The following is a 141,652-nucleotide window of genomic DNA, read 5'->3' as shown; positions in this document are numbered from 1 at the left end:
CAGATGTGACGTCACAAAAACCTGGGCGAACAGAATCTTTTCTATTTTCTTCGGTTAAAGAATGTCAAGATGAGAGTCAATTGTCGAAGTTAATGTGAAATGTTGAAGGTGAACTGTCGAGGTTTAATTCATGTGAAATTGTGTCGAAATTAATAAGAAATAGAGGTTAATAATTACTGAAGCATGTCAAGACTAGACTATTTTAAATTGTAGAAGTCAATGTGAAATGTTAAAGTTAATGTGAAATGTTAAAGTTAATGTGAAATGTTAAAGTTAATGTGAAATGTTAAAGTTAATGTGAAATGTTAAAGTTAATGTGAAATGTTAAAGTTAATGTGAAATGTTAAAGTTAATGGGAAATGTTAAAGTTAATGGGAAATGTAAAAGTTAATGTGAAATGTTAAAGTTAATATGAAATGTTAAAGTTAATGTGAAATGTTAAAGTTAATGTGAAATGTTAAAGTTAATGTGAAATGTTAAAGTTAATGTGAAATGTTAAAGTTAATGGGAAATGTTAAAGTTAATAAGAAATGTTAAAGTTAATGTGAAATGTTAAAGTTAATGTGAAATGTTAAAGTTAATGTGAAATGTTAAAGTTAATGTGAAATGTTAAAGTTAATGTGAAATGTTAAAGTTAATGTGAAATGTTAAAGTTAATGTGAAATGTTAAAGTTAATGGGAAATGTTAAAGTTAATGGGAAATGTTAAAGTTAATGTGAAATGTTAAAGTTAATGTGAAATGTTAAAGTTAATGTGAAATGTTAAAGTTAATGTGAAATGTTAAAGTTAATGGGAAATGTTAAAGTTAATGTGAAATGTTAAAGTTAATGTGAAATGTTAAAGTTAATGTGAAATGTTAAAGTTAATGTGAAATGTTAAAGTTAATGGGAAATGTTAAAGTTAATGTGAAATGTTATGGTTCATGTGAAATGTTAAAGTTAATGTGAAATGTTAAAGTTAATGTGAAATGTTAAAGTTAATGTGAAATGTTAAAGTTAATGTGAAATGTTAAAGTTAATGTGAAATGTTAAAGTTAATGTGAAATGTTAAAGTTAATGTGAAATGTTAAAGTTAATGTGAAATGTTAAAGTTAATGTGAAATGTTAAAGTTAATGTGAAATGTTAAAGTTAATGTGAAATGTTAAAGTTAATGTGAAATGTTAAAGTTAATGTGAAATGTTAAAGTTAATGTGAAAAGCTGAAGTTAAGACAGTGGCACCGCACCAGGCAACCAATGTGGACAATGACCACAGGTCTCCGAGATACGAGAGACATCAAATCTTTGAAATAGAATTTGGAGACTCACTATGTTTTTTGTTTCTTCTCTTTTTAAAAAGTATTTTTTTTTGGGTTATCCTACTCATCGATAGTGGTTGGTTGTCTCCCGTCATGTACCTTTGGGTTGTCTCCTCTTGTCTCCCGTCATGTACCTTTGGGTTGTCTCCTCTTGTCTCCCGTCATGTACCTTTGGGTTGTCTCCTCTTGTCTCCCGTCATGTACCTTTGGGTTGTCGCCTCTTGTCTCCCGTCATGTACCTTTGGGTTGTCTCCCGTCATGTACCTTTGGGTTGTCTCCTCTTGTCTCCCGTCATGTACCTTTGGGTTGTCTCCTCTTTTCTCCCGTCATGTACCTTTGGGTTGTCTCCTCTTTTCTCCCGTCATGTACCTTTGGGTTGTCTCCTCTTGTCTCCCGTCATGTACCTTTGGGTTGTCTCCTCTTGTCTCCCGTCATGTACCTTTGGGTTGTCTCCTCTTGTCTCCCGTCATGTACCTTTGGGTTGTCTCCTCTTGTCTCCCGTCATGTACCTTTGGGTTGTCTCCTCTTGTCTCCCGTCATGTACCTTTGGGTTGTCTCCTCTTGTCTCCCGTCATGTACCTTTGGGTTGTCTCCTCTTGTCTCCCGTCATGTACCTTTGGGTTGTCTCCTCTTGTCTCCCGTCATGTACCTTTGGGTTGTCTCCTCTTGTCTCCCGTCATGTACCTTTGGGTTGTCTCCTCTTGTCTCCCGTCATGTACCTTTGGGTTGTCTCCTCTTGTCTCCCGTCATGTACCTTTGGGTTGTCTCCTCTTGTCTCCCGTCATGTACCTTTGGGTTGTCTCCTCTTGTCTCCCGTCATGTACCTTTGGGTTGTCTCCCGTCATGTACCTTTGGGTTGTCTCCCGTCATGTACCTTTGGGTTGTCTCCCGTCATGTACCTTTGGGTTGTCTCCTCTTGTCTCCCGTCATGTACCTTTGGGTTGTCTCCCGTCATGTACCTTTGGGTTGTCTCCCGTCATGTACCTTTGGGTTGTCTCCCGTCATGTACCTTTGGGTTGTCTCCTCTTGTCTCCCGTCATGTACCTTTGGGTTGTCTCCCGTCATGTACCTTTGGGTTGTCTCCCGTCATGTACCTTTGGGTTGTCTCCCGTTATGTACCTTTGGGTTGTCTCCCGTCATGTACCTTTGGGTTGTCTCCTCTTGTCTCCCGTCATGTACCTTTGGGTTGTCTCCTCTTGTCTCCCGTTATGTACCTTTGGGTTGTCTCCTCTTGTCTCCCGTCATGTACCTTTGGGTTGTCTCCCGTCATGTACCTTTGGGTTGTCTCCCATCATGTACCTTTGGGTTGTCTCCCGTCATGTACCTTTGGGTTGTCTCCCGTCATGTACCTTTGGGTTGTCTCCTCTTGTCTCCCGTCATGTACCTTTGGGTTGTCTCCCGTCATGTACCTTTGGGTTGTCTCCCGTCATGTACCTTTGGGTTGTCTCCCGTCATGTACCTTTGGGTTGTCTCCTCTTGTCTCCCGTTATGTACCTTTGGGTTGTCTCCTCTTGTCTCCCGTCATGTACCTTTGGGTTGTCTCCCGTCATGTACCTTTGGGTTGTCTCCCGTCATGTACCTTTGGGTTGTCTCCCGTCATGTACCTTTGGGTTGTCTCCTCTTGTCTCCCGTCATGTACCTTTGGGTTGTCTCCTCTTGTCTCCCGTCATGTACCTTTGGGTTGTCTCCCGTCATGTACCTTTGGGTTGTCTCCTCTTGTCTCCCGTCATGTACCTTTGGGTTGTCTCCTCTTGTCTCCCGTCATGTACCTTTGGGTTGTCTCCCGTCATGTACCTTTGGGTTGTCTCCTCTTGTCTCCCGTCATGTACCTTTGGGTTGTCTCCTCTTGTCTCCCGTCATGTACCTTTGGGTTGTCTCCTCTTGTCTCCCGTCATGTACCTTTGGGTTGTCTCCTCTTGTCTCCCGTCATGTACCTTTGGGTTGTCTCCTCTTGTCTCCCGTCATGTACCTTTGGGTTGTCTCCTCTTGTCTCCCGTCATGTACCTTTGGGTTGTCTCCCGTCATGTACCTTTGGGTTGTCTCCCGTCATGTACCTTTGGGTTGTCTCCCGTCATGTACCTTTGGGTTGTCGCCTCTTGTCTCCCGTCATGTACCTTTGGGTTGTCTCCTCTTGTCTCCCGTCATGTACCTTTGGGTTGTCTCCCGTCATGTACCTTTGGGTTGTCTCCCGTCATGTACCTTTGGGTTGTCTCCTCTTGTCTCCCGTCATGTACCTTTGGGTTGTCTCCTCTTGTCTCCCGTCATGTACCTTTGGGTTGTCTCCTCTTGTCTCCCGTCATGTACCTTTGGGTTGTCTCCTCTTGTCTCCCGTCATGTACCTTTGGGTTGTCTCCTCTTGTCTCCCGTCATGTACCTTTGGGTTGTCTCCTCTTGTCTCCCGTCATGTACCTTTGGGTTGTCTCCCGTCATGTACCTTTGGGTTGTCTCCCGTCATGTACCTTTGGGTTGTCTCCCGTCATGTACCTTTGGGTTGTCTCCTCTTGTCTCCCGTCATGTACCTTTGGGTTGTCTCCCGTCATGTACCTTTGGGTTGTCTCCTCTTGTCTCCCGTCATGTACCTTTGGGTTGTCTCCTCTTGTCTCCCGTCATGTACCTTTGGGTTGTCTCCTCTTGTCTCCCGTCATGTACCTTTGGGTTGTCTCCTCTTGTCTCCCGTCATGTACCTTTGGGTTGTCTCCTCTTGTCTCCCGTCATGTACCTTTGGGTTGTCTCCTCTTGTCTCCCGTCATGTACCTTTGGGTTGTCTCCTCTTGTCTCCCGTCATGTACCTTTGGGTTGTCTCCCGTCATGTACCTTTGGGTTGTCTCCCGTCATGTACCTTTGGGTTGTCTCCTCTTGTCTCCCGTCATGTACCTTTGGGTTGTCTCCCGTCATGTACCTTTGGGTTGTCTCCCGTCATGTACCTTTGGGTTGTCTCCCGTCATGTACCTTTGGGTTGTCTCCTCTTGTCTCCCGTCATGTACCTTTGGGTTGTCTCCCGTCATGTACCTTTGGGTTGTCTCCTCTTGTCTCCCGTCATGTACCTTTGGGTTGTCTCCTCTTGTCTCCCGTCATGTACCTTTGGGTTGTCTCCCGTCATGTACCTTTGGGTTGTCTCCCGTCATGTACCTTTGGGTTGTCTCCCGTCATGTACCTTTGGGTTGTCTCCCGTCATGTACCTTTGGGTTGTCTCCCGTCATGTACCTTTGGGTTGTCTCCTCTTGTCTCCCGTCATGTACCTTTGGGTTGTCTCCCGTCATGTACCTTTGGGTTGTCTCCCGTCATGTACCTTTGGGTTGTCTCCCGTTATGTACCTTTGGGTTGTCTCCCGTCATGTACCTTTGGGTTGTCTCCTCTTGTCTCCCGTCATGTACCTTTGGGTTGTCTCCCGTCATGTACCTTTGGGTTGTCTCCCGTCATGTACCTTTGGGTTGTCTCCCGTCATGTACCTTTGGGTTGTCTCCCATCATGTACCTTTGGGTTGTCTCCCGTCATGTACCTTTGGGTTGTCTCCTCTTGTCTCCCGTCATGTACCTTTGGGTTGTCGCCTCTTGTCTCCCGTCATGTACCTTTGGGTTGTCTCCCGTCATGTACCTTTGGGTTGTCTCCTCTTGTCTCCCGTTATGTACCTTTGGGTTGTCTCCTCTTGTCTCCCGTCATGTACCTTTGGGTTGTCTCCCGTCATGTACCTTTGGGTTGTCTCCCATCATGTACCTTTGGGTTGTCTCCCGTCATGTACCTTTGGGTTGTCTCCCGTCATGTACCTTTGGGTTGTCTCCTCTTGTCTCCCGTCATGTACCTTTGGGTTGTCTCCCGTCATGTACCTTTGGGTTGTCTCCCGTCATGTACCTTTGGGTTGTCTCCCGTCATGTACCTTTGGGTTGTCTCCTCTTGTCTCCCGTTATGTACCTTTGGGTTGTCTCCTCTTGTCTCCCGTCATGTACCTTTGGGTTGTCTCCCGTCATGAACCTTTGGGTTGTCTCCCGTCATGTACCTTTGGGTTGTCTCCCGTCATGTACCTTTGGGTTGTCTCCTCTTGTCTCCCGTCATGTACCTTTGGGTTGTCTCCCGTTATGTACCTTTGGGTTGTCTCCCGTCATGTACCTTTGGGTTGTCTCCTCTTGTCTCCCGTCATGTACCTTTGGGTTGTCTCCTCTTGTCTCCCGTCATGTACCTTTGGGTTGTCTCCTCTTGTCTCCCGTCTTGTACCTTTGGGTTGTCTCCTCTTGTCTCCCGTCATGTACCTTTGGGTTGTCTCCTCTTGTCTCCCGTCATGTACCTTTGGGTTGTCTCCTCTTGTCTCCCGTCATGTACCTTTGGGTTGTCTCCCGTTATGTACCTTTGGGTTGTCTCCCGCCATGTACCTTTGGGTTGTCTCCTCTTGTCTCCCGTCATGTACCTTTGGGTTGTCTCCTCTTGTCTCCCGTCATGTACCTTTGGGTTGTCTCCCGTCATGTACCTTTGGGTTGTCTCCTCTTGTCTCCCGTCATGTACCTTTGGGTTGTCTCCCGTCATGTACCTTTGGGTTGTCTCCTCTTGTCTCCCGTCATGTACCTTTGGGTTGTCTCCTCTTGTCTCCCGTCATGTACCTTTGGGTTGTCTCCCGTCATGTACCTTTGGGTTGTCTCCTCTTGTCTCCCGTCATGTACCTTTGGGTTGTCTCCTCTTGTCTCCCGTCATGTACCTTTGGGTTGTCTCCTCTTGTCTCCCGTCATGTACCTTTGGGTTGTCTCCCGTCATGTACCTTTGGGTTGTCTCCTCTTGTCTCCCGTCATGTACCTTTGGGTTGTCTCCTCTTGTCTCCCGTCATGTACCTTTGGGTTGTCTCCCGTCATGTACCTTTGGGTTGTCTCCTCTTGTCTCCCGTCATGTACCTTTGGGTTGTCTCCCGTCATGTACCTTTGGGTTGTCTCCTCTTGTCTCCCGTCATGTACCTTTGGGCTGTCTCCTCTTGTCTCCCGTCATGTACCTTTGGGTTGTCTCCTCTTGTCTCCCGTCATGTACCTTTGGGTTGTCTCCTCTTGTCTCCCGTCATGTACCTTTGGGTTGTCTCCTCTTGTCTCCCGTCATGTACCTTTGGGTTGTCTCCCGTCATGTACCTTTGGGTTGTCTCCTCTTGTCTCCCGCCATGTACCTTTGGGTTGTCTCCCGTCATGTACCTTTGGGTTGTCTCCTCTTGTCTCCCGCCATGTACCTTTGGGTTGTCTCCCGTCATGTACCTTTGGGTTGTCTCCCGTCATGTACCTTTGGGTTGTCTCCCGTTATGTACCTTTGGGTTGTCTCCCGTCATGTACCTTTGGGTTGTCTCCCGTCATGTACCTTTGGGTTGTCTCCTCTTGTCTCCCGTCATGTACCTTTGGGTTGTCTCCTCTTGTCTCCCGTCATGTACCTTTGGGTTGTCTCCTCTTGTCTCCCGTCATGTACCTTTGGGTTGTCTCCCGTCATGTACCTTTGGGTTGTCTCCTCTTGTCTCACGTCATGTACCTTTGGGTTGTCTCCCGTCATGTACCTTTGGGTTGTCTCCCGTCATGTACCTTTGGGTTGTCTCCTCTTGTCTCCCGTCATGTACCTTTGGGTTGTCTCCTCTTGTCTCCCGTCATGTACCTTTGGGTTGTCTCCCGTCATGTACCTTTGGGTTGTCTCCCGTCATGTACCTTTGGGTTGTCTCCCGTCATGTACCTTTGGGTTGTCTCCTCTTGTCTCCCGTCATGTACCTTTGGGTTGTCTCCCGTCATGTACCTTTGGGTTGTCTCCTCTTGTCTCCCGTCATGTACCTTTGGGTTGTCTCCTCTTGTCTCCCGTCATGTACCTTTGGGTTGTCTCCTCTTGTCTCCCGTCATGTACCTTTGGGTTGTCTCCTCTTGTCTCCCGTCATGTACCTTTAGGTTGTCTTCCGTCATGTACCTTTGGGTTGTCTCCCGTCATGTACCTTTGGGTTGTCGCCTCTTGTCTCCCGTCATGTACCTTTGGGTTGTCTCCCGTTATGTACCTTTGGGTTGTCTCCCGTCATGTACCTTTGGGTTGTCTCCTCTTGTCTCCCGTCATGTACCTTTGGGTTGTCTCCTCTTGTCTCCCGTCATGTACCTTTGGGTTGTCTCCCGTCATGTACCTTTGGGTTGTCTCCTCTTGTCTCCCGTCATGTACCTTTGGGTTGTCTCCCGTCATGTACCTTTGGGTTGTCTCCTCTTGTCTCCCGTCATGTACCTTTGGGTTGTCTCCCGTCATGTACCTTTGGGTTGTCTCCCGTCATGTACCTTTGGGTTGTCTCCCGTCATGTACCTTTGGGTTGTCGCCTCTTGTCTCCCGTCATGTACCTTTGGGTTGTCTCCCGTCATGTACCTTTGGGTTGTCTCCTCTTGTCTCCCGTCATGTACCTTTGGGTTGTCTCCCGTCATGTACCTTTGGGTTGTCTCCCGTTATGTACCTTTGGGTTGTCTCCCGTCATGTACCTTTGGGTTGTCTCCCGTCATGTACCTTTGGGTTGTCTCCTCTTGTCTCCCGTCATGTACCTTTGGGTTGTCTCCCGTCATGTACCTTTGGGTTGTCTCCCGTCATGTACCTTTGGGTTGTCTCCCGTCATGTACCTTTGGGTTGTCTCCCGTCATGTACCTTTGGGTTGTCTCCCGTCATGTACCTTTGGGTTGTCGCCTCTTGTCTCCCGTCATGTACCTTTGGGTTGTCTCCCGTCATGTACCTTTGGGTTGTCTCCCGTCATGTACCTTTGGGTTGTCTCCTCTTGTCTCCCGTCATGTACCTTTGGGTTGTCTCCCGTCATGTACCTTTGGGTTGTCTCCCGTTATGTACCTTTGGGTTGTCTCCCGTCATGTACCTTTGGGTTGTCTCCTCTTGTCTCCCGTCATGTACCTTTGGGTTGTCTCCCGTCATGTACCTTTGGGTTGTCTCCCGTCATGTACTTTTGGGTTGTCTCCCGTCATGTACCTTTGGGTTGTCTCCTCTTGTCTCCCGTCATGTACCTTTGGGTTGTCTCCCGTTATGTACCTTTGGGTTGTCTCCCGCCATGTACCTTTGGGTTGTCTCCTCTTGTCTCCCGTCATGTACCTTTGGGTTGTCTCCTCTTGTCTCCCGTCATGTACCTTTGGGTTGTCTCCCGTCATGTACCTTTGGGTTGTCTCCCATCATGTACCTTTGGGTTGTCTCCCGTCATGTACCTTTGGGTTGTCTCCCGTCATGTACCTTTGGGTTGTCTCCTCTTGTCTCCCGTCATGTACCTTTGGGTTGTCTCCCGTCATGTACCTTTGGGTTGTCTCCTCTTGTCTCCCGCCATGTACCTTTGGGTTGTCTCCCGTCATGTACCTTTGGGTTGTCTCCCGTCATGTACCTTTGGGTTGTCTCTCGTTATGTACCTTTGGGTTGTCTCCCGTCATGTACCTTTGGGTTGTCTCCCGTCATGTACCTTTGGGTTGTCTCCTCTTGTCTCCCGTCATGTACCTTTGGGTTGTCTCCTCTTGTCTCCCGTTATGTACCTTTGGGTTGTCTCCCGTCATGTACCTTTGGGTTGTCTCCCGTCATGTACCTTTGGGTTGTCTCCCGTTATGTACCTTTGGGTTGTCTCCCGTCATGTACCTTTGGGTTGTCTCCCGTTATGTACCTTTGGGTTGTCTCCCGTCATGTACCTTTGGGTTGTCGCCTCTTGTCTCCCGTCATGTACCTTTGGGTTGTCTCCTCTTGTCTCCCGTCATGTACCTTTGGGTTGTCTCCTCTTGTCTGCCGTCATGTACCTTTGGGTTGTCTCCTCTTGTCTCCCGTCATGTACCTTTGGGTTGTCTCCCGTCATGTACCTTTGGGTTGTCTCCTCTTGTCTCCCGTCATGTACCTTTGGGTTGTCTCCCGTCATGTACCTTTGGGTTGTCTCCCGTTATGTACCTTTGGGTTGTCTCCCGTCATGTACCTTTGGGTTGTCGCCTCTTGTCTCCCGTCATGTACCTTTGGGTTGTCTCCTCTTGTCTCCCGTCATGTACCTTTGGGTTGTCTCCTCTTGTCTCCCGTCATGTACCTTTGGGTTGTCTCCTCTTGTCTCCCGTCATGTACCTTTGGGTTGTCTCCCGTCATGTACCTTTGGGTTGTCTCCCGTTATGTACCTTTGGGTTGTCTCCCGTCATGTACCTTTGGGTTGTCGCCTCTTGTCTCCCGTCATGTACCTTTGGGTTGTCTCCTCTTGTCTCCCGTCATGTACCTTTGGGTTGTCTCCCGTCATGTACCTTTGGGTTGTCTCCTCTTGTCTCCCGTCATGTACCTTTGGGTTGTCTCCTCTTGTCTCCCGTCATGTACCTTTGGGTTGTCTCCCGTCATGTACCTTTGGGTTGTCTCCTCTTGTCTCCCGTCATGTACCTTTGGGTTGTCTCCCGTCATGTACCTTTGGGTTGTCTCCCGTCATGTACCTTTGGGTTGTCTCCTCTTGTCTCCCGTTATGTACCTTTGGGTTGTCTCCTCTTGTCTCCCGCCATGTACCTTTGGGTTGTCTCCCGTCATGTACCTTTGGGTTGTCTCCCGTTATGTACCTTTGGGTTGTCTCCCGTCATGTACCTTTGGGTTGTCTCCCGTTATGTACCTTTGGGTTGTCTCCCGTCATGTACCTTTGGGTTGTCTCCTCTTGTCTCCCGTCATGTACCTTTGGGTTGTCTCCTCTTGTCTCCCGTCATGTACCTTTGGGTTGTCTCCTCTTGTCTCCCGTCATGTACCTTTGGGTTGTCTCCCGTCATGTACCTTTGGGTTGTCTCCTCTTGTCTCCCGTCATGTACCTTTGGGTTGTCTCCCGTCATGTACCTTTGGGTTGTCTCCCGTTATGTACCTTTGGGTTGTCTCCCGTCATGTACCTTTGGGTTGTCGCCTCTTGTCTCCCGTCATGTACCTTTGGGTTGTCTCCTCTTGTCTCCCGTCATGTACCTTTGGGTTGTCTCCCGTCATGTACCTTTGGGTTGTCTCCTCTTGTCTCCCGTCATGTACCTTTGGGTTGTCTCCTCTTGTCTCCCGTCATGTACCTTTGGGTTGTCTCCTCTTGTCTCCCGTCATGTACCTTTGGGTTGTCTCCTCTTGTCTCCCGTCATGTACCTTTGGGTTGTCTCCTCTTGTCTCCCGTCATGTACCTTTGGGTTGTCTCCCGTCATGTACCTTTGGGTTGTCTCCCGTTATGTACCTTTGGGTTGTCTCCCGTCATGTACCTTTGGGTTGTCGCCTCTTGTCTCCCGTCATGTACCTTTGGGTTGTCTCCTCTTGTCTCCCGTCATGTACCTTTGGGTTGTCTCCTCTTGTCTCCCGTCATGTACCTTTGGGTTGTCTCCCGTCATGTACCTTTGGGTTGTCTCCCGTCATGTACCTTTGGGTTGTCTCCTCTTGTCTCCCGTCATGTACCTTTGGGTTGTCTCCTCTTGTCTCCCGTCATGTACCTTTGGGTTGTCTCCTCTTGTCTCCCGTCATGTACCTTTGGGTTGTCTCCTCTTGTCTCCCGTCATGTACCTTTGGGTTGTCTCCTCTTGTCTCCCGTCATGTACCTTTGGGTTGTCTCCCGTCATGTACCTTTGGGTTGTCTCCCGTTATGTACCTTTGGGTTGTCTCCCGTCATGTACCTTTGGGTTGTCGCCTCTTGTCTCCCGTCATGTACCTTTGGGTTGTCTCCTCTTGTCTCCCGTCATGTACCTTTGGGTTGTCTCCTCTTGTCTCCCGTCATGTACCTTTGGGTTGTCTCCCGTCATGTACCTTTGGGTTGTCTCCCGTCATGTACCTTTGGGTTGTCTCCCGTCATGTACCTTTGGGTTGTCTCCTCTTGTCTCCCGTTATGTACCTTTGGGTTGTCTCCTCTTGTCTCCCGTCATGTACCTTTGGGTTGTCTCCCGTCATGTACCTTTGGGTTGTCTCCCGGCATGTACCTTTGGGTTGTCTCCCGTTATGTACCTTTGGGTTGTCTCCCGTCATGTACCTTTGGGTTGTCGCCTCTTGTCTCCCGTCATGTACCTTTGGGTTGTCTCCCGTCATGTACCTTTGGGTTGTCTCCTCTTGTCTCCCGTCATGTACCTTTGGGTTGTCTCCTCTTGTCTCCCGTCATGTACCTTTGGGTTGTCTCCTCTTGTCTCCCGTCATGTACCTTTGGGTTGTCTCCTCTTGTCTCCCGTCATGTACCTTTGGGTTGTCTCCCGTCATGTACCTTTGGGTTGTCTCCCGTCATGTACCTTTGGGTTGTCTCCTCTTGTCTCCCGTCATGTACCTTTGGGTTGTCTCCCGTCATGTACCTTCGGGTTGTCTCCCGTTATGTACCTTTGGGTTGTCTCCCGTCATGTACCTTTGGGTTGTCGCCTCTTGTCTCCCGTCATGTACCTTTGGGTTGTCTCCTCTTGTCTCCCGTCATGTACCTTTGGGTTGTCTCCTCTTGTCTCCCGTCATGTACCTTTGGGTTGTCTCCCGTCATGTACCTTTGGGTTGTCTCCCGTCATGTACCTTTGGGTTGTCTCCCGTCATGTACCTTTGGGTTGTCTCCCGTCATGTACTTTTGGGTTGTCTCCCGTCATGTACCTTTGGGTTGTCTCCTCTTGTCTCCCGTCATGTACCTTTGGGTTGTCTCCCGTTATGTACCTTTGGGTTGTCTCCCGTCATGTACCTTTGGGTTGTCTCCTCTTGTCTCCCGTCATGTACCTTTGGGTTGTCTCCTCTTGTCTCCCGTCATGTACCTTTGGGTTGTCTCCCGTCATGTACCTTTGGGTTGTCTCCTCTTGTCTCCCGTCATGTACCTTTGGGTTGTCTCCCGTCATGTACCTTTGGGTTGTCTCCTCTTGTCTCCCGTTACGTGCCTTTGGGTTGTCTCCCGTCGTGTACCTTTGGGTTGTCTCCTCTTGTCTCCCGTCATGTACCTTTGGGTTGTCTCCTCTTGTCTCCCGTCATGTACCTTTGGGTTGTCTCCTCTTTTCTCCCGTCATGTACCTTTGGGTTGTCTCCTCTTGTCTCCCGTCATGTACCTTTGGGTTGTCTCCTCTTGTCTCCCGTCATGTACCTTTGGGTTGTCTCCCGTCATGTACCTTTGGGTTGTCTCCTCTTGTCTCCCGTCATGTACCTTTGGGTTGTCTCCCGTCATGTACCTTTGGGTTGTCTCCTCTTGTCTCCCGTCATGTACCTTTGGGTTGTCTCCTCTTGTCTCCCGTCATGTACCTTTGGGTTGTCTCCTCTTGTCTCCCGTCATGTACCTTTGGGTTGTCTCCTCTTGTCTCCCGTCATGTACCTTTAGGTTGTCTTCCGTCATGTACCTTTGGGTTGTCTCCCGTCATGTACCTTTGGGTTGTCTCCTCTTGTCTCCCGTCATGTACCTTTAGGTTGTCTTCCGTCATGTACCTTTGGGTTGTCTCCCGTCATGTACCTTTGGGTTGTCTCCTCTTGTCTCCCGTCATGTACCTTTGGGTTGTCTCCTCTTGTCTCCCGTCATGTACCTTTGGGTTGTCTCCCGTCATGTACCTTTGGGTTGTCTCCCGTCATGTACCTTTGGGTTGTCTCCTCTTGTCTCCCGTCATGTACCTTTGGGTTGTCTCCCGTCATGTACCTTTGGGTTGTCTCCCGTCATGTACCTTTGGGTTGTCGCCTCTTGTCTCCCGTCATGTACCTTTGGGTTGTCTCCCGTCATGTACCTTTGGGTTGTCTCCTCTTGTCTCCCGTCATGTACCTTTGGGTTGTCTCCTCTTGTCTCCCGTCATGTACCTTTGGGTTGTCTCCTTTTGTCTCCCGTCATGTACCTTTGGGTTGTCTCCTCTTGTCTCCCGTCATGTACCTTTGGGTTGTCTCCTCTTGTCTCCCGCCATGTACCTTTGGGTTGTCTCCCGTCATGTACCTTTGGGTTGTCTCCCATCATGTACCTTTGGGTTGTCTCCCATCATGTACCTTTGGGTTGTCTCCCATCATGTACCTTTGGGTTGTCTCCTCTTTTCTCCCGTCATGTACCTTTGGGTTGTCTCCTCTTGTCTCCCGTCATGTACCTTTGGGTTGTCTCCTCTTGTCTCCCGTCATGTACCTTTGGGTTGTCTCCCGTCATGTACCTTTGGGTTGTCTCCCGTCATGTACCTTTGGGTTGTCTCCCGTCATGTACCTTTGGGTTGTCTACCGTCATGTACCTTTGGGTTGTCTCCTCTTGTCTCCCGTTATGTACCTTTGGGTTGTCTCCCGTCATGTACCTTTGGGTTGTCTCCCGTCATGTACCTTTGGGTTGTCTCCCGTCATGTACCTTTGGGTTGTCTCCCGTCATGTACCTTTGGGTTGTCTCCTCTTGTCTCCCGTCATGTACCTTTGGGTTGTCTCCCGTCATGTACCTTTGGGTTGTCTCCCATCATGTACCTTTGGGTTGTCTCCCATCATGTACCTTTGGGTTGTCTCCCATCATGTACCTTTGGGTTGTCTCCTCTTGTCTCCCGTCATGTACCTTTGGGTTGTCTCCTCTTGTCTCCCGTCATGTACCTTTGGGTTGTCTCCCGTCATGTACCTTTGGGTTGTCTCCTCTTGTCTCCCGTTACGTGCCTTTGGGTTGTCTCCCGTCATGTACCTTTGGGTTGTCTCCTCTTGTCTCCCGTCATGTACCTTTGGGTTGTCTCCTCTTGTCTCCCGTCATGTACCTTTGGGTTGTCTCCTCTTTTCTCCCGTCATGTACCTTTGGGTTGTCTCCTCTTGTCTCCCGTCATGTACCTTTGGGTTGTCTCCTCTTGTCTCCCGTTACGTGCCTTTGGGTTGTCTCCCGTCATGTACCTTTGGGTTGTCTCCCGTCATGTACCTTTGGGTTGTCTCCCGTTATGTACCTTTGGGTTGTCTCCCGTCATGTACCTTTGGGTTGTCTCCTCTTGTCTCCCGTCATGTACCTTTGGGTTGTCTCCTCTTGTCTCCCGTCATGTACCTTTGGGTTGTCTCCCGTCATGTACCTTTGGGTTGTCTCCCGTCATGTACCTTTGGGTTGTCTCCCGTCATGTACCTTTGGGTTGTCTCCTCTTGTCTCCCGTCATGTACCTTTGGGTTGTCTCCCGTCATGTACCTTTGGGTTGTCTCCTCTTGTCTCCCGTCATGTACCTTTGGGTTGTCTCCCGTCATGTACCTTTGGGTTGTCTCCTCTTGTCTCCCGTCATGTACCTTTGGGTTGTCTCCTCTTGTCTCCCGTCATGTACCTTTGGGTTGTCTCCCGTCATGTACCTTTGGGTTGTCTCCCGTCATGTACCTTTGGGTTGTCTCCCGTCATGTACCTTTGGGTTGTCTCCTCTTGTCTCCCGTCATGTACCTTTGGGTTGTCTCCTCTTGTCTCCCGTCATGTACCTTTGGGTTGTCTCCCGTCATGTACCTTTGGGTTGTCTCCCGTCATGTACCTTTGGGTTGTCTCCCGTCCAGTGGCGGAACTAGAAAAAACGGGCCACCCCGCACAACATTTTTTAGCCCCCCCCCCCATATGTATATATATATATATATATATATATATATATATATATATATATATATATATATATATATATATATATATATATATATATATATAAAATACACAAAACACAAAATACGAACATTAAATACTCATTGCTGGCCAATTGGGGTTTTTGAAAAAAATGTCAATTAATATATATATTACAACATGATGACGTGTTTAAGTACATTAGTGTGTTTTGTGAAAATCAGTTTTATTTTCTTTGCTAGAAGACATATTAACCTTTAGTCGGTCAAAAGAATATAAACCTTGAAAATTTTGTATAAGTAATGGTGTCTCGAGTTATGTTTATTTTTATGTTTTTTTTTTGTATATATATTATTAATTTTAAATACATTTCCTTTTTGTATAATGTCATTCTTTAGTAAGTATTTTATTAAAAGAAATAGTAGTTAAGAGAAGTAATTGCTTTTTAATTTGTTTAGAACAAATCTATTAAAAGGAGCTTATGGGCACCCATATTTGACTATTTAAAAAGGGAAATAAGTCATGGTAGTGGTTTTGAACGTTTGCTTATCTTGGATAAGTTTGATTGTAGGAGAAAGAGGACTCGGCTTTCACGGTGGTTTAGAAACAAAGGGAAAAAGAATTTACAAGAGCTTGGGTTGGTGTCTATAGAATAAAGATAATCCACCCGCAGCTACCGTAATCTTTTTACAAAACAACCATCGAGTCAAAAATACAAGAAAATTATTTTTTTTTTAACTATAAAAAAATTATGATCGGCCGTGGGCCCCTAAACGGCGTGGCCCCCCCCCCCGCATTGCGGGGTCTGGCGGCACTGTAGTTCCGCCCCTGCTCCCGTCATGTACCTTTGGGTTGTCTCCTCTTGTCTCCCGTCATGTACCTTTGGGTTGTCTCCTCTTGTCTCCCGTCATGTACCTTTGGGTTGTCTCCTCTTGTCTCCCGTCATGTACCTTTGGGTTGTCTCCCGTCTTGTACCTTTGGGTTGTCTCCCGTCATGTACGTTTGGGTTGTCTCCTCTTGTCTCCCGTCATGTACCTTTGGGTTGTCTCCCGTCATGTACCTTTGGGTTGTCTCCTCTTGTCTCCCGTCATGTACCTTTGGGTTGTCTCCTCTTGTCTCCCGTCATGTACCTTTGGGTTGTCTCCCGTCATGTACCTTTGGGTTGTCTCCTCTTGTCTCCCGTCATGTACCTTTGGGTTGTCTCCTCTTGTCTCCCGTCATGTACCTTTGGGTTGTCTCCCGTCATGTACCTTTGGGTTGTCTGATTGACACAACTGTTAGGATCCCACTGACTGACACAACTGTTAGGATCCCACTGACACTGACTGACACAACTGTTAGGATCCCACTGACTGACACAACTGTTAGGATCCCACTGACTGACACAACTGTTAGGATCCCACTGACACTGACTGACACAACTGTTTGGATCCCACTGACACTGACTGACACAACTGTTAGGATCCCACTGACTGACACAACTGTTAGGATCCCACTGACACTGACTGACACAACTGTTAGGATCCCACTGATTGACACAACTGTTAGGATCCCACTGACTGACACAACTGTTAGGATCCCACTGACTGACACAACTGTTAGGATCCCACTGACACTGACTGACACAACTGTTAGGATCCCACTGACTGACACAACTGTTAGGATCCCACTGACTGACACAACTGTTAGGATCCCACTGACTGACACAACTGTTAGGATCCCACTGACACTGACTGACACAACTGTTAGGATCCCACTGACTGACACAACTGTTAGGATCCCACTGACACTGACTGACACAACTGTTAGGATCCCACTGACACTGACTGACACAACTGTTAGGATCCCACTGACTGACACAACTGTTAGGATCCCACTGACTGACACAACTGTTAGGATCCCACTGATTGACACAACTGTTAGGATCCCACTGACTGACACAACTGTTAGGATCCCACTGACACTGACTGACACAACTGTTAGGAACCCACTGACTGACACAACTGTTAGGATCCCACTGACACTGACTGACACAACTGTTAGGATCCCACTGACTGACACAACTGTTAGGATCCCACTGACTGACACAACTGTTAGGATCCCACTGACACTGACTGACACAACTGTTAGGATCCCACTGACTGACACAACTGTTAGGATCCCACTGACACTGACTGACACAACTGTGAGGATCCCACTGACTGACACACTCCTAGGATCCCACTGACTGACACAACTGTTAGGATCCCACTGACTGACACAACTGTTAGGATCCCACTGACACTGACTGACACAACTGTTAGAATCCCACTGACTGACACAACTGTTAGGATCCCACTGACTGACACAACTGTTAGGATCCCACTGACACTGACTGACACAACTGTTAGGATCCCACTGACTGACGCAACTGTTAGGATCCCACTGACTGACACAACTGTTAGGATCCCACTGACTGAAATAACTGTTAGGATCCCACTGACTGACACAACTGTTAGGATCCCACTGACTGACACAACTGTTAGGATCCCACTGACTGACACAACTGTTAGGATCCCACTGACACTGATTGACACAACTGTTAGGATCCCACTGACTGACACAACTGTTAGGATCCCACTGACACTGACTGACACAACTGTTAGGATCCCACTGACTGACACAACTGTTAGGATCCCACTGATTGACACAACTGTTAGGATCCCACTGACACTGACTGACACAACTGTTAGGATCCCACTGATTGACACAACTGTTAGGATCCCACTGACTGACACAACTGTTAGGATCCCACTGACACTGACTGACACAACTGTTAGGATCCCACTGATTGACACAACTGTTAGGATCCCACTGACTGACACAACTGTTAGGATCCCACTGACACTGACTGACACAACTGTTAGGATCCCACTGACTGACACAACTGTTAGGATCCCACTGACTGACACAACTGTTAGGATCCCACTGATTGACACAACTGTTAGGATCCCACTGATTGACACAACTGTTAGGATCCCACTGACTGACACAACTGTTAGGATCCCACTGACTGACACAACTGTTAGGATCCCACTGACTGACACAACTGTTAGGATCCCACTGACTGACAAAACAGTGAGGATCCCACTGACTGACACAACTGTTAGGATCCCACTGATTGACACAACTGTTAGGATCCCACTGATTGACACAACTGTTAGGATCCCACTGATTGACACAACTGTTAGGATCCCACTGACACTGACTGACACAACTGTTAGGATCCCACTGACACTGACTGACACAACTGTGAGGATCCCACTGACTGACACAACTGTTAGGATCCCACTGACACTGACTGACACAACTGTTAGGATCCCACTGACTGACACAACTGTTAGGATCCCACTGACACTGACTGACACAACTGTTAGGATCCCACTGACTGACACAACTGTTAGGATCCCACTGACTGACACAACTGTTAGGATCCCACTGACTGACACAACTGTTAGGATCCCACTGACTGACACAACTGTTAGGATCCCACTGACACTGACTGACACAACTGTTAGGATCCCACTGACACTGACTGACACAACTGTTAGGATCCCACTGACTGACACAACTGTTAGGATCCCACTGACACTGACTGACACAACTGTTAGGATCCCACTGACACTGACTGACACAACTGTTAGGATCCCACTGACTGACACAACTGTTAGGATCCCACTGACTGACACAACTGTTAGGATCCCAGTGACTGACACAACTGTTAGGATCCCACTGACTGACACAACTGTTAGGATCCCACTGACTGACACAACTGTTAGGATCCCACTGACTGACACAACTGTTAGGATCCCACTGACTGACACAACTGTTAGGATCCCACTGACACTGACTGACACAACTGTTAGGATCCCACTGACTGACATTGTATCAGAAATGTCCTAGCAACCAGGAAGTCGACATTTTATACTTGTGGTAAAACACCGGGTAATGACACACATGTCAATTATATTTACGTACATTGTGTCAATTTAATTCAAGCTTTAAAACATTAGGGAGAGCACACGTCAAACTGATTTCATCAACTTTATGTTTCTTTTTCCTAACAAAATCATTCCAGTCCCCCAAATGTCGTCGCGTTGCGTTTCACCTGCGGTATAATTTATTGTACCAAGAAAAACAAGATTTTTTTAAAAATCGTTCTGACGGGAGGTAAGTAGTTTAAAAGAAATAAACAAAAGTTAAAATTAAATGAATTACTTCCCTTACAATACAACATTTTATATACCAGTGAATTGAACTTAAAGTTAACAGACCACGACCAGGGGTGGAACCAGTGGCGTCGCTAGGTCGGGTGTCACCCGGTGCGGCACTTCTTGCGGTACATTTTGCAATTTCTTACCTTGGTGCCACCTGCTAAATGGTGTCACCCGGTGCGGTATGCACCCCCCGCCCCGCCCTCGCTACGCCTCTGGGTGGAACTACAATGTCTGACCCCGCAGTGCAGGGGAGCGGGGGGCAGGGCGTTTATGGGGCCCAAAGCCGACCATAATTTATATTATGTCCTTCACACGACATAAACTCATGACATCATTCAAACAACACATGACATCCAACACATGACATCCTTCACGCATCAAACACATGACATCCTTCACACATCCAACACATGACATCCTTCACACAACACGACATCCAACACATGACATCCAACACACAACACACAACACACAACATCCAACACATGACATCCTTCACACAACACGACATCCAACACATGACATCCTTCACACAACACGACATCCAACACATGACATCCAACACACAACACACAACACAGGACATCCTTCACACAACACACAACATCCAACACAAGACATCCTTCACACAACACGACATCCAACACATGACATCCAACACACAACATCCAACACATGACATCCTTCACACAACACGACATCCAACACATGACATCCAACACATGACATCCAACACACAACATCCAACACATGACATCCAACACACAACATCCAACACATGACATCCTTCACACAACACAACATCCAACACATGACATCCAACACACAACATCCAACACATGACATCCTTCACACAACACGACATCCAACACATGACATCCAACACACAACACACAACACACAACATCCAACACATGACATCCTTCACACAACACGACATCCAACACATGACATCCTTCACACAACACGACATCCAACACATGACATCCAACACACAACACACAACACAGGACATCCTTCACACAATACAACATCCAACACATGACATCCTTCACACAACACGACATCCAACACATGACATCCAACACACAACACGACATCCAACACATGACATCCAACACACAACATCCAACACACAACATCCAACACACAACATCCAACACATGACATCCAACACACAATATCCAACACACAACATCCAACACACAACATCCAACACACAACATCCAACACACAACATCCAACACACAACATCCAACACACAACATCCAACACACAACATCCAACACACAACATCCAACACGTCTTTAAAATCTGATGAAGACATGACGCTGCCGTGAGAGTCGCGCGCTGACACAGCTCAAGGCACTATCGACTGACAGATGAGTCGCCTTCTGTCACACAGGTGAGTCGCCTTCTGTCACACAGGTGAGCAGCACACCGACAGTTTCTCGTCCAGCACCATGTGGGAACCGTCCGTTTTTTTACCGATGTTATCGTAACATGGTAGGTGGTTGATCTTTGTTGATATAGGTGTGGTTGATCTTTGTTGATGTAGGTGTGGTTGATCTTTGTTGATATAGGTGTGGTAGGTGGTTGATCTTTGTTGATGTAGGTGTGGTAGGTGGTTGATCTTTGTTGATGTGTGTGTGGTTGATGTTTGATCTTTGTTGATGTAGGTGTGGTAGGTGGTTGATCTTTGTTGATATAGGTGTGGTAGGTGGTTGATCTTTGTTGATATAGGTGTGGTAGGTGGTTGATCTTTGTTGATATAGGTGTGGTAGGTGGTTGATCTTTGTTGATATAGGTGTGGTAGGTGGTTGATCTTTGTTGATATAGGTGTGGTAGGTGGTTGATCTTGGTTGATGTGTGTGTGGTTGATGTTTGATCTTTTTTTATGTAAGTGTGGTAGGTGTTTGATCTTGGTTGATGTGTGTGTGGTAGGTGGTTGATCTTGGTTGATGTGTGTGTGGTTGATGTTTGATCTTTGTTGATGTAGGTGTGGTAGGTGGTTGATCTTTGTTGATGTAGGTGTGGTAGGTGGTTGATCTTTGTTGATGTGGTGTGGTTGGTGTCTGTTGATGTGGTGTGGTTGGTGTTTGATCTGTGTTGATGTGGTGGGGTTGGTGTCTATTGATGCGGTGTGGTTGGTATCTTTTGATGTGGTGTGGTTGGTTCTGTTGATGTAAAGTGTTTGGTGTCTGTTGATGTGGTGTGGTTGGTTCTGTTGATGTGGTGTGGTTGGAGTCTGTTGTCTATTGATGTGGTGTGGTTGGTGTCTGTTGTCTGTCGATGTGGTGTGGTAGTTGTCTATTGATGTGGTGTGATAGGTGGTTGATCTTTGTTGATGTGGTGTGGTTGGTTCTGTTGATTTCGGTGTGAATGGTGTCTGTTGTCTGTTGGTGTGGTGTGGTAGGTTCTGTTGATGTGGTGTGGTAGGTTCTGTTGTCTGTTGATGTGGTGTGATAGGTTCTGTTGTCTGTTGATGTGGTGTGATAGGTTCTGTTGTCTGTTGATGTGGTGTGGTTGGTTCTGTTGATGTGGTGTGGTTGGTTCTGTTGATGTGGTGTGGTTGGTTCTGTTGATGTGGTGTGGTTGGTTCTGTTGATTTCGGCGTGAATGGTGTCTGTTGATGTATACAACAAAGTAACATTAACCAACTTTCCTGTTTATACTTGTTGTGACATACACTACACTACACACACACACACACACACACAGATACAATGAGATTTCTGCCGCCCCCACCTACACAAATTTTAAAAATCCAATGACCCATATAAAATCCAATGATCCATATAAAATCCAATGACCCATATAAAATCCAATGACCCATATAAAATCCAATGATCCCTATAAAATCCAATGACCCCTATAAAATCCAATGACCCTTATAAAATCCAATGACCCATATAAAATCCAGTTACTCCTGAAATAGCCAGTCTCCTATAAACCAACATGAAAGCACAAGACTCCTTGAAAAGCCAATGACTCCTATAAAAGCCAATGACTCTTATAAAAAAGACAACGACTTTTTCCTCCCCGGAGAGGGGTGGGGGTACTTGAAATTTTCGTGGGCGGGGGTAGAATTTTCTGGGATGGGGCGGACACTGGGAAAAGTATATAATTATATTTTGTTGAATGGGACGGTAGACATGTTTTGGAGTGTGTGTGTGGGAGGGGGGGAGGGGGGCGAAGCCCGCTCCTCCCAAGTAGAGTTGCCTGAAAGAAACTCTAAATGCGACTTTTGTCATAAATGAGATTAGGTGCATGGTTTAGGGATATGCCTATGGCTATATTTTATATAAATTAAAGTACCGAGAAAATAGACAGCACTATCAACCTAGCGCCCGTTGTATCCTTCCTCAACGGGCCATTTTTCTCGTTAATGCTAATAGTTTCGCTGTCTGTGTATGTATCTGTGTATCTATCTGACAAGAACGCTATAGAGAAAACACAAACAAATTAAAAACATGCATAGTTAAATGAAAACGAAATATGACGTCACATTTAGCATATAGTAGAAAATAGTATCAGGCCGGAGAGTGCACACAGTAAATATGACGTCATTGATTCTCGAGTAAACATTGAATAAAAAGGCAATTTTGTCTAATCTAAGTGGTTTGCGTGAAGAGTTTCTTTCATACAATTCTTCGGGTAGAGGCGAAGCCCCACCCCGCGTAAGAACGTCTGAGCCCCCCCCCCCCCCCTCCCCAACTCAAAAGAAATTTCTTCATCGAAACTCTATAATAAAATTACCGCCTAATTAATGTGTCTAATCTAAAAAGTGGTTTGCTTGCAGTTTCTTTTATGCAATTCTTCGGGTAGTGGCTAAGCGCGACACGAGTGTTTCTTTCAGACTTTTTCCTCCCCGGAGCGGGGAACTTTTTCTAATCTAAAAAGTGTTTAGCGTGCACAGTTTTTTTCATGCATCTCTTCCGGTTCTCCCCGCCCAGGTTCTTCCTTTAGTTTGTATGATCTACAAATGCGACCAGTGTTTCTTTCAGACTTTTTCCTCCCCGGCGAGGGGTGGGGGTACCTGAAGTTTTTGGGGGGCGGGGGTAGAATTTTCGGGGAGGGGGCGGACACTGGAAAAAGTATATAATTATATTTCGTTGTATGGGACGGTAGACATGTTTTGGGGTGTGGGGGGGGGGGCGGAGCCCCCTCCTCCCAAGTAGAGTTGCATGAAAGAAACTCTAAATGCGACTTTTGTGATGAGTGAGATTAGGTGCATCGTTTAGGGATATGCCTATGACTATATTTTGTATAAATTTAAGTACCAATTCTGGATAAAAATCCGTTATCAATGTCATTTTTTGTTTACGGTTAAATTGAATTAAGGTGGTGATTTTGGTTTTGGTTTTAGTTTAGAGAAAATAGACAGCACTATCAACCTAGCGCCCGTTGTATCCTTCCTCAACGGGCCATTTTTCTCGTGTCTAATGTTACTACAAGATGAATGTCTAACATGTCTAATTTTACTACAAGATGAATGTCTAACATGTCTAATGTGTCTACAAGATGAATGTCTAACATGTCTAATGTGTCTACAAGATGAATGTCTAACATGTCTAATGTGTCTACAAGATGAATGTCTAACATGTCTAATGTTTTGTGACTACAAGGTGAATGTCTAACATGTCTAATTTTACTACAAGATGAATGTCTAACAAGTCTAAAGTTTTGTGACTACAAGATGAATGTCTAACATGTCTACTTTTACTACAAGATGAATGTCTAACATGTCTAATGTTCTGTGTCTACAAGATGAATGTCTAACAAGTCTAATGTTTTGTGACTACAAGATGAATGTCTAACATGTCTAATTTTACTACAAGATGAATGTCTAACATGTCTAATGTTACTACAAGATGAATGTCTAACATGTCTAATTTTTCTACAAGATGAATGTCTAACATGTCTAATGTTACTACAAGATGAATGTCTAACATGTCTAATGTGTCTACAAGATGAATGTCTAACATGTCTAATGTTCTGTGTCTACAAGATGAATGTCTAACATGTCTAATGTTCTGTGTCTACAAGATGAATGTCTAACATGTCTAATGTTCTGTGTCTACAAGATGAATGTCTAACATGTCTAATGTTCTGTGTCTACAAGATGAATGTCTAACATGTCTAATGTTACTACAAGATGAATGTCTAACAATTCTAATGTTACTACAAGATGAATGTCTAACATGTCTAATGTTACTACAAGATGAATGTCTAACATGTCTAATGCTACTACAAGATGAATGTCTAACTTGTCTAATGTTACTACAAGATGAATGTCTAACTTGTCTAATGTTACTACAAGATGAATGTCTAACATGTCTAATGTTCTGTGTCTACAAGATGAATGTCTAACAAGTCTAATGTTACTACAAGATGAATGTTTAACATTGCAGGCTATCTATAATGGCGAGCTCTCTGGCCGACGTCTCAGGGGGGTCAGGATCAACCCCATCTACCAGGAGAAGGAGTTGTCCAGGGGCGGGGACGGCGACACGCAGTCAGAGGGCGGCGTGCCCGTGGGGGAGATTCAGATCGAAATGTACGATAGCTTGCCCCGGCACGAGTCTGTCCGGCACAGCAGGTCAGTCCCCATCATGCCTCACGGCAATCAGTTGCCCACGCCACACAGCGCGATTGTGGCTCGTAGACTCCCCACTGGGGCGGCGTCTGACAACAGCGCCACCTTCGTGAAGCGCGCCTTGACTCGCAGCTCGGGCCAGCGGGGCGCCCAGATCGAGACTCTAGAGAGGAAGCAGCTGACGCGCCAGCAGAGAGTCGAGAAACATGGCGACCCTGACTCTATACAGGTCTTAGATGTCTCGCCCGCCGCCTCGTCACATGCGTCAACACATGCGTCACCGGCGTCAGTTCGTTCGTCAGCGTCCAGAGCTGCAGAGCTAGAGCGACGTAGACGGTCGCTGAGACAACAACATGAGCTCAGCACCGTCACAGAGCGCAGCAGCGTCGCCGACTCCGACAAGCAGAGCAGCGTCACTGAGTCGGATGTCCAAGAGCAGACGGACGAGAGAGAAGCAGACGACAGTGTGTTTTTAGCAGACGTTGAGCTGGACGTTGCCCTGAGTGACGTGTCTGACGAGCCAGACGTAGCGGGGAACAACTGGATCAACCAGGTCTTGAGGCAGCAGGAGAGACCAGGCCTGGAGCAGGCCAGCAGCTCCACCCAATCACTGGACTACTTAAACAATAACGAGAGCAATGTACCAGACCGCATGTTAATACAAGCGCCCCACGCAGACCCCATGTTACCTCAGGCGCCCCACTCGGGCGACACTTCCAATGGCCGGGCGGGTGTGCCCTGTGAGTGCCTCGGTAGGCCGACGTTAAGGTGTCTGTGTGGTCGACTGGCCCTGCAGAGGTTACTCAAAGACAGATACTTGGGCAAGGATATTAGCACCGACATTTTGGATTCTGCAATAAAAGAATTCTCCAAGAGTTCCTCCATAAAAGACTTCTCCAAGAGTTGGTCGATCCAGTCCGACCAGATGTCGTACACAGCGGAGCAGCAAAACATATCAACGGGCGACTGTTTCCCCAGTAGCTTGAAGACCGCCAGCACACTCAAGCAAAGCGCACAAAACAAACTTTCAACTCAGCAGCTCAAAGCCAGAGTGACCTTTGCCCCGGAAACCAACTTTAACGAGGAGAAGCGAGTTGTGTACATCAAGGAATGTATCAGCCGTTCAGCCCTGCGGCTGCTGGCCATAGCCCCAGGTGATGATGAGTGGGGCTACGACAATATGGCGTACGACGACGTCAGCAGGAAGGAAGTGGACGGCCACAGGCCAACCACAGACCAGGTGGACGGCCACAGGCCAACCACAGACCAGGTGGACGGCCACAGGCCAACCACAGACCAGGTGGACGGCCACAGGACAATCACAGACCAGGTGGACGGCCACAGGCCAACCACAGATCACAAACGACGGCGGAGACGCTCTTCAGCAGCAAGCAGCCTCAGCCATGACGAGGCTTTGCGTCTAAAGGTAAACACGTGACCTAGTTCTCTGCGTCGGTCTTTAACGTTAGGTTGACGTAGGCACTTAACTAAGCCCCTAGGTTGACGTAGGCTCTAACTAAACTAAGGGCTCCCCGAGTAGGAACAGTTTTGCAATCTTGTCCGTATGTCCGTGGGTGTGTATGTGTGTCTGTGTGTGCAAACTCGATAACTTGAGTACCGTTACAGCTAGGTTGGTGAAATTTCATATATAAGTACTGTATCAAAATCGTAGATCCGTTTCAACTTTTGAGCGATTTCCGATAACAGGAAGTGGAACTTTTTCTACTTTGAATTTTTCAAAAGCCTATTACTTGAGTACTATTTCAGATAGATAAATAACATTTCACATGTAAGTAAAAGTTCTAATTCTCTGCCTTCTATCAAATTTTGAGTAATTTCCGTCGATCGGAAATAGTAATTTCCGATTTCTCAAAAAAACGCATGTCTATATATATAATTCTCTGCTGGGATCAGTTAGAAAACCAGCTGCAAGCGCGCCTTTGCAGTCCCCTCTCTTCCTCTCTATCACTATCACTACCACCCCCACCCCACCCCCACATGATCTGGTGAGCGGTGTTCACTCTGTTAACATTTTACAATCACAGAGACGGGTTTGGTGACGGCTATTAGGGGCAGATAATTTAGTTTGAAACGATTTTAAACTTAAAGGAGGTAACTAAGAGGAGGCTGCTTTCACGTGGGGGGGGGGGGGGGGGTAGTGTTTTTAAGCAAATATTTTCAATGGCAGCATTGGTACTGTCGAATTCACAAATTATAAATTACTGAAAAGTAGAAGAAAAAAAACTAAATAGCGGCGTATGATACGCAGCGGGTCGGCTCGTGAATTTATAAAGTACTAATAATATCCCGCACTCAGGGGCGGATTAAGGCTGAGCGGGGCCCCTGGCTGAAATTTTTTCGGGGCCCCATATATACATGTGTGTGTGTGTGTGTGTGTGTGTGTGTGTGTGTGTGTGTGTGTGTGTGTGTGTGTGTGTGTGTGTGTGTGTGTGAAATGTAACGAGAAACAAAAAAACAATAAGTAAACAAATGCTAATGAAATTACGCTAGTATTCCAAGATAGGACAAAAAAAAATCAACTGATGGGGATTTAGCAAAATAATTTATACACGTTAGCCTTTATATTAGGTGGCTCTCTCAGTATTATCTAAGCCACTGAAGCTTGGATATACGCATAAACATGCGAAAAAGAAACAAATCTAAAATCATCGGTCGCGGCGCCGGCGGAACCGTATGATTCAGCTTAGTAAACGTCTATAATACCTCAACTTATCCATAAAATAAACAAAAGGCAGTATTTAAAATATCCGTGTTTTACCTACCACAGTGCATTTTATCAATTATAATATTCTAACAGTACTGTCATCTATCCTCTTGCACGTCCGCAGAATTTGCATTCACATTTTTTTTTTAATTAGCGTGAGTTTTATTTAAAAATTACCTACCCTGGCAAAATTATACACGATTTTAATTAATTAGTTTTTTTACACTATTGTTATTAAATGTATCCAATTTTCCTAGTAATCTAAGCAAAACTATTATTTGACATTGATACGTTTAATATATTTTAGCAATGTGCGTTTATTTAATATTTTATTTACGTTATGCGAAAGAGTAAAAACAGCGGCAACTATAAAATAAATTTAAGTTCTTATATAAACAAACCCTGCTGTATCACTTATAGTAAGACACTGCGGTCAAGTAAAAAGCACGAAATGTGATTTGTTTACTACCTTCAGCCTTATAAAATAGATGTCTGGGTAGGACCTGATGACAGGTGGTATTTATACGTAATTGTGTGCAAGGGTTTGAATTTTGAAAAAAAAATTAAAGCTTGTGATGCAAACATTAAAACTTTAGTTTTTATAGTGAAAACCAACAATAAGGCGGTAAATTAGGGGGCCCACGGGGGGGGGGGGGGGGGGGGGCTAGCTGCAGCCCTCTCAGCACCCCCTTAATTCGCCACTGCCCGCACTATTATGCACATTTTATTTGGCGTTCACTTGGTGTGCAATTCTTTTTTTTTACGAGATTCTATTCTATTATAAAAAGTTTAAGCAATTAAAAATGGATTAAAAATATTGTCTATGTCCCGAGTTGCCATCCACCGTAGTGTTATATTAGAATATTCGAGAAAGTTTAGGGGAGATCACTCCCGGTTTATTTTCAAGAGAATGTATTTGCAATTTGTAAAAAAATAATTCATGTTATTTAATGACGACTAAGTTCAGTAATATTTTAGAAAGAAATCGATGTTTGGAAAAAAAATTAAAACGTTTTAAAATCTTTGCGATCCGGCAATAATAAGAGGTTAAAAGGACTAGAAATTAGAAAATAGACGAGATTGCTTTCTTTGATAAAAGCTTTTTTTTAAAGAAGTAAGCAAGTCTATTTTTTTTCTTGATTTCAGTCCGTTTAAAAGCTTATTATAAAGGTGTTTTTTTTAACTAGTGTCCTCGTCGCACGTCGTTGCGATCTCTAAAGAAATACTGACGCAATATTTTCATCAATGCTTTACCAACCGTGTATCTTTAGACGCAATATTTTCATCAATGCTTTACCAACCGTGTATCTTTAGACGCAATATTTTCATCAATGCTTTACCAATCGTGTATCTTTAGACGCAATATTTTCATCAATGCTTTACCAACCGTGTATCTTTAGACGCAATATTTTCATCAATGCTTTACCAACCGTGTATCATTAGACGCAATATTTTCATCAATGCTTTACCAACCGTGTATCATTAGACGCAATATTTTCATCAATGCTTTACCAACCGTGTATCTTTAGACGCAATATTTTCATCAATGCTTTACCAATCGTGTATCTTTAGACGCAATATTTTCATCAATGATTTACCAATCGTGTATCTTTAGACGCAATATTTTCATCAATGCTTTACCAATCGTGTATCATTAGACGCAATATTTTCATCAATGCTTTACCAATCGTGTATCTTTAGACGCAATATTTTCATCAATGCTTTACCAATCGTGTATCTTTAGACGCGTGACCTTGTTTTCTAAAGCTCTAAAACAGAATTATTTCAATGTAAACAATGAAGACGCTATATTTCTTGCATCCTGTTCTGCGTTTGTGTCCACACTACAGCCCAGACGCCCCAGGGCGTGCTGTATAGAAGCCCTGAGTGGACGTAAATAGAACACAACGGGGTGACTGCCACTATGCTAGCGGCGTCGCAGGGTGCTCTCGGGAGTCACCGGTTACACTCTGCAGGGGTGCCGAGTGTGTCCTCTAGGTGTGTCCTCAGTGTCCCTATTGTAGGGTGCTCTTTAAAACTAATGTAGGCGCCATAGTGCTCACAGGGGAGCCTGGTGTGCTCCTGGTCACTCGACCGTAGGTGCGCCAGCGGACGCGCCTGATTTGATTTAGTCACCGATTATAGAAGCCCAACGCGTGCCTTATGTATGGCATTCAACGACCGTTGTATTAAATAGAAACTTATTGACCCATTTCGCAGAACGCCCAATCAACGGATCCCCAATCGCACCTCCCAAATTCAATTTTTCCCACATAAACCTTCCCAGGAATATTCTCATCAACTTGAAAAGCGTCGGTCACTATATAATTACGTATTGAATATCGTTAGTCAAATTTAAGAAGCGTCTCACGCTTTCCTTTATATTTATTATTCATTTTTTTAAATAATTGTTGTATACTTTTTAGTTTATATATATATATATATATATATATATATATATATATATATATATATATATATATATATATATATATATATGTATATATATATGGTCCTAGGTGCTTTGGCCATAGGTGGTTTGATGATATGGACTTTGATAAATTAATTATGCTACTCTTATAATAAAAAGTTAACTAAATTTCCTTGAATAAAAATGAAGTGATGCTTGCATAATTAACTGTATGGTTGAAGTGGGTTGCTATTCGGGGGTCGGTGTTTGTTATTAAGAGTTGGTGTATATTTGTGTGTGTGGGGGGGGATGTATGTTTGTGGTGGTTGGTGTATGTTTGAAGGCGGGTTGGTGTATGGGGTTGGGGTATGTTTGAAGGTGGGTTTGTGGGGGTTGGTGTGTATTTGTGGGGGTTGGTATATTTGAAGGTTTTTAGTGTATGTTTGTACAGGTTGATGCAAAGGGTTAGTTAGAACTGGGGGGGGGGTGTGAAGCGGGAGAGGTGGGGCTGAAGGGTCGGTGACACTTTCCTGCTGATTTATTGTGTGTCAATGTTGGTCGTGCAACAGGCCAGTGCTAACATCATATGAGAGAAAAAGATTTTTCGTAAGGTCAGACCGTCACTAAATAGCAGACTTGAAACACCGACCTTTGCCAGCAGACAGCAGGCAGTTGCCAGCATGGAGACACCTGGAGAGGATCTAAATTAGCTGTCATTCAACATTTTACCTTGTGCTGGCCTAGATCGAAACGGGAGGTGGCGCCACGGGTGATATCAATAAACACGACAGCACACGACAGCTAGGACGCTAAGCTACATAGAATAATAGATGCTTCTATTCAATAAAAATGCCTTACAAATATTCCGTTGCTAGGCAACAAGATACAACGCAGTTACACCGCCATTAAGAATCGATACCAGCGTTTAAATAGAGTTGGCAGTTTTTGTTCTGACGATTGTCACATTAAGTCCTAGAAAGTCGACTTTAAATAGAGTTGGCAGTTTTGGTTCTACGATTGTTACATTAAGTCTTAGAAAGTGGACTCTCAGAAAAATTAAGTCCTAAAAATCAACTGTCAGTCAGATTTATTCCATAACAAGTCGACTGACAGTCAGATTTTAAACCAACATTCTAGAAAACAAAACAATCAGGTCTTTTTTCAATTTCTTTTATATTATATTAATTCACGCAACAACTCGTTCAAGTAGATCTAGATCTAGTTGTAAAATAAAGAGAAGTCAAACAAAAGTGTAGCACTTTTACAAATGAAACCTTTAAAAAATCACTATTCAATGTAAAGATGTAAGAAAAAAATCGAATAAAACACGTTCTAATAACAAGCTTTTATGTAATTACGCACTAAAAAGGAGAAAATAAAAGATTTTCTTTAAATAAAAAATAATACACTACTATTTAAATTACTGTTAAGAAAAGCGTGGGTCACTATATTATCTATTGGATACCTTTACTAATATTTAGGAAGATATCCACGCTTTTCTTTATAGTAATTTAAATAGTAGTGTATTATTATATATTTATAGAAAATCATTTATTTTTTTCCTTTTAGAGCACAATTACATAACCGCTTCATATTAAAACGTTTTTTATACATTTTTTTCAGTACTTTATTTTTTTTTTACTTACAATAGAGTTGCATAATTAAAAACTAGTGTGCACCTAATGAACATGATAATGTACGTATAATAGTGCGGAAAGAGTAGTACAAGACTGCCTACTAATTTAAGAAAACTTCTAGGCATCCAATTAAGTCAAATTTTATGTCATATTGTATTGTCTTCAAGTCTTGACCTACGTGCCAACTTTGAAACGAATCTGACAGAAGTGCCCGAAATTTCGCTCGCCCGTTTCGATCTATGACGACAGATAGACATACCAAACAAGTTAAAGAAAATATTGTAATAAAGCGGAAGTGGTCGTCCCTAAACTTTTTCATTTAACAGTAGGGTGGATGGCACTTTCAGTGCGGTGGGGCTATAATAAAAATGTTTTTTTTTATAACTTTTACATAAAATTATTAAAAAAAAATAGAATAGAATTGAACAGAAAAAGAATTTCGCACTAAATGAACGTACACAATATTTGCATAATAGACTTGAATAGTCTATGTAATCATACTAAATCTTTTTTTAAATCTTTAAAAAAAAATACGGCAAGCGATAAAATTATAGATACATTTTTAAAAAATTAAAACTGTTTGGTATCATCGATTTCACTCATTTTCATATTTTGTATTGAATGTAAGCCGTTGAAAATCCGTTTAGAACTATTTAATCAATTCAAATATTTTTTTAACACCGCCCTCAACCTCCCCTTGACGTCAACCGAAGTGGCCAGGGAGAGTAAAACAATGAAAGTCACAACAATTGTTTTCAAAGATAAAATACACAACAGCGGTCAATTGGGTAAAGCCTAGTTGTTTATTTATATTAAACGAGTCGACCCGCGGCGTATCATACGCCGCTATTTAGTTGTTTTATTTTCTACTTTTCAGTAATTCATAATTTGTGAATTCGACAGTACCAATGCTGACACTGAAAATATTTGCTTTAAAACACTATCAGATGGTCGTTAAGGACGATAACCCCCTCCTTTTCCCCAACCCCACCCATTGAAAGCAAACTCCTCTTAGTTACCTCCCCTAAGTTTAAAATCGTTTCAAACTACATTATCTGCCCCTAATAGCCGTCACTAAACCCGGCTCTACGATTGTAAACATTTAGCGTGGACCACAGTTCACCAGACCATGTAGGGGTGGTAGGGAGCGCGCATACAGCTTGGTGTTTTCTATCGTCTCCAAGAAGAGAATTATATATATAGATAACTAGCCGTCCCGGCCTGGCCTTGCAGAATTGAACTTTATATATTAGATATAACATTCCCTATCACCTCAACACACTGACTCTACTAATCCAATTGAAAAATAAATGTTTTAGCTAAATTACTGTTATATTTCTAGTAATTATTTGTGTGAATATTTCTAGCCTTAATAAAAACCGGAAGTGATTTTGTAGGCCCACTTATATCACAAATGATATAAAAAATATTCAATTTTGGTTGAAAAATATGCTATCTGGCAACAACCAAGTGGAACCATTTGAGGGGTAAAAAAGTACTTCAAAAACTTTACTAGTCAATTTAGAATTTTCAAAATGTGTTTTAAATCATTTGAATTTTGAGTAAAACGGCGAAAACTGTCAGATTCTCATCTAATTTTAGTACACGATTACTCCGATTACACTAACATCAGTTTCCGCCCCCCCCCCCCCCCCTTGGGCTGTTCTAACGGCGTATTTTGTTTGTCTTGAAGGTATCATCTTTAAACATGTCGGACTACACGCCTGCCTATCTGACCAACTTTCATCAGGACGAGTTGTCTTTCTTCAACAGCGGCAAGCGCGCTAAGCCAGTCAGTATAGAGGCCATTGGAGGTATCACAAGCGACGACCCAGCTTTTGACGTCATAGGTAAAGCAGAGGAGGAGGATTTCGAGGTAATCCACGAGTACAAACACACTTCTCTACAGTACTAACTAAACCTTCTCTCTACAGTACTAACTAAACCTTCTCTCTACTAACTAAACCTTCTCTCTACAGTACTAACTAAACCTTCTCTCTACAGTACTAACTAAACCTTCTCTACTACAGTACTAACTAAACCTTTTCTCTACAGTACTAACTAAACCTTTTCTCTACAGTACTAACTAAACCTTCTCTCTACAGTACTAACTAAACCTTCTCTACTACAGTACTAACTAAACCTTTTCTCTACAGTACTAACTAAACCTTCTCTCTACAGTACTAACTAAACCTTCTCTCTACAGTACTAACTAAACCTTCTCTCTACAGTACTAACTAAACCTCTCTAGTCTACAGTACTAACTTAACCTTCTCTCTACAGTACTAACTAAACCTTCTCTCTACAGTACTAACTAAACCTTCTCTCTACAGTACTAACCAAACCTTCTCTCTACAGTACTAACTAAACCTTCTCTCTACAGTACTAACTAAACCTTCTCTCTACAGTACTAACTAAACCTTCTCTCTACAGTACTAACTAAACCTTCTCTCTACAGTACTAACTAAACCTTCTCTCTACAGTACTAACTAAACCTTCTCTCTACAGTACTAACTAAACCTTCTCTCTACAGTACTAACTAAACCTTCTCTCTACAGTACTAACTAAACCTTCTCTCTACAGTACTAACTAAACCTTCTCTCTACAGTACTAACTAAACCTTCTCTCTACAGTACTAACTAAACCTTCTCTCTACAGTACTAACTAAACCTTCTCTCTACAGTAATAACTAAACCTTCTCTCTACAGTACTAACTAAACCTTCTCTCTAAAGTACTAACTAAACCTTCTCTCTAAAGTAATAACTAAACCGTCTCTCTACAGTAATAACTAAACCGTCTCTCTACAGTACTAACTAAACCTTCTCTCTACAGTACTAACTAAACCTTCTCTCTACAGTACTAACTAAACCTCCTCTCTACAGTACTAACTAAATCTCCTCTCTACAGTACTAACTAAACCTTCTCTCTACAGTACTAACTAAACCTCTCTACAGTACTAACTAAACCTTCTCTCTACAGTACTAACTAAACCTTCTCTCTACAGTACTAACTAAACCTTCTCTCTACAGTACTAACTAAACCTTCTCTCTACAGTACTAACTAAACCTTCTCTCTACAGTACTAACTAAACCTTCTCTCTACAGTACAAATTAAACCTTCTCTCTACAGTACTACAGACGCCGATGGAAGAAGAAGGACGACTCAGTGGACGGCTGGTCTAAGAGCAGACGCCGGTGTCGAAAGATCAAGATTTGTGTCCTGATTGTTGCAGTCCTAGTGGGGGTCATCACGGGTATCGCCTTAGCCATCCACTTTGGTGCACCCTCGTCGCTCGGCGCAAGCAGCTCTACTGACCAAGCGGAAAACACGGGGGGTTTTTCGCGTGTCATTATCTAGAGGGAGCTTTTCTCATGTCAGTATTTTAAAGGGGGCTTTTCTCATATCAGTATTTAAAGGGAGGCTTTTCTCATATCAGTATTTAAAGGGGGGCTTTTCTCATATCAGTATTTAAAGGGGGGCTTTTCTCATATCAGTATTTACAGGGGGGCTTTTCTCATATTATTTCATATATAGAGGGCTATCTCCTGCATTATCATATAGAGAGGCTGCTTTTTTGTCATTTATATAGGGGGCTATGTCTTGTCTTTTCATATAGTGGGGTTATTCTCTTGTCTTTTCATATAGTGGGGTTATTCTCTTGTCTTTTCATATAGTGGGGTTATTCTCTTGTCTTTTCATATAGTGGGGTTATTCTCTTGTCTTTTCATATAGTGGGGTTATTCTCTTGTCTTTTCATATAGTGGGGTTATTCTCTTGTCTTTTCATATAGTGGGGTTATTCTCTTGTCTTTTCATATAGTGGGGTTATTATCTTGTCTTTTCATATAGTGGGGTTATTATCTTGTCTTTTCATAGAGTGGGGTTATTCTCTTGTCTTTTCTTCAACAGCAGCAAGCGCTAAGCCAGTCTCCTTTTATATATAGTGTGGCTGCTCTCCTTTTATATATAGAGGGGCTGCCGCTGCTTTCCTCTTAAATATAGAAGGGCTGCTTTCCTTTTATATATAGATGGGGCTGCTTTCCTTTTAAATATAGACGGGCTGTCGCTGCTCTCCTTTTAAATATAGAGGGACTGCTCTCCTTTTATATATAGAGGGGCTGCCGCTGCTCTCCTTTTAAATATAGAGGGACTGCTCTCCTTTTATATATAGAGGGGCTGCTTTCCTTTTAAATTTAGAGGGGCTGTCGCTGCTCTCCTTTTAAATATAGAGGGACTGCTCTCCTTTTATATATAGAGGGGCTGCTCTCATGTCTTGTCATATATGGAGGGGCTGTACTGTTGTCTTCAGATGTAGATGAGTTTTAATTTAATTTTTCTAATGAACATGTGTTCTCATCATTTTGAAATCAACCACTAGGCCAAATTTTAAAAGCCCAAAACCATTTTTATTTTTATAGTATCTTACAATGAAATATCAAAAACACAATTTAACGTGAAACGCCTTTCATTTTGGGGTCTCAAAACATCCACCACTTACTTATGCCACAATTTTTTATAGTGCATTACCATATTTAAAAAACCTTAATTTTTTTTACATAATTACAAAAGATTATAAAAATTTACAAGCATTTGATATAAAAAAACAGGGCCAGATCTTGTACATACTTAAAACTTGCATGACATCCAAGACCAAGTAGTAGGGACCTCCTCAATGGGCTTTCCTTTTATAAAAAGCTTTAGACATAAGAATTGCCATGCTATATTATTTAGTACTATGAAACTCATATCACTCCATATTATGTAATGAAATATATATATATATATATATATATATATATATATATATATATATATATATATATATATTATTTATAGCTTTCCATAAAAAATGTACCAGGATATATTTATTTTCAATGCAGTTGTACAGTATCAGATATATATATATATATATATATATATATATATATATATATATAGGCCTATATATATATATATATATATATATATATATATATATAGTATATAATCTTTATAATTCTTGTTATATTTATCACATGATATTAAAATTAAATAGATTTTTATAACATAAACCTATTTGATAATTAAATATCAATATCATATTTAATTAATTTTATATTTTACAAATTATTTTTGTAGGCACTTGTTTAGTAGGATCTAATTTTAATTTAATGATGACTATTTTTATATTGAAAATTTAATGAATTTTAGAATATTAACAAGTAGGAAGAGCAAAATACTTTTTTTGTGTGAAAATTGTTAATGTTATTAGATATAGACTTATAGACTCTAATGATTCTAGAATCTAGATCTAGATCTAGTCTATTCATAAATCTTTAATCTAGATTCTATTATAATTATTATTAAAAATGAAATTAATATTTATTTTATAATAACACAATAATAATTACACTAGTCTATTTTCACAACAAGCTATTTTCTAAATTTTCATTTTAAAAAGCAATAAGTGATAAGCAATAATCAAAAAGGTTTAATCTAGATCTAGATCTAGAATCTAGTCTGGAACTTGTCTTTTAAAAGCATTTATGGGCGAAACTTTAAAAAGGCCAGAAGAGAGATAACTCATGTTAACACTTGCCAGATCTTTTTCAGCTAAATTGTAAAATAACAGATCAAACATTTTAGCCGCACTAGTGCGATTTTTCTAAAAACCTAACTAGCCTCGACTTTTGTTATTACTTGTTACTTTCCTTTAATAATAAACTAATACAACTGTGACATTGCATAATTACGTAATTTCTCACATGTATGCGATAATGCGATTACTGAGAATAATAATAATAAACCAAAATTTTGAGCTGTGATATTTATAGACATATTGTAGGTCTAACCGTAGGTAATTTAGATGGAATTGTAACGTGTGAAAGATGGTTTATTTGTATTTGTTTCTTCACAGTTACCGAGACTGTTTATAACTTTATTTATAAAACGTCTATGTTGCTGAAATCAGTAAAGCCACCGAGTTCAAGCTATTGTTGTCCTCATAGGACTGTCTGTTATGTCAACTGAAAAACTGATGGAACATTCTTTAATTCTAACAATATGATATATATATATATATATATATATATATATATATATATATATATATATATATATATATACATATGTTAAAGCACTAATATTTTCATTCACAGAGTTGTTGTTGGCCATTCTAAAAGTGACCTTATGGTAAACTGTGCTATTATTGACAATCTACATCGAGTAAACGTATAAGCCTCTTCATTATTTACACTCGCGTATCCCCCCTCCCCCATACACACACTAACATATGCTAACCAACATCTAACATGTTATTTTAATGTTATCATTAAAAAAAATAACGTTAAAACAAAAAGTCACACACGTGGGGGGGGGGGGGGGAGGGGAGAGTCCAAACAGTAACTTAAAGGAAAATGTGGTCCGCCTTCATAGGGGCCTACGATGTGCTACGTGGGAAATTGGGAGAATTATTACTTCCGTGCATCTTTACACCACAAACAATGAACGTTTACTACTAAAAACACTTCCTATTACATTGTCTAAACATTTTCTTGTTGAACTGTTTTGCACTAAGATGTGATGATTATTGAATATTTTTTTTAAAATTTGTCTCGTGCATATTTTATATTATTATGTGCTTAGTGGTCTAATAATGTTACAACAATGCTCAAAACATTCGTGTTCAAAAGTCTACCATAACGTGATGCATGATGGAAAAAAGAGAAATTATAATTTAATATAGTGGCCTTTTAAAACCCATTCCTCTTTATGTTGATTTTCTACTACATGACACCTGCATTTTGCTCAATGTGTAACATAACCGGTGTCTTGCATGTTGGATGAATGCGTTTTCCATCTCTTCAATTAGTAAATCAATTGTGTCCATACACTACACATTTTTCTCACACCAATTTTTTTCATGGTGTAGAATGCCAAGAAAGATGACGTCAATAAAATTGTTTCATGTGAAATTTCTTTCATTTGTTTGTTTATATATATAGGCCTATATATATATATATATATATATATATATATATATATATATATATATATATATATATATATATATATATATATAGTTTTTAATGCTATAATACTTTTGGGGAGTATACAAAAATGAATCATCTTAGGGATCGTATACCTCCATTCAAAATTATGAATGTTGTAAAACCATTGTTATTTACAAATGTATACTTATAGGCATAGGCCATATCATACACACACATATATATGTATATATATATATATATATATACAGTGGCGCAGGCAAGGGGGTACCCCTATATAATTATATATATATATATATATATATATATATATATATATATATATATATATATATATATATATATATATATATATATATATATATATGATTGTATACCTATGGAAATGTGTTTGAACCCCTCCCATGACAAATTCCTGGCTACGCCACTGTATATATATACATATATATATATATATATATATATATATATATATATATATATATATATATATATACATATATATATGGTGAACGGAAAAAAGTCACATTTTTTGCTAGGAAAAATGTTACAGAAAAAAGTCTCAAAGGAAAAATTTTATCGAAAAAAGTCACAGAAATAAAGTTACAGAAGAAAAGTCACAAAACTCTTTTAAGAAATAATTTGCTTTTATTGTTAATAATTGTAAAATTGTGTGTGTTTATTGGTGTGTGTTGTTTTTGTTTTGGTAGCCTAATATTAATAATATACGTAAAAGCAGTAAGGTTTATAACAATAATACGTAAAAAATAATATGACGTAATTTACACAGCAACCTCAACTTTTGTTACGTGTTTAGTTATATACGCGGTAGAAATATTAATTACAAAATGATAGGCATCGGACATAGAAATCTATTTCTACTTTCTAGATCTACAAATTTTATTTATTTCAATCGTTGCTCTGTTTTATTTTAGAGAGTTTTACTGCCAAACGAAATTTTATTTACGTTTGGCATAAAAGAGTTCAATATGACTTCCTTGTAAAATTTATTGACATAAAATATAAAATGGCTAGTTTCACTGCCGACGTTGAAGAGGGAGAGATTACAGATTCAGATGGTGAAAAGATAAACGAAGTAATGAAAATTTTGGTCATTATATGCTATATATAACGTTTAGATCTAGATCTAGATCAATCTTTGGATACAAACTAAAATTGCTAATAAAATTTAAAAAATGCAGTTGCACGGTAGGTAGGTGGTTGGCTACTCACTACTCTGACTCAAAACTGATTTTTCAAATCAGTCACACATCACAATAGCTAGAAATAGACTCTAGCTAGATCTAGATCTAATGACAATTAATTTTGGGTTTTCTGCATAGTACTAATAATTCTAAGAACGTGGATACCAATTTTAAATTTTATGTCTAGGACAATTAGAAAAAAAGTTATGCACTTACTTAAGAAACAGATTTTTTTTAGTAAAATCGCCCGCGACTTGTAATGTGAAAAACAGGTGACTCCTTAAATTTTAATAATTATTTCACATGTTGATGAGGATTTATGTTTTAAAAAATACAAAAATGTTTCCTTGTTTGTCAAGTTGTTTCATTTATGTAGGCCTACCTGTCCAGTTTTTAAACAATTGAATTAAAACTTTTCAGTAATAAATGAAGACTAGCGATGTTTCCAACAGATGCAACCATGCTCATTTACTATAGCAGCCATCTTGTTTAAGTATTATTTTTATAAACTTATAGAGCTAGATTCAGGGGTAAGCCACTCTATTTTACAAATGGCTGCTGTTTATATAGCAAATCTTGTTCGCAGTTAATTTCTGGCCTATATTGATATATTTAGCCATTGATTTGATTGATTTAGGTTTATTATTCATTTATCTATAATATTTGACACAAACATATCACAATACACATTTATTAAAGCCTTGACAATGAGGTAACATTTTTGTACATTACTAACCGCCGGCGATTTTAATACCCAAAACGATAGATTACCCAAAATCTATAACAGCTATACTATACCCATTCTCTAACTTAATTCCAGTAAAAGAGTAGATCAGTTGATGCCCCTATTTTTTAAAACTTGTATGCAAGTTAAAGATTTACATTTTTTGTCCTAAAAATCATACTACACCATATTTACCAAAAATTTGAAAGGACGAAAAACTCACAAAAATTACCAACTTTCACAAAACCACTAGAATTCTTCTATCTATTGCATGCACAATAATCACTTTTATATCGATTTAAAAGGGAAAATGTAACCTAATTATGTAAATTAAATTGAGTGTTATAAATAATGCAGTTAAATTTCTAGATTTGAGAAAATAAGGTGGGGGTTAAAATTGTATGCCTCAACACGGCTTTGAGTCAGTATTTGACAAAACATTAATAAAATATTACGAATATGTGAAAAAAGTTAGTTATTTGTAACTACATTTAACCTACATTTAAAAAGAAATATTCTCGGTAAAATAATTTAGTGTTAGATAGCTGAAAAACTTTAATAAAAGTACACCATTTCTGAATTAAAATTGGGCCAAGATTAAAAGTAAGGTCCTATTATTAGACTTGTTTTTTTTTTTAGCAAATTACGACCTGTAAATGAAGAAAAAAGAAATACCGGCTGATAAAGTATAAGCCCATAACTGTATAGACTACTCGAATTATATATTTAGCAGATAGTTTGGACATTTTAAATCGGATAATCATTTCTTATTAGTGTTCTTATCGAAATTTTCTGTACTTTTCTCTCAACACGTTACTGGCGAAAAACTAGGTCAGCATGACCTTTACTAAATATATTGAAATTTTACAGATTAACTTTAGTTTTAAATTATAAATACTAAAATATTTTCACATTTTATTGTAGGCCTATTCTCTTTAATATTGAACTGTTTTTATTGTGATATAATGCGTAAGAAAAAATAGATTTCTATTCAAGCACATCAGGGTTCTGATCGGGGCTGGGTTTATATTTTATTGGTAAAAAATTTTGAAATGCGTCGGCGAACGACACATTGTTTTGGTATTGCAGTTTGCCATTTGCACCTTGTTTGATATTGTAAAGATATTTCCGCATTTAAATAGAAAATGGACGATCTTTCTAACCATGCTAGTAGAAAATTTGTATTTTTAGTGCATTTTGGTGAACATTCTACTTTTTGGAGAAAATTTGAGAATTTAGCTGTTGTTACTAAATTAATTTATTGACATTTTATACAAGACTATAGATCATTCAATCCTGCGTACATTAAGCTAGGTTTAGAATTTGTGTGTCACATGCCGCCGAAGCGCAAAGCATCAGAAAGTGATAAGGGTAAAATGGGTCTGTCTTTTAGCCAATAAAAATCGTTGGGGTGAAGTTTTTCAAGCTACAAAAACATGTATTCTTCCTTTACCAATATAAAAACAAACAACACATTAATGTAGAGCTTATTTGGATTTCCTGTGATTGCCTGCCCATGTTTTCTTGTCAATGGGGGGAAAATCCTGACAGGGTATAGGGGTCACTGTGAGTTTGGTTTAGATATCACTATCCCAATTTGATGATGTCATTTTGTTTCTCTCCCCCCCCCCCCCCCCCCCCCCCTCCCCCCCACCAGCAAAAGAAAATTGTGTTTGGGTCATTGTTAATTCACATGAGCTTGTAAGCCAACTACCACGCTTGCGGGATTGTAAGCCAACTACCACGCTTTCGGGATTGTAAGCCAACTACCACGCTTGCGTGATTGTAAGCCAACTACCACGCTTGCGTGATTGTAAGCCAACTACCACACTTGCGGGATTGTAAGCCAACTACCACACTTGCGGGATTGTAAGCCAACTACCACACTTGCGGGATTGTAAGCCAACTACCACACTTGCGGGATTGTAAGCCAACTACCACACTTGCGGGATTGTAAGCCAACTACCACACTTGGGGGATTATCGTTACAGAAACCAGGCTTGGAAGATGTGGCCTTTATTTCTTTTTTTTTTTGGTACTTTTAAAGACAATAAGGCTTTTTTTATTTATTTACGTGTAGCAATCAAATTTACACTGCTTATATTTATATTTCAGTATATATTAAAATTTTTGTCACTACAACTTTTTGATAGAACTACTGGTCAGAATTCTACAAGGTCTGAAAAATCGCACTCTTTCTAGTATGCAAAAACTTAAAAATTTGCTTATTATTTACCATAAACTTTTTTCTATGAAAGCCAATACAATTCCCTCGTGACAAAAGTTTTATTTTTGCTTAAAGAACAACTTCTGAAAATATAGTGGGCATTGTTTCATGAATAAAAAAGTAGAAGGCGTTTTAATGATAAAAAAACTACAGAGATAAACAGCAAAAAGTATCGAAAAGTAGGTCACAAAAATACCATTTCTGTGTAATTTGTAAAGCCGATTGTAAGCTTAGGGTGTTTCCGAGATGATGGAAATTACTATTATCAAATACATGAGAAATCCAGCTTTCCAATGATGCCAAATACAATATGATGATGGATATTAAACTCTTTGTAGGGAGGTTCTAAGGTTGGGGAAAATTATTATTTTTTAATTAATGAGGTGATAAAAATTGTATTTTCAACACATTAAAAATGTTCTCATTAAAGTTTTTATTTTCTTAATACAAAAATGGACAATGTATCCAAAAGTGCAGGGACCCATCATAGGTTGGCAACACAACTGGGTTTAGGTACCATGTTCTAATTCATATAAATTAATTTTTGTAGTGCCATGTAGAGACCAGAACAACGTCATTGACAATGTTTCAAACTTTATTTCAGCCACCACAGCAAATCTATCGCACCAAAATACCCCAAATTGTCATCAACTCAGAGGAGAGTAGTGATAGTGAAGATGACTACCCCAAACTGAAACGAACTCATGCTGGTAATGAAGATTACACCGTGCCTTTTGTCAACCCTTTGCTGGCAGCTAACCCACAGCCCAGTGTGAAGAAAAGAAACAACATCTGGGGCTCTGTGCTGACAGAGCAGGTGCTGGCCCAGGAGGTGAAGTCCTTCTCTGTGGGCAGCACAGTACTGGATGAGAGGGATGTTGAAAGCTACGACTACACCAAAGCCAGGGAAGATGAGAGACCAGCACTAAAGGTGCATGTCGTTGATGATTCCATATTTGCTGATGACACCAAGAGAGAGGACACAAGACAACGCAAAAGAAAACATTGTAAAGATAATGAATATTTTGGTAAAAAAAGGTTGAACAAGCACAGACTGAGAAGTCTGACAGTAACAGCAAACAGCAGCCTGCTGGAGGTGGTAGAGGCCATCACAAAGGGCTTGTCTGAACCCAAGGTTGAGCTCTTCAGTAAGTTGTCACTCTCATCTGACAGTAGGTTGTCACTCACTCTCATCTGACAGTAGGTTGTCACTCTCATCTGACAGTAGGTTGTCACTCACTCTCATCTGACAGTAGGTTTTCACTCTCATCTGACAGTAGGTTGTCACTCTCATCTGACAGTAGGTTGTCACTCTCATCTGACAGTAGGTTGTCACTCTCATCTGACAGTAGGTTGTCACTCACTCTCATCTGACAGTAGGTTGTCACTCTCATCTGACAGTAGGTTGTCACTCTCATCTGACAGTAGGTTGTCACTCTCATCTGACAGTAGGTTGTCACTCACTCTCATCTGACAGTAGGTTGTCACTCTCATCTGACAGTAGGTTGTCACTCTCATCTGACAGTAGGTTGTCACTCTCATCTGACAGTAGGTTGTCACTCTCATCTGACAGTAGGTTGTCACTCACTCTCATCTGACAGTAGGTTGTCACTCTCATCTGACAGTAGGTTGTCACTCTCATCTGACAGTAGGTTGTCACTCTCATCTGACAGTAGGTTGTCACTCACTCTCATCTGACAGTAGGTTGTCACTCTCATCTGACAGTAGGTTCTCACTCTCATCTGACAGTAGGTTGTCACTCTCATCTGACAGTAGGTTGTCACTCTCATCTGACAGTAGGTTGTCACTCTCATCTGACAGTAGGTTGTCACTCTCATCTGACAGTAGGTTGTCACTCTCATCTGACAGTAGGTTGTCACTCTCATCTGACAGTAGGTTGTCACTCATTCTCATCTGACAGTAGGTTGTCACTCTCATCTGACAGTAGGTTGTCACTCTCATCTGACAGTAGGTTGTCATTCTCATCTGACAGTAGGTTGTCACTCTCATCTGACAGTAGGTTCTCACTCTCATCTGACAGTAGGTTGTCACTCACTCTCATCTGACAGTAGGTTGTCACTCACTCTCATCTGACAGTAGGTTGTCACTCTCATCTGACAGTAGGTTGTCACTCTCATCTGACAGTAGGTTGTCACTCTCATCTGACAGTAGGTTGTCACTCTCATCTGACAGTAGGTTGTCACTCTCATCTGACAGTAGGTTGTCACTCTCATCTGACAGTAGGTTGTCACTCACTCTCATCTGACAGTAGGTTGTCACTCTCATCTGACAGTAGGTTGTCACTCACTCTCATCTGACAGTAGGTTGTCACTCTCATCTGACAGTAGGTTGTCACTCTCATCTGACAGTAGGTTGTCACTCACTCTCATCTGACAGTAGGTTGTCACTCACTCTCATCTGACAGTAGGTTGTCACTCACTCTCATCTGTCAGTAGGTTGTCAGTCTCATCTGACAGTAGGTTCATGATTACATGAAGCATGATTACATAAACCATGATTACATGAAGCATGATTACATAAACCATGATTACATGAAGCATGATTACATAAACCATGATTACATGAAGCATGATTACATAAACCATGATTACATGAAGCATGATTACATGAAGCATGATTACATAAACCATGATTACATAAACCATGACTACATAAACCATGATTACATGAAGCATGATTACATAACCCATGATTACATGAAGCATGATTACATGAAGCATGATTACATAAACCATGATTACATGAAGCATGACTACATAAACCATGATTACATGAAGCATGATTACATAAACCATGATTACATGAAGCATGTATTTCTTCAGCCCAGATAGTGCAGGCCGTGGGGCATGAGACAGCCATCAAGTTGTACCAGATGACAGATCAAGTGGAGGCAGCTGGTGGCATGATGACATGTGTAATAGCCCACTCTTACCTTCTCATGTCTTGTGTGTAATAGCCCACTCTTTGGTTTACCCTCTCATGTCTTGTGTGTAATAGCCCACTCTTTGGTTTACCCTCTCATGTCTTGTGTGTAATAGCCCACTCTTTGGTTTACCCTCTCATGTCTTGTGTGTAATAGCCCACTCTTTGGTTTACCCTCTCATGTCTTGTGTGTAATAGTTGCCCTATATGTTGTATGTACCAGTTATATGTTGTATGTACCAGTTATATGTTGTATGTACCAGTTATATGTTGTATGTACCAGTTATATGTTGTATGTACCAGTTATATGTTGTATGTACCAGTTATATGTTGTATGTACCAGTTATATGTTGTATGTACCAGTTATATGTTGTATGCACCAGTTATATGTTGTATGCACCAGTTATATGTTGTATGCACCAGTTATATGTTGTATGTACCAGTTATATGTTGTATGTACAAGTTATATGTTGTATGTACCAGTTATATTTTGTATGTACCAGTTATATGTTGTATGTACCAGTTATATGTTGTATGCACCAGTTATATGTTGTATGCACCAGTTATATGTTGTATGCACCAGTTATATGTTGTATGTACCAGTTATATGTTGTATGTACCAGTTATATGTTGTATGTACCAGTTATATGTTGTATGTACCAGTTATATGTTGTATGTACCAGTTATATGTTGTATGTACCAGTTATATGTTGTATGTACCAGTTATATGTTGTATGTACCAGTTATATGTTGTATGTACCAGTTGTATGTACCAGTTATATGTTGTATGTACCAGTTATATGTTGTATGTACCATATGTTGTAGGATGGGTACAGACGCCGCAGCCCTGGTGGAGTGTACATACAGTTGCTCAAGTCTGACTCCAGTGTCCCCAGTGAAACCATACAAAAGTTGTTTGAGGCAGACCAGCTACAGTGGAAGAAAAACATTCAAGAGAGAAGAAAAATGTAAGAAATTTATTTTCTTTAGAGATCTGTGCCCCTTTTAAAGAGCACTTGAGGGATACATTGGGCCACTACATTTGTTTTAAAGAGCACTTGCCACCAGGGATAATGCATTGATGAAACCCTACTAAAATGTTTAGTCACTCTAGTGTGTAAGACTAGACCGCAGCATCACAAGATTGATATGCTAGTAACACATTTTGTTGTCATTGGGAAAGAGATTTTGATGTATACAATGTGTAGGTGTCAATTTCTCATCTCTTGGCCGCCCATATTTCATTCTGTTGTAGCCTAATAGTCAAGTTGTTTTTTTAGCGCAATTTCCATACTGGACAATTGCGATTATTAACTCGTTCTGGATGGATGTGTGTCCAATGTGTGTCCGCAGCTTTAAGTCGTATCTCCTCCTCAATGAAGCAATATCGAGGACTAGTTCCAAAAGCAAATATGTTAAGCAAGTTCCGAGGATGATTGTGGGCCAAAAAAATTCCCGGAATTCCTTCCTGGATTTCCTGGAAAAGCTAAAAAACCTCGAAAAAATGCAGTTTTTGGCCCATATCTCAGCAACCAGACCACTTAGCGACTTGAAACATTTACCAATCGATTCCTGCCATAATTTAGAACAATATTGCCAAAGAAAGTTTTCAAAAATATCCTTTCATTCGGTCACAAAAAATTAATTAAGGAAATTGCGCTTAAATTGTCACTAGACTTTTTATTAACTTGTTTGTACAGAAAAAAAGCTGCGCGCAGAAAATTTAAAAAGCATAAGAAAAAGATGGAGGTGGACGCCATAGACCAGGTGTTGGCCCCCCCTGAAGACAGCAATGACAACAGTGACTTGCTGGACAGGCCAACCACACCTGAGCCTAAAGATGACTCATCTGATGGCCCCTGGGGGCCGGCCGAGGAAGAGGAGGATGAAGATATTGCTGAAGCCATAGCCAAAGCTAAGGCAGCCCTCATCAAACGCCAGAGGGAGCTAACAATGTGTGCTAGTCAGGGGGACAACCCAAGTAATGATGCTGGTGATATGGAAGAGATGACTTGATATAACGTATGATGTTGGTGATATGGAAGAGATGACTTGATATAACGTATGATGTTGGTGATATGGAAGAGATGACTTGATATAACGTATGATGTTGGTGATATGGAAGAGATGACTTGATATAACGTATGATGTTGGTGATATGGAAGAGATGGCTTGATATATCATTGTTGTATGATGCTGGTGATATGGAAGAGATGACTTGATATATCATTGTTGTATGATGTTGGTGATATGGAAGAGATGACTTGATATAACGTATGATGTTGGTGATATGGAAGAGATGACTTGATATATCGTATGATGTTGGTGATATGGAAGAGATGACTTGATATATCGTATGATGTTGGTGATATGGAAGAGATGACTTGATATATCATTGTTGTATGATGTTGGTGATATGGAAGAGATGACTTGATATAACCTATGATGTTGGTGATATGGAAGAGATGACTTGATATATCATTGTTGTATGATGTTGGTGATATGGAAGAGATGACTTGATATAACGTATGATGTTGGTGATATGGAAGAGATGACTTGATATATCATTGTTGTATGATGTTGGTGATATGGAAGAGATGACTTGATATAACGTATGATGTTGGTGATATGGAAGAGATGACTTGATATATCATTGTTGTATGATGCTGGTGATATGGAAGAGACGACTTGATATATCATTGTTGTATGATGTTGGTGATATGGAAGAGATGGCTTGATATATCATTGTTGTATGATGCTGGTGATATGGAAGAGATGACTTGATATATCATTGTTGTATGATGTTGGTGATATGGAAGAGATGACTTGATATAACGTATGATGTTGGTGATATGGAAGAGATGACTTGATATATCATTGTTGTATGATGTTGGTGATATGGAAGAGATGACTTGATATAACGTATGATGTTGGTGATATGGAAGAGATGACTTGATATATCATTGTTGTATGATGCTGGTGATATGGAAGAGACGACTTGATATATCATTGTTGTATGATGTTGGTGATATGGAAGAGATGGCTTGATATATCATTGTTGTATGATGCTGGTGATATGGAAGAGATGACTTGATATATCATTGTTGTATGATGTTGGTGATATGGAAGAGATGACTTGATATAACGTATGATGTTGGTGATATGGAAGAGATGACTTGATATAACGTATGATGTTGGTGATATGGAAGAGATGACTTGATATATCATTGTTGTATGATGTTGGTGATATGGAAGAGATGACTTGATATAACGTATGATGTTGGTGATATGGAAGAGATGACTTGATATATCATTGTTGTATGATGTTGGTGATATGGAAGAGATGACTTGATATAACGTATGATGTTGGTGATATGGAAGAGATGACTTGATATATCATTGTTGTATGATGTTGGTGATATGGAAGAGATGACTTGATATAACGTATGATGTTGGTGATATGGAAGAGATGACTTGATATATCATTGTTGTATGATGCTGGTGATATGGAAGAGATGACTTGATATATCATTGTTGTATGATGTTGGTGATATGGAAGAGATGACTTGATATATCATTGTTGTATGATGCTGGTGATATGGAAGAGATGACTTGATATATCGTTGTTTTATGATGCTGGTGATATGGAAGAGATGACTTGATATATCGTTGTTTTATGATGTTGGTGATATGGAAGAGATGACTTGATATATCATTGTTGTATGATGCTGGTGATATGGAAGAGATGACTTGATATATCATTGTTGTATGATGTTGGTGATATGGAAGAGATGACTTGATATATCATTGTTGTATGATGCTGGTGATATGGAAGAGATGACTTGATATATCGTTGTTTTATGATGCTGGTGATATGGAAGAGATGACTTGATATATCGTTGTTTTATGATGTTGGTGATATGGAAGAGATGACTTGATATATCATTGTAGTATGATGCTGGTGATATGGAAGAGATGACTTGATATATCATTGTTGTATGATGCTGGTGATATGGAAGAGATGACTTGATATATCATTGTTGTATGATGTTGGTGATATGGAAGAGATGACTTGATATATGATTGTTGTATGATGTTGGTGATATGGAAGAGATGATGATATGATTGTATGAGGTAGGGAATGATGCTGGTTTATGTAAATATAGTTCCTGCTTGTATGAATGCTTTCATATTTTTATAGCAAACAATGTTAGAGAAACATTGATACAAGTTTTTATTTGCTTATGTTTTTGTTACCTTTTTGTAATTAGTTGTGTTATAAAATTTGACTTGAAACTTGAGTTTTGTCAAGATTTGCGTGACTCATCATTCTTATTGTCCTGTCGTATCTAATATCTTGTCAAAAGTTAGTCCTGATATTAGTTTATTTATGTACTCATATAATGGGGGATAGAGTAAGGACATTATTTATGTACTCATATACTGGGGAATAGACTGTAAGGACATTATTTATGTACACATATACTGGGGAATAGACTGTAAGGACATTATTTATGTACTCATATAATGGGGAATAGACTAAGGACATTATTTATGTACTCATATAATGGGGAATAGACTAAGGACATTATTTATGTACACATATACTGGGGAATAGACTAAGGACATTATTTATGTACACATATACTGGGGAATAGACTAAGGACATTATTTATGTACACATATACTGGGGAATAGACTAAGGACATTATTTATGTACTCATATAATGGGGAATAGACTGTAAGGACATTATTTATGTACACATATACTGGGGAATAGACTGTACTGGGTACTGAAATAGGTTCACTTGTGCATGTGTACTGACATTACACACTTAAGTAAATTACATCACATAAAAATAGTCTTTGCAGCACCATTGTTCCCCTCACATTGATATGTTTTTCAGTTGACCTTGACCCTCACATTGATGTGTTTTTCAGTTGACCTTGACCCTCACATTGATGTGGTTTTCAGTTGACCTTGATCGTCAGAATGATGTGTTTTTCGGTTGACCTTGACCCTCACATGATGAGTTTGGGGGTAAATCTGTCAGAAGCAAACCTGGAAATAAATAATTTTTTAATGCCCTCTTTTAACATGGTACAAGACCTTGGGTCGAAACGTCAGTAGTATTTGTAACTGTCTTTAACTTGTGAGTTAACGAACACTATCTTCTCTTAACGTGGTACAAGACTTAATGCCTTACATCCTCTCTGCTGCATGTCCTCTGTCCTACATGACCCCCTCACCACCCTCACCCTACTGACCTCTGCCCTGCATGACCCTCACCCTACATGACCCCTGTCAACCCCTCACCCTACATGACCCCTGTCAACCCCTCACCCTACATGACCCCTGTCAAGCCCTCAGCCTTCCACGCCCCGCCTGTACCTGCGATGCAGGCGGTCATCATGTTGGTCAGCATGCCGCCGTAGAGCGCCGAGACTGCCAGCTGGGAGACGAGGTTGATCTTGCTGGGCAGCACAGAGCGTAGCGCCGCCAGCTGGATGCCCACAGAGCCGAGGTTCGCGTACCCACACAGTGCATAGGTAGCCAGGAGCTCGGACCTCACCTAGACGTCCATAGGCTTGGTCAGGTGGTTGGGGGTGGGGGTCATCTCATGTTTGGGGTGGTTGAGATGTTTGGGGGTGTTTGAGAGTAATTGAGATGTTTGAGGGTCGTTCATGTCATATTTGGGGTGTTTGAAAGTAATTGAGATGTTTGAGGGGCGTTCATGTCATATTTGGGGTGTTTGAAAGTAATTGAGATGTTTGAGGGTCGCTCATGTCATATTTGGGGTGTTTGAAAATAATTGAGATGTTTGAGGGTCGTTCATGTCATATTTGGGGTGTTTGAAAGTAATTGAGATGTTTGAGGGTCGTTCATGTCATATTTGGGGTGTTTGAAAGTAATTGAGATGTTTGGGGGGTGTAGTCCGATGAGAATCTAATGGCAACTTTATCTACCTTTAACTTAGGGCCATCAAGACAATGGGTCCGTGTTTTGATCATCGTGGCCAGTCTCTCGTAAGCCACAAATTCATTGATACAAGTCTTGATGACAAACAGCTGGGCCACAAGAGCGGCGTCTTCCCACTCGACCCCCATCAAGTAGACCAGGGGCTGGAGGAGGGTGCCACAGATCATCTGAAACAAATACATAGGGGAGGCAACCTAGTAGTCTCTACACGGGGAGACAACCTAGTAGTCTCTACACGGGGAGACAACCTAGTAGTCTCAGGGAGACAACCTAGTAGTCTCTACACGGGGAGACAACCTAGTAGTCTCTACACGGGGAGGCAACCTAGTAATCTACACAGGGAGACAACCTAGTAGTCTCTACACGGGGAGACAACCTAGTAGTCTACACGGGGAGTAAACCTAGTAGTCTCAACACAGGGAGACAACCTAGTAGTCTCAGGGAGACAACCTAGTAGTCTCTACACGGGGAGTAAACCTAGTAGTCTCAACACAGGGGAGACAACCTAGTAGTCTCAGGGAGACAACCTAGTAGTCTCAGGGAGACAACCTAGAAGTCTCAGGGAGACAACCTAGTAGTCTCTACACGGGGAGACAACCTAGTAGTCTCTACACGGGGAGTAAACCTAGTAGTCTCAACACAGGGGAGACAACCTAGTAGTCTCAGGGAGACAACCTAGTAGTCTCAGGGAGACAACCTAGAAGTCTCAGGGAGACAACCTAGTAGTCTCTACACGGGGAGACAACCTAGTAGTCTCAGGGAGACAACCTAGAAGTCTCTACACGGGGAGACAACCTAGTAGTCTCTACACGGGGAGACAACCTAGTAGTCTCTACACGGGGAGACAACCTAGTAGTCTCAGGGAGACAACCTAGAAGTCTCTACACGGGGAGACAACCTAGTAGTCTCTACACGGGGAGACAACCTAGTAGTCTCTACACGGGGAGACAACCTAGTAATCTACACAGGGAGACAACCTAGTAGTCTCTACACGGGGAGACAACCTAGTAGTCTCTACACGGGGAGACAACCTAGTAGTCTCAGGGAGACAACCTAGAAGTCTCTACACGGGGAGACAACCTAGTAGTCTCTACACGGGGAGACAACCTAGTAGTCTCTACACGGGGAGACAACCTAGTAATCTACACAGGGAGACAACCTAGTAGTGTCTACACGGGGAGTAAACCTAGTAGTCTCAACACAGGGAGACAACCTAGTAGTCTCAGGGAGACAACCTAGTAGTCTCTACACGGGGAGACAACCTAGTAGTCTCTACACGGGGAGACAACCTAGTAGTCTCTACACGGGGAGACAACCTAGTAGTCTCAGGGAGACAACCTAGTAGTCTCAGGGAGACAACCTAGAAGTCTCTACACGGGGAGACAACCTAGTAGTCTCTACACGGGGAGACAACCTAGTAATCTACACGGGAAGACAACCTAGTAGTCTCTACACAGGGAGACAACCTAGTAGTCTCTTCACAGGGAGACAACCTAGTAGTCTCTACACGGGGAGACAACCTAGTAGTCTCAGGGAGACAACCTAGTAGTCTCAGGGAGACAACCTAGTAGTCTCTACACGGGGAGACAACCTAGTAGTCTCAGGGAGACAACCTAGTAGTCTCAGGGAGACAACCTAGTAGTCTCTACACAGGGAGACAACCTAGTAGTCTCAGGGAGACAACCTAGAAGTCTCTACACAGGGAGACAACCTAGTAGTCTCAGGGAGACAACCTAGAAGTCTCTACACAGGGAGACAACCTAGTAGTCTCTACACAGGGAGACAACCTAGTAGTCTCTACACGGGGAGACAACCTAGTAGTCTCAGGGAGACAACCTAGTAGTCTCTACACGGGGAGACAACCTAGTAGTCTCTACACGGGGAGACAACCTAGTAGTCTCAGGGAGACAACCTAGAAGTCTCTACACAGGGAGACAACCTAGTAGTCTCTACACAGGGAGACAACCTAGTAGTCTCAGGGAGACAACCTAGAAGTCTCTACACAGGGAGACAACCTAGTAGTCTCTACACGGGGAGACAACCTAGTAGTCTCAGGGAGACAACCTAGAAGTCTCTACACAGGGAGACAACCTAGTAGTCTCTACACAGGGAGACAACCTAGTAGTCTCTACACAGGGAGACAACCTAGTAGTCTCAGGGAGACAACCTAGTAGTCTCTACACGGGGAGACAACCTAGTAGTCTCTACACGGGGAGACAACCTAGTAGTCTCTACACGGGGAGACAACCTAGTAGTCTCAGGGAGACAACCTAGAAGTCTCTACACAGGGAGACAACCTAGTAGTCTCTACACAGGGAGACAACCTAGTAGTCTCTACACAGGGAGACAACCTAGTAGTCTCTACACGGGGAGACAACCTAGTAGTCTCAGGGAGACAACCTAGAAGTCTCTACACAGGGAGACAACCTAGTAGTCTCTACACAGGGAGACAACCTAGTAGTCTCTACACGGGGAGACAACCTAGTAGTCTCAGGGAGACAACCTAGTAGTCTCTACACGGGGAGACAACCTAGTAGTCTCTACACGGGGAGACAACCTAGTAGTCTCTACACGGGGAGACAACCTAGTAGTCTCTACACGGGGAGACAACCTAGTAGTCTCTACACGGGGAGACAACCTAGTAGTCTCTACACGGGGAGACAACCTAGTAGTCTCTACACGGGGAGACAACCTAGTAGTCTCTACACAGGGAGACAACCTAGTAGTTTCAGGGAGACAACCTAGTAGTCTCAGGGAGACAACCTAGTAGTCTCTACACGGGGAGACAACCTAGTAGTCTCTACACAGGGAGACAACCTAGTAGTTTCTACACGGGGAGACAACCTAGTAGTCTCTACACAGGGAGACAACCTAGAAGTCTCAGGGAGACAACCTAGTAGTCTCAGGGAGACAACCTAGTAGTCTCTACACGGGGAGACAACCTAGTAGTCTCTACACAGGGAGACAACCTAGTAGTTTCAGGGAGACAACCTAGTAGTCTCAGGGAGACAACCTAGTAGTCTCTACACAGGGAGACAACCTAGTAGTCTCTACACAGGGGAGACAACCTAGTAGTCTCAGGGAGACAACCTAGTAGTCTCAGGGAGACAACCTAGTAGTCTCAGGGAGACAACCTAGAAGTCTCTACACGGGGAGACAACCTAGTAGTCTCAGGGAGACAACCTAGTAGTCTCTACACAGGGAGACAACCTAGTAGTTTCTACACGGGGAGACAACCTAGTAGTCTCTACACGGGAACATTTTTATTGACAAAATAATATTTGACGAAAGTCTTTTTTGACCGATTTAACGCGGTTGATTGGTAATATTCAATATTTACTGTTTTGACGCCACTCACAAATTTTGCTGACAGCCCCCCCCCCCCTCCAAGACTTCAGACAGCCCCACGTCCCCACACACCACTAGTAATGAAATACATCCCAGACCAATTCGGCGTGTAAAAGCGCATTGAGGTCTAGAGATCCCAGTTCAGAGACAGGACTGAGAAAACAAGGGGAACAAACCTCAAAGTCAAGGCCATTGTAACAGACGATGTTCCCCAACCAGGCGATCACGTGATTGATGAAATACAGCACGGAGACCCACGTGATCAGGTGGGCGGTGATGCTGGCAACCAATGAGACAACAGAAGCAGCGCCACCTATGGCAGCTTCCATGATGTTAGTGTAAACCCTGAAACACAACATGCCCTTTAAACATTCACCCAATGAGATGCTGGGGCATAATGGTGGGGCACTATGCTGGGACTGGTGGGGCACTAGGCTGGGACAGGTGGGGCACTATGCTGGGACTGGTGGGGCACTATGCTGGGACTGGTGGGGCACTATGGTGGGACTGGTGGGGCACTATGGTGGGGCACTAGGCTGGTACTGGTGGGGCACTATGGTGGGGCACTATGGTGGTACTGGTGGGGCACTAGGCTGGTACTGGTGGGGCACTAGGCTGGTACTGGTGGGGCACTATGGTGGGGCACTAGGCTGGGACTGGTGGGGCACTATGCTGGGACTGGTGGGGCACTAGGCTGGGACTGGTGGGGCACTAGGCTGGTACTGGTGGGGCACTAGGCTGGGACTGGTGGGGCACTATGGTGGGACTGGTGGGGCACTAGGCTGGTACTGGTGGGGCACTAGGCTGGTACTGGTGGGGCACTATGGTGGGGCACTAGGCTGGGACTGGTGGGGCACTAGGCTGGTACTGGTGGGGCACTAGGCTGGTACTGGTGGGGCACTATGGTGGGGCACTAGGCTGGGACTGGTGGGGCACTATGCTGGGACAGGTGGGGCACTAGGCTGGGACTGGTGGGGCACTAGGCTGGGGCAGGTGGGGCACTATGGTGGGGCACTAGGCTGGTACTGGTGGGGCACTATGGTGGGGCACTTGGCTGGGACTGGTGGGGCACTATGCTGGGACTGGTGGGGCACTAGGCTGGTACTGGTGGGGCACTAGGCTGGTACTGGTGGGGCACTATGGTGGGGCACTAGGCTGGGACTGGTGGGGCACTAGGCTGGTACTGGTGGGGCACTAGGCTGGTACTGGTGGGGCACTATGGTGGGGCACTAGGCTGGGACTGGTGGGGCACTATGCTGGGACAGGTGGGGCACTAGGCTGGGACTGGTGGGGCACTAGGCTGGGACTGGTGGGGCACTAGGCTGGTACTGGTGGGGCACTATGGTGGGGCACTTGGCTGGGACTGGTGGGGCACTATGCTGGGACTGGTGGGGCACTATGGTGGGGCTGGTGGGGCACTATGGTGGGACTGGTGGGGCACTATGCTGGGACTGGTGGGGCACTATGGTGGGGCTGGTGGGGCACTATGGTGGGGCTGGTGGGGCACTATGGTGGGGCACTATGCTGGGACTGGTGGGGCACTATGCTGGGACTGGTGGGGCACTATGGTGGGACTGGTGGGGCAATATGCTGGGACTGGTGGGGCACTATGGTGGGACTGGTGGGGCACTATGGTGGGGCACTATGCTGGGACTGGTGGGGCACTATGCTGGGACTGGTGGGGCACTATGGTGGGGCTGGTGGGGCACTATGGTGGGACTGGTGGGGCACTATGGTGGGGCACTAGGCTGGGACTGGTGGGGCACTATGCTGGGACTGGTGGGGCACTATGGTGGGGCTGGTGGGGCACTATGGTGGGACTGGTGGGGCACTATGCTGGGACTGGTGGGGCACTATGGTGGGACTGGTGGGGCACTATGGTGGGACTGGTGGGGCACTATGCTGGGACTGGTGGGGCACTATGGTGGGACTGGTGGGGCACTATGGTGGGGCACTAGGCTGGGACTGGTGGGGCACTATGCTGGGACTGGTGGGGCACTATGGTGGGGCTGGTGGGGCACTATGGTGGGACTGGTGGGGCACTAGGCTGGTACTGGTGGGGCACTATACTGGGACTGGTGGGGCACTATGGTGGGGCACTAGGCTGGGACTGGTGGGGCACTATACTGGGACTGGTGGGGCACTATGGTGGTACTGGTGGGGCACTATGCTGGTACAGGTGGGGCACTATGGTGGGGCACTAGGATGGTACTGGTGGGGCACTAGGCTGGTACTGGTGGGGCACTATGCTGGTACTGGTGGGGCACTATGGTGGGGCACTAGGCTGGTACTGGTGGGGCACTAGGCTGGTACTGGTGGGGCACTATGCTGGTACTGGTGGGGCACTATGGTGGGGCACTAGGATGGTACTGGTGGGGCACTATGGTGGGGCACTAGGCTGGTACTGGTGAGGCACTATGGTGGGGCACTAGGCTGGTACTGGTGAGGCACTAGGCTGGTACTGGTGGGGCACTAGGCTGGGACAGGTGGGGCACTAGGCTGGTACTGGTGGGGCACTATGGTGGGACTGGTGGGGCACTATGCTGGGACTGGTGGGGCACTATGGTGGGACTGGTGGGGCACTATGGTGGGGCACTATGCTGGGACTGGTGGGGCACTATGCTGGGACTGGTGGGGCACTATGGTGGGGCTGGTGGGGCACTATGGTGGGACTGGTGGGGCACTATGCTGGGACTGGTGGGGCACTATGGTGGGGCTGGTGGGGCACTATGGTGGGACTGGTGGGGCACTATGGTGGGACTGGTGGGGCACTATGGTGGGGCACTATGCTGGGACTGGTGGGGCACTATGCTGGGACTGGTGGGGCACTATGGTGGGACTGGTGGGGCACTATGGTGGGACTGGTGGGGCACTATGGTGGGGCACTATGCTGGGACTGGTGGGGCACTATGCTGGGACTGGTGGGGCACTATGGTGGGGCTGGTGGGGCACTATGGTGGGACTGGTGTGGCACTATGGTGGGGCACTAGGCTGGGACTGGTGGGGCACTATGCTGGGACTGGTGGGGCACTATGGTGGGGCTGGTGGGGCACTATGGTGGGACTGGTGGGGCACTATGCTGGGACTGGTGGGGCACTATGGTGGGACTGGTGGGGCACTATGGGGGGACTGGTGGGGCACTATGCTGGGACTGGTGGGGCACTATGGTGGGACTGGTGGGGCACTATGGTGGGGCACTAGGCTGGGACTGGTGGGGCACTATGCTGGGACTGGTGGGGCACTATGGTGGGGCTGATGGGGCACTATGGTGGGACTGGTGGGGCACTAGGCTGGTACTGGTGGGGCACTATACTGGGACTGGTGGGGCACTATGGTGGGGCACTAGGCTGGGACTGGTGGGGCACTATACTGGGACTGGTGGGGCACTATGGTGGTACTGGTGGGGCACTATGCTGGTACAGGTGGGGCACTATGGTGGGGCACTAGGATGGTACTGGTGGGGCACTAGGCTGGTACTGGTGGGGCACTATGCTGGTACTGGTGGGGCACTATGGTGGGGCACTAGGCTGGTACTGGTGGGGCACTAGGCTGGTACTGGTGGGGCACTATGCTGGTACTGGTGGGGCACTATGGTGGGGCACTAGGATGGTACTGGTGGGGCACTATGGTGGGGCACTAGGCTGGTACTGGTGAGGCACTATGGTGGGGCACTAGGCTGGTACTGGTGAGGCACTAGGCTGGTACTGGTGGGGCACTAGGCTGGGACAGGTGGGGCACTAGGCTGGTACTGGTGGGGCACTATGCTGGTACAGGTGGGGCACTATGGTGGGGCACTAGGATGGTACTGGTGGGGCACTAGGCTGGTACTGGTGGGGCACTATGCTGGTACTGGTGGGGCACTATGGTGGGGCACTAGGCTGGTACTGGTGGGGCACTAGGCTGGTACTGGTGGGGCACTATGCTGGTACTGGTGGGGCACTATGGTGGGGCACTAGGATGGTACTGGTGGGGCACTATGGTGGGGCACTAGGCTTGTACTGGTGAGGCACTATGGTGGGGCACTAGGCTGGTACTGGTGAGGCACTATGGTGGGGCACTAGGATGGTACTGGTGGGGCACTATGGTGGGGCACTAGGCTGGTACTGGTGGGGCACTATGGTGGGGCACTAGGATGGTACTGGTGGGGCACTATGGTGGGACTGGTGGGGCACCATACTGGTACTGGTGGAGCACTAGGCCTGGTACTGGTGGGGCACTAGGCTGGGACAGGTGGGGCACTATGCTGGGACAGGTGGGGCACTATGCTGGTACTGGTGGGGCACTAGGCTGGGACAGGTGGGGCACTATGCTGGTCCTGTGTTGGGACTGGTGGGGCACTATGCTGGTACTGGTGGGGCACTAGGCTGGGACAGGTGGGGCACTAGGCTGGTACTGGTGGGGCACTAGGCTGGTACTGGTGAGGCACTATGGTGGGGCACTAGGATGGTACTGGTGGGGCACTAGGCTGGCACTGGTGGGGCACTATGGTGGGGCACTAGGCTGGTACTGGTGGGGCACTATGGTGGGGCACTAGGATGGTACTGGTGGGGCACTAGGCTGGGACAGGTGGGGCACTATGCTGGGACAGGTGGGGCACTATGCTGGGACTGGTGGGGCACTAGGCTGGTACTGGTGGGGCACTATGCTGGGACTGGTGGGGCACTATGGTGGGGCACTAGGCTGGTACTGGTGGGGCACTATGCTGGGACTGGTGGGGCACTAGGCTGGTACTGGTGGGGCACTAGGCTGGGACTGGTGGGGCACTATGGTGGGGCACTAGGCTGGTACTGGTGGGGCACTATGGTGGGGCACTAGGATGGTACTGGTGGGGCACTAGGCTGGGACAGGTGGGGCACTATGCTGGGACAGGTGGGGCACTATGTTTGGACAGGTGGGGCACTATGCTGGGACAGGTGGGGCACTATGCTGGGACTGGTGGGGCACTATGCTGGGACTGGTAGGGCACTATGGTGGGGCACTAGGCTGGTACTGGTGGGGCACTATGCTGGGACTGGTGGGGCACTATGGTGGGGCACTAGGCTGGGACTGGTGGGGCACTATGCTGGGACTGGTGGGGCACTAGGCTGGTACTGGTGGGGCACTAGGCTGGGACAGGTGGGGCACTAGGCTGGTACTGGTGGGGCACTATGCTGGTACTGGTGGGGCACTATGGTGGGGCACTAGGCTGGTACTGGTGGGGCACTAGGCTGGGACAGGTGGGGCACTAGGCTGGTACTGGTGGGGCACTAGGCTGGGACAGGTGGGGCACTAGGCTGGTACTGGTGGGGCACTAGGCTGGTACTGGTGGGGCACTAGGCTGGGACAGGTGGGGCACTAGGCTGGGACAGGTGGGGCACTAGGCTGGTACTGGTGGGGCACTATGCTGGGACAGGTGGGGCACTAGGCTGGTACTGGTGGGGCACTAGGCTGGTACTGGTGGGGCACTAGGCTGGTACTGGTGGGGCACTATGGTGGGGCACTAGGCTGGGACTGGTGGGGCACTATGCTGGGACAGGTGGGGCACTAGGCTGGGACTGGTGGGGCACTATGCTGGGACTGGTGGGGCACTATGGTGGGGCACTAGGCTGGTACTGGTGGGGCACTATGCTGGGACTGGTGGGGCACTATGGTGGTACTGGTGGGGCACTATGGTGGGGCACTAGGCTGGGACTGGTGGGGCACTATGCTGGGACAGGTGGGGCACTAGGCTGGGACTGGTGGGGCACTATGCTGGGACTGGTGGGGCACTATGGTGGGGCACTAGGCTGGTACTATGCTTATCTTACTGTGTCACTTGAAGTTTTTCTTGTTGCCTGCACACTTTGCTACGCCCAAGCTCTGGATACAAAATCTTTGATACGGCCAGTGAGGCAGGTGCGTTCATCACTGTTGCGGTAATTAGATGGACCGGTGAAATCTGTGTTAATTAGATGAACTGGTGAAATATGTGGTAATTAGATGAACTGGTGAAATATGTGGTAATTAGATGAACCGGTGAAATCTGGTAAATAGATGAACTGGTGAAATCTGTGATAATTAGATGAACAGGTGAAATATGTGGTAATTAGATGAACCGGTGAAATCTGTGGTAAATAGATGAACTGGTGAAATCTGTGATAATTAGATGAACAGGTGAAATATGTGGTAATTAGATGAACCGGTGAAATCTGTGGTAATTAGATGAACTGGTGAAATATGTGGTAATTAGATGAACTGGTGAAATATGTGGTAATTAGATGAACCGGTGAAATCTGTGGTAAATAGATGAACTGGTGAAATCTGTGATAATTAGATGAACAGGTGAAATATGTGGTAATTAGATGAACCGGTGAAATCTGTGGTAATTAGATGAACTTGTACAATAAAAATAGATGAGCAGGTTTACCCCCTGTGTGACGTAGGCCGCCATGACGTCACACGAGATAGTAGCGAAGCCGGTTACCATGACAGCGTGGATCTCAGACTTGGTCATGCTGGCCAAGAAAGACCGGATGTAGATGGGGGCTTCACCCTAAGACAAGATTTGTGGGGTGTATGGGGGCTTCACCCTAAGACAAGATTTGTGAGATGTATGGGGGCTTCACCCTAAGACAAGATTTGTGAGGTGTATGGGGGCTTCACCCTAAGACAAGATTTGTGAGATGTATGGGGGCTTCACCCTAAGACAAGATTTGTGAGATGTATGGGGGCTTCACCCTAAGACAAGATTTGTGGGATGTATGGGGGCTTCACCCTAAGACAAGATTTGTGAGGTGTATGGGGGCTTCACCCTGAGATAAGATTTGTGAGATGTATGGGGGCTTCACCCTAAGACAAGATTTGTGAGATGTATGGGGGGAGGGAGGGGGGCTTCACCCTAAGACAAGATTTGTGAGATGTATGGGGGCTTCACCCTAAGACAAGATTTGTAAGATGTATGGGGGCTTCACCCTGAGATAAGATTTGTGAGATGTATGGGGGCTTCACCCTAAGACAAGATTTGTGAGATGTATGGGGGCTTCACCCTAAGACAAGATTTGTGAGGTGTATGGGGGCTTCACCCTAAGACAAGATTTGTGAGGTGTATGGGGGCTTCACCCTGAGATAAGATTTGTGAGATGTATGGGAGCTTCACCCTAGGACAAGATTTGTGAGATGTATGGGGGGAGGGAGGGGGGCTTCACCCTAAGACAAGATTTGTGAGATGTATGGGGGGAGGGAGGGGGGCTTCACCCTAAGACAAGATTTGTGAGATGTATGGGGGCTTCACCCTAAGACAAGATTTGTGGGATGTATGGGGGGAGGGGGGGGGGGGGCTTCACCCTAAGACAAGATTTGTGAGATGTATGGGGGCTTCACCCTAAGACAAGATTTGTGAGACGTATGGGGGCTTCATCCTAAGACAAGGTTTGTGAGATGTATGGGGGCTTCACCCTAAGACAAGGTTTGTGAGATGTATGGGGGCTTCACCCTAAGACAAGATTTGTGGGATGTATGGGGGGAGGGGGGGGCTTCACCCTAAGACAAGATTTGTGAGATGTATGGGGGGAGGGGGGGGCTTCACCCTAAAACAAGATTTGTGAGATGTATGGGGGCTTCACCCTAAGACAAGATTTGTGAGATGTATGGGGGCTTCACCCTAAGACAAGATTTGTGAGATGTATGGGGGCTTCACCCTAAGACAAGATTTGTGAGACGTATGGGGGCTTCACCCTAAGACAAGATTTGTGAGATGTATGGGGGCTTCACCCTAAGACAAGATTTGTGAGATGTATGGGGGCTTCACCCTAAGACAAGATTTGTGAGATGTATGGGGGGAGGGGGGGGGGGCTTCACCCTAGGACAAGATTTGTGAGATGTATGGGGGGAGGGGGGGGGGCTTCACCCTAGGACAAGATTTGTGAGATGTATGGGGGGAGGGGGGGGGGGCTTCACCCTAGGACAAGATTTGTGAGATGTATGGGGGCTTCACCCTAAGACAAGATTTGTGTGGTGTATGGGGGGAGGGGGGGCTTCACCCTAAGACAAGATTTGTGAGATGTATGGGGGCTTCACCCTAAGACAAGATTTGTGGGATGTATGGGGGGAGGGAGGGGGGCTTCACCCTAAGACAAGATTTGTGAGATGTATGGGGGCTTCACCCTAAGACAAGATTTGTGAGATGTATGGGGGCTTCACCCTAAGACAAGATTTGTAAGATGTATGGGGGCTTCACCCTAAGACAAGATTTGTAAGATGTATGGGGGCTTCACCCTAAGACAAGATTTGTAAGATGTATGGGGGCTTCACCCTAAGACAAGATTTGTGAGATGTATGGGGGCTTCACCCTAAGACAAGATTTGTGAGATGTATGGGGGGAGGGGGGCTTCACCCTAAGACAAGATTTGTGAGATGTATGGGGGCTTCACCCTAAGACAAGATTTGTGAGATGTATGGGGGCTTCACCCTAAGACAAGATTTGTGGGATGTATGGGGGGAGGGAGGGGGGCTTTACCCTAAGACAAGATTTGTGAGATGTATGGGGGCTTCACCCTAAGACAAGATTTGTGAGATGTATGGGGGCTTCACCCTAAGACAAGATTTGTAAGATGTATGGGGGCTTCACCCTAAGACAAGATTTGTAAGATGTATGGGGGCTTCACCCTAAGACAAGATTTGTAAGATGTATGAGGGCTTCACCCTAAGACAAGATTTGTGAGATGTATGGGGGGAGGGGGGCTTCACCCTAAGACAAGATTTGTGAGATGTATGGGGGCTTCACCCTAAGACAAGATTTGTAAGATGTATGGGGGCTTCACCCTAAGACAATATTTGTGTGGTGTATGGGGGGAGGGGGGGGGGGCTTCACCCTACGACAAGATTTGTGAGATGTATGGGGGCTTCACCCTAAGATAAGATTTGTGAGATGTATGGGGGCTTCACCCTAAGACAAGATTTGTGAGACGTATGGGGGCTTCACCCTAAGACAAGATTTGTGAGATGTATGGGGGCTTCACCCTAAGACAAGATTTGTGAGATGTATGGGGGCTTCACCTTAAGATAAGATTTGTGAGATGTATGGGGGCTTCACCCTAAGACAAGATTTGTGAGACGTATGGGGGCTTCACCCTAAGACAAGATTTGTGAGATGTATGGGGGCTTCACCCTAAGACAAGATTTGTGAGATGTATGGGGGCTTCACCCTAAGACAAGATTTGTGAGATGTATGGGGGGAGGGGGGGGGCTTCACCCTAAGACAGGATTTGTGAGCTATTACCAACCAACATAACGTTGCAGCTATTACCTGGCCAACGAACCAACACAATCAATGTTTCAGCTATTAACTGGCCAACCAACACAATCAACGTTGCAGCTATTACCTGGCCAACCAACACAATCAACGTTGCAGCTATAACCTGGCCAACCAACACAATCAACGTTGTAGCTATTACCTGGCCAACCAACACAATCAACGTTAGAGCTATTACCTGGCCAACCAACACAATCAACGTTGCAGCTATTACCTGGCCAACCAACACAATCAAAGTTGCAGCTATTACCTGGCCAACCAACACAATCAACGTTGCAGCTATTACCTGGCCAACCAACACAATCAACGTTGCAGCTATTACCTGGCCAACCAACACAATCAACGTTGCAGCTATTACCTGGCCAACCAACACAATCAACGTTGCAGCTATTACCTGGCCAACCAACACAATCAACGTTGTAGCTATTACCTGGCCAACCAATTTAATCAACGTTGCAGCTATTACCTGGACAACCAACACAATCAACGTTGTAGCTATTACCTGGCCAACCAACACAATCAACGTTGCAGCTATTACCTGGCCAACCAACACAATCAACGTTGCAGCTATTACCTGGCCAACCAACCAACACAATCAACGTTGCAGCTATTACCTGGCCAACCAACCAACACAATCAACGTTGCAGCTATTACCTGGCCAACCAACCAACACAATCAACGTTGCAGCTATTACCTGGCCAACCAACACAATCAACGTTGCAGCTATTACCTGGCCAACCAACACAATCAACGCTGCAGCTATTACCTGGCCAACCAACCAACACAATCAACGTTGCAGCTATTACCTGGCCAACCAACCAACACAATCAACGTTGCAGCTATTACCTGGCCAACCAACCAACACAATCAACGTTGTAGCTATTACCTGGCCAACCAACACAATCAACGTTGTAGCTATTACCTGGCCAACCAACACAATCAACGTTGCAGCTATTACCTGGCCAACCAACCAACACAATCAACGTTGCAGCTATTACCTGGCCAACCAACCAACACAATCAACGTTGCAGCTATTACCTGGCCAACCAACACAATCAACGTTGTAGCTATTACCTGGCCAACCAACACAATCAACGTTGTAGCTATTACCTGGCCAACCAACACAATCAACGTTGCAGCTATTACCTGGCCAACCAACACAATCAACGTTGCAGCTATTACCTGGCCAACCAACACAATCAACGTTGCAGCTATTACCTGGCCAACCAACACAATCAACGTTGTAGCTATTACCTGGCCAACCAACACAATCAACGTTGTAGCTATTACCTGGCCAACCAACACAATCAACGTTGCAGCTATTACCTGGCCAACCAACACAATCAACGTTGTAGCTATTACCTGGCCAACCAACACAATCAACGTTGTAGCTATTACCTGGCCAACCAACACAATCAACGTTGTAGCTATTACCTGGCCAACCAACACAATCAACGTTGCAGCTATTACCTGGCCAACCAACACAATCAACGTTGTAGCTATTACCTGGCCAACCAACACAATCAACGTTGTAGCTATTACCTGGCCAACCAACACAATCAACGTTGCAGCTATTACCTGGCCAACCAACACAATCAACGTGCAGCTATTACCTGGCCAACCAACCAACACAATCAACGTTGCAGCTATTACCTGGACAACCAACACAATCAACGTTGCAGCTATTACCTGGCCGACCAACACAATCAACGTGCAGCTATTACCTGGCCAACCAACCAACACAATCAACGTTGCAGCTATTACCTGGCCAACCAACACAATCAACGTTGCAGCTATTACCTGGCCAACCAACACAATCAACGTTGCAGCTATTACCTGGCCAACCAACACAATCAACGTTGCAGCTATTACCTGGCCAACCAACACAATCAACGTTGCAGCTATTACCTGGCCAACCAACACAATCAACGTTGCAGCTATTACCTGGCCAACCAACACAATCAACGTTGCAGCTATAACCTGGCCAACCAACCAACACAATCAACGCTGCAGCTATTACCTGGACAACCAACACAATCAACGTTGCAGCTATAACCTGGCCAACCAACACAATCAACGTTGCAGCTATAACCTGGCCAACCAACACAATCAACGTTGCAGCTATAACCTGGCCAACCAACCAACACAATCAACGCTGCAGCTATTACCTGGACAACCAACACAATCAACGTTGCAGCTATTACCTGGCCAACCAACACAATCAACGTTGCAGCTATAACCTGGCCAACCAACCAACACAATCAACGCTGCAGCTATTACCTGGACAACCAACACAATCAACGTTGCAGCTATAACCTGGCCAACCAACACAATCAACGTTGCAGCTATAACCTGGCCAACCAACACAATCAACGTTGCAGCTATAACCTGGCCAACCAACCAACACAATCAACGCTGCAGCTATTGCCTGGACAACCAACACAATCAACGCTGCAGCTATTACCTGGCCAACCAACCAACACAATCAACGTTGCAGCTATAACCTGGCCAACCAACACAATCAACGTTGCAGCTATAACCTGGCCAACCAACCAACACAATCAACGCTGCAGCTATTACCTGGACAACCAACACAATCAACGCTGCAGCTATTACCTGGCCAACCAACCAACACAATCAACGTTGCAGCTATAACCTGGCCAACCAACACAATCAACGTTGTAGCTATTACCTGGCCAACCAACACAATCAACGTTAGAGCTATTACCTGGCCAACCAACACAATCAACGTTGTAGCTATTACCTGGCCAACCAACACAATCAACGTTGTAGCTATTACCTGGCCAACCAACACAATCAACGTTGCAGCTATAACCTGGCCAACCAACCAACACAATCAACGCTGCAGCTATTACCTGGACAACCAACACAATCAACGCTGCAGCTATTACCTGGCCAACCAACCAACACAATCAACGTTACAGCTATTACCTGGCCAACGAAGATGTTCCCTGCCGCGCACAAAGCTTCAACTCCCGTGACTCGGAGGGTGAGTTTGATGAGCAGGGCGACTCGTGTGATGACCGCCTCCAGCCATCCCAGGTAGTGCAGCACGTTCAGACAAGTAGAGAAGTAGATAATCACTGGGAGAACCTGGAGTCAGCAAGTAGAGAAGTAGATAATCACTGGGAGAACCTGGCAAGTAGAGGAGTAGATAATCACTGGGAGAACCTAGCAAGTAGAGAAGTAGATAATCATTGGAAGAAACTGTAGTCAGCAAGTAGAGAAGTAGATAATCACTGGGAGAACCTAGCAAGTAGAGAAGTAGATAATCATTGGAAGAAACTCTAGTCAGCAAGTAGAGAAGTAGATAATCACTGGGAGAACATGGAGTCAGCAAGTAGAGAAGTAGATAATCACTGGGAGAACCTGGCAAGTAAAGAAGTAGATAATCACTGGGAGAACCTGGCAAGTAGAGAAGTAGATAATCATTGAAAGAAACTTTAGTCAGCAAGTAGAGAAGTACATAATCACTGGAAGAACCTGGAGTCAGCAAGTAGAGAAGTAGATAATCACTGGGAGAACATGGAGTCAGCAAGTAGAGAAGTAGATAATCATTGGGAGGACTTGGAGTCAGCAAATAGAGAAGTAGATAATCACTGGGAGAACCTGGAGTCAGCAAGTAGAGAAGTAGATAATCACTGGGAGGACCTGGCAAGTAGAGAAGTAGATAATCACTGGGAGAACCTGGAGTCAGTAAGTAGAGAAGTAGATAATCATAGGGAGAACCTGGCAAGTAGAGGAGTAGATAATCACTGGGAGAACCTAGCAAGTAGAGAAGTAGATAATCATTGGAAGAAACTGTAGTCAGCAAGTAGAGAAGTAGATAATCACTGGGAGAACCTGACAAGTAGAGGAGTAGATAATCACTGGGAGAACCTAGCAAGTAGAGAAGTAGATAATCATTGGAAGAAACTCTAGTCAGCAAGTAGAGAAGTACATAATCACTGGAAGAACCTGGAGTCAGCAAGTAGAGAAGTAGATAATCACTGGGAGAACATGGAGTCAGCAAGTAGAGAAGTAGATAATCACTGGGAGAACCTGGCAAGTAAAGAAGTAGATAATCACTGGGAGAACCTGACAAGTAGAGAAGTAGATAATCACTGGGAGAACCTGGCAAGTAGAGAAGTAGATAATCACTGGGAGACACTGGCAAGTAGAGAAGTAGATAATCACTGGGAGAACCTGGCAAGTAGAGAAGTAGATAATCACTGGGAGAACCTGGCAAGTAAAGAAGTAGAGAAGTAGATAATCACTGGGAGAACCTGGAGTCAGCAAGTAGAGAAGTAGATAATCACTGGGAGGACCTGGCAAGTAGAGAAGTAGATAATCACTGGGAGAACATGGAGTCAGCAAGTAGAGAAGTAGATAATCACTGGGAGAACCTGGCAAGTAAAGAAGTAGATAATCACTGGGAGAACCTGACAAGTAGAGAAGTAGATAATCACTGGGAGAACCTGGCAAGTAGAGAAGTAGATAATCACTGGGAGACACTGGCAAGTAGAGAAGTAGATAATCACTGGGAGAACCTGGCAAGTAGAGAAGTAGATAATCACTGGGAGAACCTGGCAAGTAAAGAAGTAGAGAAGTAGATAATCACTGGGAGAACCTGGAGTCAGCAAGTAGAGAAGTAGATAATCACTGGGAGGACCTGGCAAGTAGAGAAGTAGATAATCACTGGGAGAACATGGAGTCAGCAAGTAGAGAAGTAGATAATCACTGGGAGAACCTGGAGTCAGCAAGTAGAGAAGTAGATAATCACTGGGAGAACCTGGAGTCAGCAAGTAGAGAAGTAGATAATCACTGGGAAGACCTGGCAAGTAGAGAAGTAGATAATCACTGGGAGAATCTGGAGTCAGCAAGTAGAGAAGTAGATAATCACTGGGAGGACCTGGCAAGTAGAGAAGTAGATAATCACTGGGAGGACCTGGCAAGTAGAGAAGTAGATAATCACTGGGAGAACCTGGAGTAAGCAAGTAGAGAAGTAGATAATCACTGGGAGGACCTGGCAAGTAGAGAAGTAGATAATCACTGGGAGAACATGGAGTCAGCAAGTAGAGAAGTAGATAATCACTGGAAGAACCTGGAGTCAGCAAGTAGAGAAGTAGATAATCACTGGAAGAACCTGGAGTCAGCAAGTAGAGAAGTAGATAATCACTGGGAGAACCTGGAGTCAGCAAGTAGAGAAGTAGATAATCACTGGGAGAACCTGGAGTCAGCAAGTAGAGAAGTAGATAATCACTGGGAGGACCTGGCAAGTAGAGAAGTAGATAATCACTGGGAGAACCTGGAGTCAGCAAGTAGAGAAGTAGATAATCACTGGGAGGACCTGGCAAGTAGAGAAGTAGATAATCACTGGGAGAACCTGGAGTCAGCAAGTAGAGAAGTAGATAATCACTGGGAGGACCTGGCAAGTAGAGAAGTAGATAATCACTGGGAGAACATGGAGTCAGCAAGTAGAGAAGTAGATAATCACTGGGAGAACCTGGCAAGTAGAGGAGTAGATAATCACTGGGAGAACCTGGAGTCAGCAAGTAGAGAAGTAGATAATCACTGGGAGGACCTGGCAAGTAGAGAAGTAGATAATCACTGGGAGAACATGGAGTCAGCAAGTAGAGAAGTAGATAATCATAGGGAGATCCTGGCAAGTAGAGAAGTAGATAATCACTGGGAGAACCTGGAGTTAGTAAGTAGAGAAGTAGATAATCATAGGGAGAACCTGGCAAGTAGAGAAGTAGATAATCACTGGGAGAACCTGGCAAGTAGAGGAGTAGATAATCACTGGGAGAACCTAGCAAGTAGAGAAGTAGATAATCATTGGAAGAAACTGTAGTCAGCAAGTAGAGAAGTAGATAATCACTGGGAGAACCTGACAAGTAGAGGAGTAGATAATCACTGGGAGAACCTAGCAAGTAGAGAAGTAGATAATCATTGGAAGAAACTCTAGTCAGCAAGTAGAGAAGTACATAATCACTGGAAGAACCTGGAGTCAGCAAGTAGAGAAGTAGATAATCACTGGAAGAACCTGGAGTCAGCAAGTAGAGAAGTAGATAATCACTGGAAGAACCTGGAGTCAGCAAGTAGAGAAGTAGATAATCACTGGGAGAACATGGAGTCAGCAAGTAGAGAAGTAGATAATCACTGGGAGAACCTGGCAAGTAGAGGCGTAGATAATCACTGGGAGAACCTGGAGTCAGCAAGTAGAGAAGTAGATAATCACTGGGAGAACCTGGAGTCAGCAAGTAGAGAAGTAGATAATCACTGGGAGAACCTGGCAAGTAGAGAAGTAGATAATCACTGGGAGAACCTGGCAAGTAGAGAAGTAGATAATCACTGGGAAAACCTGGAGTCAGCAAGTAGAGAAGTAGATAATCACTGGGAGAACCTGGAGTCAGCAAGTAGAGAAGTAGATAATCACTGGGAGGACCTGGCAAGTAGAGAAGTAGATAATCACTGGGAGAACATGGAGTCAGCAAGTAGAGAAGTAGATAATCACTGGGAGGACCTGGCAAGTAGAGAAGTAGATAATCACTGGGAGAACCTGGCAAGTAGAGAAGTAGATAATCACTGGGAAAACCTGGAGTCAGCAAGTAGAGAAGTAGATAATCACTGGGAGAACCTGGAGTCAGCAAGTAGAGAAGTAGATAATCACTGGGAGGACCTGGCAAGTAGAGAAGTAGATAATCACTGGGAGAACATGGAGTCAGCAAGTAGAGAAGTAGATAATCACTGGGAGAACCTGGAGTCAGCAAGTAGAGAAGTAGATAATCACTGGGAGAACCTGGAGTCAGCAAGTAGAGAAGTAGATAATCACTGGGAGGACCTGGCAAGTAGAGAAGTAGATAATCACTGGGAGAACCTGGAGTCAGCAAGTAGAGAAGTAGATAATCACTGGGAGGACCTGGCAAGTAGAGAAGTAGATAATCACTGGGAGGACCTGGCAAGTAGAGAAGTAGATAATCACTGGGAGAACATGGAGTCAGCAAGTAGAGAAGTAGATAATCACTGGGAGGACCTGGCAAGTAGAGAAGTAGATAATCACTGGGAGAACATGGAGTCAGCAAGTAGAGAAGTAGATAATCATAGGGAGAACCTGGCAAGTAGAGAAGTAGATAATCACTGGGAGAACCTGGAGTCAGTAAGTAGAGAAGTAGATAATCACTGGGAGAACCTGGCAAGTAGAGGAGTAGATAATCACTGGGAGAACCTGGCAAGTAGAGAAGTAGATAATCACTGGGAGAACCTGGAGTCAGTAAGTAGAGAAGTAGATAATCACTGGGAGAACCTGGCAAGTAGAGAAGTAGATAATCACTGGGAGAACCTGGCAAGTAGAGAAGTAGATAATCACTGGGAGAACCTGGAGTCAGCAAGTAGAGAAGTAGATAATCACTGGGAGAACCTGGAGTCAGCAAGTAGAGAAGTAGATAATCACTGGGAGGACCTGGCAAGTAGAGAAGTAGATAATCACTGGGAGAACATGGAGTCAGCAAGTAGAGAAGTAGATAATCACTGGGAGAACCTGGAGTCAGCAAGTAGAGAAGTAGATAATCACTGGGAGAACCTGGAGTCAGCAAGTAGAGAAGTAGATAATCACTGGGAGGACCTGGCAAGTAGAGAAGTAGATAATCACTGGGAGAACCTGGAGTCAGCAAGTAGAGAAGTAGATAATCACTGGGAGGACCTGGCAAGTAGAGAAGTAGATAATCACTGGGAGGACCTGGCAAGTAGAGAAGTAGATAATCACTGGGAGAACATGGAGTCAGCAAGTAGAGAAGTAGATAATCACTGGGAGGACCTGGCAAGTAGAGAAGTAGATAATCACTGGGAGAACATGGAGTCAGCAAGTAGAGAAGTAGATAATCACTGGGAGAACCTGGAGTCAGCAAGTAGAGAAGTAGATAATCACTGGGAGAACCTGGAGTCAGCAAGTAGAGAAGTAGATAATCACTGGGAGAACCTGGAGTCAGCAAGTAGAGAAGTAGATAATCATTAAAAGAAACTTTAGTCAGCAAGTAGAGAAGTACATAATCACTGGAAGAACCTGGAGTCAGCAAGTAGAGAAGTAGATAATCACTGGAAGAACATGGAGTCAGCAAGTAGAGAAGTAGATAATCATTGGGAGGACTTGGAGTCAGCAAATAGAGAAGTAGATAATCACTGGGAGAACCTGGAGTCAGCAAGTAGAGAAGTAGATAATCACTGGGAGGACCTGGCAAGTAGAGAAGTAGATAATCACTGGGAGAACCTGGAGTCAGTAAGTAGAGAAGTAGATAATCATAGGGAGAACCTGGCAAGTAGAGGAGTAGATAATCACTGGGAGAACCTAGCAAGTAGAGAAGTAGATAATCATTGGAAGAAACTGTAGTCAGCAAGTAGAGAAGTAGATAATCACTGGGAGAACCTGACAAGTAGAGGAGTAGATAATCACTGGGAGAACCTAGCAAGTAGAGAAGTAGATAATCATTGGAAGAAACTCTAGTCAGCAAGTAGAGAAGTACATAATCACTGGAAGAACCTGGAGTCAGCAAGTAGAGAAGTAGATAATCACTGGGAGAACATGGAGTCAGCAAGTAGAGAAGTAGATAATCACTGGGAGAACCTGGCAAGTAAAGAAGTAGATAATCACTGGGAGAACCTGACAAGTAGAGAAGTAGATAATCACTGGGAGAACCTGGCAAGTAGAGAAGTAGATAATCACTGGGAGACACTGGCAAGTAGAGAAGTAGATAATCACTGGGAGAACCTGGCAAGTAGAGAAGTAGATAATCACTGGGAGAACCTGGCAAGTAAAGAAGTAGAGAAGTAGATAATCACTGGGAGAACCTGGAGTCAGCAAGTAGAGAAGTAGATAATCACTGGGAGGACCTGGCAAGTAGAGAAGTAGATAATCACTGGGAGAACATGGAGTCAGCAAGTAGAGAAGTAGATAATCACTGGGAGAACCTGGCAAGTAAAGAAGTAGATAATCACTGGGAGAACCTGACAAGTAGAGAAGTAGATAATCACTGGGAGAACCTGGCAAGTAGAGAAGTAGATAATCACTGGGAGACACTGGCAAGTAGAGAAGTAGATAATCACTGGGAGAACCTGGCAAGTAGAGAAGTAGATAATCACTGGGAGAACCTGGCAAGTAAAGAAGTAGAGAAGTAGATAATCACTGGGAGAACCTGGAGTCAGCAAGTAGAGAAGTAGATAATCACTGGGAGGACCTGGCAAGTAGAGAAGTAGATAATCACTGGGAGAACATGGAGTCAGCAAGTAGAGAAGTAGATAATCACTGGGAGAACCTGGAGTCAGCAAGTAGAGAAGTAGATAATCACTGGGAGAACCTGGAGTCAGCAAGTAGAGAAGTAGATAATCACTGGGAGGACCTGGCAAGTAGAGAAGTAGATAATCACTGGGAGAATCTGGAGTCAGCAAGTAGAGAAGTAGATAATCACTGGGAGGACCTGGCAAGTAGAGAAGTAGATAATCACTGGGAGGACCTGGCAAGTAGAGAAGTAGATAATCACTGGGAGAACATGGAGTCAGCAAGTAGAGAAGTAGATAATCACTGGAAGAACCTGGAGTCAGCAAGTAGAGAAGTAGATAATCACTGGAAGAACCTGGAGTCAGCAAGTAGAGAAGTAGATAATCACTGGGAGAACCTGGAGTCAGCAAGTAGAGAAGTAGATAATCACTGGGAGAACCTGGAGTCAGCAAGTAGAGAAGTAGATAATCACTGGGAGGACCTGGCAAGTAGAGAAGTAGATAATCACTGGGAGAACCTGGAGTCAGCAAGTAGAGAAGTAGATAATCACTGGGAGGACCTGGCAAGTAGAGAAGTAGATAATCACTGGGAGAACCTGGAGTCAGCAAGTAGAGAAGTAGATAATCACTGGGAGGACCTGGCAAGTAGAGAAGTAGATAATCACTGGGAGAACATGGAGTCAGCAAGTAGAGAAGTAGATAATCACTGGGAGAACCTGGCAAGTAGAGGAGTAGATAATCACTGGGAGGACCTGGCAAGTAGAGAAGTAGATAATCACTGGGAGAACCTGGAGTCAGCAAGTAGAGAAGTAGATAATCACTGGGAGGACCTGGCAAGTAGAGAAGTAGATAATCACTGGGAGAACCTGGAGTCAGCAAGTAGAGAAGTAGATAATCACTGGGAGGACCTGGCAAGTAGAGAAGTAGATAATCACTGGGAGAACATGGAGTCAGCAAGTAGAGAAGTAGATAATCACTGGGAGAACCTGGCAAGTAGAGGAGTAGATAATCACTGGGAGAACCTGGAGTCAGCAAGTAGAGAAGTAGATAATCACTGGGAGGACCTGGCAAGTAGAGAAGTAGATAATCACTGGGAGAACATGGAGTCAGCAAGTAGAGAAGTAGATAATCATAGGGAGATCCTGGCAAGTAGAGAAGTAGATAATCACTGGGAGAACCTGGAGTCAGTAAGTAGAGAAGTAGATAATCATAGGGAGAACCTGGCAAGTAGAGAAGTAGATAATCACTGGGAGAACCTGGCAAGTAGAGGAGTAGATAATCACTGGGAGAACCTAGCAAGTAGAGAAGTAGATAATCATTGGAAGAAACTGTAGTCAGCAAGTAGAGAAGTAGATAATCACTGGGAGAACCTGACAAGTAGAGGAGTAGATAATCACTGGGAGAACCTAGCAAGTAGAGAAGTAGATAATCATTGGAAGAAACTCTAGTCAGCAAGTAGAGAAGTACATAATCACTGGAAGAACCTGGAGTCAGCAAGTAGAGAAGTAGATAATCACTGGAAGAACCTGGAGTCAGCAAGTAGAGAAGTAGATAATCACTGGAAGAACCTGGAGTCAGCAAGTAGAGAAGTAGATAATCACTGGGAGAACATGGAGTCAGCAAGTAGAGAAGTAGATAATCACTGGGAGAACCTGGCAAGTAGAGGCGTAGATAATCACTGGGAGAACCTGGAGTCAGCAAGTAGAGAAGTAGATAATCACTGGGAGAACCTGGAGTCAGCAAGTAGAGAAGTAGATAATCACTGGGAGAACCTGGCAAGTAGAGAAGTAGATAATCACTGGGAGAACCTGGCAAGTAGAGAAGTAGATAATCACTGGGAGAACCTGGCAAGTAGAGAAGTAGATAATCACTGGGAAAACCTGGAGTCAGCAAGTAGAGAAGTAGATAATCACTGGGAGAACCTGGAGTCAGCAAGTAGAGAAGTAGATAATCACTGGGAGGACCTGGCAAGTAGAGAAGTAGATAATCACTGGGAGAACATGGAGTCAGCAAGTAGAGAAGTAGATAATCACTGGGAGAACCTGGAGTCAGCAAGTAGAGAAGTAGATAATCACTGGGAGAACCTGGAGTCAGCAAGTAGAGAAGTAGATAATCACTGGGAGGACCTGGCAAGTAGAGAAGTAGATAATCACTGGGAGAACCTGGAGTCAGCAAGTAGAGAAGTAGATAATCACTGGGAGGACCTGGCAAGTAGAGAAGTAGATAATCACTGGGAGGACCTGGCAAGTAGAGAAGTAGATAATCACTGGGAGAACATGGAGTCAGCAAGTAGAGAAGTAGATAATCACTGGGAGGACCTGGCAAGTAGAGAAGTAGATAATCACTGGGAGAACATGGAGTCAGCAAGTAGAGAAGTAGATAATCATAGGGAGAACCTGGCAAGTAGAGAAGTAGATAATCACTGGGAGAACCTGGAGTCAGTAAGTAGAGAAGTAGATAATCACTGGGAGAACCTGGCAAGTAGAGGAGTAGATAATCACTGGGAGAACCTGGCAAGTAGAGAAGTAGATAATCACTGGGAGAACCTGGAGTCAGTAAGTAGAGAAGTAGATAATCACTGGGAGAACCTGGCAAGTAGAGAAGTAGATAATCACTGGGAGAACCTGGCAAGTAGAGAAGTAGATAATCACTGGGAGAACCTGGAGTCAGCAAGTAGAGAAGTAGATAATCACTGGGAGAACCTGGAGTCAGCAAGTAGAGAAGTAGATAATCACTGGGAGGACCTGGCAAGTAGAGAAGTAGATAATCACTGGGAGAACATGGAGTCAGCAAGTAGAGAAGTAGATAATCACTGGGAGAACCTGGAGTCAGCAAGTAGAGAAGTAGATAATCACTGGGAGAACCTGGAGTCAGCAAGTAGAGAAGTAGATAATCACTGGGAGGACCTGGCAAGTAGAGAAGTAGATAATCACTGGGAGAACATGGAGTCAGCAAGTAGAGAAGTAGATAATCACTGGGAGGACCTGGCAAGTAGAGAAGTAGATAATCACTGGGAGGACCTGGCAAGTAGAGAAGTAGATAATCACTGGGAGAACATGGAGTCAGCAAGTAGAGAAGTAGATAATCACTGGGAGGACCTGGCAAGTAGAGAAGTAGATAATCACTGGGAGGACCTGGCAAGTAGAGAAGTAGATAATCACTGGGAGAACCTGGAGTCAGCAAGTAGAGAAGTAGATAATCACTGGGAGGACCTGGCAAGTAGAGAAGTAGATAATCACTGGGAGAACCTGGCAAGTAGAGAAGTAGATAATCACTGGGAGAACATGGAGTCAGCAAGTAGAGAAGTAGATAATCACTGGGAAGACCTGGCAAGTAGAGAAGTAGATAATCACTGGGAGAACCTGGCAAGTAGAGAAGTAGATAATTACTGGGAGAACCTGGCAAGTAGAGAAGTAGATAATTACTGGGAGAACATGTGCCTAAACATCTAACTTTTGTGTCTAAACATCTCACTTTTGTGCCTAAACTTCTCACTTTTGTGCTTAAACATCTCACTTTTGTGCCTAAACTTCTCACTTTTGTGTCTAAACATCTCACTTTTGTGCCTAAACATCTCACTTTTGTGCCTAAACTTCTCACTTTTGTGCCTAAACTTCTCACTTTTGTGCCTAAACTTCTCACTTTTGTGCCTAAACATCTCACTTTTGTGTCTAAACATCTCACTTTTGTGTCTAAACATCTCACTTTTGTGCCTAAACTTCTCACTTTTGTGCCTAAACTTCTCACTTTTGTGCCTAAACTTCTCACTTTTGTGCCTAAACTTCTCACTTTTGTGCCTAAACTTCTCACTTTTGTGCCTAAACATCTCACTTTTGTGTCTAAACATCTCACTTTTGTGTCTAAACATCTCACTTTTGTGCCTAAACTTCTCACTTTTGTGCCTAAACTTCTCACTTTTGTGCCTAAACTTCTCACTTTTGTGCCTAAACTTCTCACTTTTGTGCCTAAACTTCTCACTTTTGTGCCTAAACATCTCACTTTTGTGTCTAAACATCTCACTTTTGTGTCTAAACATCTCACTTTTGTGCCTAAACTTCTCACTTTTGTGCCTAAACTTCTCACTTTTGTGCCTAAACTTCTCACTTTTGTGCCTAAACTTCTCACTTTTGTGCCTAAACATCTCACTTTTGTGCCTAAACTTCTCACTTTTGTGCCTAAACATCTCACTTTTGTGTCTAAACATCTCACTTTTGTGCCTAAACTTCTCACTTTTGTGCCTAAACTTCTCACTTTTGTGCCTAAACATCTCACTTTTGTGTCTAAACATCTCACTTTTGTGCCTAAACTTCTCACTTTTGTGCCTAAACTTCTCACTTTTGTGCCTAAACTTCTCACTTTTGTGCCTAAACTTCTCACTTTTGTGCCTAAACTTCTCACTTTTGTGCCTAAACATCTCACTTTTGTGCCTAAACATCTCACTTTTGTGTCTAAACATCTCACTTTTGTGCCTAAACTTCTCACTTTTGTGCCTAAACTTCTCACTTTTGTGCCTAAACTTCTAACTTTTGTGCCTAAACTTCTAACTTTTGTGCCTAAACTTCTAACTTTTGTGCCTAAACTTCTAACTTTTGTGTCCTAACATCTCCCGGCTAGCAAGCAGTGTTTCTTCCAGACTTTTTTCCCCAGGAGTGGGGGGGGGGGGGGGGCACTTGAAATTTTCGGGGGGGGGGGGGCGGTAGACTTTCTTTGGGGGAGAGGGGCGAACACTGTTAAAAGTATATATTTTCTATAAAAAATATATAAATTTCATTTCGTTCGGGGGGGGGGGGCAGTAGAATTTTCTTCTCCCACAAGAGATACCTGGAAGAAACTCTGCTAGCAAGAAAAAATTTGTTACAAGAAAGACATTCGTACCTGAAAAGCGAAGCATTGACCCTCCATGTTGTCGAATAGAAATTTCGCTCCAGAATTGCTGAAGTTGAGAAACTGCCTGAAGAAGTGGCCCACGTCGGTCAAGAGTTGGAAGATCGGTGTCAGCTTCAGCACGACAGCGGCGAAATAAAACTGTAGGCCGAACCCACCGACCACATGGCGCCATCTGATCTGTAGCAGTGAGATACAAATTGAATGCCGGACACACCTGATCTGTAGCAGTGAGATACAAATTGAATGCCGGACACACCTGATCTGCAGCAGTGAGATACAAATTGAATGCCGGACCCCTCACAAGAACACGTTCGGATCAAATCACAAAGTAGCGAGATAAAAAAAGTGCGTTGATTTTAAATAGCTTTTATTGAAGTTTACAGGTGGTAGCCAAAACGTAGAGGCTACGACAGTTATGTATAGCAAACAGAAGCTACTCAACTCATTTTGGGAATAGATGCTCATTTTGGGAATAGATGCTTGTTTGGGGAAGTTCGGGAAATGGCAAGGTATTTGAAACACAAATCACTATGGGGGGGGGGGGGGGGGGGGCTGGCTCTTGAGGAGTGGCAAGCTTTACTGGGAGCTTTGGAGGAGACGATCAATTGTGCTACTTACTTTATTCGGAGCTTTGGATGAGAGAATCAATTGTGCTACATACTTTACTGGGAGCTTTGGAGGAGACGATCAATTGTGCTACTTACTTTACTGGGAGCTTTGGATAAGAGAATCAATTGTGCTACTTACTTTAACGGGAGCTTTGGATGAGAGAAACAATTGTGCTACATACTTTACTGGGAGCTTTGGATGAGAGAATCAATTGTGCTACATACTTTACTGGGAGTGTTACGTCCCTTACATGTCCCCTGCTTGTGTGTGTGTGTGTTGTGTGCTGGAACGACAGGTACCCTCCCTTTGGTGTATAGTTGTATCCCTTGGTTGAGTGTGTTTACATGGAGTGAGAGGTGTTCACGTGAGGTGTGTCAGGTGACGGGTGTCAGAGCGTGTGCCAGTGTGTGAATCAGTTAGTTGTAGTGTGGCTGTGGACGTGGAACGTGGAACGTGGTGTTGAGTATTGTATTTATGTTGTAGACCCCTTTTGATCCTTTTATTATTTTAGTACTGTATATATTATTAAATATCTTATTATTATTGTTATTATAGAGTGTTAGTGTTATTGTTGTATACGTCGTATTTGTCTGTTGTTATTTATATACCCCTAGATTCTAGAACCCAACATTTGGGGGCTCGTCCGTTTAGCATGGCTACTACCAGGAGTGCCAGAAGACAGCTAATAAGTGACTTGAAGGAGGATGGAAAGCTAATCGGGCTGACCGATAACAGTTTGGCGGAGTGGGTAAAGGAAGAGTTGAGGAGGGTGGAAGATGAGAAGGTCGAGGTTGTAGCAAAGGTATGTAACCCTGTACCCCGCTTGAGGGACGTGGCGGCGATGACGGTGGACGAAGACCTGGGTGCGTATGTGAGGCATTTTGAGAGTCAAGCAAAGAGACAAGGCATTGACCCCAAGGACTGGTCGCTCCTTCTGACGGACAAGATGAGTGGACAACTGAAGACTTTCCTCGTTGAGACGGGACTGAACTTGCATCATGACTTCGAGTCAGTAAAGGTAAAGTTATTCACGCACGCAGGTTTCAACGAGGAAAAGTATAGGGTCAGATTCCACCAGCTAGTACCAACACACGACGATATGAGAAGCTTCGCAGTCAACACAGAAGCCGCTTTGAGAGCGTGGGTCCAGCAGTCGGAAATAAAGGAAACGTTTGAGGACTTGGTTAACCTTTTGATTGTTGATCGGATAAAATCAGTTGTTACTTGTGATCTGTTGGAGAGGCTGAATGGTGCTGCTAAGGTAAGTGTGGAAGATAATCTTAAAGTTATTGACAACTATAAGAGCACTCGAAACGCTAGAGCGACGAGGCCAGTAAACCAAACCCCTCCGTACGTCGCTGCTAGTTCGACAGCAGAGAGGATACCCTGGCAAAACACGACACCGCGATCTCCAGGACACCACACTTGCCCTGGTGTACAGCCTATGCATGGTGTTAGGAAGGTCAGCCGGAGCAGTAAATGTTTCACATGTGGACGTTATGGACACTATGCCAGGGAGTGTCATAGCAATAGTAATAGCGGCTTTACTTGGAGAAATAGGTCAGATAAAAGAGCTGTTGTGGTGTATGGAAACAACAAAAGACCTTATCGGTGCTACAAGTGCAATGAACAAGGTCATATTGCCAAAGAGTGCAGTATGGATATAGATACAGGCGCCTGTTATAGCTGTAGAAAGCCAGGCCACATACAACGAAACTGTCCCAACGGGACCAGTAGAGCGTGCAACTGGCGTACTGAAAATGTACATCGACGGTCAGATGATCTCAAATGTTATTGCTGCGGTGGTGTTGGTCACATATCACGGGTGTGTCCCACAGCTCAGCGTGATATGTTAGGAAATTTTTCCCTGCTTAAAGACTCTCATATGAGAGTGAGGTAAAGCACGAAATTTGGAGGCGTAGCCTTACAAAGGTAGTGTCCTTGGTAAGTTTTTTGTTAAGATAATTTATTCAATCAATGTTAATTTTTCTTTGTTTTTTTTACAGAAGCTGTGTATGATGATTACGGGCTGGAGATGATTAATGTAGTTAAAACGGCTATTGTGAAGGGAACTCAGTTTGATCGCCTATAAGGAAAGACGACCATCTATGGCGACGTACGCATCTGCCGATGGGCCCTTGCACTACAGGAATTAGCCTGTACTGTGAAACATATCAAGGGAACTGAGAACTTTGTAGCAAACAATCTATCAAGAGTGTTTTACGACAACTAGTGTATATGATATTGAGAAATTTATCATTGTTGTAGATAGTATGATTATGTTAAGGAATTTACTATTGGGGCATTATAATGTGATTATATTGAGAAATGTTTGAGAAAGGTATTACTGATGCAGTATAGAATGATTATGCTGATTAATTTTTTTTATTGTGGCTTCTCACATGTATCATTATAGGTTGAGATAGTCAGACCACGAGCTTAGTGCCCGGCCGGAGAAAACCATAGTCCACACTCAGGACCGAAATGTTCAAGCTGGATGCGAGCCACACTCTGGACCAAACTGTCCAGGCTGGATACACGCCACACTCTGGATCAAACTGTCCAGGCTGGATACACGCCACACTCTGGATCAAACTGTCCAGGCTGGATACAAGCCACACTCTGGATCAAACTGTCCAGGCTGGATACAAGCCACACTCTGGATCAAACTGTCCAGGCTGGATACAAGCCACACTCTGGATCAAACTGTCCAGGCTGGATACAAGCCACACTCTGGACCAAACTGTCCAGGCTGGATACAAGCCACACTCTGGATCAAACTGTCCAGGCTGGATACAAGCCACACTCTGGATCAAACTGTCCAGGCTGGATACAAGCCACACTCTGGATCAAACTGTCCAGGCTGGATACAAGCCACACTCTGGATCAAACTGTCCAGGCTGGATACAAGCCACACTCTGGATCAAACTGTCCAGGCTGGATACAAGCCACACTCTGGATCAAACTGTCCAGGCTGGATACAAGCCACGCTCTGGATCAAACTGTCCAGGCTGGATACAAGCCACACTCTGGACCGAACTGTCCAGGCTGGATACAAGCCACACTCTGGATCAAACTGTCCAGGCTGGATACAAGCCACACTCTGGACCGAACTGTCCAGGCTGGATACACGCCACACTCTGGATCAAACTGTCCAGGCTGGATACAAGCCACACTCTGGATCAAACTGTCCAGGCTGGATACAAGCCACACTCTGGACCAAACTGTCCAGGCTGGATACAAGCCACGCTCTGGATCAAACTGTCCAGGCTGGATACAAGCCACACTCTGGACCAAACTGTCCAGGCTGGATACAAGCCACACTCTGGATCAAACTGTCCAGGCTGGATACAAGCCACACTCTGGATCAAACTGTCCAGGCTGGATACACGCCACACTCTGGATCAAACTGTCCAGGCTGGATACAAGCCACACTCTGGATCAAACTGTCCAGGCTGGATACACGCCACACTCTGGATCAAACTGTCCAGGCTGGATACACGCCACACTCTGGATCAAACTGTCCAGGCTGGATACAAGCCACACTCTGGATCAAACTGTCCAGGCTGGATACACGCCACACTCTGGATCAAACTGTCCAGGCTGGATACAAGCCACACTCTGGATCAAACTGTCCAGGCTGGATACACGCCACACTCTGGATCAAACTGTCCAGGCTGGATACAAGCCACACTCTGGATCAAACTGTCCAGGCTGGATACACGCCACACGGTCAAAACGAGGCTTCCTAAGGACTAAAGAATAAGTAGTCGAGCTCGGGCACCAACAGTGGCTAATGGAACAAGAAATATTTGATCTCTTTGAAGAAAAAGAGATCTGAAGGTGGAGGGGAGGGATGTTACGTCCCTTACATGTCCCCTGCTTGTGTGTGTGTGTGTTGTGTGCTGGAACGACAGGTACCCAGTAGCGTACGCAGGGGGGGAGCAGGGGGAGCGGCCGCTCCCCCTCTGGCCATTTTTAGCAAAGTGGCGCCTTTTTGGAAACTTTTTAAACTCAAAGTTTTAAACATTGATATTTGTTAAAAAATTATCTTTGGTCGGCACATTTGAAATGTAAATCTCTGTGAATATTGTATTTGCAATTACCAGTAAAAGGTGTGTGAGCAATACAGTGATCTAACCCATATTTTCTTATTATGTCAAAAAATTATCTTTAATAAACCCTAAAAAGTCAGTAGCTAATTAAAAAGTGCTTGATCTGAAATGTAAGACCGTTATTTAAGTTAAATGTAAGCTATTATTCCGAAAGTTGTACTCTTATTTGGAAAAGCTGGTTTTTATACCAACTCTGATTTAAAAAAGGTTCATTATGCTGTAATACTTTAGCATTTATGATGACAATATATTTAATTCTGATTGTAGACAAAACATATTTTTACAAACGAATAGTGTTAAGGTACTTTATTAGATTCGAAAGTATTTATTGATTTGTTTTGATATTTATACTAAAATGTGTAGACATATATATATTTAAGTAATATTTATATTAAGATATTGATTATTTCCCCTTTTCTTTAGTCTTAATAGATGTCCCAGGAATTATTATGTAATTTTTTTACAAGGATTACAAAACAGATTATGCCGCGTTCATTGTTTTTGGTTTTAGTGTGTTTATATATATATATATATATATATATATATATATATATATATATATATATATATATATATATATATATAACCTTTTGTTTTTTATTCGTCGGCCTACATTGTGTGTTTTTTTTTATTTCTTCAGAGTGCTAATTTAGATTTATTTTACATCATATCGAAGAAATAACATACAGCTAATATATATATATATATATATATATATATATATATATATATATATATATATATATATATATATATATATATATATATATATATATATAGTTATATAGAAGATATTACAAATTGGGCGCCTTTTTTGCTATTTCCGCTCCCCCTACACCGAAAACCTGGATACGCCTCTGCAGGTACCCTCCCTTTGGTGTATAGTTGTATCCCTTGGTTGAGTGTGTTTACATGGAGTGAGAGGTGTTCACGTGAGGTGTGTCAGGTGGCGGGTGTCAGAGCGTGTGCTAGTGTGTGAATCAGTTAGTTGTAGTGTGGCTGTTGTAACGCTTACCTATCTATCAGCCAGATAGAAGGTGAACGTCCCCGGATTCTTTTTTTTGGGGTTATATGCAAATGCCTTACGGCCTAAATGGATGAACACTAACACAACGACACACTAGGGCTCGAATTCGATGTCTAGGGAAAACTAGTGATACTATTGTAATTAACACTCATCCAATCTGCATACAACCTTTAATAAGCGAACACAGTTGTGGCAGAACACAAGGTTAAACTAGATAAAATATTTAATGTATAAAATATCAAAACCCAACTTACAAAATGTAGGGAAAAACACTATCACAGATTTCAACACTGCCTAATAATAGCCACAGGCCACACAACACTGCTATAGCTTCAAGAATTACTTGGCGATAAGTAATATTATACTAGAAGACTAAATCAACTTAAGAAAGCAAGGCACACACAGGACTTAAGTTCTCTCACGTTCAAATGGTCAGAATCTATTGCCGGACAATATGGACGGCTTGGTCGTAATGGACCGTTTGATCCTGGTAGACTGCCTGATCAAGGTGAAACTGCCACGTGTGGCGAGTGTGCGGGGCAGTTAAAGACTTCTGCCACAGGGGAGGTCATCCTCAACTCATGTAGCCATTGGTTGGGAGGGTCATATGATCAGAATCATTCAATCAGATCTTAATGGAAAATTTCTACGTCTTAGACACCCTTGGTAAGACAGTGGAAAAACCCCAGGAGTTACACAATCATTCCATATAAGGTATTATACAATGTCAAAATAAAAATGGAACCTGACTCGACCTAAGTAGGTCACACTGTGGACGTGGAACGTGGAACGTGGTGTTGAGTATTGTATTTATGTTGTAGACCCCTTTTGATCCTTTTATTATTTTAGTACTGTATATATTATTAAATATCTAATTATTATTGTTATTATAGAGTGTTAGTGTTATTGTTGTATACGTCGTATTTGTCTGTTGTTATTTATATACCCCTAGATTCTAGAACCCAACAGGGAGCTTTAAAGGAGACGATCAATTGTGCTACTTACTTTAGCTTTGGAGGAGAGAATCAATTGTGCTACTTACTTTACTGGGAGCTTTGGATGAGAGAATCAATTGTGCTACTTACTTTACTGGGAGCTTTGGAGGAGACGATCAATTGTGCTACTTACTTTACTGGGAGCTTTGGAGGAGACGACCAATTGTGCTACTTACTTTACTGGGAGCTTTTGATGAGACGATCAATAGGACGAAGAAAAAAACCCATCCTGTGAGCGAGAGGATGTGTAGTGGCTTGTGTAGAGTGGACAGTAGGATGATGGCCAGAGCCCCAGCAACCAGAAACATACACGCCACTTCCCTGGGGAGACACAAAACTTGATATCCTGCTGATATAATCACTCCTTTAACATATATATGTTATTGATATACACAGTTCTACAACATATACATGTTGCTGATATACCCAGTTCTACAACATATACATGTTGCTGATATACCCAGTTCTACAATATATATACATTTTGCTGATATACCCAGTTCTACAATATATATACATTTTGCTGATATACCCAGTTCTACAATATATACATTTTGCTGATATACCCAGTTCTACAATATATACATTTTGCTGATATACCCAGTTCTACAATATATACATTTTGCTGATATACCCAGTTCTACAATATATACATTTTGCTGATATACCCACTTCTACAACAAATATAAATGTACGAGCCGACCCGCAGCGTATCATACGCCGCTATTTAGTGTTTTATTTTCTACTTTTAGTAATTAATGATTTCTGAATTCAACAGTACCAATGCTGCCACTGAAAATATTTGCTTTAAAACGCCCCCCCCCCCTTTCCTCTAACCCCGACCCTACCCCCCCCCCCCCCCCCCCCCCCCCGTGAAAGCAGCCTCCTCTTAGTTATTTCTTAGTTACCTTCTGTAAGTTTAAAATCGAACTAGATTATCTGCCCCTAATAGAAACCCGGCTCTACGGCTCTACGATTTGTAAACATTTAGCTTTGTAAACATTTAGCGTGACCACGGCTCACCAGACAATGTGGGGGTGGGGTGGGGGTGGTAGTGATAGTGATAGAGAGAAAAAGAGGGGACTGCAAGGAGGCGCTTGCAGCTTGTTTTCTAACGGCTCCCAGAAGAGAATTATATATATAGATAGATGCTGAGTTCCGTAATATGTTTCATATATTGTCTCACAACAAACCATTTTGTTCACATAAAAAGTGCCAAAATACGCACTAGTTGATACATTCATTTTCTAGCAGCGGAACTCGGCGCAGCATGGGTAGGCCATCTAAAGCATCGGATTTTACATGAGGTTTACAAAGCATCGGTGGGTAACTATCGTATTTTACATGAGGTTTACAAAGCATCGGTGGGTAACTATCGTATTTTACATGAGGTTTACAAAGCATCGGTGGGTAACTATCGTATTTTACATGAGGTTTACAAAGCATCGGTGGGTAACTATCGGATTTTACATGAGGTTAACAAACAAGAGTAACCGAATGCTTAAATCGGATATTTTATTGTATTGTCTCACCAGGGTAGATTAGCGAATTGTCTCACCAGAAAAAATGGGCGTACTGTTTGAAGAGTCCCAAGTCAAGCGCGCGTGCTATTAGTGCCTGGATGCCCGTGTTGTACCGGCTGTGTATGAAGCCCAAGAGAGCGAAGAGAACAAGCGCGGACGTCAGGTAGACGAGCAGCAGCAGGTCCGTTGCCCTGGAGCAGTAGTTGACGGCGTACAGGACGCAGGCTGACACCAGGAAACACGTGACACCCAGCACACTCAGGGCCGTCACTACCTGAAACACAGACGTCATACACAGGCTTGGTGGATCGTACACACAGGTTTGGTGGATCATACACAGGCTTGGTGGATCATACACACAGGCTTGGTGGATCATACACACAGGCTTGGTGGATCGTACACAGGCTTGGTGGATCATACACAGGCTTGGTGGATCATACACACAGGCTTGGTGGATCATACACAGGCTTGGTGGATCATACACAGGCTTGGTGGATCATACACACAGGCTTGGTGGATCGTACACAGGCTTGGTGGATCATACACACAGGCTTGGTGGATCATACACAGGCTTGGTGGATCATACACAGGCTTGGTGGATCATACACACAGGCTTGGTGGATCATACACACAGGCTTGGTGGATCATACACACAGGCTTGGTGGATCATACACAGGCTGGGTGGATCGTACACACAGGCTTGGTGGATCGTACAAACAGGATTGGTGGATCGTACACAGGCTTGGTGGATCATACACACAGGCTTGGTGGATCATACACAGGCTTGGTGGATCGTACACACAGGCTTGGTGGATCGTACAAACAGGATTGGTGGATCGTACACAGGCTTGGTGGATCGTACACAGGCTTGGTGGATCGTACACTCACCCACACCCCACTCACCCACACCCCACTCACACACAACCCACATTCCGCACACCCCACACCCCGCACACCCCACTCACCCACACCCCACTCACCCACACCCCACTCACCCACACCTCACTCACCCACACCCCACTCATCGACTCCCCACTCACCCACACCCCACTCACCCACACCCAACTCAACCACACCACGCACACCCCACTCACCCACACCCCACTCACCCACACCCCACCCCACACCCCACTCACCCCCCCCCCTTCTCACCCACACCCCACACATCACTCACCCACAACCCACACCCCGCACACCCCACTCACCCACACCCCACTCACCCACACCCACACCCCACTCACCCCCACCCCACTCACCCACACCCCACACCCCACTCACCCCCACCCCACTCACCCACACCCCACTCACCCACACCCCACCCACCCACACCGCACACACCCACACCCCACTCACCCACACCCCACACCTCACTCACCCATTTGATCTTACTACCAAATGTTCTGCTGACAACGTCTATCAGAGAATAGGACTCCTCCTCTTCTAACTCCGGGGCTGGAAAGAAACTACATGGTGAGATAACTCTACATGGTGAGATTACTCTACATGGTGAGATAACTCTACATGGTGAGATAACTCGACATGGTGAGATAACTCTACATGGTGAGATAACTCTACATGGTGAGATTACTCTACATGGTGAGATAACTCTACATGGTGAGATTACTCTACATGGTGAGATAATTCTCCATGGTGAGATAGGTCTACATGGTGAGATAGGTCTACATGGTGAGATAACTCTACATTTTGAGATAGGTCTACATGGTGAGATAACTCTACATGGTGAGATTACTCTACATGGTGAGATAGTTATCCGTGGTGAGATAGGTCTACATGGTGAGATAGGTCTACATGGTGAGATAACTCTACATGTTGAGATATGTCTACATGGTGAGATAGGTCTACATGGTGAGATAGGTCTACATGGTGAGATAGCTCTCCATGGTGAGATAGGTCTACATGGTGAGATAGGTCTACATGGTGAGATAACTCTACATGGTGAGATAGGTCTACATGGTGAGATAGGTCTACATGGTGAGATAGGTCTCCATGGTGAGATAGGTCTACATGGTGAGATAGATCTACATGGTGAGATAGGTCTACATGGTGAGATAGGTCTACATGGTGAGATAGGTCTACATGGTGAGATAGGTCTACATGGTTAGATAACTCTACATGGTGAGATAGGTCTACATGGTGAGATAGCTCTACATGGTGAGATAGGTCTACATGGTGAGATAGGTCTACATGGTAAGATAGGTCTACATGGTGAGATAGCTCTACATGGTGAGATAGGTCTACATGGTGAGATAGGTCTACATGGTGAGATAGGTCTACATGGTGAGATAGGTCTACATGGTGAGATAGCTCTATATGGTGAGATAGGTCTACATGGTGAGATAGGTCTACATGGTGAGTTAGCTCTACATGGTGAGATAAGTCTACATGGTGAGATAGCTTTACATGGTGAGATAGCTCTACTTGGTGAGATAGGTCTACATGGTGAGATAGGTCTACATGGTGAGATAGGTCTCCATGGTGAGATAGGTCTACATGGTGAGATAGATCTACATGGTGAGATAGGTCTACATGGTGAGATAGGTCTACATGGTGAGATAGGTCTACATGGTGAGATAGGTCTACATGGTTAGATAACTCTACATGGTGAGATAGGTCTACATGGTGAGATAGCTCTACATGGTGAGATAGGTCTACATGGTGAGATAGGTCTACATGGTAAGATAGGTCTACATGGTGAGATAGCTCTACATGGTGAGATAGGTCTACATGGTGAGATAGGTCTACATGGTGAGATAGGTCTACATGGTGAGATAGGTCTACATGGTGAGATAGCTCTATATGGTGAGATAGGTCTACATGGTGAGATAGGTCTACATGGTGAGTTAGCTCTACATGGTGAGATAAGTCTACATGGTGAGATAGCTTTACATGGTGAGATAGCGCTACTTGGTGAGATAGGTCTACATGGTGAGATAGGTCTACATGGTGAGATAACTACATGGTGAGATAGGTCTACATCGTGAGATAGCTCTACATGGTGAGATAACTCTACATGGTGAGATAGGTCTACATGGTGAGATAACTCTACATGGTGAGATAGGACTACATGGTGAGATAATTACATGGTGAGATAGGTCTACATCGTGAGATAGCTCTACTTGGTGAGATAGCTTTACATGGTGAGTTAGCTCTACATGGTGACATGAGTCTACATGGTGAGATAGCTTTACATGGTGAGATAGGTCTACTTGGTGAGATAGGTCTACATGGTGAGATAGGTCTACATGGTGAGATAGGTCTACATGGTGAGATAACTCTACTTGGTGAGATAGGTCTACATGGTGAGATAGGTCTACATGGTGAGATAGGTCTACATGGTGAGATAGGTCTACATGGTGAGTTAGCTCTACATGGTGCGATAAGTCTACATGGTGAGATAGCTTTACATGGTGAGATAGCTCTACTTGGTGAGATAGGTCTACATGGTGGGATAGCTCTACTTGGTGAGATAGTTTTACATGGTGAGATAGCTCTACATAATGAGATAGGTCTACATGGTGAGATAGCTTTACATGGTGAGATAGCTTTACATGGTGAGATAAGTACATGGTGAGATAGCTTTACGTAGTGAGATAGCTCTACATAATGAGATAGGTCTACATGGTGAGATCACTCTACATAGAAAGATAACACCACATGACAAGTTGATGCCACATGACAAGTTGATGCCACATGACAAGTTGATGCCACATGACAAGTTGATGCCACACGACAAGTTGATGCCACACAACAAGTTGATGCCACACGACAAGTTGATGCCACATGACAAGTTGATGCCACATGACAAGCTGATGCCACATGACAAGTTGATGCCACATGACAAGTTGATGCCACATGACAAGTTGATGCCATATGACAAGACTGCACGACATGGCTCACCGCTGTCCCCTGTCTCGAGCTTGTCAGTCAGTCCTGGGCTGACCAAATCCGACTGGTCAGGTTGTACAGACTCCTGGCTTGAAACAAATCTGGCCATTGGACGTCAGCACTGACGTCAGCACATTATGTGGTGTCCCAGTGTTCAGACTACAGTTTAGGGAAGACTACGTCACGTACAGCTATAGTTAGACTACGTCACGTACAGCTATAGTTAGACTACGTCACGTACAGCTATAGTTAGACTACGTCACGTACAGCTATAGTTAGACTACGTCACGTACAGCTATAGTCAGACTACGTCATGTATAGCTATAGTTAGACTACGTCACGTACAGCTATAGTTAGACTACGTCACGTACAGCTATAGTTAGACTACGTCACGTACAGCTATAGTTAGACTACGTCACGTACAGCTATAGTTAGACTACGTTACGTACAGCTATAGTCAGACTACGTCATGTATAGCTATAGTCACACAACGTTTTGTACAGCTATAGTTAGACTACTTTTTTTACAGCTATAGCTCGACTACGTGTTGTACAACTATACTTAGACTACGTGTTCTACAGCTATAGTTAGACTACGTTTTGTACGGCTATAGTTAGACTACGTGTTGTACAGCTATAGTTAGACTACGTGTTCTACAGCTATAGTTAGAATACGTCTTATACAAGTGGTATTTACTCCACGTCTCGTACTATTTGCCTTAAAGATGCTGACTGTAGTCTGTGTCTTTTTAAGCTAGATGTCTTTTTTCCCTGTCGCCTATAGACTTCGCATTGAAGTGTTTTAGTTTAGGCTGTGCTCAAGACATGGTAGCCTTACTAAAATAAATCATAATTGGATCATGGGTGCATCGTGGTGCCCTCGTAACTCACTACTGGTGCGCATGTAAGGAAAAGCTAAATGTAGGCCTATATATATATATACTAGCTGCATACCCGTGCTTCTCCACGGTGTGAAACTCCGCACTTTACTTTTTGGATGATAGAAGAGAATTATACTAAACATAAAACAACCGTACTTTTGAAATTCTCGTGATATAAATATTTGTTTCTTAAAATTAGGTATTAAAAAGCTTTAAGAGGAAATAAAGAAATAAATAAAAACCCGTACACCAACCCACACTACACCATGATCCCCAAACCAAACCCCACACCATCCATCCTACCCCGCCCTCCCCCCTACCAACACGACACATCCCTCTTCACCACATAGCGTGACCCAAAGCTCACCCCATTAACCCCACGATCCACACCCAGTCACTCACCCCACACCATTCACGATAACCAAACCACACTCAAGCAAAACGACAACACAGGGAGTAAATCGAAACCCACACCACCTCATACAGAATCACACCATGAACGACCAGAGTTTCTTCCAGGCATCTCTTCGGGGGGGGGGGGGGGCGAAGAAAGTCTACCGCCCCCCCCCCCCGAACGAGATGGATTTTATATAATAAACATACACTTTTACTAGTGTACGCCCCCCCCCCCCGAAAAATGTTGACCGCCCCCCCCCCCCTGAAAATTTCAAGTGCCTGTAATATTTTTCCTAAATAATAGTAAAGGTATCCCATAGAAATTAAAGTGACCCACGCTTTTCTTTATAGTTATTTAAATAGTAGTGTACAATTTATTTGCTACTTTTTAGTGCATTCTTACATAAAAGCTTGTCCTGTTATTAAAACGTTTTTATGAATGTTTTTAGTTCATTAATTTTATTCTTACGCTTAAATTAAATGTAACCATCCCTTGAAATAACACCCAAAAAATAGTGATTATAAGAGATATAAAAATAATAAATGTCGAATTCACAAATTATGAATTAATGAAAAGCAGAAAATAAAACAAATAAATAGCGGCGTATGCTACGCCGCGGGTCGCCTTGTATATTTTAATTATGAGCCTTAATATAATAAAAAAATCAATGCAGTAGGAAGTCTTTAGTGTATAATTATGATTTGTATAAAAGCTTGTACTCGCAGCAAGTTATCATACATGTTCCGCGGGGAAAATGTTTTCATTAGCTTGCTGCGAGTTTGTTTTCCTAAACAGTCTATAGCAGCCTATACATGATACAGACATGTTAAACTTAAAGTATAAACGCGAAAAAATGTACAAATATATTTAGTGCTTCATGTTTAGAAGAGCTCTGATTTACTTAGTAAACGGTGAGCTTGGATACGGCGTCCACGGCCAGTCGATCTAACTACCAAGAACATTGGTTATTACAAATGAACATTATTTTTTTTTATATTAGGTCGAGGTCACTCTAAGTCTACTCACTTCACCTTCATTCAGGTTATAATTATAAGTTATATAATTTATAAAAAATACCTATTAACTAAGACTTGATGAAAGCAGAAATGGACGCGAGAAAGTATTCCAGAGGCCCATTTCATTAATTAAATAATTTTAAAATCATGCACAGCATAGATCTAGATCTAGTTATAATTATAATTTATTAATGGTTATAAAATCCTGTCTTGGTAATCCCTTAGTTTAGCGTCGGTTATTATTCCGGAATCGTATAGCAGTAAAAAACAGTAAAACAATACCAAAGTCTGTCACACACTTCCGGAATTCACCGGAAGTACTGTAAACCATACTTTATTTGGTGTCATCTTTAATTTTATACAGAATGTTTAAAATTTAGATAGATTTATTTTTGTAATCATTTTTACATTTTGTAATCATTTTTACTATTTTCGTAATCTAGATTTTTTTACTTGGCCTAGCAGCTAGATATCTAGCTAGATCTAGATCTAATTAATTAATGGTAGCAAATCCGCTGCAAGCAAAAAACATTAAATTATTAGCCTACATTTGACTTCATTATTTATTATTAATATATGTTTTTTTTAATTTTTAGATCTACTAATTTAAATCTACTATTATATTTATTCTTGTTTCCTTTTTTTGATTAAACTTAAAAAATTAAAACATTAATTTACTACAATCGACTTTCAATTTATTTATATTTCAATGGTCAAATAAACCATGGTTTACCGTAACTCTAGTTACCGAGACTCAACAAACATTACCCGATAATTTCCAACGCTAAACTAAGGGATTACCCCTGTCTTTCTGGGTTTTTTCGGACTTCACTAAAGATTGGATGTATTTGATGTTTTTAATATTTTCGGTAACTAAATAAAAATTTAAAAAAAGCAAAAACAATTTGGTTGTCACGTGTAATGGCGACATAAACAATGGCATCCTGCTATTCAATAGGCTGCTATAAATTTTATTTTACACATTGTAAGCGAAAAAAAAGGAAAACTAGGTCATGGAGTTTAAATGGAGGCGAGCGAGTTGACGAGAATCCTTCCATCATGTTGTTGACATGGTATAAAAACATGCTTTTTTAGATTCAGCAAACAAAGTGACCGTAAAAATAATAAAAAATAAAAACTTAAGCCTAAAATTAATTAAGAAATTTTATAGAAATTGCAAAGTTTTGTAAACAAATACTTATTAATCACGGAGTTCCTGTACAGCCAATCAATATTTGTCTTACGAAAGTGAAACATTCAGTTATAACTTAGGCTTGATTAAAATAAATAAAAATGTAGCCTTAACCGCCTTAACCTCAACAAATTATTTTCAAGTTCTCTGGATTTGCATCGATTCTAAAAATATATAGTTTCTGAATTAATTTTAGGCTTAAGTTTTTATCTTTTATTATTTTTACGGACACTTTGTTTGCTAAATAAAAAAAAACCTGTTTTTATTCAGCTATTAGGGGCAGATAATTTAGTTTTTATACGATTTGAAACTAATGGGAGGTAATAACACGTTCTGCTTGATCTTTTCATTGTCGTCTGTAAACTGTCATCACAGATGACTACTTTCACGGGGGAGGGGGGAGAGGAGTGGAAAGTGAGGGTGTGGATAATTGTCCTTCCCTAGCTACTGATAGTGTTTTAAAGCAAAATATTTTCAGTCGCAGCATTGTAGTGTCGGATTCACAAAATATGAAAAATAGGAAATAAAACAACTAAATATCGGCGTATTCTACGTTGCGGGTCAGCTCGTATATTATAATAGCCTAATACTAATGGACTAGTATTTAGTATCATAGAGTAAAAAATAGGCTTTATTAATTAATAATTATTATATGTACATTATATGTACAGCACTAATCAATCTAATAGTTAATACTAATTAGATGAGGACTGGGTGTAATTAATAATTTTATTATTATTTCTAAGAAGTAATATATACTTTTATTCACTCAGCCTATGAAAAATATTTGAAGGGATAGTGTGTTCAGCACTATGCCAAGCCGCCTTTACTTACCCTAACGTGAGTTCAGTGGCGTGCAGAGCTATGTTGCTGCCCGGGGCAAACCCAAAGTAAGATGCCCCCATAAATTATATATATATATATATATATATATATATATATATATATATATATATATATATATATTACGGTGTTAAAAGCGTTAGTAGCCCTACAATTGACGATAAATTATAACACACATTATGTTATTAATCAGAATACGAATAGAAAAGCATTTTAAAAAATTGACTTAGCTGAACTCTTGAGAAGACTCCATGCATATATATCCAAAAGAATGACTGCCTCATTCGGGGAGGGAGAAAACAGTTTGGGGACATGCCGGATGTTGGGGGGGGGGGGGGGGGAGGGGCTATATGCCAAGCCCAACAAAAGAGTTTACAGTTTCCATTACCCTACCGGGGTCGGGCTGCGGTCACCGTTGAATTAAATTGGAAAAAAACTAAAAGGTCAAAGTTCGCCATTGTTTATTGCTACGACTGAGGCCACGGTTGATGTTAGGCCTAGTGAGTTACCCCCCTCCCCATCTCGAACTTGAACAATGCTGTATTTTTTAGAAACACATTAGTGTCACATCTCGTGTGCAGGGAAGAGAACCACGGTCGCCGGGTGATTGTTTGGTGGCTGGCGATAGGTTGATTGAGTGAGTCCTCCCCCCCCCCTCCGCCCCCTTGTACCTGGTATGTAAATTTGGGATACCCTATTGTATTCTGACCAATGTAGGTGTATTTTTTTTTTATGCCTGTACTAGTTACGGACCTAAAAAATGCTAGTCTTGTCTCGTACGTCGAAGTAGTCGGATACGTAGGAATAAAGCGTCTCATCTTAACTCGATACATTGAGAAAATATCGATTCTAGTCATAGAGCACAGCGATTTCTGCTTGTGCGCATTGTCGATGTTTGATAGAATTTTTGTATCGCTAAACTTGGGGCCCGCACTTAATGGTCGGCTCTAGGCCCCAAGTATTCATATGGAAACCCTGTGTGGGAATTAATCCAGTTACGGCTACCAGGGTCGTTATAACTCCCACAATTCATTAAATCAACGTGGACTCACTTACTTTACAGATGGCTCTACTATTTATAACATCAGTTCTATTTAAGCGCCCATTTACTTTACAGATAACTCTACTTTGCATTAAAATACTTTAACGCAACTTTTAGTATGCCCTACAATTGATAAAAAATAAAATGGGCACAATTGTTTAAAATGATATCACTACAATCACAAATGTATATTAAAAATCTGTTGATGCTTATTCTTGAGGGTGTCCTTACAGTGTCTCAAAAACAATACAGACATTCTTATTGTTTTGTATATTCATATGCATCAAACCGAATAAATTCTCTTGGGTGCCCCTACAAGTTATCTAAAAATAATACGGGCTTACTTCATCTGCAAATGCCCTTTTAATCACAAGCAAAAATAAAATAAATTATTCGAAAATCGCTCTAATGCAATAAAGTGGTTTAAATTGTTCGTTCAATGGCCAGTGGTTAGAATAAAAGTCATGCGTTTAGGTATATTATATAAAGAGACAGTGTTAGTAAGCACACAATTTTAGACAAATTACAATATGAACAAGCATTAAAGTGATTAAAATTAAAACAAATAGGAAAACATTGACAGATTTGGACACTTTATATAGTTAGTTCGAATCGAATTGTGGGAAAAACACCGTTTTCGGCTAGAGAATCCAAGAGAAATGTCTCTCAAATGTAATAAGAACGCTCAGTAGTGTGGGGTTTAGGGGTGGGTGACAGTAGATGCTTTGGGCTTTGGGGTGGGTGAAAGTTGGGGGGGGGGGGAGGTGAAAGATCACGCAGACTGTGCATTTAAATATATGGCTATGGGATGGAACATCCCAAAAAAAAGTCTCCAGACTCGAGTACTACATTACTGGATCTCTGGCCGTGCCAATAGAGCGTCTAGGTATTACATTACCGGTCTTACAATAGAAGGTTTGTGCCTAAAGTGAGGGGGGGGGGGGGAACAAGTGACAGCCAGCTACACCTTATTTATGTGTTTTTGGACAGTACGACCGGGCGGCCGCGAATGCCGGTAATTAAGAAGTGTGAGACTTAAGGACAACTTTAGAATGAAGTTAACTCGGCCCGGCCCAGTGTATCAAAACAGTACGGACTTGAAAGTTTGTATTTAACCGTACACAAAAATCCAAATGGCCATGAATAAAGAATATCATTAGAATAAGAAAAAACCAAGAGGCTGTGTGCTTAATCAGTCTACGAATGCCGTTACGTCCATCAAAATGAATAAGGATGCCCTACAAACATTATGCAATGAATAGAAACATAATAAAGATGCCCGATAAAATATAAAGCGATCAAGGGCATAATTACTGTAGGGATGCCCTTCAGACATTCAATAATGCATATAAGCATAATAAATATCCGATAATATATAAACGAATATGGGCATAATTGCTGTAATTATATAAACACAAACGTGAATACAAGTAAATTACTTTAAAGTTGCCCTGACGATATATAAAATGAATGCGGGCATAATTACTGTTTGGATGCCCTTCAAAAGTATTATGATGAATATAAGCAAATTACATTAAAGATGCCCCTACAGTGTGTAAATTATAATCATGGGCTTTAATACTCTATGGATGACCACAAAGTATAAAATGATTATGGGCGTGTTCTCTAAAAGATGCCCCTACAGTGTGTAAATTATAATCATGGGCTTTAATACTCAATGGATGACCACAAGTGTATCAAATGTTTATGGGCGTGTTCTCTAAAAGATGCCCCTACCATGTGTAAATTATAATCATGGGCTTTAATACTCTATGGATGACCACAAGTGTATCAAATGTTTATGGGCGTGTTCTCTAAAAGATGCCCCTACAGTGTGTAAATTATAATCATGGGCTTTAATACTCTATGGATGACCACAAGTGTATAAAATGATTATGGGCGTGTTCTCTAAAAGATGCCTCTACCTACACAAGTATCAGATACTCTATTAATTGAAAGACTGCATACATTTATTCGGGGAATATCAATGACCACTACACCACTACCCTTCACCGATGCCCCTTTCTCCCTGAAGGTTGTACGACACGGACAGTACGATGACTATATCAGTGCCATGTGTTGATTGTATATACACATTTCGGTGAATTCGGCAAATTGTGATAATTTGATAATTCTGCCTAGGTAGACAAACCTTAGTAGACATTTAGATTTCCTAAAAAAAAAAAAAAAAAAAAAAAAATTAAAAATTTAAAAAAAATAATCATTTTTTTTACCCCCTTTGGATGCCCCTTTGATGTGGCTGCCCGGGGCCTGGGCCCCCTCCGCCCCCCCCTCTGCACGCCACTGCGTGAGTTAGGTACCCATCAGAGCTGGGTGGACTCAGAGACGGTCTACTGACTTGAACCCAAAAAAAACCATTAGCGCCCCCCCTCCCCCTGATCCAAAAAATAGCGTCACATTTCAACCTACCTTTCCCGCCAAATTGCAATTCCATTATTTGAAACAGGAATTTCTTTTTGGAATATTGTTGGAGCTGGATGAACATTTTTGGCCTATTTATTCATCAATTTTTTAATACAATGTATACAACAATGTCTTTAAAATTGCAAAATATAGCATACATTTAAAATACAATAACTGTGATTTAATATTAACATCTATCCCCCCCCCCATTACACAACATATAACAATACATAAGTTAAATTGATAGGACATTTAACTACTTGAGATGCAGCAATGCGTTGTTGTTTACTGTGAAATAGGCCGACATCAAAATGTCACATTTTAAAATCAATATTTTCTTCATGACCTGCCAACAGATTTAGCCTCTTGAAACACCATGCCTGTCTACATCCGCAAGAATGTCTCTTACACACCTTTGTCTCTGGACAAAGTAGAGCCTGAGGATGACCATGACTTTTTACTGGATCCAGATCAGTTGTGGGACACTTTACCCCAACCCTACCGCATGATCAACAAAATTCTCTCTCAGCTCATTGATTCTGCTTGGGATATCATACAAGACAAGGACAGAGGCCGTACGCAGGAGGCCTTCAGAATCAATGCACCAAAATATGATGACCCGGTCAAACTACAGGTTGGACTCTTTTTTGCTCTGTTTTCCTTTGTTCATCACCATGTGCAAACTAGAACTATGACTATCAGGCTTTATTCTACCTTTCAGATCTACCAGTCAGCAAACTAGAACTATGACTATCAGGCTTTATTCTACCTTTCAGATCTACCAGTCAGCAAACTAGAACTATGACTATCAGGCTTTATTCTACCTTTCAGATCTACCAGTCAGCAAACTAGAACTATGACTATCAGGCTTTATTCTACCTTTCAGATCTACCAGTCAGCAAACTAGAACTATGACTATCAGGATTTATTCTACCTTTCAGATCTACCAGTCAGCAAACTAGAACTATGACTATCAGGCTTTATTCTACCTTTCAGATCTACCAGTCAGCAAACTAGAACTATGACTATCAGGCTTTATTCTACCTTTCAGATCTACCAGTCAGCAAACTAGAACTATGACTATCAGGCTTTATTCTACCTTTCAGATCTACCAGTCAGCAAACTAGAACTATGACTATCAGGCTTTATTCTACCTTTCAGATCTACCAGTCAGCAAACTAGAACTATGACTATCAGGCTTTATTCTACCTTTCAGATCTACCTGTCAGCAAACTAGAACTATGACTAGCAGGCTTTATTCTACCTTTCAGATCTACCAGTCAGCAAACTAGAACTATGACTATCAGGCTTTATTCTACCTTTCAGATCTACCAGTCAGCAAACTAGAACTATGACTATCAGGATTTATTCTACCTTTCAGATCTACCAGTCAGCCACAGCCCTCCATGCCAGTGCTGATGGGAAATACATCTTTGTTGGCTTGCCAAGTGGGCTGGCGGCCATGACAGCCCTCTACCAGGAGGTTGTCAATGTTTGGGAAGATCCTTTTGCCGAGATTGTCACTATCAAATCTTGTCTAATTGCAGCTGATTTTCATTTGATAATAACAGTAGATAATCTGGGTAAGTAATTTAGCTCAGCTATACTACTAGATGTCAAATGTCAAAGCAGAGTGAGTTCCCCTGCACTAACCTACAAGATGGGCCTTCAACTCCAGGTCTATTCTAAAGTACGCTATTGAAATGTTGAACAGACCTAAAAAGTTTGACACACTAGGAATCAGGGCCGGCGCTACCAATAAGGCCAACTAGGGGGCACAAAAATGTGTGTAATCGCCATTATTAAAAAGTAACAAATAATTAATAACTTTGTATATATTAAATAAAGTATAGACAAGGTAGTATTCAAAGGTGTAGCCATCTATTTCAATGCCAGAATCAACTATCACTATCAATGCCTATGCCTATAGTTGGTGAAAATGTGCACCCACCCCCCCACCACCTCCATCATTTTGGAAAGGTCGGGCGCTTTATACGTCACATTTGCCGTTTAGGGGGAGGGGAAGCAAATTCCAACACAACAAAATAATTTTTTTGCACCTTGCTAGACCAGTGGTTTTGTGAAAACAAAACCTAAATCAACTGCAGCAGTGATTGTTCTTCAGTAACTAACACACACTGTCGCGAAGAGAAAAAAACTACATAAGTTGTAGTATGAAAAATAGGCAAACCTTTAAAATACTTCTATGACACTATTCATAATTTTTGTTGGGCAAAAATGAGGTATTTTAAAACTCGATTATTTCAGATCAGAAATGAGTTTCAGCCTATCTCTGTGCTGTTTGTTGTCTTATGGTGGATATACTTCGCAATGAAATAGGTTAAATGGTTTGGTTTAAAATACATTAAGGCAGTCTATTTATATATATATATATATATATATATATATATATATATATATATATATATATATATATATATATATATATATATATATATATATATATAAATAGACTGCCTTAATGTATATATATATATATATATATATATATATAAATATATATATATATATATATATATATATATATATATATATATATATATATAATATATATATATATATACACAATATATATATATAATATATATATATATACACAATATATATATATAATATGGGGGCGTTTTAATAACTTTGCCTAGGGTGCTAAATAACTTTGTGCCGGCACTGCTTGAAATGTTAATCAGACCCTAAGACTAAAGCCATGTTAAATTTTGTTTCAGGTATTTGTCGGCTCCTCCTGTTTGCCGGGGACACACTGTATTTCCTCAAGGCTATCAATGAGTATCCTTCAGTACGTACTACCCTTGTTGGTCTCTGCTCATGTGACTAGTGTGGTCTATACTTTATATCTTATTTATTCAATGTTTTGCAGCATGCTGAGTCTAAAGTTCTGTGCCAAAAGTGTGAGGCAGAAGGAGGCTACCTTGGAATAGTCCTAGAAAGTAAACATGTTCTTTACTCTTATGTGCTGCTTTTGTTTTGTGTTACAAGATACATTTTAGTTTATTTGACATTCACTTATTTTAAAGATATTTGAAAAATATTTGTTTCATGGTACAAACATTTCTTTCATTGACTTGACTTCTTGTTTTGCTTTACCTGCCATTTCAATATAGCCACCATTGTTTGTACCCACTACCATATCAATATAGCCACCATTGTATCCACCCACTACCATACCAATATAGCCACCATTGTTTCCACCCACTACCATATCAATATAGCCACCATTGTTTCCACCCACTACCATATCAATATAGCCACCATTGTACCCACTACCATATCAATATAGCCACCATTGTACCCACTACCATATCAATATAGCCACCATTGTTCCCACCCACTACCATACCAATATAGCCACCATTGTTCCCACCCCCTACCATACCAATATAGCCACCATTGTTCCCACCCCCTACCATACCAATATAGCCACCATTGTTTCCACCCACTACCATATCAATATAGCCACCATTGTTTCCACCTACTACCATACCAATATAGCCACCATTGTACCCACTACCATACCAATATAGCCACCATTGTACCCACTACCATACCAATATAGCCACCATTGTTTCCACCCACTACCATATCAATATAGCCACCATTGTATCCACCCACTACCATATCAATATAGCCACCATTGTTTCCACCTACTACCATATCAATATAGCCACCATTGTATCCACCCACTACCATACCAATATAGCCACCATTGTATCCACCCACTACCATATCAATATAGCCACCATTGTTTCCACCCACTACCATACCAATATAGCCACCATTGTATCCACCCACTACCATACCAATATAGCCACCATTGTATCCACCCACTACCATATCAATATAGCCACCATTGTTTCCACCTACTACCATATCAATATAGCCACCATTGTTTCCACCCACTACCATATCAATATAGCCACCATTGTATCCACCCACTACCATACCAATATAGCCACCATTGTATCCACCCACTACCATACCAATATAGCCACCATTGTATCCACCCACTACCATATCAATATAGCCACCATTGTATCCACCCACTACCATACCAATATAGCCACCATTGTTCCCACCTATTGTTCCCACTCAGGTAGTGCTGAGCTCTGGCTCGAGGTCCACAAGTTGCCTCTGGAGAGCTGGCTGCAGGAGAAGGAGAGTCTTCTGGCTGCTGCTGAGGTAACTTGGCAACACCAACTACAGCATACAGCACCACCTAACAGCACCACCTGACAGCACCACCTGACAGCACCACCTGACACCACCTGACAGCACCACCTGACAGCACCACCTGACAGCACCACCAAACAGCACCACCTCACAGCACCACCAAACAGCACCACCTGACACCACCTGACAGCATCACATGACAGCATCACCTGACAGCACCACCTAACAGCACCACCTGACAGCACCACCTGATAGCACCACCTGACAGCACCACCTGACAGCACCATCTGACAGCACCACCTGACAGCACCACATCACAGCACCACCTGACAGCACCACCTAACAGTACCTCCTGACAGCACCACCTGACATGACAGCACCACCTAACAGCACCACCTGACAGCACCAACTCACAGCACCACCTGACAGCACCACCTGACATGACAGCACCACCTGACAGCAACAACTCACAGCACCACCTGACAGCACCACCTGACAGCACCACCTGACAGCACCACCTGACAGCACCACCTGACAGCACCATCTGACAGCACCATCTGACAGCACCACCTGACAGCACCACCTGTGACCTACTTAGGTCGAGTCAGGTTCCATTTTTATTTTGACATTGTATAATACCTTATATGGAATGATTGTGTAACTCCTGGGGTTTTTCCACTGTCTTACCAAGGGTGTCTAAGACGTAGAAATTTTCCATTAAGATCTGATTGAATGATTCTGATCATATGACCCTCCCAACCAATGGCTACATGAGTTGAGGATGACCTCCCCTGTGGCAGAAGTCTTTAACTGCCCCGCACACTCGCCACACGTGGCAGTTTCACCTTGATCAGGCAGTCTACCAGGATCAAACGGTCCATTACGACCAAGCCGTCCATATTGTCCGGCAATAGATTCTGACCATTTGAACGTGAGAGAACTTAAGTCCTGTGTGTGCCTTGCTTTCTTAAGTTGATTTAGTCTTCTAGTATAATATTACTTGTCGCCAAGTAATTCTTGAAGCTATAGCAGTGTTGTGTGGCCTGTGGCTATTATTAGGCAGTGTTGAAATCTGTGATAGTGTTTTTCCCTACATTTTGTAAGTTGGGTTTTGATATTTTATACATTAAATATTTTATCTAGTTTAACCTTGTGTTCTGCCACAACTGTGTTCGCTTATTAAAGGTTGTATGCAGATTGGATGAGTGTTAATTACAATAGTATCACTAGTTTTCCCTAGACATCGAATTCGAGCCCTAGTGTGTCGTTGTGTTAGTGTTCATCCATTTAGGCCGTAAGGCATTTGCATATAACCCCAAAAAAAGAATCCGGGGACGTTCACCTTCTATCTGGCTGATAGATAGGTAAGCGTTACACACCTGACAGCATCACCTGACAGCACCACCTGACAGCACCACCTGACAGCACCACCTGACAGTACCAACTCACAGCACCACCTGACAGCACCAAACAGCACCACCTGACACCACCTGACAGCACCACCTGACAGCACCACCTGTCAGGACTGTATTGATTTGATCAATTTTAAACGTCAATGAAAAAGATATCAATCAACACACAATGCCTATCCTAATTTATAAAAGGCCATGTGCGCTCTTCTCTCTCTCTCTCTCTCTGTCTGTCCGCAAAATATTTTCGCCGGACATCACGTCAGAAACGGCAGCGATATATGCAGAACTTTATACGGACTTTTGTTGAAAATAATATGTTAGATGTTTTAAATGTATAACCACAATTTTAGTTAAAGAAGAAAAATAAAAATTAAAGGCGTATTCGAATGTAGAGAAACAGTATTATTTATGCAACCGGAAAAGCATTAATATATGTGAAAAAGAACGCATAAAACTGTGACGTCACTATTGCTTATACATTAACTAATGACGTCATCTGCCGTGTTTAGAATGAAAAGAAATACTATTTCATTCAAATTTGATTTAGATCTACGTACACTATGAAATGTATACAATACAATTTTTCCGGCCTAAACTCATACAATTTATTTTATGTATTTGGATTCTAGATCTAGAGATTCTAGATCTAGACTAAATCTAAATCTAAATCTACGCAATAACTAGATCTAGACGTAGACGCTAAGATCTAGATTTAGCCTCTAACTTCTCTAAAATCAATTCCAAAAATAAATTTCTATATTAGGACTAAACTATTTCAAGACTTATTTATTTTATACAAAATCTCTGTTTGGAACTGGCTAATTTGGGATAAAAAAATTAATTTGAAAAAATAGGCATATTCGCGTAAGTTAAGATTTTAAAATACGTGTTTCATTCTCCGTTCATTATAAGGTGCCTAAATAGCGGAGATGTTAGTGTACATTAAACCACGCAGGTGGTGCGGGTTCGAGACACACCAAGTCAACATGGTTAATGTATTTTTTTTTATTATGCTCGGGCTAAACTTAAAAAAAAAATTCTTTTAGGAATCTAGATCTAGATTGTCGGGTGTCCGATAGGGCACTTCCCGGCGCCGCAGGCGCTTCAAATTTGGCAGGACCTTGCCTTGGGGCGACAGAACACGGGGGCCGGTTGGCCTAAAAGTCTACGATGAGGGGGTCAAAACTGACATCGACTGACCGGTACCTTATATGAGCTATAAATTTAAAAAAAATGTCCACGGAGGAACCTCTTCATAGCTCTTGAGGTCGTAGACCGACCCTCGGGCGAATTAATTAAGCATTCAAATTCTCAATGTTTTCGACAGCCTAAGCGAAGCTGGGCAGCATGCCTAGTTAATAATAAAATTCCTTCTGTAAACATTCATCTTTGGACAGGAAGAGAAAGAAATGGCTCATGCGGATCCTAGTGGTGAAACAGGATCTATGGAAGGTTCTATAGTGGTAAGTAGTGACATCTCTTTTCATGACAGGTGACATTTCATGACAGGTGACAGCTGACATTTCATGACAGGTGACAGCTGACATTTCATGACAGGTGACAGCTGACATTTCATGACAGGTGACAGCTGACAACTGCTGAAAGCATTGCTTGCTAGCCCACAAGTCTTGACTCATGAGAGAAATGCTCAATTTTAAACTTTTTACTGCCTGGCTAATGAGAGAGTTAGTAATGACAGTTTCAGGGTGGCCACCTAATAAAACTATAGAGGTGAGGGGCCACCTAATCAAACTATAGAGGTAAGGGGCAACCTAATTAAACTATAGAGGTAAAGGGCCACCTAATCAAATTATAGAGGTAAAGGGCCACCTATCAAACTATAGAGGTAAAGGGCCACCTAATCAAACTATAGCGGTGAGGGGCAACCTAATTAAACTATAGAGGTAAAGGGCCACCTAATCAAATTATAGAGGTAAAGGGCCACCTAATCAAACTAGAGGTAAAGGGCCACCTAATCAAACTATAGAGGTAAAGGGCCACCTAATCAAATTATAGAGGTAAAGGGCCACCTAATCAAACTATAGAGGTAAGGGGCCACCTAATCAAACTATAGAGGAAAGGGGCCACCTAATCAAACTATAGAGGTAAAGGGCAACCTAATTAAACTATAGAGGTGAGGGGGCCACCTAATCAAACTATAGAGGTAAGGGGCCACCTAATCAAACTATAGAGGTGAGGGGCCACCTAATCAAACTATAGAGGTAAAGGGCCACCTAATCAAACTATAGAGGTGAGGGGCCACCTAATCAAACTATAGAGGTAAAGGGCCACCTAATCAAACTATAGAGGAAAGGGGCCACCTAATGAAAGTAAATAAGGTTCAATATATTTCCAGAAAACTGTGCGCACAAGTGTAGCAAAAGTCCACTTCTCGACGCCTGAAATTGTGCTAAAGATGGGCAGCCCCAGTCAGCAGATGGCCCAGCAGACTGCACTGAAAGGATTTCCTTGCCAGACCCCACTAGTGGGTGAGTCAAACCTGCCCATCTGCTGACAGCATTCCCTGCAGTGTAATCTGACATACCACCTGACTGACATCGCCACCTGACTGACATACCCATCTGACTGACCTCACCACCTGACTGACATAACCACCTGACTGACATCACCACCTGACTGACATCACCACCTGACTGACATCACCACCTGACTGACATCGCCACCTGACTGACATCACCACCTGACTGACATCACCACCTGACTGACATTACCACCTGACTGACATCACCACCTGACTAACATCAACACCTGACTGACATCACCACCTGACTGACATCACCACCTGACTAACATCACCACCTGACTGACATCACCACCTGACTGACATAACCACCTGAATGACATAGCCACCTGACTAACATCACCACCTGACTGACATCACTACCTGACTGACATAACCACCTGAATGACATAACCATCTGACTGACATACCACCTGACTAACATCACCACCTGACTGACATCACCACCTGACTGACATCACCACCTGACTGACATAACCACCTGAATGACATAACCACCTGACTGACATCACCACCTGACTGACATCACCACCTGACATCACCACCTGACTGACATCACCACCTGACTGACATCACCACCTGACTGACATCACCACCTGACTGACATCACCACCTGACTGACATCACCACCTGACTGACATCACCACCTGACTGACATCACCACCTGACTGACATCACCACCTGACTGACATCACCACCTGACTGACATCATCACCTGACTGACATCACCACCTGACTGACATCACCACCTGACTGACATCACCACCTGACTGACATAACCACCTGAATGACATAACCACCTGACTGACATCACCACCTGACTGACATCACCACCTGACATCACCACCTGACTAACAGCACCACCTGACTGACATCACCACCTGACTGACATCACCACCTGACTGACATCACCACCTGACTGACATCACCACCTGACTGACATCGCCACCTGACTGACATCACCACCTGACTGACATCACCACCTGACTGACATAACCACCTGAATGACATAACCACCTGACTGACATCACCACCTGACATCACCACCTGACTGACATCACCACCTGACTGACATCACCACCTGACATCACCACCTGACATCACCACCTGACTAACATCACCACCTGACTGACATCACCACCTGACTGACATCACCACCTGACTGACATCACCACCTGACTGACATCACCACCTGACTGACATCACCACCTGACTGACATCACCACCTGACTGACATCACCACCTGACTGACATCACCACCTGACTGACATCACCACCTGACTGACATAACCACCTGAATGACATAACCACCTGACTGACATCACCACCTGACTGACAACACCACCTGACATCACCACCTGACTAACATCACCACCTGACTGACATCACCACCTGACTGACATCACCACCTGACTGACATCACCACCTGACTGACATCACCACCTGACTGACATCACCACCTGACTGACATCACCACCTGACTGACATCACCACCTGACTGACATCACCACCTGACTGACATCACCACCTGACTGACATCACCACCTGACTGACATCACCACCTGACTGACATCACCACCTGACTGACATAACCACCTGAATGACATAACCACCTGACTGACATCACCACCTGACTGACATCACCACCTGACTGACATCACCACCTGACTGACATCACCACCTGACTGACATCACCACCTGACTGACATCACCACCTGACTGACATCACCACCTGACTGACATCACCACCTGACTGACATCACCACCTGACTGACATCACCACCTGACTGACATCACCACCTGACTGACATCACCACCTGACTGACATCACCACCTGAATGACATAACCACCTGACTGACATCACCACCTGACTGACATCACCACCTGACATCACCACCTGACTAACATCACCACCTGACTGACATCACCACCTGACTGACATCACCACCTGACTGACATCACCACCTGACTGACATCACCACCTGACTGACATCACCACCTGACTGACATCACCACCTGACTGACATCACCACCTGACTGACATCACCACCTGACTGACATCACCACCTGACTGACATCACCACCTGACTGACATCACCTGACTAACATCACTACCTGACTGATGCTATATATAACCCCCAGGTCCAACCCCAATGAAAAAAGACTGGAGCGAGCCGCTGGGTCTGGGTACGCAGCATGTGTTGGGTGCTGCTCACATTGAGCGCAGGGACGCCATGTTCACACACAAGCATGAGCAGCTGCTCAGCTTCTTGCCACAAGACAAGACAGAGCACACAGCGTGAGAACCGTTATCGCACCCTTCTACACCTAGACACCACACACTTCTACACCTAGACACCCCACACTTCTAGCTGTAGACACCCCACACTTCTAGCTGTAGACACCCCACACTTCTAGCTGTAGACACCCCACACTTCTAGCTGTAGACACCCCACACTTCTAGCTGTAGACACCCCTCACTTCTAGCTGTAGACACCCCACACTTCTACACCTAGACACCCCACACTTCTAGCTGTAGACACCCCACACTTCTAGCTGTAGACACCCCACACTTCTAGCTGTAGACACCCCACACTTCTAGAAGTAGTCACCCCACACTTTTACACCTAGACACCCCACACTTCTAGCTGTAGACACCCCACACTTCTAGCTGTAGACACCCCACACTTCTAGCTGTAGACACCCCACACTTCTAGAAGTAGTCACCCCACACTTTTACACCTAGACACCCCACACTTCTAGCTGTAGACACCCCACACTTCTAGCTGTAGACACCCCACACTTCTAGAAGTAGTCACCCCACACTTTTACACCTAGACACCCCACACTTCTAGCTGTAGACACCCCACACTTCTAGCTGTAGACACCCCACACTTCTAGCTGTAGACACCCCACACTTCTAGCTGTAGACACCCCACACTTCTAGCTGTAGACACCCCACACTTCTAGCTGTAGACACCCCACACTTCTAGAAGTAGTCACCCCACACTTTTACACCTAGACACCCCACACTTCTAGCTGTAGACACCCCACACTTCTAGCTGTAGACACCCCACACTTCTAGCTGTAGACACCCCACACTTCTAGCTGTAGACACCCCACACTTCTAGCTGTAGACACCCCACTGTTTTGGCTGATTCCACTTTCTTTTATATCTTTTGTTTTTCTATCAAGTCTTAGAATACCAAGTTTCCATTTTGTTTTCCTGTCTATTCTTAGAATTTTATTGCTTTTGTTTTTCTGTCTATTCTTAGAATACCAAGTTTCCATTTTGTTTTCCTGTCTATTCTTAGAATTTTATTGCTTTTGTTTTTCTGTCTATTCTTAGAATACCAAGTTTCCATTTTGTTTTCCTGTCTATTCTTAGAATTTTATTGCTTTTGTTTTTCTGTCTATTCTTAGAATACCAAGTTTCCATTTTGTTTTCCTGTCTATTCTTAGAATTTTATTGCTTTTGTTTTTCTGTCAAGTCTTAGAATACCAAGTTTCCATTTTGTTTTCCTGTCTATTCTTAGAATTTTATTGCTTTTGTTTTTCTGTCTATTCTTAGAATACCAAGTTTCCATTTTGTTTTCCTGTCTATTCTTAGAATTTTATTGCTTTTGTTTTTCTGTCAAGTCTTAGAATACCAAGTTTCCATTTTGTTTTCCTGTCTATTCTTAGAATTTTATTGCTTTTGTTTTTCTGTCAAGTCTTAGAATACCAAGTTTCCATTTTGTTTTCCTGTCTATTCTTAGAATTTTATTGCTTTTGTTTTTCTGTCAAGTCTTAGAATGCCAAGTTTCCATTTTGTTTTCCTGTCTATTCTTAGAATTTTATTGCTTTTGTTTTTCTGTCTATTCTTAGAATACCAAGTTTCCATTTTGTTTTCCTGTCTATTCTTAGAATTTTATTGCTTTTGTTTTTCTGTCTATTCTTAGAATACCAAGTTTCCATTTTGTTTTCCTGTCTATTCTTAGAATTTTATTGCTTTTGTTTTTCTGTCTATTCTTAGAATACCAAGTTTCCATTTTGTTTTCCTGTCTATTCTTAGAATTTTATTGCTTTTGTTTTTCTGTCTATTCTTAGAATACCAAGTTTCCATTTTGTTTTCCTGTCTATTCTTAGAATTTTATTGCTTTTGTTTTTCTGTCTATTCTTAGAATACCAAGTTTCCATTTTGTAACAGGAAGTAGACTCCTGCCCCATGACTGGGTTCAAAGTTCAACTGAAAACAAGAAATATGTAGCCATTGCAGTTTGGTGGTCAGGTTTTTCTACACTCTGCCAATATTCCCTTCTCAAACCAGCCAAAGGTGAGATCATCTGACGCTTGATTGAATTGGTTTAAGTAAACTGTCAGGTTGTCTCTTGGAGTGCTAGATAAAGATAACAACACCATTCTCTTGTCTCTTGGAGCTCTATATAATGATAACACCATTCCCTTGGAGCTCTATATAACGATAACACCATTCTCTTGTCTCTTGGTGCTCTATATAACGATAACACCATTCACTTGTCTCTTGGTGCTCTATATAACGATAACACCATTCTCTTGTCTCTTGGTGCTCTATGTAACGATAACACCATTCTCTTGTCTCTTGGAGCTCTATATAACGATAACACCATTCTCTTGGAGCTCTATATAATGATAACACCATTCTCTTGTCTCTTGGAGCTCTATATAACGATAACACCATTCTCTTGTCTCTTGGAGCTCTATATAACGATAACACCATTCTCTTGTCTCTTGGAGCTCTATATAACGATAACACCATTCTCTTGTCTCTTGGAGCTCTATATAACGATAACACCATTCTCTTGTCTCTTCCCAGACTTGGAGTTGACCCCTGACCTAGTGTGGCCCCTGACGAGTCCCATCACGTGTACAGCGGTCAGCCCATGTACCAGTCACCTGGCCATTGGCTGCAAGAATGGCAACATTGTCTTGTGGGACAGGACCCTGGGTCAGTTGTTGCACAGTTGCTGCACAGTTGTTGCACAGTTGATGCACAGTTGTTGCACAGTTGCTTTCTCTAATGTTATGACTGATGTTTTAGCCTAAGATGACTGATGTTTTAGCCTAAGATGACTGATGTTATGACTGATGTTTTAGCCTAAGATGACTGATGTTTTAGCCTAAGATGACTGATGTTATGACTGATGTTTTAGCCTAAGATGACTGATGTTTTAGCCTAAGATGACTGATGTTATGACTGATGTTTTAGCCTAAGATGACTGATGTTATGACTGATGTTTTAGCCTAAGATGACTGATGTTATGACTGATGTTTTAGCCTAAGATGACTGATGTATTTGTGTACAGGCCTGCTGAAGGCTGTTGTAAGTGGGAGCTGTGACAGTGAGATCAAAAGTCTGAGATTCCTCAACCCTGCGCTGTTCCCCTCTGAAATTTCCTCCGAGACGTATTCGCTGAGCTCTGCCACATTCCTGCTGGCCGAGTGCTGCAAGGGCTCCCAGATGTTGTATGACACATGTCATGGCAGTCAGCAGATTCCTCGCTGTCTCAGCACAAAGTAAATGCTGTTTATCTTTTTCTCATGTTGACATTAGTACGCTGTACATCATACTTTTGACATGTGACACTAGTCCACTGTACACACTTTGTCATGTTGACATTAGTACGCTGTACATCATACTTTTGACATGTGACACTAGTCCACTGTACACACTTTGTCATGTTGACATTAGTACGCTGTACATCATACTTTTGACATGTGACACTAGTCCACTGTACACACTTTGTCATGTTGACATTAGTACGCTGTACATCATACTTTTGACATGTGACACTAGTCCACTGTACACACTTTGTCATGTTGACATTAGTACGCTGTACATCATACTTTTGACATGTGACACTAGTCCACTGTACACACTTTGTCATGTTGACATTAGTACGCTGTACATCATACTTTTGACATGTGACACTAGTCCACTGTACACACTTTGTCATGTTGACATTATTCCAGGACATTCTAGATATTTTTCAATGACAACACAAGATTCTCTCATTTTAATCTACATAGATATTAAAATAGTCATAAAAAATTATGAAATGATACTATGGTCAATAACATAAAAAGGTGTAGCAATTACTTGAACAGTCTAGTAATTATATTCATTGTCAGCACCCCCCCCCCCCCCACACACACAGAGACAGAAATAAAAACTTTAGAAGCAAATATTTTTAGTAGTGTGTACTACTGAAACAACAACGTATTGGTAGTAAATGTTTTAACTTTTAGCACATTTTAATAGCGGGTTATTGCGAATGTTAAATTTGTTTAAAATGATGACAATAGTCGATGGCACACCTCTTGGACATGTTGACAAGAATTCTGGGTAATGTTTTTATCTGATGACAGTAGGTTAGCTTCTTTTTTTTACGATAGCTTATGTGATAATAACTTAGGGCTGTTTTTGTACGTGATGAAAACAACAGAGACGTGACTAATCTTACTGCCAGCTAAAGTGTTCTGCCACATAAATATTAATTATGCATAAGTTGTGTGTACATTTTTGTCTGATTATTGATAAACCATGGAATTCTACAATGTTGAATCATCTGTCTAGCCATTCAACTCCACTTTTTGTTTAGGCCGGATAATGAAGAAGAGACACAGACAATTCTTCAAGTGCTGCCTCAACTGCCTGACCTTGTGAGTGATCTCATAACTACCAGATAGGTTTACTTGTCTTTAACTACCAGATAGGTTTACTTGTCTTTAACTACCAGATAGGTTTACTTGTCTTTAAATACCAGATAGGTTTACTTGTCTTTAACTACCAGATAGGTTTACTTGTCTTTAACTACCAGATAGGTTTACTTGTCTTTAACTACCAGATAGGTTTACTTGTCTTTAAATACCAGATAGGTTTACTTGTCTTTAACTACCAGATAGGTTTACTTGTCTTTAAATACCAGATAGGTTTACTTGTCTTTAACTACCAGATAGGTTTACTTGTCTTTAACTACCAGATAGGTTTACTTGTCTTTAACTACCAGATAGGTTTACTTGTCTTTAAATACCAGATAGGTTTACTTGTCTTTAACTACCAGATAGGTTTACTTGTCTTTAACTACCAGATAGGTTTACTTGTCTTTAACTACCAGATAGGTTTACTTGTCTTTAACTACCAGATAGGTTTACTTGTCTTTAAATACCAGATAGGTTTACTTGTCTTTAACTACCAGATAGGTTTACTTGTCTTTAACTACCAGATAGGTTTACTTGTCTTTAACTACCAGATAGGTTTACTTGTCTTTAACTACCAGATAGGTTTACTTGTCTTTAACTACCAGATAGGTTTACTTGTCTTTAACTACCAGATAGGTTTACTTGTCTTTAACTACCAGATAGGTTTACTTGTCTTTAACTACCAGATAGGTTTACTTGTCTTTAACTACCAGATAGGTTTACTTGTCTTTAACTACCAGATAGGTTTACTTATCTTTAACTACCAGATAGGTTTACTTGTCTTTAACTACCAGATAGGTTTACTTGTCTTTAACTACCAGATAGGTTTACTTGTCTTTAACTACCAGATAGGTTTACTTGTCTTTAACTACCAGATAGGTTTACTTGTCTTTAACTACCAGATAGGTTTACTTGTCTTTAACTACCAGATAGGTTTACTTGTCTTAAACTACAAACTGGCTTGAGAGATTATAGTTATAAAATGGTGTCATTTGTTGAGAGATTTATAAGATGGTGTCATGTTTGGCCAGCTTCTATATGTTGAGAGATTTATAAGATGGTGTCATGTTTGGCCAGCTTCTATATGTTGAGAGATTTATAAGATGGTGTCATGTTTGGCCAGCTTCTATATGTTGAGAGATTTATAAGATGGTGTCATGTTTGGCCAGCTTCTATATGTTGAGAGAAATGGCCGCCTATTCATCAAAGACATCTGCAGTGGGGAGACAGTGGCCCAGATGGCGCTGCCTACTTCCTATCATCTACAGTCTCCATGGGAACCAGTTTATGCCGTGGGGGCTGGAGGACAAATTTTGTATGTCAAAGGTAGGTTTCATCAGCTGTTTATGTCAAAGGTAGGTTTCATCAGCTGTTTATGTCAAAGGTAGGTTTCATCAGCTGTTTATGTCAAAGGTAGGTTTCATCAGCTGTTTATGTCAAAGGTAGGTTTCATCAGCTGTTTATGTCAATGGTAGGTTTCATCAGCTGTTTATGTCAAAGGTAGGTTTCATCAGCTGTTTATGTCAAAGGTAGGTTTCATCAGCTGTTTATGTCAAAGGTAGGTTTCATCAGCTGTTTATGTCAAAGGTAGGTTTCATCAGCTTTTTATGTCAAAGGTAGGTTTCATCAGCTGTTTATGTCAAAGGTAGGTTTCATCAGCTGTTTATGTCAAAGGTAGGTTTCATCAGCTGTTTATGTCAAAGGTAGGTTTCATCAGCTTTTTATGTCAAAGGTAGGTTTCATCAGCTGTTTATGTCAAAGGTAGGTTTCATCAGCTGTTTATGTCAATGGTAGGTTTCATCAGCTGTTTATGTCAAAGGTAGGTTTCATCAGCTGTTTATGTCAAAGGTAGGTTTCATCAGCTGTTTATGTCAAAGGTAGGTTTCATCAGCTGTTTATGTCAAAGGTAGGTTTCATCAGCTGTTTATGTCAAAGGTAGGTTTCATCAGCTGTTTATGTCAATGGTAGGTTTCATCAGCTGTTTATGTCAATGGTAGGTTTCATCAGCTGTTTATGTCAAAGGTAGGTTTCATCAGCTGTTTATGTCAAAGGTAGGTTTCATCAGCTGTTTATGTCAAAGGTAGGTTTCATCAGCTGTTTATGTCAAAGGTAGGTTTCATCAGCTGTTTATGTCAAAGGTAGGTTTCATCAGCTGTTTATGTCAAAGGTAGGTTTCATCAGCTGTTTATGTCAAAGGTAGGTTTCATCAGCTGTTTATGTCAAAGGTAGGTTTCATCAGCTGTTTATGTCAAATGTAGGTTGTATCAGGTCTTTAGTCGTATGTATCTCCTGTCCTTATTTCAGCTGAAGGAACCAACAAGACAGAAGATGGCGCCACTGAAGACACCTCAGCCATATTTATCTATCTCCTGCGCTCCTACCCCCCCTTGGATCCCTACTGGAGTAATTACAAGGGGAGCAAACCCTTAGCAGTCTACACCACACAGGAAGAAAGGATCAACACTCTCTTTGCTAGGAGGTTAGTTTGAGCTGCTTGCAGTTGCCCTAGAGCACGGGTTCCCAACCTGGGGGTCGCGAAGGTCTTTCTGGGGGGTCGCCAACTGGTATGCTAAACCTTAGTAATTTGAAACAAAACATAAATATTTAGAAGAATTTTTGAAATTCGGCTTCATTAACATCACTGGAAATGTAATAGAGAAGAAACAAAGCGCACTGTACAAAGTTGTTCTCAGTCACGAATCTATGAAATCTTCAAAACTAAAACACCATTTGAGACGAGTCATTCGGAACACACCAAAAAATATATGGAGTTCTTTCATCGGTAAGAAGCTAGTTGCAAACGCCAGAGACTTGATCGAACAGGAAGTTTTCACCAGCATTAGTGCAAGCATCAAATGAAGTCGCGATAGAAAATGCCAAGCAAAAAAAAAAACAAAAAAAAAAAAAAAAACAATAGGATAAAATCTCATCAAACGCTGCATGTACGTAAAAGTGAAATAACACATTTTTATCGAAATTAAGCTTTCACCATTGTTTGCTTTTCAAGTTGATAAATCAACAGATGTGAGTTCGTGTTCACAGTTGCTGGTCTGTGTCTATATTCATGCGGATTATAGCAAAGAAGGGTTGCTCTTTTGTGAAGATAGCATGGAGAAAATAAATACCTTTTTTGAAACGGGATGAATAAAATGGATTAGAACGGTTGTGGGGGTTTGTACGGATGGTGCGCCTTCTATGTTTAGCTCAAAATCGGGCTTTCAGAAAACAGAAAAGATTTAGCTCCCTAACCACTGCCCTAACCAATCGACATCAAGAGTCCATTGCTAGTATAAGTCGTAAATTATATAAAATCTGGAGCCTTCAAAGAACTGAGCAAAAACATCAATATAGATCACGAGGTTCTGCTCTTCTACACTACAGTACGCTGGCTGTCAAACAAAATGTTGTAAATTGTGTTTTTCAATTGAAATCTGAAATGAAATTGTTCTTGAAAGTGCAAAGGAAAAAAGACTTTTTGGTATACTCAAAACGACATAGAGTGGTTGGAGAGAGTATCATACCTAGCAGATGTGTTCGAACATCAAGATAAGCTTAACTTGAAGCTTCAGGGAAAATGAACGAATATTATAACTTTCCATGATAATCTCGGGGCATTTTTATCAAAGCTGCAAAATCGGTAAAGAAAATGAATCTTGGAAATATTGTAAATTTGAGAAACTCTGCGGTGTGGTAGATGTATCTGATTGTGAGATAATTAAAATTTTGAAAGAATTAATTTCTGGGCATCTTGAATCTCTTGAAAACGAACTGTATTGAAAGTCTACTCGAGAATCTTATTTTAGTGCTTATTAATTTCCATACGAATTTCGTTTTTTTTAATTCAGGGGGGGGGGGGGTCGCGGGTCACTTACTTTTTATAAAAGGGGGTCGCCACTCGAAAAAGGTTGGGAACCACTGCCCTAGAGGATTTACTTTTTGATTGACATTTTTCATTTGCATTTGGTTCACATAAAACCATTTTTATAAAAGGTTCTAAAACTTGGAATTGAGTAAAGTAAGAAATGTATCTTGCAATAGGGTCGGTCATATTCTAGTTTTATATATCAACTAGGCAATGCAATAGGGTCATGTTCTAGTTTTATATATCAACTAGGCAATGCAATAGGGTCATGTTCTAGTTTTATATATCAACTAGGCAATGCAATAGGGTCATGTTCTAGTTTTATATATCAACTAGGCAATGCAATAGGGTCATGTTCTAGTTTTATATATCAACTAGGCAATGCAATAGGGTCATGTTCTAGTTTTATATATCAACTAGGCAATGCAATAGGGTCATGTTCTAGTTTAATATATCAACTAGGCAATGCAATAGGGTCATGTTCTAGTTTTATATATCAACTAGGCAATGCAATAGGGTCATGTTCTAGTTTTATATATCAACTAGGCAATGCAATAGGGTCATGTTCTAGTTTTATATATCAACTAGGCAATGCAATAGGGTCATGTTCTAGTTTTATATATCAACTAGGCAATGCAATAGGGTCATGTTCTAGTTTTATATATCAACTAGGCAATGCAATAGGGTCATGTTCTAGTTTTATATATCAACTAGGCAATGCAATAGGGTCATGTTCTAGTTTTATATATCAACTAGGCAATGCAATAGGGTCATGTTCTAGTTTAATATATCAACTAGGCAATGCAATAGGGTCATGTTCTAGTTTTATATATCAACTAGGCAATGCAATAGGGTCATGTTCTAGTTTTATATATCAACTAGGCAATGCAATAGGGTCATGTTCTAGTTTTATATATCAACTAGACAATGCAATAGGGTCATGTTCTAGTTTTATATATCAACTAGGCAATGCAATAGGGTCATGTTCTAGTTTAATATATCAACTAGGCAATGCAATAGGGTCATGTTCTAGTTTAATATATCAACTAGGCAATGCAATAGGGTCATGTTCTAGTTTTATATATCAACTAGGCAATGCAATAGGGTCATGTTCTAGTTTTATATATCAACTAGGCAATGCAATAGGGTCATGTTCTAGTTTTATATATCAACTAGGCAATGCAATAGGGTCATGTTCTAGTTTTATATATCAACTAGGCAATGCAATAGGGTCATGTTCTAGTTTTATATATCAACTAGGCAATGCAATAGGGTCATGTTCTAGTTTAATATATCAACTAGGCAATGCAATAGGGTCATGTTCTAGTTTTATATATCAACTAGGCAATGCAATAGGGTCATGTTCTAGTTTTATATATCAACTAGGCAATGCAATAGGGTCATGTTCTAGTTTTATATATCAACTAGACAATGCAATAGGGTCATGTTCTAGTTTTATATATCAACTAGGCAATGCAATAGGGTCATGTTCTAGTTTAATATATCAACTAGGCAATGCAATAGGGTCATGTTCTAGTTTAATATATCAACTAGGCAATGCAATAGGGTCATGTTCTAGTTTTATATATCAACTAGGCAATGCAATAGGGTCATGTTCTAGTTTTATATATCAACTAGGCAATGCAATAGGGTCATGTTCTAGTTTTATATATCAACTAGGCAATGCAATAGGGTCATGTTCTAGTTTTATATATCAACTAGGCAATGCAATAGGGTCATGTTCTAGTTTTATATATCAACTAGGCAATGCAATAGGGTCATGTTCTAGTTTTATATATCAACTAGGCAATGCAATAGGGTCATGTTCTAGTTTTATATATCAACTAGGCAATGCAATAGGGTCATGTTCTAGTTTTATATATCAACTAGACAATGCAATAGGGTCATGTTCTAGTTTTATATATCAACTAGGCAATGCAATAGGGTCATGTTCTAGTTTTATATATCAACTAGGCAATGCAATAGGGTCATGTTCTAGTTTTATATATCAACTAGGCAATGCAATAGGGTCATGTTCTAGTTTTATATATCAACTAGGCAATGCAATAGGGTCATGTTCTAGTTTTATATATCAACTAGGCAATGCAATAGGGTCATGTTCTAGTTTTATATATCAACTAGGCAATGCAATAGGGTCATGTTCTAGTTTTATATATCAACTAGGCAATGCAATAGGGTCATGTTCTAGTTTTATATATCAACTAGGCAATGCAATAGGGTCATGTTCTAGTTTTATATATCAACTAGGCAATGCAATAGGGTCATGTTCTAGTTTTATATATCAACTAGGCAATGCAATAGGGTCATGTTCTAGTTTTATATATCAACTAGGCAATGCAATAGGGTCATGTTCTAGTTTTATATATCAACTAGGCAATGCAATAGGGTCATGTTCTAGTTTTATATATCAACTAGGCAATGCAATAGGGTCATGTTCTAGTTTTATATATCAACTAGGCAATGCAATAGGGTCATGTTCTAGTTTAATATATCAACTAGGCAATGCAATAGGGTCATGTTCTAGTTTAATATATCAACTAGGCAATGCAATAGGGTCATGTTCTAGTTTTATATATCAACTAGGCAATGCAATAGGGTCATGTTCTAGTTTTATATATCAACTAGGCAATGCAATAGGGTCATGTTCTAGTTTTATATATCAACTAGGCAATGCAATAGGGTCATGTTCTAGTTTTATATATCAACTAGGCAATGCAATAGGGTCATGTTCTAGTTTTATATATCAACTAGGCAATAAGCCTGTTTTAAAAGCCTGCTGATACTACATTATAAATGTTATAAAAGGTAAAGGTTCTACATTATATGTACTATAAAAAAGTGAAAGTACTACATTTTAAATGCTACAAAAAGTAAAGTTACCCTTTCAAACAGATAAAGCAGAGTTCACCTTTAACACCAACATCTGAATAGATAGTGTGGTCAACACTAAGCTAATAGTATAAATACTATAGAAAACAGAAAATGATACAAAAAGATACCTAAGGATATCATGAGGGGGGGGGGGGGCTTTGCCCCCCCCCCCCCCCCCTGAAAAATTTTTTTTTTGCCCTCCAGCTGCCCTCCACCTCCAGCTGCCCTCCACCTCCAGCTGCCCTCCACCTCCAGCTGCCCTCCACCTCCAGCTGCCCTCCACCTCCAGCTGCCCTCCAACCCCAGCTGCCCTCCACCTCCAGCTGCCCTCCACCTCCAGCTGCCCTCCACCTCCAGCTGCCCTCCACCTCCAGCTGCCCTCCACCTCCAGCTGCCCTCCACCTCCAGCTGCCCTCCAACCCCAGCTGCCCTCCACCTCCAGCTGCCCTCCACCTCCAGCTGCCCTCCACCTCCAGCTGCCCTCCACCTCCAGCTGCCTTCCACCTCCAGCTGCCCTCCAGATTCTATCTGCTTGACCTTGCCTCCACCAATCCCGTGACACCATCTTAATACACAAATCAACCTAAGCAAAACTTATTGGATTAGCTTATAAAGAGTCTAATTATGTTTATGTTAACAAAGTATTGGATTAGCTTATAAATAGTCTAACCAGCATCCACCAGTAGAAAGTATTTCTCTCCTCCTCCCCCCCCCCAGGGTGCAGCAACAGAACCTGAGGAAGTTCCACCTCCAGACCCGCTGGGGTCAGCTGCAGTCCGAGCTGACCCGCCTGGAGAAGATGAGCAGCGCCAACACGGTGAGAACCTCTGTAAGTCTACACAGGTGCTGCTGTAGCCACCACAGCTTCTACCTCCACCACCACACCCAGCACTCACTGCACGACAGCTCGCACCAACATCAGCGGCTGTTTGCAGAGCTACACAACAGCTCATAAATAACATCGTTACACATAACACGGGCCATCATTACACATAACACTGGCCATCATTACACATAATACAGGCCATCATTACACATAACACTGGCCATCGTTACACATAATACAGGCCATCATTACACATAACACTGGCCATCATTACACATAACACAGGCCATCATTACACATAACACTGGCCATCATTACACATAATACAGGCCATCGTTACACATAACACTGGCCATCATTACACATAATACAGGCCATCATTACACATAACACAGGCCATCATTACACATAATACAGGCCATCATTACACATAACACTGGCCATCATTACACATAATACAGGCCATCATTACACATAACACTGGCCATCATTACACATAATACAGGCCATCATTACACATAACACTGGCCATCATTACACATAACACTGGCCATCGTTACACATAATACAGGCCATCATTACACATAACACTGGCCATCGTTACACATAATACAGGCCATCATTACACATAACACAGGCCATCATTACACATAACACTGGCCATCATTACACATAATACAGGCCATCATTACACATAACACAGGCCATCATTACACATAATACAGGCCATCATTACACATAACACTGGCCATCATTACACATAATACAGGCCATCATTACACATAACACAGGCCATCATTACACATAATACAGGCCATCATTACACATAACACAGGCCATCATTACACATAATACAGGCCATCATTACACATAACACTGGCCATCATTACACATAATACAGGCCATCATTACACATAACACTGGCCATCATTACACATAACACTGGCCATCATTACACATAACACAGGCCATCATTACACATAATACAGGCCATCATTACACATAACACTGGCCATCATTACACATAACATGGGCCATCATTACACACGCCAACACTACACCCCTACACACCTCCTTCACATACCTCACCTTCTCCTCCACACACCTCCCCTACACCACCACACACCTCCCCTACACCACCATACACCTCCCTTATACCACACACCTCCCCTACACCACCACACACCTCCCCTACATCACCACACACCTCCCCTACATCACCACACACCTCCCCTATATCACCATACACCTCCACTATACCACCACACACCTCCCCTACACCACCACACATCTACCCTACACCACCACACACCTCCACTATACCACCACACACCTCCCCTACACCAGCACACACCTCCCCTACACCACCACACATCTACCCTACACCACCACACACCTCCACTATACCACCACACATCTACCCTACACCAGCACACACCTCCCCTACACCACCACACATCTACCCTACACCACCACACACCTCCACTATACCACCACACATCTACCCTACACCACCACACATCTACCCTACACCACCACACACCTCCCCTACACCACCACACACCTCCCCTACACCACCACACACCTCCACTATACCACCACACATCTACCCTACACCACCACACACCTCCCCTACACCACCACACACCTCCACTATACCACCACCACACATCTACCCTACACCACCACACATCTACCCTACACCACCACACACCTCCCCTACACCACCACACACCTCCCCTACATCACCACACACCTCCCCTGCACTACACACCTCCCCTACACCACACACCTCCACTACGCCACCACACACCTCCCCTATACCACCACACACCTCCCCTACACCACCATACACCTCCCCTACACCACCACACACCTCCCCTACACCACCATACACCTCCCCTACACCACCACACACCTCCCCTACACCACCACACACCTCCCCTATACCACCACACACATCCCCTACACCACACACCTCCACTACACCACCACACTTCTCCCCTACACTACCACACACCTCCCCTGCACCACACACCTCCCCTATACCACCACACACCTCCCCTACACCACCACACACCTCCACTATACCACCACACACCTCCCCTACACCACCACACACCTCCCCTACACCACCACACACCTCCACTATACCACCACACACCTCCCCTACACCATACATCTCCCGTACACTACCACACACCTCCACTACACCACCACACTTCTCCCCTACACTACCACACACCTCCCCTGCACCACACACCTCCCCTATACCACCACACACCTCCCCTACACCACCACACACCTCCCCTACACCACCACACACCTCCCCTACACCACCACACATCTACCCTACACCACCACACACCTCCACTATACCACCACACACCTCCCCTACACCACCACACACCTCCCCTACACCACCACACATCTCCCCTACAATACCACACACCTCCCCTACACCACCATACACCTCCCCTACACCACCACACACCTCCCCTATACTACCACACACCTCCCCTACACCATACATCTCCCGTACACTACCACACACCTCCCCTACACCACATAAGCTGTCAACTAAGAATGATTTATGGCCTCTGTCAATAATGGATTAAAAGAATAAAAGAAAACAACTAGGGCTTGAATATTATCATTACTTATATCAAGTTCAATCATGTTGATACAATTGTTCTCAAGTTGATAATTTCATGCATGGGTTTTTCAAATGTTCCTTGTGTTGATATGCATTTAAATGACGTTGATAACACGGTTTGCTCAAATTGATCAGCTAGTGTGTGTCACTGATAGAAACATTTCTGTTGTTTACATAATGTAATTGATAAATATTTTTAACTGTATACTGTTGTGTGTACGGACATCACAAGACTGAGTGTGTACAGACATCACAAGACTGGGTGTGTACAGACATCACAAGACTGGGTGTGTACAGACATCACAAGACTGGGTGTGTACATCACAAGACTGGGTGTGTACAGACATCACAAGACTGGGTGTGTACATCACAAGACTGGGTGTGTACAGACATCACAAGACTGGGTGTGTACAGACATCACAAGACTGGGTGTGTACAGACATCACAAGACTGGGTGTGTACATCACAAGACTGGGTGTGTACATCACAAGACTGGGTGTGTACATCACAAGGCTGGGTGTGTACATCACAAGACTGGGTGTGTACAGACATCACAAGACTGGGTGTGTACATCACAAGACTGGGTGTGTACAGACATCACAAGACTGGGTGTGTACAGACATCACAAGACTGGGTGTGTACAGACATCACAAGACTGGGTGTGTACATCACAAGACTGGGTGTGTACAGACATCACAAGACTGGGTGTGTACAGACATCACAAGACTGGGTGTGTACAGACATCACAAGACTGGGTGTGTACAGACATCACAAGACTGGGTGTGTACAGACATCACAAGACTGGGTGTGTACATCACAAGACTGGGTGTGTACAGACATCACAAGACTGGGTGTGTACAGACATCACAAGACTGGGTGTGTACAGACATCACAAGACTGGGTGTGTACAGACATCACAAGACTGGGTGTGTACAGACATCACAAGACTGGGTGTGTACAGACATCACAAGACTGGGTGTGTACAGACATCACAAGACTGGGTGTGTACAGACATCACAAGACTGGGTGTGTACATCACAAGACTGGGTGTGTACAGACATCACAAGACTGGGTGTGTACATCACAAGACTGGGTGTGTACAGACATCACAAGACTGGGTGTGTACAGACATCACAAGACTGGGTGTGTTCAGACATTACAAGACTGGGTGTGTTCAGACATTACAAGACTGGGTGTGTACATCACAAGACTGGGTGTGTACATCACAAGACTGGGTGTGTACAGACATCACAAGACTGGGTGTGTACAGACATCACAAGACTGGGTGTGTACAGACATCACAAGACTGGGTGTGTACAGACATCACAAGACTGGGTGTGTACAGACATCACAAGACTGGGTGTGTACATCACAAGACTGGGTGTGTACAGACATCACAAGACTGGGTGTGTACAGACATCACAAGACTGGATGTGTACAGACATCACAAGACTGGGTGTGTACAGACATCACAAGACTGGGTGTGTACAGACATCACAAGACTGGGTGTGTACAGACATCACAAGACTGGGTGTGTTCAGACATTACAAGACTGGGTGTGTTCAGACATTACAAGACTGGGTGTGTACATCACAAGACTGGGTGTGTACATCACAAGACTGGGTGTGTACAGACATCACAAGACTGGGTGTGTACAGACATCACAAGACTGGGTGTGTACAGACATCACAAGACTGGGTGTGTACAGACATCACAAGACTGGGTGTGTACAGACATCACAAGACTGGGTGTGTACATCACAAGACTGGATGTGTACAGACATCACAAGACTGGGTGTGTACAGACATCACAAGACTGGGTGTGTACAGACATCACAAGACTGGGTGTGTACAGACATCACAAGACTGGGTGTGTACAGACATCACAAGACTGGGTGTGTACAGACATTACAAGACTGGGTGTGTACAGACATCACAAGACTGGGTGTGTACAGACATCACAAGACTGGGTGTGTACAGACATCACAAGACTGGGTGTGTACAGACATCACAAGACTGGGTGTGTACATCACAAGACTGGGTGTGTACAGACATCACAAGACTGGGTGTGTACATCACAAGACTGGGTGTGTACATCACAAGACTGGGTGTGTACAGACATCACAAGACTGGGTGTGTACAGACATCACAAGACTGGGTGTGTTCAGACATTACAAGACTGGGTGTGTACATCACAAGACTGGGTGTGTACAGACATCACAAGACTGGGTGTGTACATCACAAGACTGGGTGTGTAGAAACAGAAAATTTGAGGTTAAATATTCATCATAGTGCTACAATAGAGTGGTACGAGTAGCGGTGTTTAAAAAAACGATAATCTCCCTTTGTTTGGCCGGGTTGCCATCACTAATTGATGCCTGAGAAAGGAATGGCGCGACACACTGCACTGCCAGCACGGGAAAATCGATTCGGTAGCGCCAATCATGGCTGGGCTAGGCACCACGTGACCTATGTGGTTTTTGACATTTGTGGCTGGGCTAGGCACCACGTGACCTATGTGATGTCATGTTGGCCTGCACAAGTGTCACCACCATCTTATAGAACAGACCTAGTGTCACCATCTTATAGAACAGACCTAGTGTCACCACCATCTTATAGAACAGACCTAGTGTCACCACCATCTTATAGAACAGACCTAGTGTCACCACCATCTTATAGAACAGACCTAGTGTCACCACCATCTTATAGAACAGACCTAGTGTCACATTTTATAGAACAGACCTAGTGTCACCATCTTATAGAACAGACCTAGTGTCACCACCATCTTATAGAACAGACCTGGTGTCACCACCATCTTATAGAACAGACCTAGTGTCACCACCATCTTATAGAACAGACCTAGTGTCACCATCTTATAGAACAGACCTAGTGTCACCACCATCTTATAGAACAGACCTAGTGTCACCACCATCTTATAGAACAGACCTAGTGTCACCACCATCTTATAGAACAGACCTAGTGTCACCACCATCTTATAGAACAGACCTGGTGTCACCACCATCCTATAGAACAGACCTAGTGTCACCACCTTATAGAACAGACCTAGTGTCACCACCATCTTATAGAACAGACCTAGTGTCACCACCATCTTATAGAACAGACCTAGTGTCACCACCATCTTATAGAACAGACCTAGTGTCACCACCATCTTATAGAACAGACCTAGTGTCACCACCATCCTATAGAACAGACCTAGTGTCACCACCATCCTATAGAACAGACCTAGTGTCACCACCATCTTATAGAACAGACCTGGTGTCACCACCATCTTATAGAACAGACCTAGTGTCACCACCATCTTATAGAACAGATCTAGTGTCACCATCATCTTATAGAACAGACCTAGTGTCACCACCATCTTATAGAACAGACCTAGTGTCACCACCATCTTTTAGAACAGATCTAGTGTCACCATCATCTTATAGAACAGACCTAGTGTCACCACCATCTTATAGAACAGACCTAGTGTCACCACCATCTTATAGAACAGACCTAGTGTCACCACCATCTTATAGAACAGACCTAGTGTCACCACCCTCTTATAGAACAGACCTAGTGTCACCACCATCTTATAGAACAGACCTAGTGTCACCACCATCTTATAGAACAGACCTAGTGTCACCATCTTATAGAACAGACCTAGTGTCACCACCATCTTATAGAACAGACCTGGTGTCACCACCATCTTATAGAACAGACCTAGTGTCACCACCATCTTATAGAACAGACCTAGTGTCACCACCATCTTATAGAACAGACCTAGTGTCACCATCTTATAGAACAGACCTAGTGTCACCATCTTATAGAACAGACCTAGTGTCACCACCATCTTATAGAACAGACCTAGTGTCACCATCTTATAGAACAGACCTAGTGTCACCACCATTTTATAGAACATACCTAGTGTCACCATCATCTTATAGAACAGACCTAGTGTCACCACCATCTTATAGAACAGACCTAGTGTCACCACCATTTTATAGAACAGACCTAGTGTCACCACCATCTTATAGAACAGACCTAGTGTCACCACCATCTTATAGAACAGACCTAGTGTCACATTTTATAGAACAGACCTAGTGTCACCATCTTATAGAACAGACCTAGTGTCACCACCTTCCTATAGAACAGACCTAGTGTCACCACCATCTTATAGAACAGACCTAGTGTCACCACCATCTTATAGAACAGACCTAGTGTCACCACCACCTTATAGAACAGACCTAGTGTCACCACCATCTTATAGAACAGACCTAGTGTCACCACCATCTTATAGAACAGACCTAGTGTCACCATCTTATAGAACAGACCTAGTGTCACCACCATCTTATAGAACAGACCTAGTGTCACCACCATCTTATAGAACAGACCTAGTGTCACCACCATTTTATAGAACAGACCTAGTGTCACCACCATCTTATAGAACAGACCTAGTGTCACCACCATCTTATAGAACAGACCTAGTGTCACCACCATCTTATAGAACAGACCTGGTGTCACCATCCTATAGAACAGACCTAGTGTCACCACCATCTTATAGAACAGACCTAGTGTCACCACCATCTTATAGAACAGACCTAGTGTCACCATCTTATAGAACAGACCTAGTGTCACCACCATCTTATAGAACAGACCTAGTGTCACCACCATCTTATAGAACAGACCTAGTGTCACCACCCTCTTATAGAACAGACCTAGTGTCACCACCATCTTATAGAACAGACCTAGTGTCACCACCATCTTATAGAACAGACCTAGTGTCACCACCATCTTATAGAACAGACCTAGTGTCACCACCATCTTATAGAACAGACCTAGTGTCACCACCATCTTATAGAACAGACCTAGTGTCACCACCATCTTATAGAACATACCTAGAGTCACCACCATCTTATAGAACAGACCTAGTGTCACCATCATCTTTTAGAACAGACCTAGTGTCACCACCATCTTATAGAACAGACCTAGTGTCACCACCATCTTATAGAACAGACCTAGTGTCACCACCATTTTATAGAACAGACCTAGTGTCACCATCTTATAGAACAGACCTAGTGTCACCACCATCTTATAGAACAGACCTAGTGTCACCACCATCTTATAGAACAGACCTGGTGTCACCACCCTATAGAACAGACCTAGTGTCACCACCATCTTATAGAACAGACCTGGTGTCACCATCCTATAGAACAGACCTAGTGTCACCACCATCTTATAGAACAGACCTAGTGTCACCACCATCTTATAGAACAGACCTAGTGTCACCACCATTTTATAGAACAGACCTAGTGTCACCACCATCTTATAGAACAGACCTAGTGTCACCACCATCTTATAGAACAGACCTAGTGTCACCATCTTATAGAACAGACCTAGTGTCACCACCATCTTATAGAACATACCTAGTGTCACCACCATCTTATAGAACAGACCTGGTGTCACCACCATCTTATAGAACAGACCTAGTGTCACCATCATCTTATAGAACAGACCTAGTGTCACCACCATCCTATAGAACAGACCTAGTGTCACCACCTTATAGAACAGACCTAGTGTCACCACCATCTTATAGAACAGACCTAGTGTCACCACCATCTTATAGAACAGACCTAGTGTCACCACCATCTTATAGAACAGACCTAGTGTCACCATCTTATAGAACAGACCTAGTGTCACCACCATCTTATAGAACAGACCTAGTGTCACCACCATCTTATAGAACAGACCTAGTGTCACCATCTTATAGAACAGACCTAGTGTCACCACCATCTTATAGAACATACCTAGTGTCACCACCATCTTATAGAACAGACCTAGTGTCACCACCCTCTTATAGAACAGACCTAGTGTCACCACCCTCTTATAGAACAGACCTAGTGTCACCACCATCTTATAGAACAGACCTAGTGTCACCACCATCTTATAGAACAGACCTAGTGTCACCATCTTATAGAACAGACCTAGTGTCACCACCATCTTATAGAACAGACCTGGTGTCACCACCATCTTATAGAACAGACCTAGTGTCACCACCATCTTATAGAACAGACCTAGTGTCACCACCATCTTATAGAACAGACCTAGTGTCACCATCTTATAGAACAGACCTAGTGTCACCATCTTATAGAACAGACCTAGTGTCACCACCATCTTATAGAACAGACCTAGTGTCACCATCTTATAGAACAGACCTAGTGTCACCACCATTTTATAGAACAGACCTAGTGTCACCATCATCTTATAGAACAGACCTAGTGTCACCACCATCTTATAGAACAGACCTAGTGTCACCACCATTTTATAGAACAGACCTAGTGTCACCACCATCTTATAGAACAGACCTAGTGTCACCACCATCTTATAGAACAGACCTAGTGTCACATTTTATAGAACAGACCTAGTGTCACCATCTTATAGAACAGACCTAGTGTCACCACCTTCCTATAGAACAGACCTAGTGTCACCACCATCTTATAGAACAGACCTAGTGTCACCACCATCTTATAGAACAGACCTAGTGTCACCACCATCTTATAGAACAGACCTAGTGTCACCATCTTATAGAACAGACCTAGTGTCACCACCATCTTATAGAACAGACCTAGTGTCACCACCATCTTATAGAACAGACCTAGTGTCACCACCATCTTATAGAACAGACCTAGTGTCACCACCATCTTATAGAACAGACCTAGTGTCACCACCATCTTATAGAACAGACCTAGTGTCACCACCATCTTATAGAACAGACCTAGTGTCACATTTTATAGAACAGACCTAGTGTCACCATCTTATAGAACAGACCTAGTGTCACCACCATCCTATAGAACAGACCTAGTGTCACCACCATCTTATAGAACAGACCTAGTGTCACCACCATCTTATAGAACAGACCTAGTGTCACCACCATCTTATAGAACAGACCTAGTGTCACCATCTTATAGAACAGACCTAGTGTCACCACCATCTTATAGAACAGACCTAGTGTCACCACCATCTTATAGAACAGACCTAGTGTCACCACCATCTTATAGAACAGACCTAGTGTCACCACCATCTTATAGAACAGACCTAGTGTCACCACCATCTTATAGAACAGACCTAGTGTCACCACCATCTTATAGAACAGACCTAGTGTCCCCACCATCTTATAGAACAGACCTAGTGTCACCACCATCTTATAGAACAGACCTAGTGTCACCACCATCTTATAGAACAGACCTAGTGTCACCACCTTATAGAACAGACCTAGTGTCACCACCATCTTATAGAACAGACCTAGTGTCACCACTATCTTATAGAACAGACCTAGTGTCACCACCATCTTATAGAACAGACCTAGTGTCACCACCATCTTATAGAACAGACCTAGTGTCACCACCTTATAGAACAGACCTAGTGTCACCACCATCTTATAGAACAGACCTAGTGTCACCATCTTATAGAACAGACCTAGTGTCACCATCTTATAGAACAGACCTAGTGTCACCACCATCTTATAGAACAGACCTAGTGTCACCACCATCTTATAGAACAGACCTAGTGTCACCACCATCTTATAGAACAGACCTAGTGTCACCACCATCTTATAGAACAGACCTAGTGTCACCACCTTATAGAACAGACCTAGTGTCACCATCATCTTATAGAACAGACCTAGTGTCACCACCACCTTATAGAACAGACCTAGTGTCACCACCATCTTATAGAACAGACCTAGTGTCACCACCATTTTATAGAACAGACCTAGTGTCACCATCTTATAGAACAGACCTAGTGTCACCACCATCTTATAGAACAGACCTAGTGTCACCACCATCTTATAGAACAGACCTAGTGTCACCACCATCTTATAGAACAGACCTAGTGTCACCACCATTTTATAGAACAGACCTAGTGTCACCATCTTATAGAACAGACCTAGTGTCACCACCATCTTATAGAACAGACCTAGTGTCACCACCATCTTATAGAACAGACCTGGTGTCACCATCCTATAGAACAGACCTAGTGTCACCACCATCTTATAGAACAGACCTAGTGTCACCACCATCTTATAGAACAGACCTAGTGTCACCATCTTATAGAACAGACCTAGTGTCACCACCATCTTATAGAACAGACCTAGTGTCACCACCATCTTATAGAACAGACCTAGTGTCACCACCATCTTATAGAACAGACCTAGTGTCACCACCATCTTATAGAACAGACCTAGTGTCACCACCATCTTATAGAACAGACCTAGTGTCACCACCATCTTATAGAACATACTTAGAGTCACCACCATCTTATAGAACAGACCTAGTGTCACCATCATCTTTTAGAACAGACCTAGTGTCACCACCATCTTATAGAACAGACCTAGTGTCACCACCATCTTATAGAACAGACCTAGTGTCACCACCATTTTATAGAACAGACCTAGTGTCACCACCATCTTATAGAACAGACCTAGTGTCACCACCATCTTATAGAACAGACCTAGTGTCACCACCATCTTATAGAACAGACCTAGTGTCACCATTTTATAGAACAGACCTAGTGTCACCACCATCTTATAGAACAGACCTAGTGTCACCACCATCTTATAGAACAGACCTGGTGTCACCATCCTATTGAACAGACCTAGTGTCACCACCATCTTATAGAACAGACCTGGTGTCACCACCATCTTATAGAACAGACCTAGTGTCACCATCCTATAGAACAGACCTAGTGTCACCACCATCTTATAGAACAGACCTAGTGTCACCACCATCTTATAGAACAGACCTAGTGTCACCACCATCTTATAGAACAGACCTGGTGTCACCATCCTATTGAACAGACCTAGTGTCACCACCATCTTATAGAACAGACCTGGTGTCACCACCATCTTATAGAACAGACCTAGTGTCACCATCTTATAGAACAGACCTAGTGTCACCACCATCTTATAGAACAGACCTGGTGTCACCACCATCTTATAGAACAGACCTAGTGTCACCATCTTATAGAACAGACCTAGTGTCACCACCATCTTATAGAACAGACCTAGTGTCACCACCATCTTATAGAACAGACCTAGTATCTCCACCATCTTATAGAACAGACCTAGTGTCACCACCATCTTATAGAACAGACCTAGTGTCACCACCATCTTATAGAACAGACCTAGTGTCACCACCATCTTATAGAACAGACCTAGTGTCACCACCATCTTATAGAACAGACCTAGTGTCACCATCATCTTATAGAACAGACCTAGTGTCACCACCATCTTATAGAACAGACCTAGTGTCACCACCATCTTATAGAACAGACCTAGTGTCACCACCATCTTATAGAACAGACCTAGTGTCACCACCATCTTATAGAACAGACCTAGTGTCACCACCATCTTATAGAACAGACCTAGTGTCACCACCATCTTATAGAACAGACCTAGTGTCACCACCATCTTATAGAACAGACCTAGTGTCACCACCATCTTATAGAACATACCTAGAGTCACCACCATCTTATAGAACAGACCTAGTGTCACCATCATCTTTTAGAACAGACCTAGTGTCACCACCATCTTATAGAACAGACCTAGTGTCACCACCATCTTATAGAACAGACCTAGTGTCACCACCATCTTATAGAACAGACCTAGTGTCACGACCATTTTATAGAACAGACCTAGTGTCACCATCTTATAGAACAGACCTAGTGTCACCACCATCTTATAGAACAGACCTAGTGTCACCACCATCTTATAGAACAGACCTGGTGTCACCATCCTATAGAACAGACCTAGTGTCACCACCATCTTATAGAACAGACCTAGTGTCACCACCATCTTATAGAACAGACCTAGTGTCACCATCTTATAGAACAGACCTAGTGTCACCACCATCTTATAGAACAGACCTAGTGTCACCACCATCTTATAGAACAGACCTAGTGTCACCACCATCTTATAGAACAGACCTAGTGTCACCACCATCTTATAGAACAGACCTAGTGTCACCACCATCTTATAGAACAGACCTAGTGTCACCACCATCTTATAGAACATACCTAGAGTCACCACCATCTTATAGAACAGACCTAGTGTCACCATCATCTTTTAGAACAGACCTAGTGTCACCACCATCTTATAGAACAGACCTAGTGTCACCACCATCTTATAGAACAGACCTAGTGTCACCACCATTTTATAGAACAGACCTAGTGTCACCACCATCTTATAGAACAGACCTAGTGTCACCACCATCTTATAGAACAGACCTAGTGTCACCACCATCTTATAGAACAGACCTAGTGTCACCATTTTATAGAACAGACCTAGTGTCACCACCATCTTATAGAACAGACCTAGTGTCACCACCATCTTATAGAACAGACCTGGTGTCACCATCCTATAGAACAGACCTAGTGTCACCACCATCTTATAGAACAGACCTGGTGTCACCACCATCTTATAGAACAGACCTAGTGTCACCATCTTATAGAACAGACCTAGTGTCACCACCATCTTATAGAACAGACCTAGTGTCACCACCATCTTATAGAACAGACCTAGTGTCACCACCATCTTATAGAACAGACCTAGTATCTCCACCATCTTATAGAACAGACCTAGTGTCACCACCATCTTATAGAACAGACCTAGTGTCACCACCATCTTATAGAACAGACCTAGTGTCACCACCATCTTATAGAACAGACCTAGTGTCACCACCATCTTATAGAACAGACCTAGTGTCACCATCATCTTATAGAACAGACCTAGTGTCACCACCATCTTATAGAACAGACCTAGTGTCACCATCTTATAGAACAGACCTAGTGTCACCACTATCTTATAGAACAGACCTAGTGTCACCACCATCTTATAGAACAGACCTAGTGTCACCACCATCTTATAGAACATACCTAGAGTCACCACCATCTTATAGAACAGACCTAGTGTCACCATCATCTTTTAGAACAGACCTAGTGTCACCACCATCTTATAGAACAGACCTAGTGTCACCACCATCTTATAGAACAGACCTAGTGTCACCACCATTTTATAGAACAGACCTAGTGTCACCACCATCTTATAGAACAGACCTAGTGTCACCACCATCTTATAGAACAGACCTAGTGTCACCACCATCTTATAGAACAGACCTAGTGTCACCATCATCTTTTAGAACAGACCTAGTGTCACCACCATCTTATAGAACAGACCTAGTGTCACCACCATCTTATAGAACAGACCTGGTGTCACCATCCTATAGAACAGACCTAGTGTCACCACCATCTTATAGAACAGACCTGGTGTCACCACCATCTTATAGAACAGACCTAGTGTCACCATCTTATAGAACAGACCTAGTGTCACCACCATCTTATAGAACAGACCTAGTGTCACCACCATCTTATAGAACAGACCTAGTATCTCCACCATCTTATAGAACAGATCTAGTGTCACCACCATCTTATAGAACAGACCTAGTGTCACCACCATCTTATAGAACAGACCTAGTGTCACCACCATCTTATAGAACAGACCTAGTGTCACCACCATCTTATAGAACAGACCTAGTGTCACCATCATCTTATAGAACAGACCTAGTGTCACCACCATCTTATAGAACAGACCTAGTGTCACCACCATCTTATAGAACAGACCTAGTGTCACCACCATCTTATAGAACAGACCTAGTGTCACCACCATCTTATAGAACAGACCTAGTGTCACCACCATCTTATAGAACAGACCTAGTGTCACCACCATCTTATAGAACAGACCTAGTGTCACAATCTTATAGAACAGACCTAGTGTCACCACCATCTTATAGAACATACCTAGTGTCACCACCATCTTATAGAACATACCTAGTGTCACCACCATCTTATAGAACAGACCTAGTGTCACCATCTTATAGAACAGACCTAGTGTCACCACCTTATAGAACAGACCTAGTGTCACCACCATCTTATAGAACAGACCTAGTGTCACCACCATCTTATAGAACAGACCTAGTGTCACCACCATCTTATAGAACATACCTAGAGTCACCACCATCTTATAGAACAGACCTAGTGTCACCATCATCTTTTAGAACAGACCTAGTGTCACCACCATCTTATAGAACAGACCTGGTGTCACCATCTTATAGAACAGACCTAGTGTCACCACCATTTTATAGAACAGACCTAGTGTCACCACCATCTTATAGAACAGACCTAGTGTCACCACCATCTTATAGAACAGACCTAGTGTCACCACCATCTTATAGAACAGACCTAGTGTCACCACCATCTTATAGAACAGACCTAGTGTCACCATCATCTTATAGAACAGACCTAGTGTCACCACCATCTTATAGAACAGACCTAGTGTCACCACCATCTTATAGAACAGACCTAGTGTCACCACCATCTTATAGAACAGACCTAGTGTCACCACCATCTTATAGAACAGACCTAGTGTCACCACCATCTTATAGAACAGACCTAGTGTCACCACCATCTTATAGAACAGACCTAGTGTCACCACCTTATAGAACAGACCTAGTGTCACCACCATCTTATAGAACAGACCTAGTGTCACCACCATCTTATAGAACAGACCTAGTGTCACCACCATCTTATAGAACAGACCTAGTGTCCCCACCATCTTATAGAACAGACCTAGTGTCACCACCATCTTATAGAACAGACCTAGTGTCACCACCATCCTATAGAACAGACCTAGTGTCACCATCTTATAGAACAGACCTAGTGTCACCACCTTATAGAACAGACCTAGTGTCACCACCATCTTATAGAACAGACCTAGTGTCACCACCATCTTATAGAACAGACCTAGTGTCACCACCATCTTATAGAACAGACCTAGTGTCACCACCATCTTATAGAACATACCTAGAGTCACCACCATCTTATAGAACAGACCTAGTGTCACCAGATGACAGCAGCATGAGATCGATGCTTGTATTGATTCATTGATTACATTGATTACATTGATTAGTGTGAATACCACTAGAACACGTCATGCCGTCATTGTGGGGTAGGGGAGGCGGGATTGCTGCAGGGTGTGTTGATTATGTGGGTGGGGGTGGGGGGGGGATCATTGACTCATCATCCCTTTATTTGTAGTGTTAAACGTCTTTTAGGTAACAAAATAGAAATAGATTTCTGTAGTTAGTAAACTTCATGCCCCACCCATGCTCCCAAAGTTACTAGTTTACGCCTCCATCCCAGTGAAGTTGACGCCCCACCCTCCTCCACCCCATTCACGTTGACGCCCCACCCTCCTCCACACCAGTCAATTTGACGCCCCACCCTCCTCCACCCCATTCACGTTGACGCCCCACTCTCCACACCAGTCAGTTTGACGCCCCACTTTCCTCCACCCCAGTCAAGTTGACGCCCCACCCTCCTCCACCCCAGTCAAGTTGACGCCCCACCCTCCTCCACCCCAGTCACGTTGACGCCCCCCCATCCACCCCTCCCCCTCCATCTACCTGAGTTGAAGACTTGAGCGTGGCGCTATTGATTTCCACATGTCCCAGCTTGCTGCTAACATTATGTCAGGTAAATATTGATTTACAGACCCCACACACCCCACACTCCCCTCACACCCGATCTATGGCGGCTAGATCTACAAGTAGTTGGCCAAACACCTGAGGCCATCTGTATGCAAAGATCTAAGGCTATCTGTATGTCAAAGATTTGAGGCCATCTGTATGTCAAAAATCTGAGGCCAACAGGCCATCTGTATGTCAAAGATGTAATGTATCTTTACTGAACTTGGAACTATGACTATCTAGTGCTGACATGATACACGACTTGATCAAATTGTGTTGTCCTAGTCACTCATGCTTAGCGCGGCCTAGAACGAGGTCGATATGGCCGCAGTCACCTGACGCCATCTATTTATAGCCGCGCTAGGCCTAGTCATTGTGTTTTAGGGCCTTCTGGGATGCATTATTGATTGGCTGCCCCGCGCTGGCTCCACTCGACACACCTCAAGGAAACATCGATTGTCTCCTCAAACTTTTCAATCAGCAGTTCATCTGTTGGGATCAATATCTATTGATTTCTTTTTCACTGGTACAGCTTGAACTGTTTAAAAAAGTTTTCATTGATTCTGGTAAAGAAAGGTTTTGTTTGACTGATGCCGGATAATGGCGGTCAGGCGACTCTAGTTCAACTAACCACGGTTAGTGACGTCACCTATGACGGCTAGGCCGTGATAGATGATAAAAAATCTAACGTGAAGTTTTTTTGCCTGACATGTGATGACATTGACATGGTTGGTTGTATACGAGGAGGTGGGGCTATCGTCAAATTAAACACAGCACATTGTTTACAGTTCAACTAGCCACAGTTCAAGTAACCACCCACAGTTCAACTAGCCACCCACAGTTTAACTAGCCACCCACAGTTCAACTAGCCACCCACAGTTCAACTAACCACCCACAGTTCAACTAGCCACCCACAGTTCAACTAGCCACCCACAGTTTAACTAGCCACCCAAAGTTCAACTAGCCACCCAAAGTTCAACTAGCCACCCACAGTTCAACTAGCCACCCACAGTTCAACTAGCTACCCACAGTTCAACTAGCCACCCACAGTTCAACTAGCCACAGTTCAACTAGCCACCCACAGTTCTACTACCCATAGTTCAACTAGCCACCCACAGTTCAACTAGCCACCCAAAGTTCAACTAGCCACCCACAGTTTAACTAGCCACCCAAAGTTCAACTAGCCACCCAAAGTTCAACTAGCCACCCACAGTTCAACTAGCCACAGTACTAACCACCCACAGTTCAACTAGCCACCCACAGTTCAACTAGCCACCCACAGTTCAACTAGCCACCCACAGTTCAACTAGCCACCCACAGTTCAACTAGCCACCCACAGTTCAACTAGCCACCCACAGTTCAACTAGCCACCCACAGTTCAACTAGCCACCCACAGTTCAACTAGCCACCCACAGTTCAACTAGCCACCCACAGTTCAACTAACCACCCACAGTTCAACTAGCCACCCACAGTTCAACTAGCCACAGTTCAACTAGCCAGCCACAGTTCAACTAGCCACCCACAGTTCTACTAGCCACAGTTCAACTAGCCACCCACAGTTCAACTAGCCACCCACAGTTCAACTAGCCACAGTTCAACTAGCCACCCACAGTTCAACTAGCCACAGTTCAACTAGCCACAGTTCAACTAGCCACCCACAGTTCAACTAGCCACCCACAGTTCAACTAGCCACCCACAGTTCAACTAGCCACAGTTCAACTAGCCACCCACAGTTCAACTAGCCACCCACAATTCAACTAGCCACCCACAGTTCAACTAGCCACCCACAGTTCAACTAGCCACCCACAGTTCAACTAGCCACCCACAGTTCAACTAACCACCCACAGTTCAACTAGCCACCCACAGTTCAACTAGCCACAGTTCAACTAACCACCCACAGTTCAACTAGCCACCCACAGTTCAACTAGCCACCCACAGTTCAACTAGCCACCCACAGTTCAACTAGCCACCCACAGTTCAACTAGCCACCCACAGTTCAACTAGCCACCCACAGTTCAACTAACCACCCACAGTTCAACTAGCCACCCACAGTTCAACTAGCCACAGTTCAACTAGCCAGCCACAGTTCAACTAGCCACCCACAGTTCTACTAGCCACAGTTCAACTAGCCACCCACAGTTCAACTAGCCACCCACAGTTCAACTAGCCACAGTTCAACTAGCCACCCACAGTTCAACTAGCCACAGTTCAACTAGCCACAGTTCAACTAGCCACCCACAGTTCAACTAGCCACCCACAGTTCAACTAGCCACCCACAGTTCAACTAGCCACAGTTCAACTAGCCACCCACAGTTCAACTAGCCACCCACAATTCAACTAGCCACCCACAGTTCAACTAGCCACCCACAGTTCAACTAGCCACCCACAGTTCAACTAGCCACCCACAGTTCAACTAACCACCCACAGTTCAACTAGCCACCCACAGTTCAACTAGCCACAGTTCAACTAACCACCCACAGTTCAACTAGCCACCCACAGTTCAACTAGCCACAGTTCAACTAGCCACCCACAGTTCAACTAGCCACCCACAGTTCAACTAGCCACCCACAGTTCAACTAGCCACCCACAGTTCAACTAGCCACAGTTCAACTAGCCACCCACAGTTCAACTAGCCACAGTTCAACTAGCCACCCACAGTTCAACTAGCCACCCACAGTTTAACTAACCACAGTTCAACTAGCCACAGTTCAACTAGCCACCCACAGTTTAACTAGCCACATACAGTTCAACTAGCCACCCACAGTTCAACTATCCACCCACATTTCAGTTGAACGTACCACCAAGTCTTATAATTTAGCTATCAGCTAAACAGCCGGTTTAGTGAGTTGAAACCATGACCTGTTTCTAGATGTTAAATTTCTCTCTTCCAGCCCGTGAGTTGAGACCATCTCCATGGAACTCTGGAACTGGGTGTGGCTGATGGATCAATCAAAGCACGCCTGGAGAAACTTGTTGCATCCAAGTCACGTGATAAGGGAGAATCTTACCTGTCATTGTGTACACAGCAAAATTTCTTGTCATCCATAGATGTCATCCATAGATGTCATCATATTTGGTCATGTCCCTAAATTTCATGTCATCCATAGATGTCATCATATTTGGTCATGTCCCTAAATTTCATGTCATCCATAGATGTCATCATATTTGGTCATGTCCCTAAATTTCATGTCATCCATAGATGTCATCATATTTGGTCATGTCCTTAAATTTCATGTCATCTTTAGATGTCATCATATTTGGTCATGTCCCTAAATTTCATGTCATCCATAGATGTCATCATATTTGGTCATGTCCCTAAATTTCATGTCATCCATAGATGTCATCATATTTGACACTAATCACTGGCACAGTTGATACAAACACTGACACAACACTGACACAGTTGACACAAACACTGACACAAACACTGACACAAACACTGACACATTTGACACAAACACTGACACAGTTGACACAAACACACTGACATAGCTAACACACACACTGACACATCCAGTGGGAGAGTATCTGCTGGTATCTTTAGTTTTATTTGATGTCATCATAGAACCCTGGTTTACTTGGGGGGGGGGGGGGGGGGGGGGTTCGGGTCATTGTGGACGTCAACATGCTGAATTTATTAACAACAAAATACTGATATTTTAAAAAAAAAAGTGCACATAAAATCTAAGTTTACAGTTGTCGTGTTGCATATCCCCAGCACAATGGGGGAATAAATGTGTCAGACATGTAACTGTATACAGCCCGCTTTAAATGTATCAGACATGTAACTGTATACAGCCCGCTTTTTGCTGCAATCGGGAGGGGAGGGGCAGTGACCGCGGCAATTATCTAAAACATTTTACGATATTTCAGGTTTATTTTTTAATCATTTCAAACAATTAATGCTTAAGTTTAAAAACAATTAGTTCTAGATCTAGACTCCGATCTTGTAACTAAATCAGTCTAAATCAGGGGTCTCCAAACTTTTCAGTCCGAGGGCCGCACAAACTATCAAATTTCAGTTCGGGGGCCAGTTTCTTCCAGGCATGTCTTTGATTTTTCTGGGCAAAGTTCCCAAGCCATCACCAACAAAGGATTTTTCTTGGGAAAAAATATCTCAGCGGGCTGGATGAGAGGACTTCGCGGGCCGCATACTGGTCTAAATCATTAATTTGTGTCAAAGCCTAAGACGCCGCAGATCGTAAAAAAAACTCAAGTGACTGTTCCAATTACATATTTAGATAACAGCGCGTGTGTAATGTGCTCGCTTGGTCAGGCTCACGGTCAGCGAGACTTCAACAAAACAAAGGGGGGGGGGGGGGGGTTGGAAACAAGTGTAACATAAAGTTGAGTAACCCATATTTTTATAGTCGTTAATAACTAGACAGACACAAATGACATTAAAATGTTCGGTCTACAGCATCTTCACTTAAAAATATTGTTGATAATAAAAGGCAGAAAAATACTATTTATTACAAAATCAAATGTTTAATATTTTGCTGGTTTGGTATTTGCAGAAACATTTAGAATAAAGCAAGCGCTTATCTCATAGGGTCTAATTTATAATAAGTCGTTTAAAAATATGCTGATTTTTTTCAACACTTTCTAGGCTCAACTTTCAATATTTTTTAGGCCTCGTAATCGATGTTAATATCAAATCCTACATTACATTTGGAATTAATAATGTAGCAAGGTACACAGTACATGTTAATGTATTAGTAATTTTGCAGAATGTTTTGAGAGGTCTACTAAATTTTTGTGGACTTCCACAATGGAATTGTGTAAAATTCAAAATGTTTGTGGACGTCATAATTG

General features: G+C 43.1%; 4 protein-coding genes across 6 annotated transcripts; 2 read left to right on the top strand and 2 right to left on the bottom strand.

The window, feature by feature from the left end:
• The first annotated feature begins 39,283 nt into the window (after window positions 1–39,283).
• On the top strand, window positions 39,284–49,722 carry LOC131956846 (phosphorylated adapter RNA export protein). The gene is made up of 5 exons (XM_059321460.1): window positions 39,284–39,422; window positions 43,087–43,630; window positions 45,326–45,417; window positions 46,251–46,393; window positions 47,126–49,722. The coding sequence occupies exons 1-5, from the start codon at window positions 39,354–39,356 to the stop codon at window positions 47,439–47,441; spliced, it is 1,164 nt and encodes a 387-aa protein (XP_059177443.1). The 5' UTR covers window positions 39,284–39,353; the 3' UTR covers window positions 47,442–49,722.
• A 332-nt stretch (window positions 49,723–50,054) lies between these two features.
• LOC131956900 (sodium/nucleoside cotransporter 1-like) lies at window positions 50,055–78,349 on the bottom strand. 2 transcript variants are annotated; one of them, XM_059321531.1, is made up of 7 exons: window positions 78,167–78,349; window positions 66,974–67,135; window positions 61,139–61,264; window positions 60,540–60,670; window positions 54,930–55,098; window positions 51,393–51,572; window positions 50,055–50,487 (listed from the first exon to the last, which is right to left on the bottom strand). In XM_059321531.1, exons 1-7 carry the CDS (start codon window positions 78,191–78,193, stop codon window positions 50,476–50,478), a joined length of 807 nt encoding a protein of 268 aa, XP_059177514.1. In that variant the 5' UTR covers window positions 78,194–78,349; the 3' UTR covers window positions 50,055–50,475. The 2 variants fall into 2 exon arrangements, with proteins under 2 accessions (XP_059177514.1, XP_059177521.1); XM_059321538.1 differs by lacking the exon at window positions 61,139–61,264.
• Window positions 78,350–85,058: 6,709 nt separating this feature from the next.
• Window positions 85,059–91,185, bottom strand: LOC131954759 (uncharacterized). The gene is made up of 5 exons (XM_059318510.1): window positions 91,064–91,185; window positions 90,366–90,512; window positions 87,823–87,899; window positions 86,483–86,721; window positions 85,059–85,245 (listed from the first exon to the last, which is right to left on the bottom strand). The coding sequence occupies exons 2-5, from the start codon at window positions 90,460–90,462 to the stop codon at window positions 85,059–85,061; spliced, it is 600 nt and encodes a 199-aa protein (XP_059174493.1). The 5' UTR covers window positions 90,463–90,512; window positions 91,064–91,185.
• A 1,360-nt stretch (window positions 91,186–92,545) lies between these two features.
• On the top strand, window positions 92,546–140,415 carry LOC131956672 (WD repeat-containing protein 93). Of its 2 annotated transcripts, none has more exons than XM_059321227.1 (17): window positions 92,546–92,671; window positions 98,504–98,781; window positions 99,529–99,730; window positions 100,892–100,962; window positions 101,044–101,113; window positions 102,277–102,362; window positions 105,163–105,228; window positions 106,122–106,254; window positions 108,451–108,607; window positions 110,472–110,623; window positions 111,143–111,274; window positions 111,633–111,843; window positions 112,929–112,989; window positions 114,198–114,354; window positions 115,333–115,507; window positions 120,500–120,599; window positions 139,729–140,415. In XM_059321227.1, the coding sequence occupies exons 2-17, from the start codon at window positions 98,524–98,526 to the stop codon at window positions 139,738–139,740; spliced, it is 2,043 nt and encodes a 680-aa protein (XP_059177210.1). In that variant the 5' UTR covers window positions 92,546–92,671; window positions 98,504–98,523; the 3' UTR covers window positions 139,741–140,415. The 2 variants fall into 2 exon arrangements, with proteins under 2 accessions (XP_059177210.1, XP_059177202.1); XM_059321219.1 differs by having other exon boundaries at window positions 120,500–120,611.
• The last annotated feature ends 1,237 nt before the right edge of the window (window positions 140,416–141,652 follow it).

The sequence above is a fragment of the Physella acuta genome, unplaced genomic scaffold (assembly GCF_028476545.2).
Source record: "Physella acuta isolate Inbredline_101_S28 unplaced genomic scaffold, ASM2847654v3 ptg000079l, whole genome shotgun sequence".
NCBI lineage: Eukaryota > Metazoa > Mollusca > Gastropoda > Physidae > Physella > Physella acuta.
This window is presented reverse-complemented; position numbering and strand designations above follow the sequence as displayed.

Bases quoted from the DNA above. Each gene is read 5' to 3' on its own strand.
- LOC131956846 (XM_059321460.1), top strand. From the start codon at position 39,354: ATGGCTAGTTTCACTGCCGACGTTGAAGAGGGAGAGATTACAGATTCA. The intron at 39,423-43,086 runs GTAATGAAAATT...ACTTTATTTCAG, and splicing joins ATGGTGAAAAGATAAACGAA to CCACCACAGCAAATCTATCG. The intron at 46,394-47,125 runs GTAAGAAATTTA...TTGTTTGTACAG, and splicing joins ATTCAAGAGAGAAGAAAAAT to AAAAAAAGCTGCGCGCAGAA.
- LOC131956900 (XM_059321531.1), bottom strand. From the start codon at position 78,193: ATGGAGGGTCAATGCTTCGCTTTTCAG. The intron at 55,099-60,539 runs GTAAGATAAGCA...GTTGTGTTTCAG, and splicing joins GAAAAACTTCAAGTGACACA to GGTTTACACTAACATCATGG. The intron at 51,573-54,929 runs GTTTGTTCCCCT...TATTTGTTTCAG, and splicing joins ACAATGGCCTTGACTTTGAG to ATGATCTGTGGCACCCTCCT.
- LOC131954759 (XM_059318510.1), bottom strand. From the start codon at position 90,462: ATGGCCAGATTTGTTTCAAGCCAGGAGTCTGTACAACCTGACCAGTCG. The intron at 86,722-87,822 runs GTGAGTGAGGTG...TCTGTGTTTCAG, and splicing joins TTGGTAGTAAGATCAAATGG to GTAGTGACGGCCCTGAGTGT. The intron at 85,246-86,482 runs GTGAGACAATTC...GTGTCTCCCCAG, and splicing joins CAGTACGCCCATTTTTTCTG to GGAAGTGGCGTGTATGTTTC.
- LOC131956672 (XM_059321219.1), top strand. From the start codon at position 98,524: ATGCCTGTCTACATCCGCAAGAATGTCTCTTACACACCTTTGTCTCTG. The intron at 106,255-108,450 runs GTGAGTCAAACC...TATAACCCCCAG, and splicing joins TTGCCAGACCCCACTAGTGG to GTCCAACCCCAATGAAAAAA. The intron at 108,608-110,471 runs GTGAGAACCGTT...GTCTATTCTTAG, and splicing joins GACAAGACAGAGCACACAGC to AATACCAAGTTTCCATTTTG.